Consider the following 144179-nt stretch of genomic DNA (forward strand, 5'->3'; position numbering starts at 1 on the left):
AAACGAACTTCCTTGCAAAGAATCCTGAAGGAGCTGGGTGCATTTTCGTTTGTGATTCAAGTACATCAACAATTACATCCCAGGGATTATCACAGTAGAGTGGAATATTGTGCCAGAATTCTTGAATTACAGTATGAAAATCCTGAATTTTTGAAAAATATATGGTCTTCAGACAAAGCACATTTTCATTTGTCAGGCCAGGTAAATCGTCGCACAAATCGATTTCTGGGCTTTGCCAGACCAAATGAAGTTCAAGAAGTTCCTTTACATAGAGCAAAAGTGAGTGTGCGGCTTGCAGTTTCCAAGAATCATTGGTCCATACTTTATCAAAGAAAATGGTAGGCAAGTAACACTTAATCAACAGAGGTATATACAAATTTTAACACGCTTTATCCCTGATCTACGTAAATTTTTTCGTACACGTAATTTGGTATTTCGAGACCAATTTTTTCAGCAGGATGGGGCAACTTGCCATTCTGCTGTCGCAGTTCGTCAATTTCTTCAGGAACATATTCCAAATAAATTCATTTCACGATTTACTGACTTCCCCTATCCTGCATATTCTCCAGACTTAACATCTCCAGACGCATACATTTGGGGCATGACTAAAACTGCCGTTTTTAAACGGGCACCAAAAATCATCAATGAGTTAAAGGATGATAAACCTTTATTCCATAACATTACGAGAAATGTGGAATATCGGTATTCCAGATAATAATAGTAAATAAGTCTCTCTTGAGAGAGAAGAAGCTCATTTAGAACATGTTATAAAGTGTCAATAATACGTATTTTTTAAAACAATTAAATAATTACAAGTTCAGTACTGTTTATTTTGGGCTATACTGTATTTTATTCTTATTTCCTTACTCATTAAAATCTCGTTTGGTCCGTAATTCGGTGCACTTATTTTGGCTGTTTCAGGTAGCGGTCCTCAATTCGAGAACACCGGTCAAACTATATAAACCAAAATGGTAACTTAACGAACGACTAGGACTGTTTAATTCGTTTACAGCCTACTTTAAATACAAATGATGGAAGATATGGCAAACTTATAATATATACTTATAATATATTGTTGTGATCTACTTTGACTCTATTGATGTTTATAGATATAATCTACTTTAATTAATTAATCAATTAATTATTTCATTAATTAATTAAAACAAAACACAAAAAATATATAAATCTCAGCGCTGAATGATCCTATCACTACTTACTTTTGTGGCTTCAAATATTTCTCAGTGGTTTCCTTATAGGGATAGACAAAAGAGAATTAAAATAATACACATATGGATTTTAATTAGAAATTATTATTATTTTTTTTTTATTAACATTTAAGATTTTTACAATCTGTTTTGAAGTGAAAACACTAAGTAAAATTTTTTGTCTTTACATGACAGAGAGATGTAAGGTCCAGTGACCAAATCATCACGACACAAATTGGCTTTTTACCGGTAGGATGCGCACATACACTGATACGCGAGCACTAAAAGCGGCACTAATCACAATGGCTGGGTGCTGTTGAAGGCGTAACTCCAACTGCTGTAGGCTCTGTCAGGATCGGTGAGGTAGGTCCAAGGGGTCATGTCGCTTCAATCTCTTCGCTTGTTGGTTGTTGAGAAGATTCTGTGCCAGGGTATTAGGATGCACCCGCAACCTTTTTTGATATTGTTCAGAAGTTTTTTTGCACTCTTCAGAGACTGTTAGTACCTGAAGATCTCTATGTATTACATCATTCTGGATATACCAAGGTGCATTAGCGATTGTTCTCAGAGTTTTGGATTGGAATCTTTGTATTATCATAATATTAGATTTGCTAGCTGAACCCCAGATCTGTAAGCCATATGTCCAAATGGGTTTTATTATTGTATTGTATATCAGCAGCTTGTTGTCAATCGATAGGTGAGAGTTTTTTTCCAACATCCAGTAAAGTTTTCTGTATAAAATTCCCACTTGAAGCCTTTTCGTCCATATATGTTTGGTCCAAGTTAGCCGTTTGTCAAGGTGAATACCTAAGTATTTTACGTCATGCTTTTGGGGCAAAGGATGCCCATTGAGGTTAACTTGTGGACATGTACCTCTTCTTAGAGTGAATGTAATTTGTGTGGATTTTAAGGGGTTTACTCTGATTCTCCAGAGTTTAAGCCATTCATTTGTTTTGTTCAGATGTAGTTGCAGTCTTTCTGATGCTATTATTGGGTTGCTATGAGAGGCCAAGAAAGCAGTATCATCTGCGAATGTTGCAAGCGTTAGGTTATTGCTTATTGGCAAGTCAGCCGTATATATCAAGTACAGAATCGGTCCGAACACACTACCCTGAGGTACACCAGATAGGATGGGGTAGAGTTTTGTATAGGCTTCACTATATTTTACCAGATATCTCCTTTCTGTAAGGTATGATTGAAGCAGTTTAAAGTAAGGGTAAGGTAAATTTTTCTTTAATTCGTACAGAAGTTCTGTATGCCACACCTTGTCAAAAGCTTGAGAGGCGTCTAAAAAGGCTGCAGTACAGTATTGCTTGTTCTCGAGACTACGATTAGAAATTATAAAAATCGTTTATTTTATCAAAACGGAAATCGATATTCAATATTACAAATTTTATTTATTTTCCTATCTTTATTATTTCATATAAACATTTACAAAAAAAAAGAATCTTACTTCTTTTTGTCTCCAAATTTTTTTTTAAATCAATAACTGTGGATCACTCTACTTCTGCTTTACAGAATGTTCTCGATGTTCAATTTACTTGATATATAAAAAAAATTTAAAAAAAATCAGTATTATTGCATCTTGAAAAAAAAGTCAACTACTACAATGATTTATAATAAACAAACATTAAAATTTGATGATTTTATAATAGTCAAATATGTAGTTCCATATACCCTCTGGTATTTAACACGAACAAAAATACATTCATATCATAATAGGAAACGACTGACCTTTGCTGATGAATATACACTGTCTTCACCCATAACACGTTTCCTTACTTGCTGGTGTTTTGATCAAAGGAAAACTCGCCCACGTCTTTCCAGAATGTCTTTGCTCCTCTGCTAAATTTTGTTCTCCTCTCCTTTTACTGCTTCGTACCGTACTCGTTCCGGCTTTCTACTGATGCAATCTTTTAACTTTTTAAATCACTTAACACAATACTGGATACTTTAGACTCAAGAATTTATATCATATCTCGACTTGGCCTATTACTCGTTCCACGATTTGTTTAATGATGATAACTTTTCAAACACAAACCGGGCTTTTCCCTTTTTAGTACACTGCACTCCAAACTGGACTTCTCATTTCGATCGAACAAAATACACTGCCTCACTCTCCCCATTCATTATCAGACTTCCAAATCGTTCCCTCACAATTAATTTTCCATCCAATCAAAACCAACTTTCAATCATGTCGCATTATATATCCCAAAACTACCTCTCACCTTAATCTAAACAAATTTTCAAATTTATGTATCTTTTTGTCTTTATGGAGTTTCAAGAAAGAAATAAAATTCCGTATCCTTATTTTATTTTCTACAAATAATCAAATTCTTATCTATTTTTGAGAATCTTAATACAAAGGTAGATTTAAATTATCTACTATGTACCGTACGGGCTAATGAGTTTCCTACCCACATATCTCGAAAAACTTAATGGTCCTTTGTTTAACTAAAACATATTGTCCTTGGTTTTAATAAACATTTCGACGAACACTTTCTTAAACTATCAACCCTAATCGTCTCTAACGCCTTTTATATATTCCTTTAATAATTTTAAAAAGTTACAAAAAGTCGTAAATATACGATGGAAAAATGCTTTTCACCTGATTGAAGAAAAATACAATTTTATATTTTTTTAAATAATAAATCAATAACAACTTATGTAATGGTATATTTCAATAATCGACTGTTCATGTTTTAAATACATCTATTGTTTTTTATTTTGTTACAATAAAACTACCGGAACTCCCAAAATATGGTCGTATGGTTCTAAACATTCCTGATTTATAATATCCATAGTGAGTAATTCTATAAGTTCCTGGTTCTATATTATTGTTTATTTTCCACTTAATTGTAGCACGACTTTCGCCAAAAAATGAAACTCTCTTCCAGATAAACCTTAAAATGAAAATGATATTATTACTTGCTAGATTATTTAAATCTTGTAATAGCATTTGGTTACTTATAAATGATCATGCTTTATTCAAATCCACAATGCCAGTATGCATATTGTTGTGTTATACATAAGTAATAGTAGCTAATGTTCTGTAGCTATTTCCTCGTTGGGAGTTACTTTTAATGGGAGAAAGTCCCAATTTAACTTAAAAATAAGTATATTTTTAAAATTTTAAAATAGATCTTTAAAATGTATAATAAAATTTAAAATTTTATATTTTTAAGTATACTTCGAAAATCGTTCTCAAAATACAAAACATTGATAATTTAAACAAATTTTGTTTTTTTGTTACGTGGTGAAAAATTTTTCTAATAATTTAATTTATTTTACGTATTCCTATTGACAATTTAGACATATATTATACATCTTCTTCTTCTTCTTCACGTGGCATCTCCTCTAAGAAGGTATTTAAAACCTCTTTATCTTTTCCCATTCTTCTCAACACCTCGACATTCGTGACTCTATCCACCCAACTTATTCTTAATATCCTTCTGTAGGCTCATAACTCGAAGGCTTCAAATCTGTCCGAAACATCTTTCTTTAATGTCCAAGCCTCCAACCCATAAAATAATACGGAGAACACGTAGCATCTCAGGAGTCTTATCTTTAAAGAAATTGAAATGTCCCTGCTGCAGAGTACTTTTTTCAGTTTGTTGAAAGAATTTCTTGCCTGTCCTATTTTTGCCTTAATCTCTCCTGTGTGCTCATTATTTTCGTTAATTATTGTACCCAGATATTTATATTTTTCAACTTTTTTAATTTGTTCTCCATGTATTGTTATCTTTTCTTGGCGCTGTTAGGCTTTTGTAATTACCATAAATTGTGTCTTTTTTGTGCTTAGGGACGGTCCGTTTTCTTCACTGACTTCAACCACTTTTTCAACCATTTGTTGTAAATCCTCAAGACGTTCCGCTAATAAAATAGTGTCGTCGGCAAACCGTATATTATTGATTAGTCGGCCATTTACTTTTATTCCCATAGTTAGTTCTTCTAGCGCTTCCTGGATTATTTCCCCTGAATATAAATTAAACAAAGTAGGAGAAAGGACACAGCCCTGTCTGACACCCTTCTCAATCTGTATTTCATTTGAAAAGACGTTGTTCTCTTTTACCACAGCGATCTGAATATAATAGATAGCGCTAATTATCCTGATGTCTCTCATATCTAAGTTTTTCTTTTCAATTAATTCGATAAGACGGTTATGTCTGACCTTATCGAAGGCTTGGTTGTAATCCAAGAAACACATATATACTGATTGATTAACATTCATGCACCTTTGCACAAGTAATAATGCAACCATAGTCTACAATAGATCGCACGTAGGCTCTGTAAAACATCAGTGCAACTTTAGAGTCAGCACCCCATCTACGATTAGTGACACATTTAAGGATATTAATACCTTTTATACACCTACTTTTTATATATTTAACATGTTTTGACCATAAAAGCTGGGAATCAAGAAGAATGCCAAGACATTTGTATTCTTTGATAATAGGTATATCATATCCAGACAGCTTTATTATGTCAGGTGTACGAATCCTATGTCTAGTGAATATCATTATGGCTGATTTGTCAGGGGAAATGCTCAGTCCATGATTTCTTACCGTTATTAACGTTTTGCATGATAAATTCCAGAGCCTCCAGGCAGTCAGTATACGTGTTAAGCTCTGTATAAATGCATATGTCATCAGCGTATTGAATGCAATTGATTATGTTGTCAAAAATGCCATGAATACTTGCTGAAAATATGTTGAACAATAACGGACTTAAAACTGATCCTTGTGGAAGACCTGTATGAGCAATTCTAGGACCATGTAGTTGATTTAAATGATCTTTAATATATATAACACGATTATTATAAAGATTAACAATATTAGTCGCAATATTTTGAGGTCTAGTCGCTATATCATATAGTTTTTTGTGTAACATGTTTAAGTCAACAGAACCATATGCCCCTTTTAGGTCTAAAAACAAACAAGCAAGATAATTGTTTCTGAAAAACGTTATTTGAATGTCGGTAACTAAATGTGATATTGCGTCCAGTGTACTAACACTAGCGCTAAATCCATATTGTGTACTTAGTAGGATACTATAATATTCTATAAGCCATTCTAATTGAGTCTTAATAGGTCTTTCAAATGTCTTGCATATGCAAGACATTAATAATATCGGTCTGTAAGAAGAGGAGAGTATTTTATCTTTATTTGGTTTAAGAATTAAACAGATACCTATTTCTCATATGATCAACATATCTTCCACTGAAAAGCCAATCGTTGAAAATTGTAAGTAAACTTTTTTTAGCTATAAGAGGTAATTCATATATTATGTTATAAGCAATTTTATCGCGCCCTGGAGCCGAGGAATTTGAAGACTTGAGTGCAGTCTCAAATTCTTTCATATCATAACTTTCCTGGAAAATATTGTATTTACAAGTTTTACTCTTATCCTGAATAGGAAGGTTAACATACGGCGGAGCAAATCTGTCGAGCAACTCTTCTATTAGTTCATTTGGCATGTGATAACGTCTTGAACGGTAATTTTTATTCACGAGTTTATTAACAAAATTCCAAATTTTACTGATGGAAGTATTTTTGTTTAAAGTATTCACAAAGTTAATCCACGAACTTTTTTGTTTGTTTGTGAACAGGAGTTTACTTTTGGCTTAAGTTTGTTTGTATTTAATATAGTTTTCAAAATTTGATGCTTCTATGTATCTTTTGTAACCAAGTTTTAGCGGAACGATCATATTTTTGCATTCATAATCCCAACAGACTGGAATTCGAGATTTTGGCTAAAAGGAATTTTTGATATTTATAGAAAATGAGGCAGCATTGTCAATTGTCTTTAATAAAAAGTCAAAACGTTCCGCTGAAGTGATATTATCAAATATATTTTCGACAATAATTTTTCTATATGACATTTAAAGATATTCCAGTTTGCTGAAGACTCTTTCCATTTAGATGAAGGGATTATTGTACAAGGGTGATATTCCAAGTCGATGGTGATTACTATAGGTAAGTGAGTTGAACCTATGGTATCGGGAACAGGATCCCATGTGTGAAAGCAAGCACGACACACAAAGAAGAAGTAGCAACTAATTCATAGCTATTGATTAAAAATAAATAATGCTTTGTTGAGCATTATACGAAAGCTAAAAAAGTATTTGTCCAAAATTTTAATTGCGTTTTTGAAATTAACTCCTTATCAAAAAATAAATTTGAAAATTGTATATTTCTTGTCCAAATAGACTTAAAAACAAACAATAAAATAATAATTAAGAAACAGACATTAAAAAAAAAACTTACTTAGTCTCCCAATTGGCATCCGTTGCTATGGTTCTCCAAGAATTTTTATCTTTCTTCTCGACAGTTAGAAACGTATCTTCTTGCAAGTTACTGTTTCTTGGATTACCAGATATCTAAAATTAGTTTTTATCAGTTTTATTATAGTGTGCTTAGATATCCGGATTTGGACCGTGTCTTTTTGAAAAACCTGTAAGTATATTGGTCTATTTTATCCTTTCAATACACTTGCAGTTAGCTTATTATATTATATAGGTAGAAAAATGAGTTTGCTGCTGATTATGATAACAACTCAGCGTAATCAATCGGATGGGTTGTATTTCTGTATTATATTTTGTTTAGTATTTATTAAAAAGGAAATAAACACGAGATGTTGAAAGTGTCCCTGGTTAGACTCTTGCGATCCTATTAAGGGTTTGGAATGGCTTTCTTTTACTGTTGTTATAATGGCAGGTACGTCATTATATAATAATAGCTGATGCAGAAGCGATGATTTTATTTACATTAAACATTGTATGGGGTGGTATGGCTGTACGATTGGTCATCGCAAAAATAAATGTGTCAATGTTCTGGGAGATGAATTAAGAATTTGGCGAAGAAGGTACTCTATGAAAGCTAAAGAGAGAGAGAAGGTATGCTAACTCTCAAGGTTATTTGCATTGCAGTAGAATAGATGGTTTGCAAAGCTTTTTCCTCCTGAGTTGGTGGATTCATACATTTTCGATATTTTGGGCTCTGCCGTCTTCGACTATAAATATTTAAATGTTAAATTCATTTTCCTTGTCTTTAAAAAATATGAATAAATATAATTAAAAAACGATTTAACCCTTAAGTATCATGGCGGGGTCAAAATTGACCCCCCGCGTTTTTAATGCCAAGTTTCGATACCGAAACATAGATTGAGCATTGCGCGTTTTCTGCTACTCTTCGACCGGTAGGTGATTTATCGATCTACGAAAATTCCGATAGTTTATCTGTTACTACTGCAGAGTTAGGCACGCATAGGGTCAATTTTGACCCGCTTATGGTATAAGTGTTTTTAGTGCAATTAACGAGTAATTTGAAATGGCGGGGTGTAGTCGCAATAAACGTCCTCTGACACAGAAAGAACTTGAAGAGGAGGGACAAAAAATTATGGACAATGGACTAGATAGTGACAGTGAGTTTTTAGACCAGGCTAGTGAACACATTGATCACGAAACAGACAGTGAAGAGGAATGGGACGATAATGACGAAAAAAATTGACAAATTAATAATTCCGAAACTGGTAGTGAATATTCGGTTAAAGAAAGTGATATAGCTGACTCAAGGGATGTGTTTTATGGCAAAAATAGGTACAAGTGGTCTAAAACTTCTCCCACCTTTTCTCGTACACGTAAGCATAATTTAATTAGTCATTTACCTGGTGTTATTGGAAAAGCTCGAGCTAGTATGCCAGAGAAACCAGTTGATGCTTGGAAATGTATTATTAGCCACGATATATTGCAAGAAATTCTTGAGAAAACCAATGAACGAATAACTAATATGGCTTCTAAATATAATTTACACAATTTATCGTGTCAATATACCAATCATCTTGACATAATTGAATTAAAGGCCTTCTTAGGCTTATTATATTTAGCTCGGGTATTTAAATCCAATAATGAAGATTTAAGGTCTTTATTTGCTGCGAATGGTACTGGCCGTAATATATTTCGAGCAACCATGTCACTAAACCGATTTTATTTTTTGCTTGGAAGCCTTTGTTTTGACAACCCAGCTACTAGACAAGAACGTATTGCGCACGGAGATAAACTGGCAGCTATATCCAATATTTTTAATATGTTTATAATTAATTGCCAGTCCAATTATAGCTGGGGTGAATATCTCACAATAGATGAAATGCTTATTGCATTTAGAGGAAGGTGCCAATTCAGGATGTATCTCAAAAATAAGCCAGACAAATACGGTCTGAAAATGCAGTGTTTAGTAGACTCTAAGACACATTATTTGCTAAATGCTTTTATATATACTGGAAAAGATACACGCAGAGCAAATCCAAAAAAGTTATCAATCCCCACTCTAGATGTTTTGACACTTATTCCACCAATTTCTGGTACAAATAGAAACATAACAGCAGATAATTGGTTTTCGTCCATTAAGCTCATAAAATAACTGAGAAGGCATAGAATTTCATATGTTGGAACTCTTAAAAGAAATAAAAGAGAGGTTCCTGCTGAATTTCAACCCCAAAAAAACAGGCCACCTAATTCTGCCCCTTTTGGTTTTACAGGAAGCGACAGCCTTGTATCTTTTGTTCCTAAGAAAAATCGTGCAGTGTTGTTAGTGTCAACTATGCATCATTCCAATACAATGGTTAATGAAAAGCCAGAGATTATAAATTTTTACAACGAGAAAAAATGTGGGGTGGATTCATTGGATAAGAAATGTGCATGATATAAAACTGGCAGAAGAACTCGTAGATGGCCTCAAGTAATATGGTTTCGCATTTTGGACATTGCAGGATTAAGTGCTTACGTAATTTTTAATGGAGTTCAGCAAAATCAAATAATGGAAAGAAGATTGTTTCTAACCACTTTAGGTCAAGAACTTATTAAGGCCCATTTAACTCGTAGAGCTCAGCAAACTTGTTTACCGAGAGAAATTCGTAGTGCCATTCGTAGTGCAAGTTTCCGGACTTCAGGAACCAATGCCTGCCGCAAATCCAGAGCCACAACGACGAAAAAAGAGGGGAAGGTGTAAAATATGTCCATATTCCAAAAACCAAAAGAAAGAAAGCTCATCGTGCGATAAATGTCGAGATTTTATTTGCAAAAATCATTCCCGCATACAGACGTTATGCATAAGCTGTGTTGAAAATTAAGGTAAAATCATGCTTGTCATTTTTGAGATACGAAATCTAAATCGATTTTTTTTTATTTTAGGTAGGAGCTATGATACCTAGATTTCACCATTGAATATAAAAAAACTGCACATTGTTATTATTTTTCTTATAATTCGAGAAAGTGCATAGCTATGTTAATTTGACTGAATACAAAAGTTTTTTTTAAATAAAGTTATATCTAATTAACCAAATTCGTTTATTTTTATATAAATGTAAAAGTAGCTGTAAACAAAATAATTTAAAATAAAACAAGTTAAAAAAAGAATATTTTTTGATACAAAAAACAATGGGGGGTCAAATTTGACCCTGCCATGGTACAAATGTTACTATTTTTGGCCATGGTAGTTAAGGGGTTTAAAAAAATATATTGCTGTAAAATATATAAGTAAAAATTCTAAATATATTATTATAAATATTTGTTAGTAGTTACTTACAAAAACAGTGGACACCGTATCTCCAATATGATATACAAGTTTCGGTTGAATAATACAATCACCAAAGTGACCAGTTCCACGATTGTCCCCCACAACTGGAGGCAGTAACGAGAAAAGAGTTTTTGGAAACTTATAAGGTATTCCTTCGTCGTATACTGTTTCCCCCTGAGATAAAAATTCTTACATTAGTAAAATTTAGCAACAGTCGTACAAAATTAATTAACTATATTAAATTATTAGTAAATTATAATATGTATATAAGTGGGAATCATAATTCTATTTTGACAGATTTATAGTTTGCTTACAAACATGGTCCATACAACATGGTCTTTCATATGGTCTTTATTTATACACATAATATCAAAAGTTATACCTTTTTCATAAAAAATACTTTTTTGACTTTTTATTTCATTAAAATACCCCCTCGATTAATCTAGTTTTACCAGGGTGCAAACATTTGAAAAAAATTAGATATGAATGTGAATTTAATTCAACCGTTAAACCGTGCAAAAAAGATCGCTTTATTGGATGAAAGCCATTCACAGTGGTTCGTGGCAGAAACAGTAGGTGTTTCTCAGAGTGATGTCTCACGGATATAGAATAGGTTTCTGTTTTTTATATTTGATACAGAATAGAGCTCGCTCTAATAAACCCCGAGTTACCAATGAGCAACAGGATAGATATATCAGAATTTCATTTTGGAGAAATTCTCCTATGTCTGTACCAGTCCTCTAAAGAGTCTGCAGGCATGATACAGAAGTTAGAATATCGTTGGCTACAATAAGAAATAAAATTTTAGTTAGGTTTGAAAAGTCGTCGACCAATACGAGTTCTTAGATGTCTTTATATAACTGGTATTTGACCCTTGCATCTACTCTAAATCGCAAATTAAAATTAAAATGAAGGGCTAAATATTTTGCTATCCTAAAGTATTTAGCATGAAAAGATAATTGAAGTTCTCCATAAGATCGGAGTCGGCTACAGAGACATTCGAACAATAGCGAGTCTCTATTGGGGTCAAACAGCTAAAGTGAAAGTAGGATCTACATTGACCAATAAAATTGAGATCAAGAAAGGGGTACGATAGGGCTGAATCTTGTCTCCTATTCTCTTTAATATATACTCAGAAGAAGTATTTAAGACAGCGCTGGAGGAAAGCACAGAAGGCATAAAGATAAATGGAGAAATAATTAATAAAATAAGGTATGCTGATGACACTGTGATTCTAGCAAGTAGCATGGAGGAACTGAGTTGCCTAATGAGTAAGATACAAAAAACAAGTGCACAATACGGACTCAGACTAAATATCACAAAAACCAAATGGATGTAAAGACCGGATAGGTAAAGAGAGAGAGGTAGGAATAAGTATAAAATAAGGAAAGTAGGAATACTTGGGTCACGTTATAAGACATAATAAATATAGAGTACTACAGCTAATCGTTCAAGGAAAAATAGACAGTAGAAGGGGTCCAGGGAGGAGAAGACACTCGTGGCTCCAAAACTTGCGGCAATGGTTCGGATTGTCATCTGCCGAACTATTCAGATCTGCCGTAAACAAAGTCAGAATAGCCACGTTGATTGCCAACGTTCGGAACGGACAAGGCACATGAAGAAGAAAGTATTTAAAGAATATTTAAAAACAGTTGTAGTTTCAGACAAAGGGGCAATGATAAAGCTCCTCCGTTTTTCTAGAATTACAAACCTCATCGATTACAGAAGAGTAGAGAAACGAAATCCTAGTTGTAACCCATTTATACTTTATTATTAGGTTTCCATGTACTGGTTTAATGCTTTATAAAATTATGAGTTGAAAAGAATGCACCAAACTCAACGAAGTGGTGTTAAAAATTACTGTGAACAGAAATTTATCAACCATTTTTCTGTCATGTTTTACCATATGCCCGCTACATAGATACACCATAGATGCAACAGATTTATATTAATGCATAATAATATATTCAATCATACGTCAGCGGTTTAGCAACTGATTAAGTCGTTCAAATCTAAACTCTGGATAAACATAGATAAATCCAATGGAGCACATAATAGATTGAGCTAATATGTCGCATTAGCGGAAAAACCTTGTACTAACAAAGGAAACTCTTTTCCCCAGAAACATATTTAAACTCTAATTAGTGATATGCTCACATAAAACATGTGATAACTAGCAGAACAATGAAATACTCGTTACTTAAGCGGGCCCTAAACGTAGCAACAAATGTGTTTAACTAGTTTTTACATACAAATAACACTACATCAAATTTTAAAACTACATGTTCATACTAGTCAGATAAAATATGTTTAATCAAACATATCGGTACAAACTTTAACCCTAGATAATGCGTTTTGTTTAAATATAATGTTTGTGCAAACATGCTATGAAGAAAGATAAATATTGTACGCTACGACATGTAACAGCATTTCGAGAATTTTGTATGCGCAAACGGGTATGCGCATATCTAAATATCCGTGTAGCTCAACAGTTTGTTTGTGCATACTAAACCTTTAAACACTAGAACTTCAAATCTGCAGGCTTTGATTTTTTGTTGGAATGACAGTTAAAACAGTGTAAAAAATTATTCTAAACAATTTATAACCGAATTCATTGAGTTATACAGAGAGATGCCGTGTCTCTGGAAAATTAAAAGTAAAGAGTACAGCAATTAACATCTAAGAAATAATGCTTATGATAGGATGATTGAAAAATTAAAAGAAATAGAGCCAGTTCGTTACCCTAATATTACAAGGTTCTATGTAACATTTTTTACTAAATTAAGTTTTCAATATTACAAAGTTCTATGTGACTAGCACTACATCACAATTTGTATGGAAATTAGTTTGCTCACATACAACTCTGGTAATATTAAAAAAACCAAGGGTGTATGTACAAAATTATGCTTTATATGAATAGCAAAGTTCTATGGTAAACATAGAACTTTGGAATTTAAAATTTGATTAAAATCTAAATATTACATGGTTCTATGTTGTAACGTACAACCTTGTTATTGTATTTTTTGTAAAAGTGAGGTTATGTTCCTGTATTTATAATACAAATCGCAAGCGTTTTCGAGAGTGTTATTTGTGTCTAGAATTAAAAAAAAAAATGAGTAATTTAAGTGATGACTATGTCCAAGACTCTGATGATGATGAGGATTACGTATTACCAGTTCAAAAATCATCGAAGATAAAAGAATGCAGGTAAGATTTTTCTATATCTTATATTGTGAGGTTAGGTTTTTATTTTTTATTTCTTTTTTTACAAAAAGTTCTTTGTTTCAGACTTAAAATTCGTGGACGTGTTATTAATATTCCCGTGTCAAGAAGTAGCAGCGAAAGTGATGACGAAACTAACTCAGAAACGGATTCAAGCAGGTAGGCATGATTTGCTAAACAAAAAAAATTAAACAACGTAACATTTTATTAATTTCTTTTTATAATTTAGCTTGTTGTTACTATTTAAAAACTAATTTGTTTTAGAAAAGCTCCTAGTTCGTCTTCCACCTCAATCATTCACACTCCAAAGAATAAAAAGGCCCCAATCATAGTTGTTAGCAATATTAAGATTAAAAATGCATCTAACTCTGGTTATGGTGACTTGCAGTCTAACTTAAATAGGTAATATTTTTGACAATTATTTTGTTTAACTAAATCGCAAAAACATTTTTTTTTATTTTTATTTTAGAAATGTACCTAGCAGTTCTACAACTTTAGTTCCAGAATTCACCAAGAAAATCCCGTCTTCAGAAGATAACAAAATTAAGATTCTAGAACCAGACCATTCTGATTTCGATGATACAAATAATATTGGACATATTTCCGAAGAAATTTTACTAGAAGAAGCAACTCATAATATAATAAAAGATAAAAAGATATTTACTAGAAAACGACAGAAAAACACTTCTGAATGGACATGTAACAAAATAAAATCTTTATTTGATCAAGGTCTAGAGTATATTTCTTCTCGAAAAAGGTAGTACCTGCTAGAAAGATTAGGAATAAAAAAGATTGTGTACAAAAGTGCAGAATAAAGTGCTCGCGTCAAATTAGCGACGAACAAAGGAAGTAAATTTTTAAAAACTATTATTTACTCTCAGCCATCGAAAAGAAAAACTATATTTTGCATACCACAGAAGCTGAGACTCCTTGGAGACGAAGAAAAGGCAAAAATCCAGAAAATTCGAGAAAAAGCAAAAGTTTTAGGTTTTATTTTGAGATAAATAATCAAAAGATCCAAGTTTGCAAGGCTTTTTACACTGGGACTTTATGCATAAGCCAGAAACCAATTTATACGGTGCACAACAATAAAACTTCCACCGAAACCTTACCCGAAAGTAAACAAGGCAAACATCAAAAACGGGTAACATCACTCGAAGATAGTAACTTGGTCAAGGAGCACATTAACATGATTCCAAGAGTGGAATCCCATTACTGTCGCAAAAAAACTAATAAAGAGTATTTAGAAAGCGGATTAAGTATCAAAAAATTGTATGAGCTTTATTTGGATTTTGCTGGAGAATGCAAAAAAAATCCAGTTTCTTTTGCTGTCTACAGAAAAATATTTTGCAACTATTTTAATATAGCTTTTCACAAACCAAGAAAAGATAGATGTGATACCTGCGAAGAAATAAAATTAAGAAAAATGGAGAAGAGGGAAGACGAAGAATCACAACGAAGATATACTGATCATTTGAAAGAGAAAGAGTATATGAGAGAAGAAAAACAAAGAGATAAAGAAAGCGGAATACCTTTATTATGTTTTGATCTGGAAAATGTTTTGACATGTCCAAAAGCAGACATAAAAAATTTCTTTTATAAGAGCAAATTAAATGTGTACAATATGACCGGTCACGTTTCGGTTGGGAAAAAGGTGTATTGTGCCGTGTGGACAGAAGCTTTACATGGAAGAAAGGGAAATGACATTGCAAGCGCAGTTTATAAAATAGTAGGAAAAGTGTTGGAGGACCATCCAGAGTTTACAAAAATCATTTTGTGGAGCGATAGCTGCGTTCCACAGAATTGAAACAGTCTTATGAGTTATGCTCTCAGTTACCTAATTCAAAAACATCAGAATGTGCAAAATATTTCCATGAAATTTTCTGTTCCAGGACATGCTTGTATTCAAGAGGTCGATGCAATCCACAGTGCAATTGAAAGAACGTTGAATAAAGTAGAATATTATTCTCCTATATCACTTCTGCGCTACCTTTTAAAAGTAAACCGACAAAATCCATATACAATAATTCAAATAAAACAAGAACATTTTATAGATTTTCAGTCTTTTTCCAGCCAACTGAACTACAACGCTGTACCATTTTCAAAAGTAGTAGCATTAAAATTTTGTAAATATTTTTTTGAACTGAAGTATAAAGATACTTTTGATCCAACCAAAGAGCTAAAAACTGTAAATTTACATCAAAGAAAATTACGAAAAGGTCATGTTAAAACCGAAACAGAACCACTCATTCCGCTTCAATTAAAAAAATGTGATAAGGCTGTTGTACTTCCCCCAAATAAGATAGATGCCCTAAAATCTATGTTCAAGTATATTCCTGAAGTTGATAAGGAATACTACGAGTGTATTTTCCTCCAAAAATAAGATTTAATTTGTTTTTTTTTTGTAGTTAAAAAAGTTCTATGTTAATTTTTTAAATAAGTAAAATTTTCTTGCTATATCAAGGTTCTATGTTTTTTTTTTCAAATACCTTTTCTTCTAATACAAAAACCAATTTTTTGTTAATTTTTTCTTTAAATCACCTTTAATACATATGTACATTTTTAATTTAAATTTGATTTTTATAAAAGCTCATTTTTTTAAATCGATTTTTCTCAAATTAGCAATATTGTTACATACAACCTTGTAATATTAGGGTAACGAGTTGCCGACAAAGATATGGTGGTGAAAAAAATTAATTCTTTACGAACAGCGTTCAGGCGAGAATTGAAAAAGGTAAAAGAATCAAAAGTGTCTGGTACTGGAACTGACGAAGGGTAAGATCCACGTTTGTGGTATTTCAAATTATTAATTCTTCACAGAAAATCAAAAAATGGTTAAAGAGGGCACAGATAATATAGACGTTTTTGAGGAACAAACAGGAGCTTCAAATGATGATGAGGATAAGTTTTATTTGGATCAAAACATTTTTGCCACACAATAAAACCATACAACCACACAACCACTTTTGCTACACAGAGAAGTTAAATTTTCCTCTAAACATAATGAATTTTTGTAACATTTAACCAACAATTATTTTCGCAATTATTTTTTTATCTATTGATAATTTTTACTTAAAATATTATAAAATAAGCATATTCCATAATATGCTACCGATATTAAGTGCTTAAATAGATTAATCAAAAAGTTTTATTTCAACTAAAAATAAAGCTTTAAAATATTTTATAATTTTTCCACGAGTGTGTATTATTATTGAGTTTTTTTTTTCATTCGGCAAATAATATGATTGAATAATATATTTTCTAACGAAATGGTGAATACTGGACAATAATTTTAAATACACTATGTGTCAATTATAATAATATTAATTTTAACTAGATTATTGGATAAAAATTATAATTACCCTTAAAATTGCTGCTGTCAATTCTCTAAAAATATTAGTATAAATTGCTAAAGTAAACGGTCCAAACAATGTGGATGCTCCCTCATATCTTTGAAGCTGAAACCATACAAAAATAATAATACAAAATGTTGACTTTGATGATGTTAACAAGAGATATATAAAACAAAGCATAATCTTTACTTCTTTAAACTTTACTTCAAGAATATCAGCACAATCTTTACTTCAAGCACAATCTTTACTTCAAGGATATATAACTGTCGTTCCATAGCTCTCTGAGTTTTTCTGATCTTCTCCATGTTTATTTTAGTGATGTCCAAGTTTGAGCGCCATATGTAAGTACAGGTAGGATACAGGAATTAAACACTTTAGTTCGCAGTCTTTGAGGTATGTTTTTATTTTTGTTTATTATGAGGTACGTATGAGAGTCTTCCGTTAATAGGGATTTCCTTAATTTACCAGCCTTAAAGATATTTTTTAGTGCAGCTGTAAATTATTTTGGAGATATTGTCTTTCCTTGTCTTACGCCTCGGTTGATTTTTACTGGTCTTGTTTCGATTCCATTACCCAACGTCACTATCATTTCAGCTTGTTCGTTAATATTATGTATTAATATTCTTTGCCTTCCCTCGCTCAACCGTTTCCATCTCTCTCTGTTGTTCCATTCTTTATCGTTTAGTCCTCTCTTAATCATGGCGTCGTCTACTTCATTCCTCCAGGATTTTCGGGGTCGTCCTCTTTTCCTCCTTCCTATGGGGCCCCATTCGGTTATTTTCTTTATCCATATGCTGTCGCTAGTTCTTCTTACATGTCCATACCACTTTAGTCTTTTTTGTTCTATATAGGTTAGTATGTCTGTTTCTATTGATGTTCTTTGCTTTATTTCGTCATTACTTCTCCTATCCATTCTTGTTACTCTGCAGCATCTTCGCAGGCATTCCATCTCTGTTGCTACTATCTTACTGCTGGTTTTCTTGTTTATTATCCAATTTTCAGCCCCATATGTCATAATACTTCGCACTAATGTTTTATAAATCTGCGTTTTTGTCTTCATATTTAGGTGTCTATCCCACCATACTGAGTTAAGTTGTCTGATTGCTGTTCTTGTTTGTCCTAATCTTTGTGTAATTTCTTCCTCTGTTGTTGCCTTTTTCGTGATTATAAACCCCAGGTATTTGAATTTATCCTTTCCTTTGATTGTTACGTTGTCATCAATCTGTAGATCTTCTATGTCTTCTTCACTTGTAGATAGGTACTCTGTTTTCGCGAGGTTAATATCTAGGCCAGACTTGGTATATTCTTCTTGTAGTTTCTTCATCATGTAGCTGAGGTCGTCTTGGTCTTGTGCAATCACTACTTGATCGTCTGCAAAACTTAATGTATATAGGTATTCGTTCCGTACCGGTACTCCCATGCCTTCGCATTTTCTTTTCCATGTAGTCAAGGCTTTCTCTAAGTATATTTTGAATAGGGTTGGAGATGTGGAACAACCCTGCAGGAGCCCTTTTGTTGTTTTGAAGTCTCCTATGATTCTTGTTCCCATTTTAATGGACACTTTATTTTCTTTATACAGAGCTTTTGTAGCTTCTATGAGTTCCGTCTGTATTTCTAATTTGTACATTGCCTCCCATAGTTCTGACCTTGGTACAGAGTCATACGCCTTTCTCAGGTCCACAAATGCCAAGTGTATATCTCTATTTTTTGCTTTTTTCTTTTCCAACAGTTGTTCCAGTGTGTATATGTGGTCTATGCATGATCTTCCTGCCGTGAAGCCTGCCTGATCCTCTCCGATTTTGCCTTTTATCGCTTGCTTTATCTTTTCTCGCAGTATCTTCCCATATAATCTTCCTATTGATGATATTACGCTTATTCCTCTGTAGTTTTCGCATCGTTTTCTATCTCCTTTCTTAAATATAGATGTCATATATGCCGCCGTCCATTCCTTTGGGAGCTGTTCTCCATTTATGGCTTTCTGAAATATCCATTGTATCATCCGGTGTAATTTTTTTGATCCGTATTTTATAAGCCCAGGTGAGATGCCTCAAGGTCCCGGTGCTTTCTTATTTTTGATTGCTTTTATGGCCGTTCTCATTTCCCTATCTGTTATTTCTATTTCTTGTTGTGGGAATCTGCTTCGTCTTCGCCTGTTTTCTTTTCCAATGAATTGTGGTCTTTGTTCTGTAAATAGTTCCTTGTAGTAGTCCTTCCATTCTTTGTTCTGTATATTTCCCAATTTAATTTTTTCTTTTGAGTTTTGTTTCAATCCTCTCAGTACTTTCCATGACTCCGAAGTTCTTGTACCTCCTATATATGTTTCAATATTTAAGCAGATTCTTTCCCATTCTTCATTCTTTTGCTGTGTTATTTGTTTTTTCACTTCTCTATCTTTTTCTCTATATTCTTTATAAACTTCATCGTTGTTTGTAGTCAGCCATTTTCTGTATAGTTGCTTTTTTTCTTGAATTATTCTTTTTGTTGGTTCATTTATTTCATAATAGTGCTGTTTATTTGTTATATGTTCTTTTTCTCCAAGGGCTTCGAATGCTGCTTGCTTTATACTCACCTTTATATGCTCGTATATTTCTTCGATGTTGCCGTATCTGAATTCTATTAATTTTTGGTCTAGACGTTGTTGGTATAGTTCTCTTATTGATTGTTTTTTTGAATACTGTAGAATCCCTAAATATATATATTAATATTCTTTACCTGAAGTCGATCCGATTGTTGACTAATGCTTCTTCTATTGCCCACACTACTACGCTATCAAAAGCTTTTTCATAAACTATAAAAGCCAGACATAATGGGAGATTGTATTCGTTAGTCTTTTCTATTAGGATTTTCAAAGTATATAAATGATCACAGGTGCTGCACCCTTCTCTAAATCCTGCTTGTTCGACTGGTTGATATTCGTCAAATTCAATTGTTAACCTGTTTGTAACAATATTTGTAAAGGTTTTGTAAAGTTGTGAAAGAAGTGAAATTAATCGATAATTTTTCAGGTCTGTAGTGTTCTCTCTTTTTGTATATTAGTATTGTTTTAGCAGTATTGCATTGTTTGGGTATGTTGCCTTCGAATAGACATTTATTAAATACTATTTTTAGATATGTAATGGCTTCTTCTCCGCCTTCCATTTCTGCTAGGATTCCATCGCTTTCAGGAGCTTTATTTATTTTTATTTCTTTTACTGTTCCTTCTATTTCTTCGTGACTTATTTCGGGCATCACTTCTGAGTTGACATTTGTTATCTGCCTTTTCAAGTTCTGCTTAGAACTTTTCAATTGAGTTTGCTGTATCAGATTTACTTTTTTCTAGTTGTCCTTATTTATTTTTAATAGTTATAATGTTTTTCTTTTCTAATTTCTTTCGGTTTGGTAGATTTGAGACTTCCGTTTTTTTCTTTGACTTGTTCTATACAGTCTTCATGTTTTTTAATGTCCTCTTTTATCTGTTTTCTTATTGCTCGATTAAGTATCTTAAATTCTGCAGTGTCTCTTTTGTTTTGTCTCAGAAGATCCTTTCTTTGTTTTAGCATGTTTTGTGTTTCTACACTTATTTTGGATATTCGTTTTCTGTTAGCGGTTGCCACTTCTGAGCTTGCATGTAATAGTTTTGTTATGACTTAATTGATTTCATTTAAGCTAAATTCATCTAGATTTAATTGTTTCGCGGGTTTTAACTTGCTTTTATATTGTTCTGTATTAGATTTTAGTTTGTCTAAACTTATTTCTATTTCTATTATGTTTTATCTCTAATTTGGCTATAACCATTGGGTAATCGCTACTTACTGATACCGTATTTATCACTGTTACGTCCTGTATGATATCTGTTGATATCTGTTTTGTTACACAGTATATAATCTATTTCATTCCGAGTTTTTCCGTCTGAGGATAGCCACGTCCACTTTCTTTAAGGTTTTTTCTTATAGAATCTCTTCATTGGATAGTATTTGTGGGCTTGTAGGAAGTTAACCAATTTTTATTTGGAAAAATCCTTTATAAAAGCTATATTCATATAAAAATCCAATCGGGCTACATCACACATGTTTTGGGAATAACTATTTCATCGTCAGTGCTATCTGGTTTGAAGTGGTAAGCCGTTTTAATTGCTTAGGTTCTGTTATCACAAACAATAGTAAATCAGCAACGGTCAAACTTGCTAAAATTTGGAAAGACACGGACATAACCAGAAACACGAAACTGCGCCTAGTACGGACGCTTATCTTTTCTATCGCTACATATGCGTCAGAAACTTGGATTGTTAAAAAGTCCGACTCACGACGTATAATGGTCTATATCGTAGAATGATGCGCATACCGTGGACAGCACATCTCACAAATGTCTCAATATTGACAGAACTCGGCCAATACTAGGCTTACCACAAACATCAACCAAAATATATTGAGGTGCTTTGGACATACTATTACCAGACGAATGGAAGGCATGGAGAGGTTGGTGGTTGAAGGCAAGGTAGATGGTAAAAGAACTCGAGGAAAATCGCTTCTCCGATGGTCAGACCAAATAAAGTGCGCTATCGGTTACTCTTTGTCAATGGATAGCAATTATTCGTCAAATACCCTAACGTCACCACATTCTTACGAAGGATAAAGGATAGAGAAGGAGGAGGCTATCTGGATTGACAAGTTTAAAGACACAAAATAAATGGGTAAGAACCCTATAAATGTAGTAAAATTTACTTTAAATTACATATTTAATATTATAAATCATCTGGGATGTATAAGTTATTAACGAAATTAGTCACATGGTAACATAGGACTCCACTATGGTTGCTAGACCTTAGACTAAGTGTCTGTGAGGACTATTAACAAGTTCTTTACTTTACCTCAGAAACGGCGTTAGAATCTGATATAGTATTAGAGTGAAATAATTTCTTTTACCTGATATTCTTCATGAGTAGCCACATAATGTGTATAAAAATTGCTTAAACCCGCAATTACAACCTTAGTGTTTTTGTCTCCTCCGTTCTGAATCGCCTCTTGGTAAATTGCTTCTCGTAAACGTCTTCCTGACATTGTCGTAAATTCTCCAGGTACTCCTGCTAAGAAAAGTTGACCGATTTTAAAAATTTGAGTGGAAACAACTGATGGATGCCATTCGTACGGCCAGTTCATCTAAAACAACATACATTAGGCGATTATTATTGCGTGTTTTTATAATTTAATAACATATTTTAATACACCGATAATATTTGATATGAACATTTTTATTGTTATTGTATTGTTATTGTAAGTCTATTGAAACTCATTCATAAATTCATTTATATTCTCGTATGACCTTTGAATATTTTATATTTATTTTTTTGTTTGAATTGGTTTAGTAAATTCTCTTTAGATATATGTCTCGTCTAACTGTTCATTATTTGATATTCTTTAATTTTTTCTAACTAACTATTCACGTTTCATTAAGATCGTTGCACTTTCCATTTTATTTATCCCGATTTAACTACTGCTTGCATCTCCATCTAGGTCCAGATTTCTCCATAATACATTACGTTTTAGATCCATTTTACAATTCGAAGTTATTAACTTTATATAAAACAAATCAAATTTCTAGATTCACTTATTTGACACGAAGCTTTAAATCTTTTTTTTAATAGCTGATATCGAGTTCTCCAGGCTTTTTTCTGATGCAACTCTAATTAAAATAAATAAGGACGATCGCTATAAAAATAAATAGGGGCGAAACGTTTTCCAAAGAAAATTCAAGGGGTGTATATGTGATAAAGTGTCGTGATACCCGCGATGTTCCTATTTTGTCAACTAGGCATGCTGATAGCTGTCAACTTATTGAACGCCATACAGGACCCATAAGAAAACCATAATTGATTGCAATGCTGAAAAATCATCAATATATTTATCAGATCAGATGTCGAGCTATAATTCTGCTTTGCGCCGATCAACAAAATGGCTACTATAAAATGTTACTACCACTATAAGCGGCTATGATGACAGCTGTGGTAGTCAACCTGTTGAAAGACAGTCATATGAAATCAAAATAAACGGGGAACTGCTTAATCTAATTAGATACGCGAACGATACAGTAATTCCGTCAGATAATATTGAGGTTACAAAATTCTACTTGATTGTATTCACGAAGTAGGAGAGGAAATGTGCATTAAAATAAACTTCAACAAAACAAAATTTTAGTCGTAACCCTCATTTAGTTGCAGAGCTTCAATTAAATAGACTCCAAGTCACAAAATTACATATTTGGGAACTTTCATAATGTACCAACTAGATCCAGACATAGAAATAAGACAAAAAATAGCAATTATTAAAACTACTTTTATAAAAATAAAGACATCTTTTTGCAATAATCGTCTCAGTTTAAAACCAAGAAAGACAAATAATGGTTAAGTGGTATATTTGGTCTGTAGTTTGTATGCAACAGAAGTATGGATAATAAAAATATCAAATATGAACAGAATTGAAGCATTGCAAATATTGATTTATAGACGGATGCTGAAGATACCTTGGATAGCAAACAAAAACTAATGAGAAATAACTAAGGAGGGTTAACAAACATAAACAATTGCTAAAGACTGTTAAACACTAGAAAATGTCTTATCTGGAAGTTATAGTGAGAACAAATCGATATCTTATATACTAAAAGGCTAAGCCCTTTTCTTGTGCGCAATACTCCTCCTAAACGGTGATAGATAGGAGAATAATTTTTTCGAATAATTAAACAGATTGTTGAGTAGATTCCCCTTAAGGTTTAAAATTTAAAAAATTCGAACTAGTTTAAAATTGGCGGCCATAAAATGAATTTTTCCCATAGTAAAGTATAGGAATTTTACAGGTTTCTACTAGGTAAATGAATTAATAAATATTTTGTACTTGAAATTCGAAGTTGGTTTTTTTGTTTGCAATTTGGTTAGTTTAGTTTAGGTTAGGTTAGGTTAGGTTAGCTGGGATATCTTACCGGAAGTAAATACTTCCGGTTTCATAATTCTGAATTCAATCAGTAAGTACAAGAAAAAAGTAGACGCGGGTATATTTTAAAAATACATTGAAAATTAGGACTTTACATTTTGAAGAATGAAACCTGTAAAATTCCTATACTTTACTATAGGAAAATGTTTAATTATTCGAAAAAATTATTCTCCTATCTATCACCGTTTAGGAGGAGTATTGCGCACAAGAAAAGAGCTTTCATTTACACCAGGCGACGGAAACGATGGATCGTTAGACTCCGCCCCTCTTAAATATCAGCAAAACTTACATCAAAACTCGATGTCGAGTTGGTCCGCTAGTGGAATACTACAACTAATTCTTAATACAAAATAGAACGCTGTAGAGGTGAAGGAAGAAAACAGGTTTCTTTTGTTCAAAAAACATTTTATTATTCCACGTGGCAGAAACCTTGGCAATAGTGATCCCCAACGTGGATAATTCTGATACGGCACGTAAAGAAGAAAAGGGTTGTACAGTGGTGTTAAAAATATTGTTCTGAAGCTATTTTCTTGTGGCATGTTAAAGTCATGACTATTTAAATGGAAATAAGCCACAATTAAAGGTTAAAGTACGTTTATTGACGTTTCAATTTCCACTTCAGAAATCGTTCTCAAAATACAAACATTAGTTTGTAATTTGTAATCACTAATGTTTGTATTTTGAGAATGATTTCCGAAGTGAAAATTGAAACGTCAATAAACGTACTTTAACCTTTAATTCTGGCTTATTCCCCTTTAAATGGTGTTAAAAAGTCCTGCATCACCTTACCAAATACATGAAAATAAAAGTTTAAGGCATTTACCTTAAACATTTTTTAACCATTTACTATCTACATCAAACAAGCACACAATATTATAAAATGGAAACACAGCAAAAATTTTGAATAATAAAAAAATATAGTTCGGAAATTTTTTTATTCAATATTACAAAAATTAGACTATTTACATCAAGACTATATTGTACATCACATTGAAGTAATTTAAACTAATTTTAATATTTAATTGACCAGCCCTTGATTTTAATAACTAGTTCTCATCTTTTGGGCATGGAATTTATTCATTTTTGCAGTTCCTCCATGGAAATACAGTGATGCCAAGCGTGGATTAGAGATTCGATTAATTTTGTTTTATTTGTGGGTTTGCTTTTAGAAATGATGTTTGATATCCTTTGTCACAAATTATCGATGGAATTGAGGTCCGGGGATTGCGCTGGCCAGTCCATCCTATCAATTTCATTACTCTCCGTCCAAATAAATTTTTCTTTGCCAAATAGGTTTTTCCCACTACGCAGCATCTTATTGTGTAGTACCTCAATGTATTTGGTAGCACTTATCATCCCAGAGAAAACGTGTAGGCGATCAACTTCTCGAGCGGACATGCAACCACATATCATAACGAAGGTTGGATGTTTAATTGTGGGAAGAACACATTTTGGAGAAAATTCTTCACCGGGAAATCTTCTGACGTAGACATTTCCGGCATGATTATTAATATTAAAAGTGGATTCATCACTAAACAGTACACTCTGCCACTGCTTTGCTGCCCAGATTCGATGTTCCTTGGCCCATTTCAAACGGTGCAATCTTTGCTTTTCTGAAAGCAGTGGTTTCTTCCGTGCCTTATATCCTCTAAGTCCAAAACTAAGCAGTCTTGTTCTCACAGTGAAAGTGCACACGCTTACACCTGTAGATTCAGACCACAGCTTTCTCAGTTGGGTGAAATTACGGCTTCTGTCTGCCAGACTTGTTCTTCTTAACGCAGCGTCATCCCGAACAGACGTTTTCTTTGGTCGGCCATTACGCGGTCTGTCGTCCATTTTTCCTTGTTCAGCATACTTCTTAATGACTCTAATTACTGTAGATTGATTACAGTTTACTGCGGATGTTATTTCGCGACTTGATTTGTCGTTGTTATGGTGAAAAATAGTTTCAAAACACTTTTCGTCCAATAATTTAGTTTATTTGGTCTGGGATGACATTTTGAGCTTTTTATCAAAAATCAAATAGAGAATAAATGTGTTAGGGTAACTGCAGTGTTTATATGGTCAAAATATGTAGCAAATTTATCATTCAGATTCAATTTAATAGTATTTTAACGACTTAATAATCACCTCATAAGTTTCTCGGATTATGGGAAATCCCTTCAATCAGAATATTTTAATCTTTTCTGTAGAATTTTGAGCTAGTTATTAAAAAAACACGAGTGAGTATACTGATAACGCTAATTACAAGCACAAACTTAAAATGAATTAGCGACAATATACAAAAAACTAACACAAGGTTTTTGTATATTTTCGCTAATTGATTTTAAGTTTGTGCTTGTGATCTCAAAAACTATAAGGCACTTAGGTGATGCAGGACCTTTTAACACCATCATCATCTTTGGCTCGATAATCCTCTGTGGATCTTGGCCTGCTCTAAGATTCGTCGCCATTCTGTCCGGTTTCTGGCAACATGTTGCCATCTTCTGATTTTTAATATCCGTAAGTCGGTTTCAACTCCATCTAACCACCTAATTCGCGGTCGGCCTTTGCCTCTTCTTCCTACAGGTGTTCCTGTGGTTAGCTTTTTAGCAATCGTATTTTCTGGCATTCGTATTATGTGTCCAGCCCATCTAAGTCGCTGTGTTTTAATGAACGTTATGACATCTGGCTCATCAAAGAGCTGATACAATTCAAAATTATATCTTCTGCGCCACTGCCCTTGGTCGTTTATAGCTCCAAATATTTTGCGGAGTATTTTACGCTCAAATATTCCCAAAAGTCTTTCATCTTTCTGCGTTAGAGTCCATGTTTCTGCTCCATATGTGGGGACCGGCCTCAGCAATGTTTTGTATATAATAATTTTTTAACACCACTGTGTTATTAATACTGTGTAATTAATATTGTGATGTGGTAGGTCAAATTATCGAAAAAAGATTTCATATTTCTAAATTTTAAAACAAATTCTAACAAATACAATTTATTTACAGATATATTTTGGAAACACTATTTAAGTTATTGATTCAACTAAGTAATAATTTTTAACTAAACGGTTTCAGTTATAAAAAATCTTCCTTAAAAAATTACAAAATATTAATTGGCTTAAATATTGTGTTTATATGGAAGCCCTAATTGTGTTAAATATTAAGATAGTATTTATCTTAGACATGCCACAAGAAAACATTTTCAGAAGCTATACTGACTTTTAAAAACATCGTAGATTTTATTTTTCGCTATGCCGCACATCATTTTAACGGATCATTCACTGGTTAAATATGCCATTAATATTTACGTAAATAGGATGTATATTATACAAAAATAAAATTTTAAACCAACACAAACTTCCAAGACTAATGGAAAAATATTGTCATGCTTAAAACGCAAATAAAATTATAGCCCTTAATAAAATAAAAACGCGCCTAAGCTTACCATTTGGCTGTCTTCTTATGTTTATAAATATTCCAAAAAAAACTCATATATTCGCGAAATTTTCTAAATTTTATATTTTCTCCTTATCGATCAAATATATTACATGACAATCAATTTTTAAAGAGTCCTACATTTTTGAGTATATAAAATTCTGAAAATATATAATATTTATATTTATATATATATATATATATATATATATATATATATATATATATATTGTTGTGGTATTCAAAATTGAAGAGTAAAATTATTAAATGTACGATGAAATCAATATTTCAGAGATTATAGAAAGTAAAAATACTCCGAGCTGCCTGGAATTAACCAAAGGTAATCTTAGTCATAAATAATCTTTTGTATAAATATAACAAGTGGATAGTGCGGGTACAATGAATAGAAGTTAACAATGGTTTTTCCCCATAAGCCATAAAGTGTTCCGTAATCCGGGTTTGCGCCATGAACAGGACAATAAAAATAGTTAACAAGTAAATGGTTTTTCGGAATCTGTAAATACCCAGTAGAAATTAAGTGGCCTTGTAGAAATAATATGAATTAGGAAAGTTTGTAGGCATTTCTGATTTTATGTGGGGAGTGGTATGCAAATTTCTGATTGGCCGAGAATTTGGAAAGTGGTGATATGGGTGTGTATAATGAGAGGTTGGATGGATGAATAGATGAGATGAGAGATTTAGTTAGTTTTAGTTTCTTAAAGTGAACGGTTGGTTTTCGAGTTGATCTCCAAGGGTAGTAAGTGATAAAGAATAAGTTGTGAGTTGGTGAAGTAAGTGTGTCCGACGATAGTTGATCTGGTACAAATTTGTAAGTAAACTTTTCCTACTTGTATTCTACGTATCGCTGTTTATTTCGGAACGAGAGATTAAGTTTGGCGAGAGGAAAAGAGGCTGGCATCATTGGAAAGGTACGTGCATTCGAAGGAGAGCATGGAAGACACTAAATTGCAATATCTTGTTTAATATTGCAAATTACATAGGAGGCTGCTGAGAACTGATAGTTAATTTTGTATAGAACGAGGAATTGGACAACTCAAGGCAGAGGAAGCGTTTCAACGGGAGAAACATTTATAATATATTCAATTTGAGAATTTTGGGTCAAATAATATTATATCATATTAGCAACGTGTGAATAAGTTGTCGATAGTCGAAGGAGAACAAATTTGTTCTGAGATGGGACACGGAGCTGTGGAGAGAATTGGATAATTCATACAAATTTTTCTTGGTACAATCGATATATCAAAATTGCATTAGGAAGGACACTGAATATTATTTGATTTGTTTATGTAGAATAATAAGCTGGATTTTAGATTGTAATTGTATTATATTATCCATGCATTATTGAAGGTTCACGTACGTAGAACGAATTTTGTTTGATAAACATTGTATGCTAATAATTTTTGGAGGTATTTTAATCAGTTTATTTTATTACATTATTTTCATATCATATTATGTTGTTTTATTCCGTTAATCTTTGGACCTAACCCATCAGCTGTAAAGTATAGATATTGAAGCACGAGTAAAACCTGAGATAACAAAATTGAAAGGTGTGATATAAATCATAAATCAAAAATTTTAATAATGTTTTATATATATTTTTTGTAAAGTTTTAAAATTAAAATTCTTGATATCACATTAATATATATAAAAACCAGCATTTTAATTAAGTGCTACATACCCTTCCAGTCATTAGCAAAATTGGTTTGGGATAATGACAATCTATGTCTTCTTGAGTGGGTGCAGCAATTTTATTTCTTATAAAAGTCCATAATGGATAATCGTCTACTGTTCCTTGCCTAAAAGGGTATACACCTGGTCCATCAGTAGTTCCAGCCGCAAAACTGTAACCCAATGCGGGTAAACATCCTTTTACCTAAAGAAAATACAAACTTGTTAAGTCTGTTTCATATTATTTTACCGTTACTTTAAATACATCGGAATTATTTAATTTGTCAAGCAAATAGCAAAAAAGTTTAAGCAGTATAACATTACCTCATACCTTTTGTTATTATGAAAGTATAACACGACCGTACGCGGCAATCCATCTTGGAAAAATTTTATACATTCCTGGTACCCTTTAAGTTGTTATACGGAATATGTATTGTTCTGATCTACCGCTATAACTTGAATATTAGTCTTTTTTCAAGTGGTAAGTAACTTGATGGTGTAAGCAAATTCATGAGTCGTGAGTTGCTAGTAACATTTTAGCTAGGTTATTGAAAACAAATAAAAAATTTTTTTAATGGGTTTGAATTCGTTAATCTATTTAGTCATGATAGAACCAAAATTTAATACCTTTGTTTTATAAAATCAAAATAAGACCTATGTAAAATGTTCAGAAAAAAAAACATTAAAAGGTAGTGATTTTAATTAAAACGATAATTTAATTTCATTTGCAGTAGTGAAAATTTGCAGTGGTGAAAAAGTTGTATTACATACATTATTTTTAATAGAAATGTCTGGTAACTTATTAATACCAATTTATTAATAAAATGCTTTTTGGATGTACATTTTATAAAACTTGCAAATTCAAATTCTGTTTTTATCGGGATTCTGAATAAAAATGTGGATGTTGGCTAAAGCATGCGGTTTTATCTGTTCAGATATAATGCATGATATTAACTAGATTAAAACAATTATGTTGAAAAGTTTTTTAAAAGGATATAGCTTCCTATATCACTTTGTGCATCTACGAAGCGCAATGGAAATAGAGGCAACTTGATTAAAATCTATTTCATTAAGTAGATTACTACAGTAACATTTTTATTTGTGTTATTATCATTTTAAACCGCAATACATTTTTTTAAGATTTTAAGAATCATTTTAAGGAAATCATTTCAAGAAACCGCAATAAAAAAAACGGGTGTGGCAGTCCAGTAGGACTACCGGTAGAAGTTACACTTCTATACACGCATTCGCCGTTACAAATTTATTTGGGAGTCAATCTGTACAATCATTACATATGTAATGCTATAGGTAAGACATAGTAGAAAGAGAAACAGAGTTAATAACAACTTACTAACAATTAATAAACAACATTTGACCTGTAATAGGAGTATAGTAAATGAAGGATTGAGTCAATATTTTGAAGAAAATGTATATTTTTATTTTTATATATGTATGAAAGGAGTTGAATGCAATATTCCTTTACACATACTCTGCAGTAAAATTCATTGTTTATTTTGTTATTAATATAAAAATACAATACAATACACTGCAACATAATTCAATATTATAATACAATTCAAATTAAAATGCAATATTCATAAGTATTTAAAAATGACAATAATATACGTAACTTTTCTACTTACGCATATGTTTAATTTACCATGTAATAATGTTAATAAAAAAGTTCTCCCCGACTGGGAATGGAACCCCGGTCTCCCGCGTGACAGGCGGGGATACTCACTACTATACTACCGAGGACATGATACGAACGTATTTCAAAATTGACAGTTCTGGGTCATACAGTGATTTATTGAGATTATTATTTTGAAATACAAAAGACTAATTTAATTATGAACATTTAATAAATAATACAAAACATATCACATAAATAATAATATTAATAAATATTTTATTATATTTATAATATTATATGTATATATATATATATATATATATATATATATATATATATATATATTGTTATGATACGTAAAATCGAGAAAAATATTGGGTTGATTAAAATATTTCAAAGTTCAAAAACATTAAAATAATTCAGATAAGTAGGATAATAAACAACAAACATTTCGAAGAAGGAAAGTTATTAAATTCTTGGATTACCTGTACTAAACAAAATGTAAGCTATACATAAATTATTTCTTTGTTATACTTGAGTGACCCGCATAATTTTAAGTGAAATCCAAAGACAATTGAACCGGGTTTTCCAAATACATTAAATGCAGTGATTAAAGACAATAGAAGGGATTTTAGAAAGAGGTTTTTGTTAGTTTTTAAGAATTATAGAAAAATATTATTTGTAAATAAGTTTTAGGAAATTTATAATTATAGGTAAAAATTTGTTTGTTATCGAAATGAAAAAATGGGGGAATTGTGACGAGTTTTGATTGGCGGAGATTGAAAAAGGTGGGATAGGTATGTAGGAGTGAGAGTTTGGCTAGATTTAGGAGGGAAAAAAGATAATCAGTTGGTTTTCCAAGTCTGTAAGACGAACAGTGATTGTTCTCTGGTGGTTCCCGAGAAGTAGCAAGCAGTAGTGTTGAATGTTAGTGAGTTTTTGTGGAGTTAGTGTATCTGACAGAAGCTGAAGCAGCAAGATATTGTAAGTCATATTTTTCTACTTATATTCCAAGAGTCACTGTTCAGGCCAACGAGAGATTCAGTTTATCGTAAAGAGAAGATATTCCAAGAGTTATTTTTCACTCGGGCCAACGAGAGATTCAGTTTATCGAGAGGAGAAAGGCTATCATAATTTGAATGATTTGTGCTTTTGAAGGAGATCATTAAGGACGATATACTTGCAACAATCTGTTGTAAGATTGCTGATTACATAGGGAGCGGTTGAGAGGAGATAATATAGTCTACAAGGAACAAGGATTTGGACCACTCATCATCAGAGAGAGATATTTTTGTTTTCTGCAGTTTTTTTCTTTTATTGATAACACAATTTTTACACTTAATTTAGAAAGGATATAAATATTTTGATTAGGAGAGTTAGAATAGTTTGGGATTTTGAGATTTCAGTTAATATTGTTTGTACCATTAATTTTGATTGTTCACGTACGTAGAACAAAATTTTGAGAATCATTATATGAGATTTGTTTATTGAAAACTTTTGAGTGTGAATTATTTCATTATTTTTATTTCAATATATAGTGTTAGATCATATGTGTTTTTTATTATTCCGGTATTCTTTGGACCTTACCTTTCACATGTAATAGCATAGATATTGAAGCACGAATTTAACCCTGAGATAAAAGAATTAAAAATTGTGATAGAGTCATAATCATATCATTTAAATAATTTTAATTAATCAAAAAATTAATTAGCTAATTATTGCTTGGCGCACCAAGACTTTAAATATCACAATAATATATATATATATATATATATATATATATATATATATATATATATATATATATATATATATATATATATATATATATATATATATATATATATATATATAACTGTTTTGGATGGGTTGGAGTCAATAAAAGGGCTATTGGTTAACTATTTTTTTATTCTCGAGCTTTCAATTGTGTTTACAATTATTATCAAGAGCTAAAAAAGACAAAATACTTACAAGGTTGAACTAAAAAGAAAAAACAATTTTTGTTAACTTACCAAATAAAAATTAGTTTAGTATATTTTCTTTTTAGTTCAACCTTGTAAGTATTTTGTCTTTTTTAGCTCTTGATAATAATTGTAAACACAATTGAAAGCTCGAGAATAAAAAAATAGTTAACCAATAGCCCTTTTATTGACTCCAACCCATCCAAAACAGTTTGGATATATTTGTTCCAAACGAGTCACAAGTACTTCTTTTTTCTTATTCTTATATATATATATATATATATATATATGTATATATTATTAAATATATATACAAACAAAAGGAACATTTTTATATTCGAGAGAGGAAGAGAAAGAAAATATATCTTCTGTCTCTCTTACTCATTATTTTACATATGTAATGATTTCACAGATTCACTCCCATACAAATTTCCAACGTAGAGCGCGCGTATAGAAGTATAACTTCAAAACTTAAAAACTGGAAAATCTCAAGGAGAAGACGGAATCAGCGCGGAAACACATAAATAAATGGGAGATATAGGAATTGAAGTAATGTTCAAACTGTGTAATGAAATCTAGAACACAGGAGAATGGTTAGATGACTAGTGTAAGCTCACTTTCATACCCATTTATAAAAAAGGCTCACCAACTGACTGTAATAACTACCGCGCTATAGCCCTGATCTCCCACGCAGGTTCTGCTAACTGTAATTAACGAGAGATTAAAATCAATACTTCTACCACAAATCCCACAATAACAATGTGGATTTGTTCCTGGAAGAGGCACACGAGAACAAATTCTCAATCTCAGACAAATTATAGAAAAATCTAGAGAATTTAATCTAGAAACAAGAAACATATTTGCGCTAACGTATGGTCCTAAAGTTTTGGGAAAAATTTCACCTGGTCTGATTGAAAAGCAAAATGCATTTAACAAAGAAGGCCATGGAATTGAAATGTCATCAGTTATTGACATTTAATAAACAAAGCAGAATATTTGTGTTTGTGCTCTGCAAAATGTCTTATAAAATTGATATTCGTCGAGGTGTTTATAATATGGTTGGGCGAATGTCAAAACGAGATATTGTTAATATTTATCGAGATCAAAACATCAGCAAATCGACAATTTATCGCACAATCAGAGAACGTGAAGAAGGGTAATTTCATCAGGTACATTTTCGTAATCGTTCATGTAAAACCCATCGTTACCCTTCATCTCAAAGTTGGACAAAGTAAAATATTTTTCATTGTCCATCACGATCAACTTGTTGACGAAATGTACTCGTATTAACGCGTGGCAGCATCTCGGAATTCTCTCTAATTGATCCTCTGTGTACTTTGGAGTTTTCCTTCTTTTCCGGTAGATAATATTGTTACTCGATAGGGTCCTGTATACTGTAGTCTTTCCAATATGAAATCTTCTTGCCAGTTTTCGCTGCGGGACCCCAATTTTGTTCTTAGCTGCTTCAATCAGTCTTGCCTCTCTTATATGGTTCAAAATTCGCGGTCGGCCACTTTTACGCAAGTTAACACATGGTATCCCTTCTTCACATTCTCTGATTGTGCGATAAATTGTCGATTTGCTTATGTTTTGATCTCGATAAATATTAACAATATCTCGTTTCGACATTCGCCCAACCATATTATAAACACCTCGACGAATATCAGTTTTATAAGAAATTTTGCAGAGCACAAACCAAAATATTCTGCTTTGTTTATTAAATGTCAATAACTGATGACATTTCAATTCCATGGCCTTCTTTGTTAAATGCATTTTGCTTCTCAATCAGACCAGGTGAAATTTTTCCCAAAACTTTAGGACCATACGTTATATAAAATATTGCCAGATTCCTAAAATCCTCTTTTCAAACCACACAGAATATATTGTATCTTTATGGTTTAAACGAGAAACTTTGGGATTCGAAAAAGTAAATGTCACAATTTGTATTCGAAGGAGTTTGCCTAGAAAAATAAAATTCGCAGAAAATACACTAAGTAGGGATGTTAAAGTAACACCATATTTCTTATATCTAAGGTATTATATACTTTTAGAATATTTTAAGAAGATTCTGTAATTCGGTAGGGAATATTTAAATAATCTGTAAAATCGCTTTCGAGAAATAACTTTCTAAAATGGTACAGAGATATATACAGTCAGGGGCACAATTATGAAAAAAATAGACGACTTTGGAGACAAATCCCGTAATAAATCAATTTTTATTTTTAATTATAATCTTTTGGCTACTAGTGACGTGACCCATATGTGCATTATGGCATAATCAATGATTTTTGTTTAAAGATAATGGAGGTCGTGTAGGCTCTTTCAAACGAGCTGTATATACAGTAATTCTATTCTCTATTTTGTAATGTAAACATACCATAATTATTTACACAGGTTGTCCAAAAACAAATACTTTTTAAATTAATTTAATTTATACAACAAGAACTACTTATGTAATTTATTTAATACAAAATACATTTTACTGCTGTCGGAAAACAGACAAAAATTTATATTTGACAAATAAATATATATGTGTATATAAAGATATATATATATATATATATATATATATATATATATATATATATATATATATATGAAAATTACTGAGTTCTCGGGAAGAACCGCGTTGAGAATTTAAAATTCGACGTTTCGGCACCCATTTTGGAGCCATTATCAAGAGTGATACGGGTCTCAATCTGCCTACTCCCCTCACTCGAGACGTACCAGTATCGTGTTCTATATTGCAAGAACTGTCTCGGCACTGAGGTCTCAATCTGTTTACTCCTCAGTGTCGAGTGACAACCGGTCTTACCCTGTGTGGCTGCTTTTATACTCGCTGTATGCGCGGGAACGGTATGCGCTGACGTGGTCTGAACTGACGTGGCCTGAGCGGTATGGGCGGGAGGTCGCTGAAGCAGGGGTCGCCATGTTGCCGGCAATCGTTTCGCATCATCGCGCGTGTTCAAGCTGTTAGGCCGTTTTTCGATTTCGATAGCTTCACGAATGAATAATAATACAATATATATATATATATATATATATATATATATATATATATATATATATATATATATATATATATATATATATATGACAGAAATTGAAAAAAATCAAATAGAGTAAGGTCTATAAAGATCTTGAGGGCCACTCTTTTCTTCTTCGTCTACCCGTCCATCTCCTTCGTGGCTTAATCCCACATATACAATATAAAGTTGACATTATCATTTATTGGTGGACGACTAGCATTTGGAGCATGTCCTCAATTTCTCAATTTTACTACCAGTGGATTGTGCGATAGGCGTATTAGGATATTTTATATAAATTACATAACTTTTGTTGTCTTCTGTTGTAGATCATTATCTTTTTTCATATCATGCAATAAACTAGCCTTTATAAGAAAATGTAAAGAACTGATTTTAAGATGATCCAAGCAAACTTGATTTTTAAAAGCCATACTTTTTGTTATAATTCTTTTTAGTTCTCAGTATTGATGTGCCTACTGTGTTAAATGTGAAAAATATTTACCTTGACCAAAGGTCCATCTTTAAGCTGCAAAGTTGTTGTTTGGTTAGGCATGTAAACAAATTTATGAATATATTTTATATTTCCGTTTAACTCAATGCCATGTGGATCTTCTAACAATTCCTAGAAAATAGATTAGCGTATTTTAAAAATGGCAATTAACAATGGCCTGTGCCAGAAATTATTTTTATTAAGTTTAATTTTTTAAACAAGTTGTAAAGTATTCAATATTTATATTTCTCCTCACGATTAGTATCATAATATATTAACAGCATAATATATGAAGTATTTATCTAATTTATTTTAATTTGATGAATAATATTAATGGTAGAAATATGATTAAAAATGCCTTAAGTTTTAATGTAATATGTCAGTGTACCAGTCCTAATATCTTAACAATTTGTCTTGCTGTTCAATATTAACTTAAAATAAAATACCATTTACAAAATGTTTGTATATACATAGTTGTTTCATTTAATTTATTATCTTATTTAACATTTCAAAATTAAAACCCAAAATCTATTGTACTTACCTTTCCTTTATGAAATAATTTGTTTGCAATTATTTCTGTGCTTTCTGTCATGTCCTTTCCCGGACCAGACGCGATACAATATTTAGTATTTCCACCACAAGTGCTGTGTATATAATCACATGGCTTCCCTGTGAGAATACATATCGGTCCTTTGGTATTCGGGGATACATCACCCAAATTTGTTGACGCAAATGCTCCCACAAAAGGTCCCTAGAGTGAAAAAGAAAAATCTTCGTAATTATGCTAGGAGAAGGTATATTTAAATCTAGAACTTTTAAATAAACGTATATATATATATATATATATATATATATATATATATATATATATATATATATATATATATATATATATATATATATATATATTGTCATACTTTTTCTTTCCCAACCAAAGAAAAATAAATAAAAATATCCATCGGAATAAAATTTTAAGATATCATTATAAACAAAAATGTATATAGTAATTTAAGATAAGATTTAGTGTAGATAAGAATAGAAATTTGTTTGGCAAACGACCTTTTTCCGTTTCAAACAAAATTATCAAAAAAAAACCTTTGTTTAGAATTAGAAGACATTTTACCTGTCTTAGTTAATCTTTTCATTGTTTGCATAGTCGAGTATTAAATGACCATATCTTTTGAAATATGTATAAATTGTGTATTGACAAAACCAATTTTAAAGTAAGCTATTTAGTTTTTCTCTGAAACCGAAATTAGGCTTTTCCCAAAATCATGGTAAACACAATTTGAGCTTTTGATTGGACGGTAGTTTTTAAATGGGAATTTGTGAGCCGATCAGGAGACCGGAGGAGTTAGTTATATTTTGGTCATCGAAAGGAAACAGTCGTTTGTCTCAAGATAGGGTGTGGTTCGTGAGTTTGGATACCGGCGTAACGAAAAGAAGTGAATAGTTTGCAGAAGAAGATAACAAGTAGATTAAAAGAGGTCCTTGTATCTACCGTGGGCATTTTATAAAGTATATGTGAAAGTATTCTTACGGCATCAAGTTGACAAAAGGAGGTCCTGGTGTCATAAATAAGTAGCTGAGTTTGGAGAAGTGAATCAGGTGTTTTTTGTGTAGTCTGCAGGAGGTTTGCAGAGACGTTAAGAAGGAGCCGAGGTGCCAAAGAGGAGAGATCACATCGTTGAGGAGACTGGACTTTTCTGGGTATGTTCCAACATACAACTAAAGAAGAAATTAAGCTGTAAGTGTTTGTACAATTGAATTTTATATCTGTGAAGGATCGGTTTGACATCATGGTCATTAGCATTCAAATTTAAGAACTGAGGTTTTGTTAGGCTAATCAAAAGTTTAAAGTTTTGTTGTTTCTTTTTTCAAGTAAAGAAAATTTTAAGTAAAATTGGTTTTCACGTAATATAAATGTATGTAGCTTTATAATCTTATTATTATAAAAATTTGATTTATTTTCTTGTATGCTGATAAGATAACGACAGAATTTAATAATTGTTTTATTCGTTCATATAAAATAAAGAAACGTAAATCTTTGTAATATAATATATTTGTATTCTTATCCTTTCTTCTCTATCCCGATAAAAGACAACTAGAAAATCTTTTGAATCCATCGAACACAGGTAATATAAGGATTATTTTACTTTTGATAACAAATAAGTTATAATTCTTTTTTATTGGCTCAATAAACTAAGATTAAAGTCAAAATAAACAATCATAATATATATATATATATATATATATATATATATATATATATATATATATATATATTGAATAAACGTTTATATATATGTATATAATAATAAGTTTATTTATAACAAAAAATGTGTTACAATATAAATTTACATATTCTTGTATGTACGTAGTATATACTATGTATATACAAAGTTGTATGTCACATGGACTAAAACTTGTAAGTGGTACTTGAGTTTTGTTTTTTTTTGTCAATTGTAATTTGTCAACAAACTGTTGACACAATACAATTAGGAAAATATAAAATTTGAAAATATAACATATATTTGAAATTTAAGTTCATTAATACCTGTTGATTAATTCATGCAATTTATATCTATTACCATGAATCTATTGTTTTAATTTTTTATAGTTGTGTATTGTTTTGATGGTAGATAGTAGAAGATTAAACAGTTTTGATCCCAAAAAATCAATGCACTCTTACTGGAGGCTGTTGAACAACACTAGGAATAACCTTTTACTCCGACATGCATCTATAGTTCACCCTTTAAGACACTTTTTTTTTCTTACTTTATGTAAAGAAAAGACGTTAAAATTAAAGTATAATATTGCATTTCATTTCACTTTGAAATCCAACATTTTTCTTTACGTGATTTGAGTCATTCAACTCCTTGTCAGGAAAAATTGTTCCTTTTTAAATTTTGATGAATATAGTGCACGAATAAGTAATGAACATTTATTTGAGTAAACCTTCTGCTACGACAATACTATTTCTTTGGTTATTGCCAAGCCAAGAGTTCTTGCTTTCTTTATTTAGTATAAGGTAACAGTTGTTTTAATCTCGAATGGTAACTGGCATTGTCCATGACAATTAGAGAATTGTTTGGTAATAAATCTATTATTTGAATGAAATATTCCTCAAAAACAGCGACAGTCATTTCTTAATGGTAGTAATTCGTAAAATAAAATCTAACAAGCCTCCATTAACAATTTCTTTTTCTTTTACAATCATCATCTATCCTCAAAAGTCCACTGATGAACATGTATCTTCATCGTGTTTCTACCCCGTTTATCCTGCGCTACTCTCATCCAGTTTTAATTTTTCTTCTCAAAACATCAGCTCATCGTGTAGGTGGTCGACCAACCTTTCTCTTGTCTTTCCTTGGTCTTCATTCCAATAACCTCTTTGTCCATTGCCTCTCTGGAGTTCTAGCTATGTGCGCTGTCCATATCCATTTTAGTTTGGTTATCCTTTCGATGACGTCAGTCACCTTGGGTTTTTCCTTACCTCTTTACTCCAAACATGGATAGCTCCATTCTTCTCTCCGTGACTTTAAGCTTGGTAGCCAAAGCTTTTCTTGGATCAAGTGTTTTTGCTTCGAAGGTCATTATTGGAAGGACGCATTATTCAAATATTTTTCTCTTCAGGCATGTGGGCAGCTCACTTTTAAGGGTTTCACTTAGTTTTCCATATGCTGTCTACCCAAGGCCGATTCTTATCTTCAGTTGATGAACCTGATTGTCCTTGCCAATTATAATTTCGTGTCCTAGTTATTTATGTTTATCTACGAGTTTCACTTCCTTCCACCAATAGTGATGTTCTGGTTGGGTACCAAATTTGTCATTATTTTTTGTTTGTTTTTGAGATGTTTATATTTAAACCTACATTTTCTGTATCTACAACGAGTTCCTGTACCATCTCTGTTGCCATTTTTAAGTCCTTAGCTATTATGACAATATCATCGGCGAAACGTTGCTTAAATATTCTTCATCTATTTTTATTCCCTTTGTCATTTGAATTAGCTGACAAAGGGAACAAATCTGCAACTTGAGTGATAATTACCAGTTGGAAGTTTTAAGCCCGTAGACAAACCTTTTATCAATGCCTGACAAGAATTTGTAACCAGTTTATCTTGCTAAACTATTTTCACAAAATGCCATTTATTTATCCAAGTTTCATCTAAATAAAAAATATTTTCTTCTCAACCAATTTTCTAATTTCTCTTAAATATTGCCTCCTCCAACAAAACATTTTTCTTTACAAGCTTCCAAAGATTTTCTGTGGGATTAAGATCTGGCGAATTGCCAGGCCAGTCAAGTAACGTTATCTGGTTGTCAGCAAGAAATTTTGTAGATTTTACCCAGTGACGAGGCGCCGAGTTATACATACACGTGAAACTCTTATCCGGGAATCACTTCCGGATCTGGGAAGCATTTTTTTGCAGTATCCTCAAATACTGTCTACCAGTCATTGATTGCTTATGATAGACCACACCGTGATGCTCAGGGGGTGCTTTACCGTCCTTATAATACAATCCGCTTTGTATTTTTCCTCAGGTCTTCTTCTCACAAATTTAGCTCTATTCATGAGGATCTGCACAAATTCGTCCAAAAAACAAACCTGGAATAATAATTTTATTTTAGAATCGTGAACAAATTGATCAACTGTAAACTACATAAAAGAAAAACAATGTTAAGTAATGCTATTTACCTGATTCCAATCATTAATATGCCTTTTTTTTCTTCATGGTTGGTGTGAGCTTTTTGTAGGGCGACAGATCCTTTATTCGCCGACGAGCTGTCATTGGCAAAATATTGATGCCAGACTTCTGCTTTATTTTCGTTAAAATCCCACCACTGGTGTAACGAACATGCAATATTTGCTAAATTCACAAAAAATAGTATACAACTGTAATAACATAGATAATCGAGCTGTAAAAGTAGTCCAAAGATGGAAGCGCCAAGGAAACAGAACAGGAGGACGGCCCGGTAAAAGATGGATAGACGACGCGACGTAGAGAGTCATCTTAAAACCATGAACATTAGGCAGTGGCGAAGGAAAGTATACGACAGGGCAGAATGGAAGACTCACAAAGGGTTGTAGCGCCATTAGTAGAAGAAGAAGAAGACTGTCATAATATTACTAAAGAGCAGCAGTGGAAACGATTTATTAGAACTCTTAACACCAAGAATACAAAATAATATGCACACAAATTGCAAGCTAGGTTGGACAGCACTGACAAAAAATGGCAACTGAGACATGTATTGACACGCCTGCTGTGGTGATACTGTGTCACACTAATTATTGTACTTTTATAAAGTCTTACAAGATAATAAAATGAAAAAAACCAATTAATACATTGATAAACATACAATTAATAAACGAAAAATTGAATTTTACTAGGTGGCTCTAATAATTTAATCACCCACTGTATGATATTATATTGGGTTTATCTCATGTGTAATAAAACTTGTGCTATCAATCATTTTCAAATGTACTATAATAGGTTTTATACTGGCTTCTAATATTTCTAATAGTTTCTATGATACATAATTTCAAAGATAGTGGTTTTAATTTATATCCCATTTTAAACACTTTCAAAATAAAAGCTCTTCTAAGTTAAAAATGCTTACCTTTCCTGCAGTAAAACCTTTATTTAAGTCTAGTTCTAACAATAGAGATGCATATCCAACGTTGTCCGATGATACAAGACAGTTCGTATTGTTCATTGAGGTTGCATGTACGGCAAACCAATTAAGTGCTCCAAATACAATATTATCGGACTTACGTACAAATTTTAATTGAACCATATCCTTGTCCACGTTGTATGTATACCTAAATGTTAAAAATAATTACAAATATACCAAAGTACTACACGTAAATCAAACTTATATCAACAGTAGAGAATTTGAGAAATCTCAAATATGTAAACACCCATTGCAAACTGAATGCAGGGTTCAATGGAAAGATTTAAGGATAGTCTTCAAAAAAAAAACAGATGTTAAAAAGAAAAAAATTAATAAAGCGGTTTTAATTATATTAAATGGAACAAATGGCATCGCCAATTGGTTCCATATTAAAAGAGGAAATCAATAAAAAGAAACAACCACAAACTAAACACACCTTGATCTACAGCAAGTCCCTCGGTTTTATAAAATTTCTGAGCTTTTATATATTTTCTAACAATAACGTTACTTTAGTCTTGCCCAGTTTGAATTTTTTGGAAAACTTCCCAGAACTAAGGAAGTAGTACTACTACTACTAGGAGTACTACTTCCTAGTACTCCTACTTCACTAATTTCACTTTCGGTAATTGTATTCATTTTTTCTTTGATATAGAGGTTTGCTTTTTCCCGCTATACTTGTTAGTTCTAAAGCAACTCAACACACACACACACACACACACACGCAGTGATTAACCCTGCCCCTAGGAACATGTGTATACCATTGTAAGAGTGGGATCCACATGTCCGAAGATCAAACCGGTCGAAGATCAAACACTTCGCTAATCGAAGTGGTACCTATCTGACCCCCAGGCTTTTCCTCCACCCTTCCCCACCGTGTGACTTACGTGAGGGGGCTTATGATCTGAGCGTTACTTAAGGTGCCCTGGGTAATGGGACACCCTCTGTTTTTATTGACTGTGGTTATGCCCCCTAACTGTATGGGTAGCCATATGTAGGCTTTTCTCCCTATTTACTTTACTGACTATAGAAGTTACTCTAACTTTACGTCGGGACTTGAGTCCCTAAACAAAAAGAAAAAAGGGGTGTGCTCCGACCGTAGAGCCGCCAGCCTGAGCTGACGACTCTATGTCCGGAAAAGAGTGTATACCTGGCTACTCAGCCGCCGATTTGGCAAAATAAATTTTGTTCTCCTCGCCGGCTGAGCATCCGGGTGGGGTCCGGCCACCAAGCCCATGTATGCCGCACATGACCTCAGTGCTCGGATTTTGCGAGTAGATTAGTTCACTTGATCTGCCTTAAGGGCCTAGTCCGCAGTTGCGGTATATAGGAGGCCTGACGGGCCTTCTATATTTGAGGCTATAAGTTGAAGTTACGTTTAACGTTATAGTGGAAAATTCAAAAGTTTATATAAACTACGTAAATTAGATCAGAAAACACATTTTTTTTTGGTCTTCCTTGGTGCTTCGAGACTAAAGCAACTCCAATAACACATTTAAAAATAACCGACTACCACCTGTCAACAGAAAAAATTAATAAGCAGTAGGCAGGGATAGTTTACACACACAATTTTAAAATTAAACTGAATTTAAAACCAGATCTTAAAAGGTTGAGATATATTTTTTATGGATCCCTCTAAAATTAAGGAATTTGTATCCTATTTATATTTCTTAAAATGGTTTAATTGTATTGCTGTTTATTAAGGCTGTTGTTATCATTGACGGGTACTGGGCAATGTCGATAATGGGTGCCCGCGTCTGTTCAAGCTGTCTGTTCGAGAATGGCTGGTATAAGGAAGTGTTAAAGAACAGGGATTGTATTTCTGATGTTTTAAAATTTATAATTGATCGTTATACAAAGGTGTTCACATTATGGCAAAAGTCGTATACAGAGGTTTTTCTGTAAAATCGGTCGTTTAGATGTGTTCTCCACTTTAGATAAATAAATATTATGTATCCATCAAGCCCATGGATTGTCTTGCGCCAGTGGCCAAAGGAACGAGATATATTAGTTTTCGGAAGAAGGCAAGGCTCTACTCATTTTGTGACTTTACAACTAAGACAGGTTCACGTCTATCGAGTAGCTAGTGTTTATGAAGTTAACTGTCTTAATCGTAAATTATATTTAAATTACCATTAATTTTTTTGTATTTTCTACCATCACTAACTATGCTTACCGATCTCGTTCTTCTTTAGGATTCAATAAATAAGATGCTGGACTTCTGTTGATACTGGTATCTAATAACTCCTTTGAATTAATTAATATTCTTGATTCTACCATACTAATATGAGCCCTTTGAACTGCCTAAAATAATTTAGCAATTTTAATATCATTAAAACAATTAAATAAATAATAAAACAAACACTCGACTCATTTTAACCAATTTCTTACAACGTGAGAATCACAATGTGATGTCTGTAATGACGTCATAGATAATTTGTTTAAAAAAAGTTGCTGTTTCAATACATCGTTTGAAAGGTCGTCTTTAATATCTAGTTACCGGTAATTAAAACCCATTGTTGATTCATTGTTTATATATATATATATATATATATATTTATATATATATATATATATATATATATATATATATATATTTTAGTGGATTTTCTTGGGCTTAGGTTCATAAAAAAATTTGATTTGATACTAAGGCATTTTTATATATTTTTTCGACGTTTCGGCAGGAAATCCATGCCTTTTTCAAGAAGTAATATCGACTAAAAAACATTTTATGATAGACATAATACGATTTAAAAGTTAAACTTTTGACTTACCAAGCATGTAAAAATTTGTTACTAACAAGTAGACGTCACAATTAAAATAATATTAAAAACATAGGACATATCCACTAAGTCACTACATGTAAAATATATTTTAGATCTAATGTGTTGTTTATTGAAGTAAGTTTATCGTTTAAACAACCAGTTATTTTAACATCATAGGCGTTCTGAGATTGTCTTTTTATGTGTTTTTAAATTAAGTTAAAATATATTTTGTTCAAATTTTTGACACCTTTTTTATCATTTATTGCATTATTTTTTTTTTATTTGTATAGTCTCTAGAAGCTCTCTTTTCTTCTTGTTCGGTTTACTTCCCAGGATCTTGGTTTTCTCAAAATCAAATTTATGTTTTTTTTCGTTTTCATGTTTTGTGAGGGCGGTTGAGTTTTTTTTGTCATATTTGTGGGAACGTATTCTTGAGTTAAGTAGCTGACTGGTTTGTCCAATATAAACTCCATCACAATTCGAGCAGGGAATTTCATATACAACATGCGATCTTTTTAATAGAGGGGTTTTTGTTTTTAATCTTGTAAAATTCTTTTTCAAAAGATTGTGCCCTGTATGAGCAACCATAATATTATGTTTGGACAGAAGATTTGCAATTTGTTCTGATAATCCTTTTATATAGGGAAGAGACATATAGATTTTCTTTGTTGGTTTCATTGTTATTATTGTTATTGTAAAATTTATGCAGTCGCGATTTGAAAGTGTTGTCGATAAGGTGGTGTGGGTATGAATTAAGTGTTAGTGCTGTTTTTGCTTTTTTAATAGCCTGAGGTCTATTAATAGGATCGGATAATCTAATAGCTCTATCGGCGAGTCCGATGACTACTGATTTCTTTTGAGACAGGGGATGATGATAGTTGAAATTCAGATATCTCGATGACCAGGTTTTTTTGGTGTGCCATGAAGTAGTTATAGTGCTGTTTTCTCTATGTAAGGTCAGGTCCAGAAAATTAATTTGATGATTTTTTTCAATTTCTAATGTAAATTTTAGTTTTTGGTAAAAGTTATTGAATTCATTTAGTAAAATATCCATTTTATCCTCTGGTCTGAAACCTGACAAAACTAACAAGACTGTTATTATGGAGTCCGAAGACTATGACAGTAAAATGGATTCTCTATTGAATGACAACACAACATACCGTGAAATGAAAACTGATCCTACAAATATTTTCCAAAAAAGAAATAACGAATTAGTCGACAGATGGGAAAAAATGTGCTACATCTCACCTAACACTGCTAATTCGCTCAAGATACATAATGCTGTAATTCCAAAAATATACGGTCTACCCAAAACACATAAAGAGGGTGTGCCGCTGCGACCTATTGTTTCATGCATTCAGTCTCCTTTTTAAAACCTTTCAAAATATTTGAAGAACATTATTTCCAACGTAATAAATAAAAATCCACACTATTTAAAAGACGCTGATCACCTGAAATTAAAACTCAAAAATATACATTTACCTCTAAATTATAAATTAGTTTCTCTCGATGTGGTATCTTTATACACCAATATTCCAATAGCTTTAGCGAAAGACATTATTAAAAAAAAGTGAAACGAAATCAAAGCGTTCACAGACATCCCTCTAGAAGAATTTCTGCTAGCAGTCGAAACAACATTAAAGTCAACCTATTTCCTATATAAAAACAAAATCTTCCAACAAACAGATGGATGTGCTATGTGTGCTAGCATATCCAGTGCCATCGCTCAATTAGTTTTAGAGCATCTAGAGGAAATTGTTTTAAATAAAATAGATTTTGATATACCTTTTTTCTATCGCTATATAGATGACTGCTTGAGCGCAGCACCAGAGGATAAAATGGATATTTTACTAAATGAATTCAATAACTTTCACCAAAAACTAAAATTCACATTAGAAATTGAAAAAAATTATCAAATTAATTTTCTGGACCTGACCTTAAATAGAAAAAACAGTACTATAACTACTTCATGGTACACCAAAAAAACCTGGTCGTCGAGATATCGGAATTTCAACTCTCATCATCCCCTGTCTCAAAAGAAATCAGTAGTTATCGGACTCGCCGATAGAGCTATTAGATTATCCGATCCTATCAATAGACCTCAGGCCATTAAAAAAGCAAAAACAGCACTAACACTTAATTCATACCCACACCACCTTATCGACAACACTTTCAAATCGCGACTGCATAAATTTTACAATAACAATAATAACAATGAAACCAACAAAGAAAATCTATATGTCTCTTCCCTATATAAAAGGATTATCAGAACAAATTGCAAATCTTCTGTCCAAACATAATATTATGGTTGCTCATAAAGGGCATCTTTTGAAAAAGAATTTTACAAGATTAAAAACAAAAACCCCTCTATTAAAAAGATCGCATGTTGTATATGAAATTCCCTGCTCGAATTGTGATGGAGTTTATATTGGACAAACCAGTCAGCTACTTAACTCAAGAATACGTTCCCACAAATATGACAAAAAAAACTCAACCGCCCTCACAAAACATGAAAACGAAAAAAAACATAAATTTGATTTTGAGAAAACCAAGATCCTAAAAAGTGAACCCAACAGGAAAAAGAGAGAGCTTCTAGAGTCTATACAAATAAAAAAAAATAATAATGCAATAAATGATAAAAATGATGTCAAAAATTTGAACAAAATATATTTTAACTTAATTTAAAAACACATAAAAAGACAATCTCAGAACGCCTATGATGTTAAAATAACTGGTTGTTTGAACGATAAACTAACTTCAATAAACAACACATTAGATCTAAAATATATTTTACATGTAGTGACTTAGTGGGTATGTCCTATGTTTTTAATATTATTTTAATTGTGACGTCTACTTGTTAGTAACAAATTTTTACATGCTTGGTAAGTCAAAAGTTTAACTTTTAAATCGTATTATGTCTATCATAAAATGTTTTTTAGTCGATATTACTTCTTGAAAAAGGCATGGATTTCCTGCCGAAACGTCGAAAAAATATATAAAAATGCCTTAGTATCAAATCAAATTTTTTTATGAACCTAAGCCCAAGAAAATCCACTAAAAAAATATATATTAAGGTTCAAGAACTAAACTCAAACTATATATATATATATATATATATATATATACATATATCTCACTTACTCGAATTATTCCAGCAACTATCGCATTAAAAGATTCCTTTACAAATCCAAACGCTGATATGTCCAATAAGACATCTTTGAACTGACCACCTGGAGTACTATGTGTATGAGTGCCACTAATTAGAGTGTTGTTTAAAGTGTATATACCCCCTGGATATATAACAGCTAGTTTTTCAATGACCTAGAATTTAAAAATCATATTAGTAGATATTAAGGGTACATAAACCGACTTAAATTATAACACGCATAGAAAGGCATATAACTTAAAAGAAAATTTCATTTCTACTCTGTTTTTCATTTTCTCCACCCACAGAGGGTGAGGGTCAAATTTGGTGTTATTTGATAGATTTTTTAAAAATATTGAACGATTATGTTTTTTGGACCGATGTAAATTTCGCGAAATTTTTGATCGTTCCGCTTCTTTTGGCACATCCGGTATAATATCGTTATTAAAGGCACAGTATGTAAACATATATATTTTTTTGCAAGTGAAGTTCGTATAAAAATGCGTAGTGTAATACATTATCCTCTTATAATCTTAGAAGAGAAAAATCAAAGATAGGCGATTACATGATGAACGCAGGAATGAATAAATTGTTCTGCCTCAATATATATTTTTCCCTGGAACGCAATAGTGTCCACTGTGATAATATGTAGTAACATTTATTTTTTATTGGCGTCAATGTGAATGCGAATGAGTACATACAAAAAGCACTGTTAAATTATATACACTGCCTCACAAACGAGGGTTAAGTACATGCATTTTTCTATAAGACAAAGTCTTATTAATAATACTATATATAGTAGGTATATAATATAATAACCTAAATTATTTTAATATATTAATGTTTAATGTGTAATGTGTAATCACTTCTTACATTAAAATAAAGTCCGTGCAATTATTTTTGTATGTCAGTAATACGTAACCATTTTTATTATAGGTCAGCAGTTAACTTATAAAATTTAAACAGGTCTTTAATTGTGTACTATGGACTTACTTACCGCTTGTCTTACTGGGTGGTTAATCATAGCAGCATCTACAGTAACGAATAGTACCCTCGATACAGAATCATCAAAAATAAAAGCTCTTGCAAATTGTCTTAAGTGAAGACCACAGCCTAGTTGAAATGGGTCTCCATATCCCATCTGTAATAAAGGAGTAAGTGAAATAATTGTTGTTATTATAGAAAGCCAACTAAAACTAAGGATTAAAATATCAGCTTAGCCGAAAGCACTTAAAAAAACAATAAACAGTTTGGGGCTAAATTTCATATTAATTCTCGCAATAGTTATCCTTAAAATAATTTTTGCGATAAATTAAGACTCGTTAATAGTTCTGAAAATGGAGTATTATCTTAACTTATGTCTACTTTAGAACGTATACAATTCGGTATATGTTTATTTGGATAAAACACACATAACTATTGTTTAGTTAACAAAATAGTTCAGATATACTTATCATATATGATGGGTATGAGAGGTATACATTTAGATTTGGGCGTAGATATACTGTAACGTTATAAACATCACATCTCGATTAATTTATATTTAAATAATTATTTAATTTTAATTTCTTTATTGATTTATTAATTTCTTTATCTTCAGTTTAATTTTTACTATTTTTTATTTTAAAAGTAGTTGGCGCCCTCTGTTTTTTCTTTTCTTCCTCTGTCTTTATTTTCTCTCTCTTTCTGTCCCGTAGAATAAATATTCGCCCTCTCTCTTTTTGTTCGGCTGACTATTCTGTTCCGTGTTGACAGACAAGCTAGTTTCATGATATCTATAGCAACATCCTATGACATCTGTGCTAACTTCATTTAGTCTCCCACTTTCTGTCAAAACAACTTTTTTGTGGTGGGATTATTTTTTGCCTCTTTTTGAAATTTATAAAAGAAGGCAAAAATTATTATAAGACTCATTTTTATGGTCTACAAATTCTCTTGGGGTAAGTACTTTCATTGTAGAATTTATTCTATAATTCTAACCGCATTTCCAATATTTGTAACCTTACTTTCTTTCGAAAGCACATTTTTTTCTGATATATGCATTAGGACTCTTTAACAGAATATAACTAAGTAGTAGCAATCATATTTTATTTTATCCTTACCATACGCTATTTGTTTAAGTGTAATTTTGTAAGATGGCAAGGAAGTTAAACCTTTCTTTTTGATGTGTTTCTAATGCAAGTTGTTCCTTATATCATGGCATCCTTATGGCATATCAAAACTGTATTGGCATATCAAAACTTTATTTGGATTTATTGACCAGTACAAATTGATTGGCCATATTGGATTTCAACAATTAGTCAGAACGTACAGCCACATGTGACTGCAGCTCTCCAGAAGCCACAACTTAATTGGAGGAGCTAACAGCTAGAACACACAAGCAGCCCATCGAAGCAATAAGTAGCACTTATTAACTGTTAAGCTTTGGCAGGGTTAATTATTGTTTTTTTATTCTTTTAAATAAATGTATTTGGTTAAAATTTGTCTTATTTCTTATCAACTGACAACTCAGGTTTAATCCCTAGTTTAAGACAAGACGAACTCACCCTTGAGATACTGAGCTAGGCAAGGTATAGACGATAAGCTCCCATGGTTGATTGAGGTATTATTTTCACAATAGTACTTCAATTCTCTTTGGTAGTCGTATCGTTACAATACATCGGCACGCTAACTCACTACAAACACACACACACACACACACACACACACACACACACACACACACACACAAGCATACATACACACACGCGTACAACCCAGCCCCGAAAGACATGTGTTTTTTTTACAGCGGGACCCAGATGTCCGAAGACCAAACCGGTCACTCTTCGTCATAGAGTGGTACCTATTTGGCCCCCGAGCTAAGCTGCCACCCCTCCTCAACGAATGGAGAGGCCTATATACTAAACTTTGCTTAGGATGCCCTGTATAATGGGACATCCTCGGTTTTACTTTATGTGGTTATTCCACCTAATTTAAGGAGTAGCTAGAAGAGCATTTCTCCCTATGATAGATTGAATTTACATTTATTACATGACTTTTGGACTTGTGTTCTCAAAAAGTGTGTATTCCGGACAAAAAGCCCCCGACCTTAATTAATATCTCTTTATCTGAAATGTGTGTAATCGGTTACTCAACCGCCGAATTGGCAAAATAAATTTTGTTTTCCTCGCCGGCTGGGCACCCGAAAGGGCTGGCCGTCGAGGCCACGCTTGTAGCACGTGACCTCAGTGCTCAGGTTTCACGACTTATGGTCCACTTGACCTACCTGATGGGTATTATGCCTGAAAGGCCGTTCGCCTGAGGGGCGCTTTGCTTGAAAAGCCTTTTGCCTGATAGCCATCCTATGTACTGTACGCGACTAGAAACCAGCACTCACTTAAAGTCTCGGTGTTTGTTTTCATGGTTCTTATAACAGAAAGTTGTTAGTAAGAGGTTGAAATCAAAAAAGAAGAGAATGAAAGTAGTAATAGGTTGGGTGTGTGTTTCCACGTTTATATAGTCATCACACACCCGGGGATATATTTTTGTGGTTTTTTATAGTGTTTTTGTTTAACTGGTTGGTAAAAATAAAAATAACTAAATAAAAAATGTTTAATGTAGTAATTTTTTTGATTTTTTAATTTTTTCTGGGCTTTCTGTTATTGCATACGTTGGACTAAGGCGTGGCTATCTAATTCATTTATTTATCATTTGGATTATCTCTATATTTAACTAGCTGTTGTCTAGGCTATATATGTACCTACCTACTATGCAAATCTCGTAATATTATACTCGTATGGTTTCTGAGATTGTTAAAGATTTCATAAGCTCTTTTGTTCATCATTCTCGGTATTCTCTTTTGTTGAGAGTCCCTAAACAGGTACCTTATTGAGACGTATCTAAGTATGTTGGGCTAGGGCTAAAGTAGTATCGAAAGTTTTTACATATATCAAATGTGCGTAAATACGGTTGTGGATTCATCAGTTTTTCTGTCCTATGTATGTTCGTGGGCAACTGGAACAAGGTATCTCATAGACACCATTGGGTATTTGGTCTTTTATGGATCTGACGAGATTGGACAACTTGGATCGAGTAATGAAGATTGTTCTGATGTTCAGAGGGTTAAGAGTTTAACTGATCTTGTCAGTGACACCTTTTAAAAAAGGTAGACAGGTTTTTGATTCATCAGGCCGAACGGTTTCTTTTTTGGATGGAATGGTATTTAGGTGTTTTTAAATGCTCCTAGTGATGGTGTTTTATGGTAGTCGATTTACAAGAGTGTTTATATTATTGAATTGATCTCGTATGTTTTGTTATTGTTGTCGCTAAGTCTTGTGAAACGGGAAACAAGAGTGTTGATAACTGAATTGAAATGTGCGGCGTGATGATGTGACTGGATATGGAGATAACGATTTGTATGGGTGGGTTTCCGGTACCTGAAATACTAAAAACTGTGAGGTGGGTGTTTCGGAATAAAAACGTCAAGGAATGGCAGACGCGTCAGACTCAACTTACATTGTGAATAAAATAATGGAATTTATTCCATTTATGTGGGAGAAGAAGAGGGTTAATCTGTCTTTACCATGGAGTTAAATGACAAAGGTGTCATCAACGTGCCGTAACCAGCAGGTGGGTTTGAGATTTGATGAGGACAGGGCTGTTGTCTCGAAATGTTCCATGTAGATATCAGCTATTATGAGAGAAAGGAGGGAACCCCTTAGGACACCTATAATTTGACGATAGAAATGATTTTGGAATAAAAAATATGTAGTAAACATGCAGTGTTTTATAAAAGATAATGTGTCTTGGCGGATTTGATGTTTAGGTTCCAAGATGGAAATGGTTTCATCAATAGGAATGTTGGTGACTAAAGAAATAATGTCAAAACTAACTAGTATATCTAAGGATGAAATAGAAATGTTTTTTATAAGATGAATGAAATGGAAAGAATTTTTAACAAAGGACGAAGCGTTTTCGACTACTTGTTGTAAGGATAAGGAGAGATGTTTTGCCAATTCCTGAGTGGGGCAGTTCTTTTGCGATGGATCATAAGGTTACATTGATGTTATGGTTTTTGGCAGGCCGTATATTCTTGGAATTTGGGATGATTTTTCTCTTAATATAAAAGATTTTTTAATGTCTGAAGGTAGAGTGGACTTATTTATGACGTATTTGGTCGTTTTTTTCTAGATAAGTGGTGAGATCGTTTGCAGGCGTCTGTCTCTATTATGTGAAATTAAGAAGTTAGAACATTTTGTTGAAATAATTAGAAGAGTTAAGAATGAGAGTGGTATAACCTTTGTCGGCCGGAAGTACGACAATAACAGGGTTGGTATAAAGTTTTTTCAAGGCACTTTTTTCTTCTGAAAGACTAATATTTGACGGTGGGGGTTTAGGAATACGGAAAATTCTAGTTACGTGTTGTTTGGAAACTTTGGTTTGGTCGAAAGGAAGATCAGAAATAGCTTCTTCAATTTGACAAATAATTTTCTTAGTTGGGATGGAAAGAGGAGTGACAGAAAAACCGAAGCCTTTTAACAGAGCTTTGGTAGCCAAATCGGATATATGAATATTTGAGAAATTGCGTACAACAGTGGTAGGTTGTTGATTTGAAAGGGGCTGTGTATTTTGCTGGCCCATAAGTTGGTCCAGTTTTCGTTTCTGAGTTTGGGTTTTGTGGTCAGAAATGTGTTGGGCTTTTACATATGTATATAAATATATAATATAATATGATCATATAGGTCTCTTACCAATGTTACATCTGCTGTAGGTCCAGTACAGTCCGCTCTACCAACTCCAACATGATATACAGCTTTTACATCTCTATAGGTAATAATTAATAGTGTCCACAATGAAAAAATATATATACCATTCATTTTAAATTATACTGAGACCTAAAATTAACAAAAATTAAAAACTAATTATCCAATTATAAGCAATGTGTTTATTGCTAGCAAATGAATAAAACATATGAAAATCTAAAAAATGTTAGTTACCTAGCCGATCTAGATATGTAAATATTTAAAAATGTAATAGTTTAAGAATGATTTTTTTAGCTAAATCGGTTAAATTGTACGTAAAAATAAAATGTATAGCTATATCAATTATAAAAATGTAATTTATCAAACAAATTGTGAAAGTTTACCATGAGAATATTAAAACAAACGGTTAAATTAAGTAGATGAGTTATGAAAAACTATTTATATCACACCACTTAAAACAATCTGTACATTAAGAAACGCCCCATATTATGCACAATTTTTGCAGTTTACAGCGAGTATCAAATTTATAATAACAGCAAAATCAGGATGGTTGTGGCATCTACTTTGGACAATCATTACTTCTTCTGCCTAGTTTTGTTTTCTTATTTCTATGATATTTACGAGAATAATTGTAGATCGTTTATATGAACTACTCCAAAATTATTATATTTCTTTAGGTATCTAAACGCTTTTGTTTTTCCCTTGTAAGTTTTATTTTATTTTACATTCAGTTTAAAAAAAAACTTATATACCAAGTGAAATTCTTTAGTAACTGTTTCGGTGTGTATTGGGGTAATAATTCTAAACTGAAACAAACTAAATTAATATGGTGTTAGATTATTAACAATCTTTGTTATTATAGTGTGTTTGTGTTGTCAGTTATAGTCTATTTTTAAATTAAAATATCTACTATGTAATTTGGTTTAAGCTACACCTAAGGAAACTGTTCACGTGGAAATTTTTACTGGATTCTGTAGGAAGAATTGTAAAAAATCGGATTGATTACATGCTAGTAAATAAGAGGTATAGGAACAGCTGTACATCTGTCAAAACATACCCGGGGGCAGAGATAAATTCTGATCATGTACCAGTTGTAGGTAATTTCAAAGTCAGAATGAAGAAGGTTGCAAGTAAATCCATAAAGAAGTATGAAGTTAGGAAACTGAAAGATCCCAATGTTCGACTGAAGGTGAGTGAAAACCTCAATACAAAGGTGCTAAATGCAAAAATGCAGGAACTATAAAGAAAAGTCTGACCATCAAACAAGACACAGTGAGAGAAATAAAAGAACAACACCTGAAGAAAGATACAGAGCAACGGAAATCGTAGATGACCGTTGAAATACTTGAACTTATGGATCAGAAAAAAAAACAAAGAAAATCTTTAAGAATATAAGAGAATACATACCATCGTCAGACGAAAAATAAGAGAAGTCAAAGAAAAACAAAAAACAAAACAATGTCAAGAAATAGAGAAGTATCAGAGTCGATATGATAACTGCAATGTTTATCGAAAGGTGAATGAAATAGCTGAATAGGTGAATATAGCGAACCAACTCTGGCACAATACACTAAACTGCAGAGATTACGGTGGGCAGGGCACGTGGTCCGCATGCATGAGAATAGAATCCCCAGAAAATTACTAAATGCAAGAATGCAGGGAAAAAGATCTGTTGGAAGACCTAAAAAGAGATGGGAAGACGAAGTCGATGAGGATGCCAGAAAGTGCCTGGGAACGCGTTCATGGAAAAGAACAGCGGTAAATCGAGATGATTGAAGAAGCCTGTTGAAGGAGGCCAAGGCCCGATTTGGGCTGTAGTGCCATTGGATGGATGGATGAAATGAAATAGCTGGGAAGTTCCGAAAACGCAACAGCGGAAAAATAACAGATGATGAAGGCAATCTTGCCATAAAAAAAGAAAGTATGGGAAGAATACTGGAGAAACTTTTCCATGACCTTAGAACAATACAAGAGATCACCATTGAAGAACATTTAGGCAGGCAGCCGTCAGATAAATGAATAATGGAAGGGCACCGGGACTTGATGGAATTCCTGCAGAACTGTTGAAAAGCTATTAAATGCAGAACAAATAAAAATAATAACTGAAATATTTATTGAAATACACAAGGCAGGAACAATATCAGTAGAGTGGCTCAAATCGGAGTTCGTACCATTGCCCAAAAAACCAGGAGCAAAAGTTTGTGAAGATTATAGGACCATAAGCCTAATGAGCCATCTGCTGAAGCTGTTTTTAAAAGTCATCCACCAAAGAATTTACCGGAAACGCGAGGAACAAATTGCGTCCAATCAGTTTGCATTTGTGAACGCCGTTGGTACGAGGAAAGCTTTATTTAGCGTGCAGGTATTATTTCAGAAATGTAGAGATGTCAGCTGTAATGTTTTTGCATGCCTGATTAACTACAAGAAGGCTTTCGATAGAGTCAGGCATGAACAAATGATGGAAGTGCTGAAGAGGACAGGGATTGACGAAAAAGTCGTATAAATAATAGCTAACCTGTATTGTAATCAATCAGCGGTGCTCCGAATAGATGGAGAATATACAGATCAGGTCAAAATCTCAAGGGGAGTGAGACAGGGGTGCATACTTTCACCACTGATATTCAATCTGTACTCAGAGCATATTTTTGAAGAGGCTCTAAAAGATATTGATGAAGGCATCTCAATAAATGGAGTCAAGCTCAATAACCTGCGATATGCAGATGATACAGTAGTGTTTTCCAATACCATAGAAGGGCTGTGAAACTTAATGAACAAAATAACGGAAACAAGTAGAAGATATGGACAGGATATAAACACCAGCAAAACCAAGCTAATGATCATCAGCAAGGAAAACCTAACTGTAGCAAATCTGTATGTAAACCAAATGCGAATTGAACGTGTCTCACAATACAACTACTTGGGAACTATAATCAGTGAGTCGTGAGACAATACCCAAGAGATTAGATGTTGCATTGGAAAGGTAAAAAGTGCATTCTTGACTATAAGCTCTGTGTTCAAGAGCCATGACCTCACCCTAGAAACAAAAATAAGGTTCCTTAAATGTTATGTGTACGCAGTGCTTCTGTATGGAATAGAAACGTGGACATTGAAGACGGAAACTCTATCAAAACTTGAGGCTTTTGAGCTATGGTTATACAGAAAGATCCTGAAGATACCATAGACAGACAAAGTCACCAATGAAGAAGTACTGTGGAGGATTAACACAACTGCGGATTTGGTGAACATCGTGAAGGGCCGTAAGCTGCAGTATTTAGGACATATAATGAGAAGTTAAGGCAGATACGAGCTACTTCAATGCATTTTGCAAGATAAAATTGAAGGAAAAAGGGCCCCAGGAGGAAGAAGAATATCCTGGCTTAATAACCTAAGAGCATGGTATAGAAAGACCTCAACACAGCTATTTCGTATAGCAACCAACAAAGTCATCATAGCCAGAATGGCACCCTAAAAAGAAGAATGTAACTTATGTCAGTTATTATATTTTTCGTCTACCTTTCTTCTTAAATTATATTTTTATTTATCATTATAAATAGTTGTTGGTGCTGTCTAATACTGTTAATAATAATTGTTTAACAAACTGAAACTGAAACAAAGTTTAGAGTGGGGATAGGATGGGTGAACAGTGCTAACAAATATACCAAGAAAAAGACATTTGGTGTGGTGACAACTATGGAGAGCCTACAGGAGGAAGCAGAATTCGTCGATTCAAATAACATGCTTAAACACAAAGAGGCTAATGAAGCAACTGTCAAGACCCCCTATGAAAGATGCCTTGATGGCTCCAATTAGAATCCTGCACGAAAAACTGTAGCGTAGTAAGTTTGATGTAACGTTAATACAAGAGCCTTGGGTGTTGAATAGGGGCAACTAAGAGGTTTATCGAGCATTGGTAGAGTGCTTATATATATTCGATCTGCCAAAATTTCGAGGACCCGTATAATTGTTAAATGACGTATTTAAATTCTGCTGTTGATAAATATCTGTTTCAAAGATTACTTAGAGTAAAGTTAAAAATCACAGAGAGAATAAGCATGGAAAAAATTATTTGTGGGATCTCTCTAGTTGTAGGATCTTTGTACAAGTTATCGACAAATTATCGAACTTAGATAAAAGTGATGTTGTATACAAACTTAGTTGTTTAGTCTGTGAAACTGCCAAATATCTAGACACATTAGCAGATAAGTTACCAAGCAAAGAAGCTACTCAGCCGTTAAGCAGTTAAACAGTTAAGCAGTTCAGCTAAAGATAGCTAAAATATTATATAATAAAAACAAGCCAAGTATGTATATTACAAAAGTTTTATAATAAAACATGAGCTTTATTTAGTTCAAACTTGTGTTAAGGCATTACGCAGTAAAGCAATTGAGCTGCCAGGTAGTTTGGCACATTAGCAAATAAATTTCCAAGCAATTAAGATATTCAGCCCTTAATTAAGCATTTCAGCTAAAGGTAGTTAAAATATTATGTATTAAAAAAGTATTTATATATTAAAAAGGTAAATTAAATAATAAAAAAATAGTCTATAAAAATGTGTAATATTGTATTGAAATAAAAGGTTATTATTATTTTCTTAGGTTAAATCTATTGTAGAATCGTACTTACATTAATTTATATATAATTATCCTGAACGTCTATTTAAAAACTCTGCAAAACTTATTTCAATTGTAGTGGTTACTAATTAGTTTTATGTGTTTAGATAAAATGATTTAAACTTGCTGTTCACAAAGCTTATATATTCCTTTTTGTCCGTGCGGTTGGCCTAAAACTACATAAGTTATACAAAAATTACGTCTTTTTTTTTAAATTAGTTTAGGGCTTTGATCGAAGACAATTAGTGTTTACTAACATTTCGCTAAATACATATTGGAATTTTTATACGTTTACATATATTTGAATTTTAAAAGTATCGCAAATCAAAGCAAAATACTAATAGTAACTTAAAAGTGGGAAAGGAAGTATTTATATTTGTGGCTGATTGTGAGTTGGGAAAACAAAAATTAGCTAAAGAAAGATAAAATAAAATGTACTTTTTGGAATTTTTTATCTAATTTTAACTGAATCAATTTAGATATTTTTGTTATGCCTCATATTCCATACTCCGCCTGTAGGCGGACTTGTGCATTCTGGCGTAGTAAAAATTTATTTGATGACTAAAGCGTTGTGAGATGTGGTACAGTACATTTTTCTTTTCAGAAATGGCACAACGGGGTTTCAGATTATCTGAAATGACTAATTCAGAAATTTGGGAGATGTTGGATCATATACCTGCTGCTGACGCTGAAACAACAGATGTTGAGAGTGACTATGATTCTAATCGTAACAATAGTTTAGCTGATCCTGTCGCTAAGGATGCTGCTGATTTAAGTGCTGATAAAATGGAATCGGATAGTGCAGCTTTAACAGTTGACCAAATAATTTAAGAGCAATCCACTAAAGATCAACTAGCAGTATCAGAGGTGTCGAAAGCACCAAGTGTATCTAAGGAAATTCCAATGCCTCAAAAGGTTTTCAGCGATAGAAACGTCCTCTTCTTCTTCTTCTTATTCTTTTTCTTCTTCTTCTTCTTTTTATATAGACATAACACTGTCTGTTTTTCAATGTGCCTCCAGTAAGTTGTCATTCCATCGTTTGCGAGAAGCATCCTCGAACGCCAGAATTAACGGAAGAAGCTGGTGGTCCAGTAGTAGCAGTTCGTGGTGTAACAGGTGATGTTGTTGCCATGAAAAATGATTCTAGCAAATTTAAATCCATTTTTTGATAAAGTAAACCTCTTGAACTTCATGAAAATGAGGTGGTAATTCGAGGCCAAATGCAGTTTCCCGAAAAAATTAAGAAATTAGCTACTCCATACGAATGTTTTTTTTTATTTGCTTGATGACACAATGTTTGATCATCTAGTGGAGCAAACAAACTAGGTACGCTCGGCAAAATGATATACAAACAAAATTCAGGATCCAGTACGACGATATTCAAAAATTTGTTGGCATTCTTCTATATATGTCTGTTTATCGCTATCCGAATTTCTGATCATATTGGGAAAAAAACTATTTTGAGCTAATTTGTCAGACTATGCCTTTGCTTTGGTTTGAATCCATACGACGGTACCTACACTATAATGACAACTCAGTAGCTGTGTAAAGGGGTACCCTGGATCCTCGAAAGTTTGTACGCTAGTGAAACATTTCAATGACAGGTTTCTATCAGTCCCTATGCCTTCTAGATTGTGCGTAGATGAACAAATGTGCTCTACAAAGATCACTGGAATTGACCTCCGACAATATATGCCCAACAAGCCACATAAGTGGGGCTTTAAATTTTGTGACACGTCTGGATTTTTGTAATTATTCGAAATTTACACTGGTGCAGGAGATAACATAATCTTGGACGATACTCCAGATCTTGGGGCTGCCTCAAATATTGTGGTTTGCTTATCAAAGCACATTCCAAATTTCGTAAATCACATTTTATACTTTGACAATTTCTATACGTCTTTACGCGTGCTTACCTATTTCCGAAGTAGAGGAATATACAGCTTGGGAACAGTGAGAATAAACAGGATACCCAATCGCAATTTATCGACCGACGCAAATTTGCAACAGAAGTTGTCCGTGGCTATTTGGAAGAATTTGTTGGTAATGCATATGGTATAGATATTACCTCTGTATTGTGGAACGATACAAAATATGTGCGACAACAATACAAATTTTACAGTACGATACAAATTTTGTCGACTTATGTTGGCGTAAAATCATTTACATCCAAAAATGATAGCGTACAGTCCCAAAAAATTAGACGGTGGGAAAGAAAAAAAAAATCACGATTGTGTGCAATCATTGAAATCAATTGCTCACAGATCATCAAAGAATATAATCGGCATATGGGAAGTGTTGATTTAATGGATGCACTATTAGGTCGGTATCGCATTCATAGAATACCAGAAAATGGAATAATCGTATTTTTTACCATCTCATAGATGTGGCGGTGATCAACGCTCACCTACTGTATCACAAGATCCATCCACAAAAAGAAAAAATTGAGTTGCCAGGGTTCAAAATACAAGTAGGTGAATCGCTCTGCTTGTGTGGCATGGTTCCACTCAAACGACCTGTTGGCTGACCTTCCAGTTGTTCACCTAAACTCACTGCAAGAGCACCAAAGAGAGCATAATATTCCGACATCCGTTACGATCAAATAGGCCACTGGTGTGTATTTCGGGATTGTACTGGTAAAAAATAGTGCAAATTTCCAAAATGCACATCCGAAACCCAAGCATATTATATAAAATGCAATTTATCTTTTTGTAATTCAACCACAAAAACATGTTTTTACGATTTTCATAATAAACAATAATTTCAATATATTTTTATTTTCTTAGTTTGATAGTAAAAAAAATTAAATGCTGTTATCTTAATGCATGGTTACTGCACAAGTCCGCCTCAAGGCGGATGTCGGTTTTTTCCTTTTAGAGGTACACCTGGCAGTAATACCAATTTTTGCCTCAGTACATTTGTGTTCGTAAGTGCAAAATCTAACTTTCCTGAATTTTTCAACTCGAACAAAAATTGATTCGTTAGAGGTACTATTTTTAGGAATTGTAAGAAATGCGGTTTAGAAACTATATTTATAGCTTTAAAGGCCAATAGGAAATTAAAACCAAATGCAAATCAATATTAACGGATTAGGCAAAGTCGATGCATATAATTACCGGCGTGTAGCTCTATAAATAATTAATATGATTTGTAGTATTTTATACTTCCAACCATTTAACAATTAATCATCGAATTCGATTAAATTTTATTTTGGAGTGTATTGAATAATAATTAATAAGAGAATTATTAAAATTTATATTGTTTCATACTAAAAATGGTAGGAGATGAAAAAATTAATATGGGGTCATATTAATGGATTGTATCACAATAAAGCCTTAAATATTTTCAAATTCAAATTCAAATTCAAATTCAAATTTAAATTAAAATTCTTTATTTTCTTTCCGACAAACATAGTTTGTAAAGAATTAGTCATAATCATAAATATACATTGCTAAAAACTAAGCACTAAACTAGACTAAACAAGACATGAAAATGAATTTAAAAACTAATGAACCTACAGCTAATATCTAAGATCTAAAAAATTCTTCGACTGTATAAAACACTTTTTCACATTAAAATTGACTTCTTCTTAAATTCCTCTTAAATAAATTTATTAAATTGGTGGACTTTACAACTGTGGGCAAATGATTAAACACCTGTGGTCCGTATACTCTGGGCGATTTAAATTTATTTTGAAAATGGTGTATAAAGTTTATTACAATATCTAGTATTTAAATTATGCATATCACCACTCGTTTTAAACTAATGTAAGTTATTAAAAATAAAAACACATAATTCAAAAATGTATAGACGCGCCAATGTTAAAATTTTATATTTTTTAAAATATTCTCTACAACTAGTTACTGGGGAGACACCAGCGACACAACGCAATATTTTCGTTTGTATGACGAAAATACCATTTGCATAACCAGACATATCCCAAAAACATATCCCGTATCTTAGCCTGAACTCCACGAGTGCCTTATCATAATTAGCTGATTTTTCGTCAAAACATATTTTAAATTACTAATTAGATAGTTAATGGAATTCAACTTCAAAACAACCGCTCCACAATGCAACTTCCAATGCAAAACTTTCGTCAATCGTTATTCCCAAAAGCTTGCCTGACGACACCGTAGCTATTTGCATGTTGTAAAAATAAATTGAAGATTTTCCAGGTATATTTGTTTATTGTGAAAATGTATAACTTGCGTTTTTTTTTGTATTAAGATAGAACGAGTTATCGCAAAACCAAAAATATAAAGATGAAAGAAAATCATTACATTGATGTTGTAGGATTACGTTGGATTTGTTAGATAGAATAATTGACGTATTATCCGCTTAAAAAGTGACATTTATCGCTTTGTCCACCTGTATACGATGTCATTAATGTAGACTACAAAGAGAATTGGTCCTATTATAGGTGCTTGGGGAACACCCATGTTTCTAGTAACAAGACTAGATCTACAACTGGTCACACAATTCTCGATCCTCATCTGCAGGCTCATATATTGTTGTCTATTGTTTAGAAATGACATATTATACCGTAAAGAATTTCCTGTAATACTTATCTGTTTTAGTTTTTTAAATAATATTTCAAGGTTGACACAGTCAAATGCCGTTCCATGATCACAAAATATTCCAATAGAACATTCTCCTGCATCAATCAAACTAGTTAAATGAGCATAAAATGCATGGACTGGTATTAGTAGATTTATTTCCTTGAAATTTATGATGATTTATAGTTATGATATTATTTTTTTTTAGATAACCATTTAATCTCTTTAAATATCCATACTCAAATACCTTTGAAAATATAATGACAATTGTTATAGGCCTATTGCTGACCAGTTTTGGATCTCCTTTTTTTAAAAATGGGAACTACTTTGCCCGTCTTTAAGTAATTAGAAAAATCCCCATTGCAAAAAGACAAATTGGTGAGGTAATTTAAAGGATTGACTATAAAAGGTAAAACTTTTTTCACCAAAAATGCAGGTATCTCGTCAAAGCCACTAGAGGATTTGTTTTTAAGTTTACTTTTCAGGAGTTCGATCAGTTCCTGCCCAGGAAATGGGTACAACTGAAATAAATTTTCATGATCTGTAATAATTGACTGACTGTCTTTGTCTACTAAGTATATTACATAGAATTTTCGACACGAGATCAATGCATTTTTAAAAAATGTGTTCAAAGTGCATGCTACCTCTTGGGGATCTGTAATTATATTATTGTCATCATACATTAAACAAGTATTAGCACTGTTATTAGCAGTTTTTAAAAAATCATTGTCAATTTTCCACGTAATTTTATTGGGATTATCAGACGAAGTAATGATTTTTTGGTAATAATCTTTTCTTGTTTTGGTCAAAAGTTTTCTATGTTTTTTCCTTTGTTGTTGATAAAAAGCTCTAAGAATTGGTAGTGCCCTTGATAATGCGTGTAAATTTCTTGATTCAAAACTCGACTTTCATACTTCACTATTAATCAATTTATTTTTAGTTATTTTGATTTTTTTCCTTGTTGATGAAAAGCTATTATTAAAATGATACAAAAAGATATTTATAAAAGCTTGAAATGCTAGATTAGTGTCTAAGATTCCATAAACACTATTCTAGTTTTCGTTAATGAGGTTAACGATAAAGTGATTTATCGAGTCCTCGCCAAATTGTATTTTTTGTATAAAGTATGACAATTTCGTTTCAAAGTCAAGTTCCACCAAAACTGTTCCGTGATCTGATACAGTGTTGTTAAGTACACATGACAAACCGGAGTTCGAGAAATTCACAAATACATTATTTAATGTTGTAACGCTGGTATCCGTGGCCCTAGTTGGCCAATTAATAATTAACGCCAATTAATTAATAATAACAATTAATAATTAATTAATTAAATAAAAATTTTGCTTTTCAAAGATACATTATAAATAGAAGCCTTTAATACGACCAATCCTAGGTAGTCGGCCTAGTTAGTAAAAGTTTTTTTATATTTTTCCTAATACTTCGCCTTCCGGCGATACTAGTGAGACAATTCAAAAAAATGCGTTTAGGGAAAATTGAGTTGCAAGTTTTTGGCAATTTGCACAGCTATTGTATGCTTTAGGTTATATTCGTTTTTGACTAAAACTATATCCTTTATTTCAGTAGATATTAAAGATTACTTTTCAGTTCATTTTGGCAATTATTTGGTACCACTTGAGTTAATAATTAGCAACTAATTGAAAAGATTTTTAATTGTCCCAGTATTGTAGCAAGAATTATTTCGTTATTATGAAATATCCACTCATTCCGATCTTCCATTTAGAAAGTAATAGCATAAAAAGAAATGATTAATAAAAAGTAGATAGTAGTTTATTTCACAGTTTCCTTAGGCTTCACATAAAGTTCTTTAACTTTCGAGTGGTAACATACGGTCCCTGACACCGACGTACTAGATTTTTCGCGCTAAAACTCAAATCCGCATATTGTTTTGTCCGCGCGGCCAGGTAGCTTTTGAATTATTCTCATCACGCTATTCAGTCTTGAAAAATTTGTGGCGGAGTGCGGATAGTTCATATTTTATGCGACCTGACGGTGTAAGCGACCGAGGTTACCAATTGTGTTATACTCAACGGTAAGTTTTTGTCGTTATTGGTCCATAGTCAGTTTAAATAATAGATATTCATTTTAGAAGTTGTATGTGAATATGGCTTACGAAAGAAAACAAATCAGGTTGCAACAACTTTTTGACGAAATTGTTGCTAATTTCGAACCGGAACCCCAAAATTGCAAAATGATTTTTCAGAAGTTCTAGAATATGATACCAATTCAGAGGAGGATTTCTGTGATAAAGAATATGTCGAAAATCATGTACCAGTAAAAGTAATACCGCGTATACCACGTTTGTTTGGGAAAGATGGAACAAAGTGGAGGAAATATCATGAATTTATTCTTAACGTTCGAACTCGTACTGAAAATCTTATACCCAATCTGGTTGAACCAAAAGGTGATATTAGGCAAAAATTGGTGATAAAAGAGATTTGGAAATGTTTTTTCACTACAGATATTCTAGAAAAAATAGTAGAATACACCAATAAGTTCATAGCATTGAAACGCTAGGACACAGTCAATAACAGAACGGCTAGGTCAATTAATCTTAGAATTAAAAGCTCTGTTTGGGCTGTTGTACATATCTGGCGCTAAAAAAAGCAATCATCAGAATGCTGATGATTAATTTAGAGCATATGGAAGGCCAATGGAGATTTATCGCCTTACGATGTCGCTAAAGAGGTTCCAGTTCATTTTAAAACACATTCAGTTCGACGACATAAATACTAGAATACAAAGGCAAGAATTCGACAAGTTGGCCGCGATAAGTAAGATTTTTGAAGCTTTTAATTCTAATCCACTGAAACATTACAATCTTTCAGCATATACTACGATAGATAAAAAGTTAGAAGCCATTCGAGGCAAATGTTCATGCAGTGTTAACATACTGTGAATAAACCAAATCGTTACGGTATAAAAATATATGCTTTACCAGATGCTGAGATTTATTATACGTCCAAGATGAAAGTATATGTTGGTAGACAGTCAGCAGGAAAATATTTTGTTGATATGTCAAATATGTCACTTGTACTTCGTCTGTATGAACCGATTTGGGAAACGGGAAGGAACATTACCATGGATAATTTTTTAGTTTTATCTACTATGCATTACGACGATACCATTGATAATGCAACAGGTAAACCAGAAATAATCACAGATTATAATAAGGCTAAAGAGGCATGGATGTAGTAGACAAACTCTGCTTGGCATACAATTGCGCTAGAGCAACCCGTCGGTGGCTAATGATCATTTTTTACAGTTTGAATGTTGCTAGAATAAATTCCTTATACAAATCGAATACAAACACACGCATTCCTAGACGAAAGACTTAGATTTTCAACTTATTGACGAACATATTCGCAGACGAGCCCTAGAACAAAATATTCCAAGGACAATTCGTATGAGGTTAGTGGAAATTTGTGGCATGCAGACAAAAAATCAACCTATCCAGAATAATGTGTATGGAAGGTGTACGTTCTGCAGTAGTAAGAAAAACCGCCAAACTCATAGTATTAGAAATGCAAAATTTAAAACATAAAAAATAATTCTGTCGAAATTTATTAAAAATTTCCTATATATTTTTTTATTCCATCACATTTTCCATTTTTGTAAATTATTTGTCTGTTAAAATAAATTTTCATTACATTTTTTGGTCTCCGGTCTTGTATACACCAGTGTATTCTATTGGTTTGTGCAAAACATTTAATTAAATTTACATCAAAGATAGACAGGTTTTAGTTGCCCTAGGTCAAACATGCTAAACTGTTTTTTATTGTAAATTGTTTACTTGCTGATGCTGAAATCGAAATTGAATAGTGGGCGAATAATAAGTATTGTGTCTTAAAAATGCGGTTCGTTAACTGGTAATGATATTGACTGTCCTTGACTCGTACAGACATCAGTGTGTTATTTATAATTTGTGTGCTAAGGTCAAAATTGAAAATGTGAATTTCAATATACTCGCAATTATAAACTAATGCAAGAGATCTGTAAAACATGAAAGTATTGTAAAAATGAGAAATGTAAAAGATATTATAATACTATAAAAGTATGGAAATTTATACAGATAATGACATTGTTTTGTTGACCATAGAAATTAAGATTTATTGCAATCCCATCTCTAGATTATATTTATTATAATGCTCTAAAACTAATTTTTTTGTTATTTTTAGCCTTAATAGTAATACAAATAAATAAGTAAGTAAATAAGTAATATGCTATATTGCCACTAAAAATTGTACAAATTTTATGGACAAAGCTTATAACAATAAGACAAGAAAGAAGAAAAAAATTCAGAATAAGAATCGTCTGTACTTTTAAATAGAAAAATAAAAACAATAAAATTCTTCCTTATTTAAACTAAAAAATCCTACCTAATTAAGAACCTACAAACTTCGTAAAATATACCTAACAAACTATAAAAATTAGGAAAGCAGATTAATGAATTAAGGCTCAAATATTCCAGTATTAACAGTAACCAAATCTGTCATTCAGATTTCTCCTTATATTTTGGAGTAGGGCTAGTGTAATGCTTGCAGAGAAATGAAGTATTTTTGCCCTTAATTCGACTAGGTTTATGGCTCTTTCAAACTGATGCATAAATGTTTTCTTTGAGAAAACTCCAAAAAAAGAAATCGTTAGGCGCTAAGTCATATGATCTAGCGGGCCATTTAATTGTACCACGTGTACTTATCAATCGATCAGAAAATGTTTGATTGAGGAAGTCAATAGTTGCTGTAGAGTTGTGAGCCGAACACCGATCCTGTTGGAATTGCCGGAATGATCTCGTTCTGTAAAAGTTGTAAATATTTAGGCCCGTTTAGGTTTCCATCGTTAAAAAATGGACCGAAAATATGGTTGCCTAACATCCAAACATTTACCTTTTGCGGATGCTGCGTTCGCACTGCAACACTGAGGTGCTTATTTTTCCTAGAATAATACATTGCAACGGATGGATTGTGTTTTTTATGTAATGAAAATAAAGATTCGTCAAAAAATAAAATATTTTTAAAAAGTGTACATTTTCATTCTATTTATCTAACATAAATTCACAAAAACTCCATCCGCCTAAAGTTATCTTCCGGAAACAGTTCTTGTGTTGGTTGTATCTTAAAACAGTGATGCCCATTCCTTTTGAGAACTCGCTGGACAGTTCGAGCATTCACGTTAACTTCCCTAGCAATTTGTACACTATTGCAGGGTTCAGTAGCTTCCACAAAAGCACAAATATCAATATCCCTGTTTTGACGCTCCTCATCGACACGTCTAACACGTGGTTCAATACCTTCATGACACTTTTTACAACTGTTTACATATCCCGAAGTTTGACAATGTTTAATGGTGTTTTAACTGTTGTAACACTTGGTGAGGGTTTATTTTCGAAGGCAACAATAAATAAATCAATTACTTCGCGTATCGAATGACCCTGAAAGTACCATGTTACAAGTTACACTTTTTCTTGGACGGTATACAACGTAATAGACATTTTAATAATTATTTATTTATTCTTTCAGACTTTGTTTGAAATTTTTATTGTCAATGTGACAATTACGACAATTGGTACCTACTGTGAAATGAATATAGAGGTGGAAACGTGTAACATGTGACAGCGATTGCCATTGTGTTGTATGGTCAATAAAACAATGTCGTGATCTGCATAGTCTGCCTAACAAACTAGTGCAAAAACACATTCATGATTTCATTAAAAGTGTGTTATTAAAAATTAATATTAAAAAAGGCAATTTTAAAAATATTATTTGTTTTAAAATGATTTCATTAATGACAATAGAGCTGGTGGTACTTCCTTTTAATCAAAAATTAAAATTAGTATAATAAAGCATTATAATTAACTCACTTTTAATTTTATTTAATATGCTCTCTCGAGTTTTATGTTTTAGAGCTGCCTTTTTAATTTGAAATTGTTGGAACTCATTAGCACCTTCTACTGTCATTGCTGTCACCAATCTAGTTGTTTCTTCATTTAGTAGTTATCCTTTTTTTCTTTTAAGAATTAAATTGTTAGAAGAATTTTTCACCAAGTGGCAAAAAAACAAAATTTGTTTAATGGCTTAATGGTTTAGGGCCTGCGTAGCGCAAGCGGTAGGATGCTTGCCTCGCACTCCGGTGGTCCGGAGATCGAATCCTACCGCCGGCAAGAACAACTAGACATTTTTAAAAATGTCTATAGGCCCCAGGTCGACTCAGCCTGAATAAAATGAGTACCTTGGGTAAAACCAGGGGTAATAATAGGCGGTTGAAGCGTAGCACTGGCCATGTTACCTTCCTTGTATACCGTAGGCCCTAGATATAGCAGACTACCCTGCTATACTCCCAAAGCCGCGAAGCGGTATAAAACGGGAGACTATTATTATTATTATTATGTTTATATTATTATTATTATTATGTTTAATTTACTAATGTTTGTATTTTGATAACGATTTTTCCGAAGTTGAAATTGAAACGTCAATAAACTTAGTTTAACTTTAATTGTGGCTTATTCCTATTTAAATAGTAATTACTTTAAAATGCCACTAGAAATTAGCTTTAGCCTCAGAGATCTGTTATAAGTCCTACGCTATTCATAATTGCCATAAATGATGTTCTACGAAATTTAAAACTTCCGCTTAAAGGCCGCTTATATGCTGACGATCTCGTAATATTTGGTCAAAGCAAAAACTTAAAACGACTTCTCACAACTTGCACAGAGTTTCTTGTTAGATATTAAAAATAGGTCACAGAAAACTGGATTTATCTTTTCAACAACTAAAACTAAATATATAGCATTTCCTAAAAACAAAGTCAGTACACCAATCTCATTATATCTTTACAACCAATCACTACAACAAAAAGATTCGCTAAAATTGCTAGGAGTTACTTTTGACAGAAAGTTGAATTGGAAAGAACATACTTATCAATAATCTAATATGTAAATGTTACTGAAGATTAAATTTACTAAAAATTCTAGCACACAAGGATTGGGATTCAGACAGGAGTACATTGTTAATTATATACAGAACTATTATACGATCACAGCTAGACTACGCTGCTATAGCTTACGACTCAGCATCAAAATCAGTACTTAAAAAGCAAGACCCTATTCACAACACAACACTCAGAATATATCTAGGAGCCTTTTGTACAACACCAATTGAAAGTTTGCGAAGCAAATGAATTGTCGTTAAATGATAGAAGAGCTTACCTTAGTCTAACGTATGCAACAAAAATTAAGGATAATGCAAAAATTCCTGTCTATAGAAATACTTTTACTGATAATTTCCCAAACCTCAATGCAAATTACCGTTCTATTAAACCTTTCTATAAAAGAATGCAGGGATTAATGATTGAACTGATCATGCAGGGAAAGATCCAAGGAAAGAGAAGCATATTGAGACGTAGAATGTCATGGCTGCGCAACCTGAGAGAGTGGTACGGATGTACATCAAATGAACTTTTCAGAGCAGCCGTCTCAAAAGTTCGAATAGCTATGATGATTGCCGACCTCCGCCGCGGAGATGGCACTTGAAGAAGATAAAAGAATAAAAGACCATTTGCATCTGTTTGATATTGTCATACCTGAATGTCTTCCATATACATATGACCATAATCAACCTTGGATTCAAAACATACCATCATATAATTTTGAACTTGCGTCATTTGACAAAAACGCCACTAATCATAATTTAATTATTTCCCATTTTAAAAAAATCCTTAGTCGTCATAAAAATCATACCCAGATATACACTGATGATTCAAAATCATCTAAAGGTGTGGGAGCGTCTGTAGTAACTCCAGAGAAATTCCTTAATTTCAAACTATCTAATGTTAGTGCTATCTATACAGCCGAACTGTATGCTCTCTATAGCGCCATAGAACTAATCAATCTGACAACAAACTGCAAATATATTATCTTAACAGACTCACTTAGTGCCATACAAAAGCATCCGACAACTGTATCCAAAAAACTCGCTTTTATAATAAATTAAAACGGTCCTTCTTCAGGCTTATATCAATCATAATGAGATAAATTTCATGTGAATCCCATCCTATATAGGACTAAAAGACAAAGAAACTGCTGACCATAGTGCTAAAGACGCGATAGTGAGTGACGTTTTTGAAATCGTAAACAATCGTAAAACAATCAATCCTAAGTGCGTGGAAAAATAAATGGAATGTGTCGAATTTAAAATGAAAACAAGTGAAACCCAGCATAGAGACATGGAATGTGTTAAATACGTCAAGAAGCCAAGAAATAATAGTAACGCGCCTCAGACTCGGACATACTAGGTTAACGCATGATAACTTAATTAAAAAGTGCGAACCGCCGCGATGTGAAACGTGTAATACGACACTAACAATAATGCACATACTATGTGAATGTCCCCTCTACAATCAACAACGAAGTAATAACAAGATACCAGGAACACCTCTAGAAGCTCTAGGTGCAGACTGTATCTTTAACAATACTCTGAATTTCTTGAAAGACATTAATAAGTACCAGAATATTTAAGAAACCAAATTGTAATACAGTAATTGTACCTAAAGTAATCCATTAATTTTTCGCTAATGTCCATTTGGTCAATGCGATTTTCTAAATAAAAAAATAAAAAAATAGCTTTAGAACAATATTAAGAAGTATAAACCCTAATTACCATTACAAAAATTAACTGCAAAAGCTCCTTCTTTCTACTACACAATATTATGTTTTAAACCTATATATCTTTTTTGTATATTTACTTGTGCTAAACTATAAGAGGCATTCAGACATAAATAAAATAGTAAATACAAACTATTTCTACGTTTATTAAATTAATAATATTCATTTTAAAAAGGAACAAGACAGTTAAGGTTTGATTTTACGAGTGCGTCTATATATCCGCTTATATGTATTTCACCCTACAAGGGATCATCAGAGACAGTTATTAACAGACGCTCTGAACGTGAAAATCTTTCATGTCTTGGGAAGCAACTTTAACATGGCTTCGTATGGACGCAAATAGCGACATCTGACAATAAATCCGTAAACTAATTTTCGAAACCAAATTCATTATATTTACTAGTGTGGTTTTATAGCTGCATATATACAGCCTAAACTTACCTGTATTTTTTTCCTTCTTCAGTGCGTACATTCCTGATAACGTAAGTTTAAGATAAATATAAACATATTATTGCATTCACTGTCACTAACTAATAAAATATAGTATCTAGTTTATTTAAATTTAAATATTTATGTCACATACTCTTGACTTCCTACTATTTTAAATATATTACAAATTTAAATTAAACGATTCTCTTCTAAATCGCATTGTAACCTTGTACCTTCTGAAATAATAAGTTGTCTCACACTACCTTCTCGGGTTTATGTTTGTATTTTTGATCTATTAAACTAAACAACTAAATGGCTATTTGTTGCTGGTTTACCTTCTTCAAGTCAACAATTATTAACGTAAGATAAATGTACAGTAGTCGCCTGAAGATTGCGTAGTATGATAATATAAAATGCTTTAAATTATCATTGATACCGGTGAAGCGCACACAGTTTTTATTTTTATGATTTTGTTAATTGCAAAGGTCGTTTCTATAACTGAATGTATGATTGTCATTAGTTATTACCTTTTACACACTTAAATAGTATTTACTATTTAATACACACAATTTAGTATTTTTCTTAGTTACTACTTACTAACTCGGTTATTGAATTTTTGTTCCTATTAAGCTAAGATATTCATCAATGTCATTTTATGTTATATTTTATTTATTTATTTATTTAGACACATTACAAACACTATAGACTAATAGTAATTACATGTATAGTGTTTAAGACAAAAAGTACAATAAAAGAATGAAAGAAACGAACATTAAAAATACAATAAGAAAAAAATACAATAAACCCCTTAAACCTAGTGCTGATTAGCAAGCAATGTCTTAAGTTCACAGCTTTTTACATTAAATATATCCACATGAAACAGTCTATTTAATACTCCATTACAAATTTTTAACATATTGTTTATTGGTGATATGTTTCTATAGTAATTTGTAAAGAATATATCTAGGTTAGTTATCCTTAATCTACTCTTGGGTACTCTAAAGTAAATAAACTCAATTAAACCACAGTTTGTGTACTTAATACTGTTAACAATCAAGTATATGAACATAATGACCTGACTGTTTCTTCTAGTGGCAAGTGACTGCAACTGAAATGAGTCTAACATTACCCTGTATGAGACCACATATGGATATTTCTTATTTTTCCTTACGTATAGAAATCTTAAAAATCGTTTTTGCACTTTTTCAATCACTTCTGAGTCTGAAAATGCAGTAGGAGACCAGATGATTGAAGCATATTCCATATGTGGTCTCACCAGGGCATTATAGAGTTTTATAATTCTGCTTATCCTAAAATTTTTGCTATTTCTACTGACAAAACCCAAATACGATAAGCTCTGTTAGTTATTTCATAAAAGTGTGTATTGAGCTTCATGTTAATTTAGAATTTAACTCCAAGATCCTTCATAACACTCACTCTCTCAACTCGATCATCATTAATGTAATAATGTTCAATACCACTATTGAATTTTTGGCGTATATGAAACTACTGCACACTTTTTAACATTAAGAGTCATTTTTGAATAGTTAAACCATTGAATAATTGATCTTAGATCTTAGATCTTTAAAATCATCGGCATACATTAAGCTGTTGCAAGATTTAATACAGTCTGGCAAGTCGTTAATAAATAAAATAAAGAGCAATGGTCCTAGTTTGCTCCCCTGTGGGACTCCTGAGGATGACACATATTGGTAAGAAAAGCAATTACTTACTTTTACTGTTTTTTTTTCTATCTGACAAATATGATTTTAATAAATTAAAATCTTTTCTCGAGAAACCAAACTGTACAAGTTTATTTAAAAGAATACAGTGATTTATCTTATTAAATGCTTTTATTTAATCGCAATCAGTATACAGAACGTCCAACTGTTTCTCTGCCTCAGTAATCTTAACAATATGTTCAGAGAGAACACAGAGATTAGTTACTGTTGAAATTTGTCTCTTACAAAATCATGCTGGAATTTTCTGATTGTACTCTTAACATGCTCATTATATATATCATCATAAAGAATACTTTCACACACACACACACACAATCACGCTAAGCGATCAACCCAACCTCTAGGAACATGTGTATACCAAACTAACTATGGGATCCACATGTCCGAAGATCAAACCGGTCACACTTTGCTAGTCGAAGTGGTACCTATCTGACCCCCAGGTTTTTCCACCACCCCTCCTCATCGTGTGACATACGTGAGGAGGCTTATAATCTGAAAGTTACTAGAGCTGCCTTGGATAATGAGACATCTCCCGTTTTTAATTATTGTGGTTATGCCACCTGACTGTAGGGGTAGCCACATCTAGGCTTTTCTCCCTATTTACTTTACTGACTCTATAGCTTTTACTCTAACTGCACTTCGGGACTTGAGTCCCTAAAACAAAAAGAAAAAATAGCGTGTGTTCCGTCCATGAAGTCGACAGCCTGAGCTGTCGACTTCATGTTCGAAAAGAGTGTGTGCTCGATCACTCAGCTGCCGATTTGGCAAAAATAAATTTTGTTCTCCTCGCCGGCTGGGTGTTCGGCCATTGAGCCCATGCTTGCCGCACATGACCTCAGTGCTCGGGTGTCGCGAGAGGATCAGTATCACTTGATCCGCCTTAAGGGCCTAATCCGCGTCAGCGGTATATAGAAGGCCTGAGGGGTCTTCTATATGGAAAAATTAATGTGACTTTTACGTTAAGACGTTTAATGATAAAAATTGACTTTAAAATTACTGAATTTAAGAAAAAAACAACCGATTTTTTTTTTTTATGGGGGTCTTTCTTGGCGATGGGACTATGATATGCCGGCACAATTCTTACCCTTTTTATTCTTACACTAAATTTTTACACTAATGTGTGGGTGGGTTGGGGTGTGCATTGCAGGGTGTATACGGCCTCCACACACCCCGGTGTATAGTGTCCTTATCTAAGTGCCTTGGCACCTGTATTCTCTCGCCAGAGTCCTAAAAGAGAAGGATTTTTTTGGGTGGTTGTTTTTCTGATGACTGCATTCTTTTTATTAGACGTCCCTGCGACCATCTCATTCTTCATTTATTCGTTTGGGACCCTATATCCGGCTATTTGCTGTTTAGGTCTTCTGTGTACCGTCCTGGTGTTTGCGTTGTAGTTAGTCAGCTCTCTTAACGTGCTACTTGGGTGGTTGTTTAGTCCGTTGAAAAGTTCGTATGCCTTTTTGTCCATTGTGTGAAGAATCCTTGTTTGTCCTGAGTCTCTGTATAAATTTCTCAGAGGTACATATCTTGGTAGATTCAGGGCGTCTCTTATTAATTGATTTTGCGTTGTTTGTATTTTCTTCCTGTTAGTTTTACAGGTGTGTCCCCACGCAGCAGAGGCATACGAGAGGACTGGCAGGATAATGCTATTCGCCATCCTGATTTTGGTTTTAAACCTTAACTTGCTTCTTCTACCAATAAGCGTTGAGAGCTGACTTTTCAGCGCTTTGGCTCTATACGTTTGCTGATTAATATGCTGCGTAAAAGTGAGTTTTTTGTCTAATAACACTCCTAGGTATTTGGCCTCGTTTGTCCATTGTACTGGGGTGTTTCCAATCGTTAATTCTTGGTTCGGTACACTTTTTCTGTGACTAAACATTACAGCCTGTGTTTTATCTGGGTTTATGGCTATTTTCCATTTGATGCACTATCGTTCGAATCTGTTAAGTGCTCTCTGCAGATGATTAGCTGCATGATTTGGATTTCTCCAGCTAACAGCTATTGCTGTATCGTCAGCGTAAAGACTCAACAGGGATCCTGGTTCTTTTGGCGTGTTGGCCGTATAGATGGTGTACAGGTAAGGTGACAACACAGCTCCCTGAGGCACACCTGCCTCCAGGGTCCCGACTTCGGACAGGGTGGCCCCTGTCCGAACTCTGAACCTTCTGTTGGCTAAGTATGATCCAAGGAGGCATGTCATCGCCTCGCTGTATCCCATAGAGTTCATTTTATATATGAGTCCATCATGCCAGACCCTGTCAAATGCTTTACTGACGTCCAGAAATGCTGTTGCCGTGTACATTTTTTCGTTATATCCTTTAGTTGTGAATTCGGTGAAACGTAGAACTTGTAGTTCGCATGAATGTTCGCTTCTGAATCCAAATTGTGCTTCTGGTATGATGCCTAATGCTTCCGATTCTTCGTTTAGTCTTTTTAATATAACTCTTCCCGCTATCTTGCTTATTGATGATAATAAGCTGATAGGTCTGTAATTTTGCGGAAAAGTGCCATCTTTCCCTGGTTTTTTGATCATAATGATTTGTGCCTCCTTCCATCTGTCTGGAAAATATCTTAATTTGAGCATGTTGTTTACAATGTTCGTTATGTAGACAATAGCTTTGTTGGGTAGGTTTTTTAGTGCCCTGTTTGTGATGTTGGAGAATACTTTCAAAAATCTCAGCAATTCTATTTAACAGGCTGATAGGCTTGTAGTTTTGAATGTCATTTTTTTTATCTTTTTTATGTACATATTGCAGAAATTGTTGCCACTTTTAAAATATCTGGAAAATATTTCCGTTCAATCGACATATTAAGCAAAAACGCCAAAGGTTTAGCCAAGGGTTTGGCCATTCCCTTATAGATATAGGGTGGTATTTCATCAGGGTCTGTAGATTTTTTGGGTTTAAGTTTTTTTTAGTACTATTTACAACATTTAATTCTGTGATATATTTAAAGGTAAAAAAACCCCATTTAGTACTTTAATAATGACAATGTATGCAGTCAGATCTATCATACACTGATGCAAAATATTTAGCCAAGGCAATCGCAATATCAAAAGGTGTATTAAACTTGGAGTTGTTTAATGTCACTTCTATGGGAATTCCACTATTCTTATATTTTGACTTAAAGAAAGTCCAGAATTTGTTTGGGTCAGCAAGTAGATGGTTTTCAAGCGAACGTTTGCATAAGTTATGCTCATATTTGGTTTGGTTTTTAATATCAGTTCTTAAAAGCTAAAATTCATTTTTGGGCTACCTGAGGCTTTATTTAAACGTCAACGATGCAGACTAATAGGCAGGGAAGCATCAAGAGATGTATGTACCAGTTTTTTAAATTTAGTCTTTAATGTAGACTACATTAAACATGTATTATACACATTTATTATTAACCCTTAAATGAACACACCGGTCGGTGAGAACCTTATTGTCACATTATGCTGAACTTAGACAATGCTGTTTGAGCTGGGTGTGTCCCTTCCCAAATATGCTACCATCAACTACCAAGGTACGTAACGCGCTCAACCACGATTATTATAATTCTGCAGCTAAGGTACAAGTCGGTATTGGAGATTGCTTCGGTTTCACATGCCGGAACTTCGCGTTACTCCAGTAATCATACAGCTACGTAAGACCGGATATTTCACATTATGTATTTTGTACATAATTAGGCTTGGTGGTAATAATTTCAAAAACGCCTTTTATTATTTTTAATGCCCATTATCATGGATACTATTTCTACAAGCAGTGGAAATGCATCAAAACATCTAACCAGACAAAGAGCTAAGTTCGGAGACAAAGATTTTAAGCAACGAGTTATGAGTTCGAGGAGGTTGACCACCCTCCCTGTATAGATCCGGACTATGTACAAAGTGCTAAAGAGCAGCATGTATTATGTAAAGAAGTCGAAATATCTAAAGAAAGTGACAGTATTGTTGGAAAATATGACCTTTTTGAAGTTTCTATTAATAAATGAAACAGTAAAATGTTACCAAAAACTAGCTTTAAGCAGTTTATCTCAATCTCCTTATAACATTTTTACTTTAAAATTTGTTTAGAATTAATGTTAAAATTAATACCAATTAAGATCAACATTTTAACCAAAATATGTAGATAGTGTAGATAGTGAAGTTAATTTAGGAAATACAAAATAAAAAAACCTATTTATAAAACTTGTAAAACTCCTTGATATACCATTATAATATTTTAAATTATTATGTATTAAAATTGTCTGTATGCTTGTGAAAAAACTGAATTTTTATATATAGAAATTGCTCAAATTTATTTCAAAACTTTAAAGCCCAAATAATTATCGTTGGATCGCAATTTTGTAGGTCGTTAAATTTTTTTCCAAGCTCGAAACCATTTCGAAAGAAACATCCGCAAAAGTAACAGTAAGAAATATAAGTAATTCAATTTTCAGGAAATGGAAGAGTTGATGCGACGTCTTATCCTCACTGGAAAAGAAACAGGAAAAAGGACGCTGAACTGTGAAAATAGTAAGGAAAGTACTAAATCAAGGACATTTCGATATACACGACTCGATAAGCATATATTCAGACATAACACGCCCGGAATGCAATCGAAGATCATGTCTTTGGGCAATTTTTGTTTTTATCGCAACCTTTGGATATCCTGATGGTGTTACTTTCGAGATAGTCGTATTTTATCCAACGAATGGAGTAATCCCTTTATGATAGTTTTATTACGGTAAAAGGACGGACGTCTAAAAGAGTTAGAAAGTTTAGAGCGAAAAAGGATAAAACTTTCAAACTTAATGGTTTGAATTTAATTTTCTTTGGTGAATTTTTCCTGAATTTTAAAATGTTCATTAAAATTCTCTTTTCTTATTATTAAAACACATTTACGAATAAAGATTATAACCTGCTAGTTTTATATATTTTATAATTTTGCTATGTGTGTAATTGGACATGGAGTTAATAATCCACCTGAACATATAAAGATAATTACATCGGTTTTTCAATGATCGTGGTCTTGTCATTTAATATATTAATAATAAAATACATAAACAACAATTCCCATTCCGTTCTATTTAAAATTTATACATTCGTTTTAAAAAAAATATGAATTTTTACTTTACTTTCATTTTTTTAATATCAGTGCTTTTATATTTACAAATTTTTGCGTTATGAACGAATCAGTGTAAAAATGTCAAAATACAAAATTATAATATATAGTTACGAATAGACTTCGTATTTAAAAGCCTAAAAGAATAAAAAAAACTTGTAAGTACCTGTTATAAACTTAAAAATAAAGTAAAATAAACAAAAAAAAGCTGATTTGCCAAAGCTGAAACAAGAGATATGCAAGAGAAATACCTCTTCTTCTTCAAGTGCCATCTTCGCGGTGGAGGTCGGCAATCATCATAGCTATTCAGACTTTTAAGACAACTGCTCTGAAAATTTCATTTGATGTACATCCGTACCATTCTGTCAGGTTGCGCAGCCATGACATTCTACGCCTCCCTATGCTTCTCTTTCCTTGGATCTTTCCCTGTATAATCAGTTGGAGCAAGGTGTATTTTTCTTTACGAATATGTCCGAGATATTCCAATTTTCTTGTTTTAATTATATTTAAAATTTCTATTTCTTTATTCATTTTTCTCAGAACCTCTTTGTTTGTGAAAAAGCATAGCACTTCGCCAACCTAACTCTTAGTTCCAATTTTAAATCCCTTGTACATAGCACTCTTCTCATTTTGTTGAAATTTGCTCTAGCCTTTTCTATTCTGATTTTGGTCTCCTGAATGTAATCATTTGTGGAGTTAATCATTGTTCCCAGATATGTATATTTGTCCACATGTTCGGCGTTGGTTCCGTTTATTAGAAGATTCTCGTTATTTCTTTGAGTTTTCAATATTCTCATAAATTTCGTCTTCTTGACATTTATTGTTAGACCATACTCTTTTCCATACTCCGGTATTCTGGTCACCAGTCTCTGAAGATCGTCAATATTTTCGGTTAAGATCACAGTGTCGTCCGCATATCTAATGTTGTTAATGGGAACTCCATTTACTTTTATTCCAGCTGTTTCACCCTCAAGATATTTATTTATTTCAATATATTTAAAATTAATTTAACACTCTACCAATTAATTTAGTCTAGCCTGTAAATTGTTTACACATAAAATTAAAATAAACTAAATAATTCTCTAATGCCCTTTATGGAAAAATTTTATTGTTTTGAACCTTGCTGCTGAAAATTGTTTGTATACCAATTTTAAATGAATCGTCGAAATTATCGGAATTTTAATTCTATAGCGCTCGTATTCACAAAGTCATAAATGTTTTAGTAAACTAGTTGCGTTTGATTAGGAAGAGACGTAAAAAGCAAGTTAATTTGTTTTATGCAAAAATGTGCACCAAACGTTTATTAAAAATTAAAATTGATTTTTTGCACATTTCCGAATTCAGGCTATCTACCAAAATACAGTAACGGAATTGTTTTATGAAGGTTAAAAAAAAAACAAGAAATTAACTTCTGTTAATTACTTTTTTTGTTATTAGATATATTGCATTCATAGACCAGGATTGATCTGTAAAAAAACGATTACAGTTGGGTGTGAGAGGTGGCATTCTCATTTTTGCAAAAAAGTTGTGTGATAGCTTCTGTAATAATAATTGACTTACCCTTCCTCTTAAAGAGGTCAGAAGTAATTATAAAATAAAAAATATTTAATAATTACTTTTTTTTTTATTTTTTTTTTATTAACATTTAAGATTTTTACAATCTATTTTGCAGTGAAAACAATAAGTAAAATTTTTTGTCTTTACATGACAGAGAGATGTAAGGTCCAGTGACCAAATCATCACGACACAAATTGGCTTTTTACCGGTAGGATGCGCACATACACTGATATGCGAGCACTAAGAGCGGTACTGATCACAATGGCTGGGTGATGTTGAAGGCGTAACTCCCACTGCTGTAGGCTCTGTCAGGATCGGTGAGGTAGGTCCAAGGGGTCATGTCGCTTCAATCTCTTCGCGTGTTGGTTGTTGAGAAGATTGTGTGCCAGGGTATTAGGATGCACCCGCAACCTGTTTTGATATTGTTCAGAAGTTTTTTTGCACTCTTCAGAGACTGTTAGTACCTGAAGATCTCTATGTATTGCATCATTCTGGATATACCAAGGTGCATTAGCGATTGTTCTCAGAGTTTTGGATTGGAATCTTTGTATTATCATAATATTAGATTTGCTAGCTGAACCCCAGAGCTGTGAGCCATATTTCCAAATTCGTTTTATTATTGTATTGTATATCAGCAGCTTGTTGTCAATCGATAGGTGAGAGTTTTTTCCCAACATCCAGTAAAGTTTTCTGTATAAAATTCCCAATTGAAGCCTTTTCGTCCATATATGTTTGGTCCAAGTTAGACGTTTGTCAAGGTGAATACCTAAGTATTTTACGTCATGCTTTTGGGGCAAAGGATGTCCATTGAGGTTAACTTGTGGACATGTACCTCTTCTTAGAGTGAATGTAACTTGTGTGGATTTTGAGGGGTTTACTCTAATTCTCCAGAGTTTAAGCCATTCATTTGTTTTGTTCAGATGTAGTTGCAGTCTCTCTGATGCTATTATTGGGTTGCTATGAGAGGCCAAGAAAGCAGTATCATCTGCGAATGTTGCAAGCGTTAGGTTATTGCTTATTGGCAAGTCAGCCGTATATATCAGGTATAGAATCGGTCCGAGCACACTACCACTCTGAGGTACATCAGATAGGATGGGGTAGAGTTTTGTATAATAATTACTAATAATAATTATTAAAATCATAGTTTTTTTTCGATTTTTTTTTGCTTATAACTTTAAAACGATCCACTTTATAACAAAGTCGTTATAAAGTAAAATAGCGATAATTAAATTCTGTATAACATACAATTAATTAAGTTGTTTTTGTTCATGGCTTCCCAAACTGTGCGTAGCGACGCCCTGGTGCGTCGCTGCGTTGTCCCAGGGACTTCACGTGTCAGCGCGGACTTTTAATACAGAAAATATATTTATTTGATTTTAAATGAGTATAAAATATATGTCTTAATAAATAAATCAAATAAAAAATATAACATCAAGTTGATAGACCCTTGAATTATCCGAAATTGTTCAAAAAATTGTTCAATTCTAAATGTATCTGATGATCCATGAAATTATCCAAAAATCGGATAATTGTTCCTTACTGTCGTGCGTGTTATGTCATTTAGTCAAACTTTTGTTAGGTTTTATTACGAACGCTGAGTTTTTTGGTACCAACAATGGATACTTACATTCAAAACAATAGAAAACGAAGTAAAGAATCAGGAGAGAACATTAATGTTAATTTAAGTAAAAAGAAGAAATATAGGAAATATTTAGAGCTACTGCCTCAAAAATTAATAGCTATGATGATTGCCAACCTTCGTAGCAGAGATGGAACCTGAAGAAGAAGAAAGGGAATGTAGAACTTCCACAATGTGTTGTTTGTCACAAAGTGTTGGCGGCTGAAAGAATGCTTCCTAATAAACTAAAACGGCATTTAAAATCAACTCACAGTCATTTACAAGGTAAGCCAAGAGACTTTTTTGCAAGAAAATTGCGAGAGCTGAAACATCAGACCAATGCTTTGGTTTCAAGAGCATCAATTCCTACCAAAGCATTGCTCGCCTTTTACATGTCTTGCATCTTTCAGATGTTATCTTTCAAATAACCTAATGTTTATTTCAATTTTGCGCGTTTAACAATTTGGCGTTTGACAGTTACCACAATACAAAAGTCATATTAATATCAAGAGGCTACATCGCGGTCGAATTTATTGAGTAATGATGTTTTAAGGGAGATATTATCTGGAAGCACATTAAGTAAAGGGATTTCTGTATTAAAATTAGAGATTTAAAATAAGCAAAATAAAATAATTTTGTTATGAGTAATTATTTTAGCACTTCACTGATACAATCGTGCCATCTATCAGGAAAGCTCCTAAGGTTTAAACGGATAATTACTCATGCGGCAGAGTTTTTTAATTTTATTGGTTTTATTATATAGTTACAAAATTAAATTTTAGTAGGTACTAGATAAATCAGCATAACACATGAGGTACAGTATGACATTTGGTGACATATTATATTTAAGTCTATAAATAATTTTATAAACATTACTTCAAGTTTTTTGTTACCACTCTCTTTAATTTTTAAGTCCTTTTTTTACTTATGGAGCCAATAGGATGCGAATTAATATCTTTTTTTTCCATCAAAACTTACAAAAAGAAACTAAAAACATGTATTTTTTGTTTTAAATATTTTTAAAAATAAATAAACTACTTTAAATCAAATTGTTTTATTATTTAAATGTTTGTCTTTCGTTTAATTTGACAGGAGTTAGTGATATTTCCATTAAAAATTGTATAAATTTTTGACATTATAGGGATTTTTTATGTACCATGCAGATCGTTTATCCGGTTTTAAGTTTATTAAGTGAGTGTTTTAAACAGGGTTCTTTCAAAACCAAATTAGGAACAAAAGTTAAGAGGATCACAGTTTCTTCGTCAAAATTGAGTCTTATGTTCAAAGTTTAATTTAGTATTGATTTTTGGTAAGTTTTGATAGATTAACAAGTGGTACGTGTGGTTATATAGAAACAAAAAAGAAGTCAATTAATTATTTTTAGTTAAATTTAGATTTTTTAAATGCCAAAAATTATAACTGGACAACTTCATAGAACTTGCAATACTGCAAGTCAAAAAAAAATATACGAGCAAGTCGAACTGACGCGCAACGCGAAGTGTGAAATGTAGTTGAATGGAGGTGAATGAACTGAAATCAGTAACATGAAAGTGTTGCGTTTAATCCCAATCGATCAGCATTTATTTATAAGGTGACAATCGATTACAGTTAACAGCAAATCATTGCTAATTGACTAACAAACGTTGTGACCACAGCGCTTAGACTATTTGTGTTGTATGTCCATGGTGAAATTTATTCACCAGACTGCAAATAGTATCCTCAGTAAGATAATGAGGGCAACCGTCAGACGGGCGAAGCGCGGGGTAGGTTGACCGAAGAGAACTCAAATTTTAATAAAACAATTTTATAATTTGCACATGAAAGTGTACGTTAGGTATATTCATGGTGATTTGGTAAACAGACTAACGAAATGAGCCAATTTGAAAGAAGAAGCCTCAACAATATGACTGTAATCAACTGTCGAAGTTTCCAGTCCTTATTGGAAGGGAGTTGTTGTTCAAAATCCAAAATAATAAATATAGTGAGTTAAAAATGACTAAGTTAAAGACATTTTAAAAGAATCTAATAAAACCAATGTTCGTTATTTTATTTTTTATTGCGAATGTTGGAGAACCGATTCAGTATTGACTTTTATTATTGGTTCAAATATGAAACCAAGTAAAACCATTTTTTCCTCAAACGTCAAATAATGATGACATTACTTATCTAACTTGATCCTGTCAAAGTTAGATGTTTCCGCCAGCAGCAGTTTTTTTCCCATTTCTTTACGGCGGAGGGAAAAATGTTGTCATGGCAACAATATATAACATGTCACAAAGCAACAATACAAATGTCATTAACAACAATTAAACATCATTTTTATTTATAGTAATATTAAACGTACAATTAGTTAATGAGGCATTTTCAAAATTGAAACCGTGCAAAAATGTTCCCGACTCTTGATACGCATTGGTAATTGTTGATGATACTGATGGTCGAGAACAACTTTCAGCAATCATTCCCGATGTTGGCGAATCATCAGGGTTTAAAATTTTTTGAGCATTATCGTTCTTATTTCTTATTTCGTTTAGGTTTTCCATTTTCGCACTAAATTTGCGCTTGCAGTTGCAACAACAATAAGCTGTCTTTAATAATTGCAAACAAATGTCAAACAACTGTAACCAGGGAGACGCAAATCCCACCGACGACTTAATTATTTTAATTTCTAACATCTAGACGACTTTGATAGTTGTCACAGTTAATTTCGAGTACAAATAGCGTATGAATTGTACTATTTATGGTTGAAAATTGCTACGTTTGAAGAAAAAATAGTATACTTTATTCGGCAAAGAAGCGACTTTTCTTGACTTGCCCTCTATTACGCGCCTCACTTCGTTCGGCGCGTAATATCGGGAGCGTCAAGAAAAGTCATACTTCTCCGCTTCATAAAGTAATATACTATTTATTAAAAATTTAAAGTTAAATTGTGTGAATATTGTATTGTATGTAATTTTACTCATAGTACTACATACTTTTAAGCAATAATAAAAAACGGACTGTTTAATGAACAAGTATTCCAATTACAATATTTTTAAATCAAAATTGACGCACAATAAATGATCGAAACGTTATATAGGAGAATTTTATTAATTTGTATCATAAATAAAGTTAACTAGCGTTCTCAATAAATGCATTCTTGTGTCTATGTAAAAAAAATTATTAAATTAGTTCTATTTCATAATTTTTTTGGGTTTAATATTAATAACATGGCTAATTTACAAATATTGGAATATTCTATAAAAGAGAATAAAAACCAGTTATGTTTTTTCTAACTTAAATCTAAACGTTTAACATTTTCATCTGTATGGTTGATAAATTAAGCTATTTCCCTCCAACTTAATATACTGCATATATTTTAGGGTAAGGTCAGGTAAACCATGTCAAAAATTTTTGTTTCTATGGATGTTTGCTTATTTAATTAATTTGTAGAAAGAATAATAATGTGTATAAATTAATACAGAAAACGTCTTTAGTAAAAGGATTTTTATCCCTCGCTATTTTGACGACACGGGTCTCCCCCATTCTGCTTATGTGGTTTTCCATTCTTTTTTTCTATGTAGTATTCATCCGTTCATATACTTTACGTTACATTTTCTTCTATTGTCGTTACTTTTCTTTCGATCTCTTAGCATATTTCCTGTAATTCTTCTCAGTACTTACATATCTGCCGTTGCCAGAAGCCTTTGTGTTGTGGCTATGTTAAGTCTTGTTTCTAAAGCATATGTTATCATTGATCTTACACTGGCTTTATAAATTCTTAACTTAAACTCAGTCTTAATGTGTCTGTTTCACCATAGAGTGTTATAAAGGTATAGTGCCAGTCTATTTGCTTTTTTACTTAAGATTTCACTAATTTTTACAGATCTCCATAGCTGGATAGTGTAATTCCAAGATATTTTATTTCTATTACTTGTTCAATACTGATGCCATCAATTTCTATTTTACATCTGATTGCGTTTTTGCTAAAAACTATTGTTTTAGTTTTTTGACATGAGATTGCCATATTAAATTCTTTTGCTTTTATGTTGAATCTATAGACCAGTCTTTGCAGACTATCTTCATCTTGAGCTATCAATACTGCGTCGTCTGCGTAAAAAGTATTTTTAATTCTTTGTTGTCCATTTTGTATTCTCTTCCTTTGGCTTTTAATGATTCCACCTACAATTTAAAGCGCATAGAGCTTAATAAGCCCCTCTGTAAGTTTTTCATCTATTCTGATTTTCATTTTGTTGTTGTGGTGAATGTTTTCAAAAGTTAGGAGAAGTTTTCCATTATACAGAAGGTGAATTACATCTTTATGTCTTGCTCTGTCAAATGTTTTCTTTAAGTCAATTAGACATAGAAATGCTGGTGTATTATATACTATAGCGATTTATTAGTAATTTGCTTTAGGTATTGCAATGATGAATATTGCATCTGTACACGATATTCCAGTACGAAAACCCTGTTGTTCATCTGCTAAACTTATCCTCTGATTTAATAGTTCTTGTAAATTTTAGTTGTAAAAACTTTTAGGGTAGTATTTGACAAGTTTAAACATCTGTACTTTTTTGTCAGTTTTTTTTGTCTCCTTTTTTTAATAGTATAATTAGTTTAGGCGAGAAACAACTTAGAAACGATAAATATAAGTTGTTGCAGCTGATTTTGAAGGGTAAAATCGAAGGAAAAAGGGGTCTTGGTAGACGACAAATATCCTGGCTAAAAAACATTCGCGACTGGACCAAGTTGAACACACAGACGCTCTTAAGAAAAGCAGAAGATAGAGAAGAATTTGTAATGGTTACAGCCAACCTCCATTAGTGGAGATGGCACTAGAAGAAGAAGAATAATTAGTTTGCTCGTTTTTAATTCTTCCGGTATTTTATTGTGTTTTATAATTGTATTAATCAACGTTGTTATTTGTTCTGCCATTTCTGCTCCACAATTCAGCTTTTCAAGTATTTTACGAACTTCCTGTATATTTATGTTAAGTTCTCCATTTGTAGTAATTTCTCGTTTTTCCGGTTATGGCATTGATTGTTCTTCCCCTGGATAAAATTTGTTTTAGATAGTCAATCCATGTACCATTTTTTATATGTTTTGGTTCTATTAGTTCCTTTAACTTTTACAGATCATGAAAATCATTTGCTTTTTTTAAAAAATCGTTCCCATTGATTATTTTTTATTTTTCTTACAAGTATGTGTTTTGTTTCATACTGTCTTGGAATTATGGTATACCTCTTGTGTTATGGTTGACATGTATTTCAGGTAAGCTGTTTTCTTTGCTTTACATTTTTCCTTTACTTCTGTACAAAACCATGGAGTTCTTCACCTTGGGAAACATCTATTTTTATTTATATTTCTTTCACCAAGAACTTCCTTGGCCAAGACTAAGATATTAGGCTTAATTTTTGCCCAGATTTTTTCGACTCCATCACTGTCTGTTTTTCTGCTTTATTTTTCTACTTACTACATAATTAAAATAATTAGTTTGACAATTTGATATAACTTATGTTAGATTATTCTTTTTTATACGGAACCTTGAGTTAAATATTTAGCAACAGAAAATCGCGCAAGCAATCGGGCAACACTGTCTATTTCTCAGTTATAAGGCAACTTCATTTTCTGCGTAAATAGGGTATATTACTATTAAGCTTACACAAAAACATTATATGTTAACATAACCTAAGACCGACAATAGGACAACACAGCCTCCACGATATTTCAAACGACAATGGACAAAGGCTCGTAGAGCTAGCATCAGCTAACATAAAAACATTTATAAACAGACTTGGGTCTCTAAAGACCACTCCACGTAGAACCAAATTGACCACGTAATTATCGATGCTAGACATGGAAGTAATGTGCTGGATGTAAAAAGCCTGAGGGGAGCAGATGAAGATATAGACCATCACCTAGTAAGAGCAAAAATCAGGTTGAGAATATCTTTAGAGAAACCTAAGGCCAACGAAGCATTGGGACAGTGGAACATCGAGAAAATGCAAAATCAGGAAATAAGAGAAAATTACAAATAAGAAATTAAACAGCATCTAAATACAGTAGACCAGAGCCATGATATCGAAAGGCTGTGGCAACAAATGGAAAAATCAATTACGGAGTCAGCAGAACTAATAATAGGAAAAAGCAGGAAGAGAACAAGGAAATGGTTTGATAGAAAATGTCAACAAAAACTATACGACAGACAGATAAAGCGAAACATTATGCTTCAACAAGAAACAGCAGAAAGTAAAGAAAACTATGCAACTTTACGCCGAGAAACAAGAAAATTAATTAGGGAGAAAAAAGGAAGTAAGAACAGTAATATGAAGAAATGAAAAGGAATAGGTAACAGTCAAATAGTCAAGCATTTTACCAATCAGTGTCAAACGAAAGGAAAAAATTATGAATTAATAATAAATGAAAAAGAACTGCTCCAAACATGACAAGATTATTTCAAGACATACATCAAGAGGAAGAACATGGAGAAAATATATATTTTGGGGTAGACCTACCGGTAGAGGACCCCAAAATAGATGAAACATTTAACAAATTGAAAAACAGAAAAGCTCCTGGCTCTGACAATATACTAGCTGAATTTTTTAAGTACCGAGAAGAAACTCTACACAGACAAATACACAAACTAATAACACTTATATGGAACGAAGGGAAAATACCAACAAAATGGCACGAAAGTGTAATATTCTTCATCAATAAAAAGGGAGACAACGCTAAGTACTCTAATTATAGAGGGATCTGCCTACTTAATATGGCATATGAAATCTTATCGAACATCCTATTAAGTAGGCTAACACTGTTTGTAGAAAATTTCATGGGGGAATACTAAGCCGGCTTCAGAAAACATAAATCGACCATAGATCAGATCTTTATGCTAAGACAGCTACTTGAAAAAGGATGGAAATTCAATAGAACTATCCATAATCTCTTCATAGATTTTCAGCAAGCGTAAGACATCATTAAAAGGGATCAGATGTGGAATGCAAGGGCCGAACTTTCAGTTCCAAAAAAACTTATCCGCCTTGTTAAGTTATGTGTGAATAGCTGTAGATCCAGAGTACGGATAGGTAACAAACTCTCAGAATTTTTTGAAATAAGCAGTGGCCTGAAACAAGGAGAAGCGCTGTAACATCTCCTTTTTAATATCATCCTGGAGAAAGTAGTAAGAGCAGCACAATTTAAAACATAATTACTGACAGTAAATGGGCAAAATTACTACTAACATACGAAGATGACATTGACATTGTGGGAAACGCAGTCACCAATGTCAAGGAGACTTTTAATAATGGAGGTAAAGGCAAAGAAAACTGGTTTAAGGGCAAACAAAGAGAAAACCAAATACATGTGCATCAACAGACAAAAGACAAGATAGAATAGGGCAAAAGGTTACAATAGACCCATATAACTTTGAAAGAGTGGAGAGTTTTAAATATCTCGGAGCAACAATCTTTGCAGATAACGATATCGTGGAAGAGATTAAAGGAAGAATTCAGGCAGCAAACAGATTTATGTACAGCCTCCACAATACTATTAAATCTAAAAGCCTAACACGAACATCATAGATTAGAATATATATAACGGTGATTAGACTGGTGCTCATGTATGGGTGTGTATGGGTGTGAGACGTGGACCCTGACCAAAGAAACTGAAAGAAAACTTAGACGTTTTGAGAGAAAAATCCTCAGAAGAATCTTTGGGCCTTATCACGATATTAATAGCAACCAATACCGAATAAGAACAACTGCTGAGGTCAAGCAGATGTATATAGCGAGCAATATAATCTAAGCAAATAAATCCCAACGTCTAAAATGGGCTGGCCATGTCCATAGACTCCCTAACAACTGCCTTGCCAAGTTAATATGGGAGGAAGCCCCCACAGAAAGAAGGCCCTTAGGACGTGTACGAATGCGATGGAGAGACAACATATGGTCAGATCTAAGAAAAGTGGGTCCACCCACTGACCCAACTAATATGGACGACCGTTCAAGATGGAAGCAAGTTGTGCACTGTGCAGTCAGCCAAAACCCACCCCAGGTTGTAGTGCTACGAGAAGAAAAACATATAACAAAATAGCCACAAAATAGTTAACAGTAGAACTTAATCTTTTAGTTTTTTTTATTCATAATTTTTTTATAGCAGTTAAAACAACGATTAATTTAACACTAGAGAGGAACTTAGAGAGGAACCTAACGATCTTCAATCAGAAAATAATTAAAAAATGATACACAAGTCGTTTCATGTCTTCTTATGAGTGAGATTTAAATTATTTGAAGACCTATTTAATCATTTTATTAAAGGATGAAGCGATACACTTTTACACAATACACTGTCGTATTTTTCTATTAACTTAAATGTTTGATTATTATTTCAAGCAAGTTTTCCAGCCCTCGATTCTACCAATAAAGTATATTCAACTTCACTTTCTAATGGCTTTTCACTGTGGGTGACATGCTTCATTTACTTTACTGCGAAATTTATGAAGTATATTTAATTACAAAACTTGAACTAACTCAAGTAAAATTATTATAACATCCAAGAGTATTGATTTCGCAAAGGCCTACCGTAGTTCCGATACCAGCGATTTAAAATGATTTATGGAAAATTTAAATCCTGTTGTTCTAAGGGGTTAGGTAAATTCGGATTTAATTAAGTCAATTTTACAAAAGTTACTAATCTCAGGTTATAGTTTAGAAATTTAGTATTGATAGTATAATTAGGCGGGTATATAATATAAAATATACAATATATTCAAGTTTTACTTCGATTGTCTTTGTACATGTTATCTCATTATCCTTTTCGTGATCAGCCGTCACGTCTTTTACCCAACGGTGATTTGTCTCTTGCTATTTAAATTACTCTGTCGACTGTTGCATTCTCTCATTCTATTCAGTATCCACCCGGCTATCTTTTCCACCTTGCATGTTATTCTGATTTCGTCAATTTATTTCAATTCGTGAGTGCGATTTTCATGATTCTTGTTAGTGTTTGCATTTGTGTTGTCTCTACGATTCTTTGTATTTAAGAAGTATCAAATCTCGTTTCTGCCATGTATGTTATGATTAGTCTTATTGCTGCTTTAAATTTTTGTCGTAGGTCCCTAATACGTTTGTTCCTCCAGATTGTATTGTTTAGATATCATGCTGCTTTATTGACATACTGTATTTTTGTACAGCTGCCTTTAAATCGCCGTAATTAAGTAGTGTTTTGCCTAAATAGTTGATTTCCAAGATCTGCTCGATGTAGGTTTCATCAATTTCAATTTTATATCTGATTTCTTTTTTTCTGATGAATAGTTTTCTTTTGTTTTCTGGACTGAAATGACCACGTTTACATTATTTGCTATTATGTTAAACTTATAGGCCTATCTTGGTAAGTCCCCCTTATTTTTTAATTTTGTATGGCATCGTCTGTCTAGCAGAGTATCATAATATCTTTGTAATACATTTACCTCTCTTCACTGTTTTTGATTTTCTCTGCCTTATACCTGTGCCTTTTTATTTTGTCAGTTGTCCGTCTATTCTGGCATGCATTTGATTGTCCTATATAAACTGTTCACCTTTGCCCTTTTATAATTATCCACATTTTGTCACCCGTAGGCTAGCAGCGAGACAAAATATGGGTTCCAGAGCGGACTGGATACAGGTTATGCAGCTTTCTGCTTGAATAAACTTGTAAAAAACTGCATGGACCAGCGAAAGAATATATACACCACATTCCTCGACTACTAAAAAGCTTTTAACACCGAAAAAGAGGATGCAATGATAAAATATAAAACGCTAACATGGATGACAAATGTACAGGGGTTATCCAGAATCTCTACTGGAATCAAAAAGCAGGTGTAAGGCTGAACAAATCAATGAGTACGGAGGGGTTTGAAATTTTAAGGGGGGTGCGCCAAGGGTGTACTTTGTCTTTTGTGCTGTTCAGCCTCTATGTAGAGAATGTTTTTGCAAAGGCACTTGTAAGGTACATTACAAGTTAACGGTAAATAAAATTCGTTACGTTGACAACATCAGCGTCGCACACAGACAAATTAATATGCTGTTAATACTAAACAGAATAAATACCGTAGAAAAAACATATAACTATGAAAACTAAATGCATGGCAATAAGAAAAAACGCACGTTTAAAAACACAACAGCAAGTAGATAATGTTTTAATCCAGCAAGTGAAAATATTAAAATACTTCACAATGATGGTAAATGACTAATGGGATTCTCAACAAGAAATAAAATGCCGTATCAAACAAGCAAAACAAGCATTTATTAAATGTATAGGCTCTACACTAACTAGCGCCACAGTATAAAGAGGTTTTCCTTTATACTGTGCTAGTGCATCATGGATCTACGTCCTCTTGTATTCTCAAAGGTGTAATTCAATCGCTATTTATATGAGAAAATATGGTATTTGTGAGTATTTCGTTTGTACTACATAGTTCTATTGAAAGATCCCTATTTTCATTTCTAACATCCTTATTAAATTTTAATTTTATTCTTAAGATAATATCATTATTAATTTGAGCATTAAAGTTGTCCAAAATAAATTTATACAGGTTTTTAAAAAAAATTTCTTTGATGCACTTCTCTTTATTATTTTGTGGTACTTATATACTTAGAATATTTACTTGTTTTCCTCCTAGTTTGTTTTGGTTTTAATAATCCTTTCTGATGGGTACTTGCACTCCTGTACCTGATGGCAGAGGAGTGCATTTTTATTGAATAATGTAATGCCTCTTTAATTAGCTCTTCTTTCCTTTGGTACGCCGCTGTATACCATCAGGTAGTTGTCCAACATGATTTGACCTTTTCCCCATCCCTTTGTTTTTTCTCGGATAGCACATATACCCATTTATGTATTAGTTAATTCTTAGTGAGTTTCTGTTGTCTAATGTCTAGCGATTTGATGTTTTAAGTGGCTTTTATTGTTGAATTGTCCGATTACTTGCATTGGCCGTCTTCAATAGATCATTCCTATTTCTCTGAAACACATCCTTAGTTCTTCTCGCATTTATATGTAAACTGGAAATACAAACGAAATCAAAATATTAGTTTGGTTTGCAATTTATGTTAGTCTATTGACTATTATTGGGTCATATTATAGTTAAAAAAGGAATAATATAAATTGTACAGAATTTGGTATATAAAACTTGAATAAATTCGCATTAAAACGATAACTCTGAATATTGCTCTGAAACTATTTTCTTATGGCATCTTAATGCAAGTATTATTTTTAATGGGAATAAGCCACAATTTAATTTTAAAATAAGTTTATTTTTGACGCTTCAATTTCCACTTTGGAAATCGTTCTCAAAATACAAAACATTAATAAAAAATGTTTACTAATGTTTTGTATTTTGAGAACATTGAGAACGACTTCTAGAGTGTAAGTTGAAACGTCAAAAATTAACCGGTTTTAAATTTAAATTGTGGCTTATTCCCAATGAAAATAGTATATATTAATTTTTAACAAAGATATTGTTGATTGAATTTTGAAAAGTGCAATTAAAAATAAAATAAAAAATTGCTATCTTTTAACACAACACAAATTTTTACCCTTATAAGTAATATTACAAAATTTATACATTATGAATATATAAATTTTTATGACGAAAAATATTGGTTGATCTCAAAAACCATATGCGGTTGTTTTTAAACATATTTTTCTAAATAAATAATTTCTAATTTATTGTGCTAGTTTATTCTTATTAAAATTGAGTCTTTTTTGTACATTTTATGTTTTTTTCGGAAATTTTTATGTTTGGTATCATCTAATAGGTAACCCAAATATGCAGTTACAAATAAGGCTATATCTCACAAAATACTAAAGCTTAAAAAAAATTGTAAACATTTTTAAGGTAAAGATATGCGGATAATAGATTTCAAAAAAATATTTTTTTTTTCAATATTTTTCGAAATACTAGAATATAAGAAAATAAGGTCCAATATATGAAAATTAAATTCTTTTTAAAAAAATTCTTAAAAATTTTCAAAAAAGTAGGTTCTTTAGGAATGTATTTTTTTTTATTTAATAATAGGCCCGTTCATCTATCTGCTCCCAAATTTTTATTTTTATTTTATATTTTTTGGAGCCTTTGGAGTCTATAGTGTTATTTGATCGGGCTAGTATATTAATTCTTTAAGGTATATAATATTTTAAAAATATTTATATGTGCTTATGTAAGAAAACTTTACAATATTCAATAATTTATTTATTTTAAAATAAAGACACAGGTAAAAATTAACCTAGATATATGACAATATAAAAATTCTACTATATAACATGATGGGTATTTGTTACTAGTACCTATATCAGATATTTGGCGTCATTTTTGCACTCTAAGTTATAAATTGCTAACAAACAAACATCATTGTCTTAGATAATATATTTTCTCTTATATATAAGATAGGGATAATATTAAAAATCTATAAAAAGTAGTTATATTAATTACCGAGGTATAACAACATTGTGACCATGGGATGCATGACATAAGGAAAAAACCATGCATGATCGATATCTCATAGAGCTGGCAAGCTTTGGGGGTTTATATTCCATATAAACAATGGGCCATATAACAGGTGACATAATGCGTGATAAATATTAGCTATTTTAAAATTTTAATAACTGCGTGATGCAGGCGAATGTCGACAACTCGTACTTGTCTACTGTGTGCTTGTGATTCTGCAAGAGTATAAAACTATTTGTTTATTGCTTGTTAACTCAATAAAAAAGAAAGTTTCTTTCTTTTGTTAATAGTAAATTATCAAAATATGTTCAAGATTTCTATTTATGTGTAGTTTTTAAAGAAATGTGCACTATTAAAAGTTAGGCTTCAAATTTTTAATTACTTTTAAACTTAAACTTTTAACATATAATATATATAGAATTTATAATGTATTTTAAGCCGTACTATACAATGAGATTGATTCTAAATTAATATATTCAAATTTGAAAATTTATTTATGAAAAAATTGTATACAAAAATTGGTACCACTGTTTAAGATAGAGGACCTACATATTCGTATTCAGCGAAAAATTTTACATAAGATAATTTTACAATCAACTTCAGTTTAGTCAACAATTTTTTTATAGCTCTATTTTACTTCAAGATAATTAGGATACAATACATTTTCAATGATGTGTCTTTAATAATTATCATTAGGTTTATTATTTTTACTTTATTACTAATTTTAAGGCGTTTCTTAACTGCCAAAATTATTGCAACTTACATATTTAAATTAGAAAATATGGTTTTTTATGACTATAAGGATGTATAATGCATAATTTTTATGAATTACCTGACAATGATTGAGTAACATAAGTTTATAAAAGACGACAATGGTGTTTGGGTCTGTTAAAACGATAAAACTCACATACAATTTTTCTTCCAGAATAGAAATAAAAATGGAGGACCGAGTAAACTTCAACAAAGTTTTAAGTTTAATTATATTTAGTTACAGTTTTGATAATTAGCAGATGACATTGTTTAAAATCTAATGTGATATAATTTAAAAGTGAAGTGCTTCAAAAATTTTACCACCTATGGAGTTTTTGGACGGTCTACGGCACAACAAGACCCTTTCTAGGTTCCTTTCACAATCTCTGTAAGTATTTAGTGGTAATTAATAATTTTGTATAATTTAGATATAAGTACGTGTTTTAATTTAGGTAGACTTTCTTCGAAAGGGTTTCGTGATTTCAACATTTAATCTTTCATTTCATCTACTAAGCTGTTTTTAATTTGTGTACTTTCTCATATAAATCCTGTTTGAGTTTTCCAATTTTATAATAGCTTATAAATTCAACTAGTTAGCTCAAAGTATTGTTACAAGGAAAGAAGAATTAATAAATAAAAAAATACGAATAATAATTATGTATAAAATATTTTGGTTGGATTTGCATGTGTCCTCAGATGTTTAACTATCATGGATGATATAATAACACAAGTAAAAACTAAAAATGGGCACCGATTCAGAGAAAAACAACTTAAAACAATCTGCTATGTAGACGACGCAATACTAATCTCTTAAAGTGGAGATAATTAACAACGTATGCTGCACCAATTTAATATAACTATGGTAATTTCCTCACAAGAGATAAAATGCATGACCATAACAGCAAATCTACTAAGATGTAAATTAGAGCTAGAGGTTCAGATAAGAACACGTGATGGAGTTCAACCCACATATTACTGAAACAAGTTTTTTAATTTTACATTTACTTAAAGGAAATATAAGAAAATGTGTCTTATTTAACGACAAAAAATACTAAAATGTTAATTTTCGCATAACCTGTCAAAATACATCATCCTCTTTTAAAAGGACAGCAGTAAAACGCATTAAATATTAGAAAGTAAAACTTTATTAATACAAAATTACGAAGTATGAAAATCCTTAAAATTTCGCACAAAAATTAAACCTTTTTTTGGAAAGCCCGCAAAGAAATTGTTTTTCTTAATTAACAATTTATCAATTTATTGGATCATACCATCATTATCTTAAGTGTAAGACAGTGTTGAGATTTCGTCTTTTTAGGCCGCGTTTGGTATATTTTTTGTAGGTTTCCAGAAGGTTTCAAGCTATTTACATTCAAAATTTAAGCTGATCAAGGTTTGCTCCGTATTTTCGGTCCAATTCCAAGTGTTTCAATAGCCATGTCAATTCCATGTACTATGAGTGGAAACTACCATTTTTTCCCTCTTATAAAGATCTAATAAAGACTAATGTTTTGGTCACAGCGGTCTATGCCACCCATAAACGAAATGTATTTATCATCATCATTATCATCATCATCATCATTATCATTATCCAAACTCCTCCATTCTTTACGATGTTGTGCTCATTGTTGCCAATTTTTCGTGATACCCCTAATGCCGTCAGCCCAACGTGTAGGTGGTCTTCGTCTACTACGTTTGTCTGCGTCATTTGTCTCGATAGAGCTCCAGCGTACTTTTCATTATGACAGTCATTAGTCACTAAAAATAAGCACACCCATAAAACACCTTATTTCATTATTTGAAACATCCCTAGTCAAGTTTTTTTGAGCAGCATATGTATATACAAATATGTTGTTATTATATTGAATAAGTCGCCGTCAAAAAATAATCTGAGGAGCTGCAATGGCGTGCGATTTTGTTTAGGTTCAATTTCTGGTCTCCAGTATGCATCTTTAGGATGCTGGTATAGATCATGTACAACCCTTGTGCAGATCCTAGTTTTTTGAGAATAATTAAAGCTTTTGTTTCTTGTTTACGTAGTGTGGCAAGAGGTACATCGTTGTCATCGGAATCCGATTCTCCTGCACGCTGATCTTGATTGTCAAAAATGACCTCCACGTCATTTCTCAGCTGGCTTCCTAATAAATAATCTATCATTGTGACATCCTCGTATCCTGAATCGCAATTTGTTATATTATCATTTGCATTGTTTGGAGGAAAAATAATTATACGAAGGCATTGGAACGTCATCTGTTCTGCAAGTTCTGCAATTAATTCATGCAATTTTAACGGTCTTCTAAAAAAATATTAATTTTGCAGTTTTTATTACTATTGTTTTATAAGAACAAAACCAAAAGGGTCCTACACAAGAAAATAACAAAAAACTGAAACCAACACTTCCACAATAATTACACGTAAGTAACGCAATGACTAGCAAATCGTGTAAAACGCCCAAATTTGACCTAAAAAAATACCTCTATTTAGCAATATCCATATTTAATTAAAAAACAAAACAAAACAATGCTATTCCAGAACGAAAACAAACTTTTAAAGAGAGCGACTGAATATGAGCGAAAATATCTTAATCCATATGTTTGACGATAAATCTCACAGACGAAATTTATACTTTTAAATAGGCAGTAGTATTATGTGGATTAAATATCTACGCATCATGCTATCTGGCTAAGGAATGCTCAAAACAGAAGTGAAAGATCAAGTTAATAGAGCAAAACAGAGACGCAGGTTGCCATATTGAAACAATATATCTAGACACATAAAAATATCTGAAAAGAATTGAAAGCCAGAATTTACAAAACAATAAAAAGACCAATAAAGACCAAGTTGGAGAGCCCCACGTTGGGCTCCTAGGTTTTTTTGGTAGAGTTTGTCGTACAATTTTTAATTTTTATTTAATTCTGAATTATTTTAGTTATTTCTCCTTTTCATCTTCTTGTTCAATTTCCTTTTCATGACAACACAATGTATACTTTAAATTTACATTTTAAATTATATAATAATTTAAATAAGCAACTACTTAAAATTTTTTCGGTTTTATAAATAAATTAATTGAAGTAAATAAATCAAAGATATAAAGAAGTGTTTCAGACAAAAGATCTATTTAATTACCAATATTTATTTTGCACCTATTTTTTTCAGAAAGGATGAGATATTTTCTGTTGGAGCTACTACGTAAGTTATACTTTTCACACAAAGATCATACTTTACACCATTGAAACTAAAGCTCTTCATAAGATTTGCATCGATCAATATTCATCACTTTGCTTAAAATTCATTTCTACTTACTATAATATTGTGTAGAAACATAAATAGTGTGTATCAGGTATAGAGTATTCTCTTCCTTTTTGTAAACATTAGTTTTCCATTTAGCTGTATTTTTTTTTCACCGAAGGTTATTATTTTGACTTGCGTTAATAAATATTGCATGATAGTATGACTCTAATTTACTAAAACATTCATCTGTACATGCCTCAAATAACATTTGTAGTCTTACGCTACTATACAACTAACATTAGTTTTTCTTAAAACAGAACTTAACCCTACAGCAGGCGCGCCGACTACCGTTTCATAACCGGGCGCGCTGTGTATTTTGTACACAAAACACATTTTAGTTGATTTTACCAAATTTAGTGCGTTTAAACAAAATAACAACAACGATTTACAAAAATAGTTTATTGTTACATAAAATAATAAACATAAAACATGTACCTACGGGTTACTTCACTCGATTTCTTCTGATTGCTGCCGTTCATTGTTCTTACATTTTAAGCAGGTAATTGTGGTTTCTGAATGCATTTTATATACAAATATTCTACATAGCCCACATCTAACTGTTGTGCTGGAATTTTTTGACAATACATATTGCACATATTGCACAACGTCCACGTTTTCTAGAGCTTTACACTTCTGTTCTAGTAGGTTCTTCACATGATTTATATTTCATTAGAAAACCTTGAATATCCTGAGGAAGATATCGCATTGTCGCTCTTTCTGAAAGATGTACTTTCATTAAACTCAAGCTTAAATTCTTTAGAAAAATTCGGCGACATATTTTGGGATTTGTTTTATTGGCACCAAACAACACCTGCGCGTTGATACCCGCCATATCCATTAGAGAAAAAAATATAATTAGTGGCCATCTTCTGGTTATTCTTTTTACAGAATATGATGCACACATTTGGTCAATAGTATCCACACCGCCTTTTGTGGCATTATAATCTCGAATAATTTCTGGCTTTTTAGTTTCGACGACTACGGTGGCAGTGTCATGCATCGTGGATAAAAGTATGACCGACTTACTTTTTTTTGGAACAAATGAAACCAAAGTGACATTTTTCTGGAATCCAAAGAGTGACGTCCCACTTCTTTTTATTTTTGGGGTAAAAATTCAATAGGTATTTCCCTTTTGTTTTTTCTCAAAGTGCCAATTGTAGTTATTTTATTTTCCAAAAGGGAAATAGCTAAAGGATAACTGGTATACCAATTATCGGTTGTCAAATTGCGATTTTTGCGCTTTTCTATAATCAATAAGCCTATCTACAATATCACTGGGAGAGTTTGATACAGCATAAGGCCCCTCAGGTTGCCGTCCACAATAAACCTCTAAATTTCCAACAAAATAAGTTTGTGCATCGCCCAAAATGAACAGCTTGATACCTTATTTTGCTGGTTTATTTAGTAAATACTGGATGAAACTACAACGTCCTCTGAATCCCTCTAGTTTTTCGTCTATTTTAACAAATTCACCAAGATTATAGGAATTTTTACAGTTACTGACAAATGCGCCCAATATTTTTCTAATTGGTGCAAGTTTGTCATGTATTTTCCGTTCATGTCTTGTGGTTTTGTCATCAAAGCGCATTGAACGTAACAAAAAATCTTTTGTAAGTCATTACAGCTCTAAGAATTTCTATACCTGTTCCATCAGATGTCCAAAGTTCAAGTGCGTTAGTATGGTTAGCCTTTTTAGTGCCTAGGAGGCAAAGCACTCCCAGAAACGCCATTATTTCACTGTTTGAAGTATGTTTGATATCTCGTTCTCTTTTATATTGAACAGATTCTTTTTTACTATCAATGTACAAATTAGTAAATTGTACGATGTTCTCTAATATATCAGAATCTATAATTTTTTCAAAAGCTGAAAGTTCTGAGGTCACTTTTAAAGCCACTGCCTTTGGTCCTGGAAGTATTTTGATAATATTTTTCTTTTTAATTTTTGCTTGCGACGACAGCGGAGTCTTACGCTATGCAGTTTTTTATCTTTACCTTGAAAATATTCGAAAGCAGTCGTACTTACTGCAGTATTATCCTCGAAGTTACTGGCTCTGTTGTGGTCATTCTGTTCTTGTTCAGATTTAGAATTGTGGTCATCATGGTGTATTATTTCTTTATCTGTCTCATATTCATCGGAATATTCTATTTTACTAGTTTCTGTTTCTGGGTCTTCATTAAGAATTTTATTTAACTCAGCCTCAGTTAAAAACTTCTTTCTAGCCCTGCAAAAATAAAAAAAGTAACACACAAATAATATAACAATGCAACTAAATTCTTACATGATATTCTCTCAGCGTAGCCGTTATATTCCTTCTCAATTATGTTACAATATCCTGTTCAACCTAAAATAAAGTAAAACTAAAGTTAAATTGACTTTAATTTCGAATTACAACTTTTTATAAAGTAAAATAATTAATGGATAAAATACTTACACTAGAAGGCGCGCCGTGTATTATGTACACAAAACCGTCACACTGTCGTATTTCTAAGTATTCTCACAAAACTCAGCTGCAACAAAAAATATTACTCAACTATTCGAACGACAGATCTCTACTGGACGAATAGACGCGACGATATCGCCAGATTGACGACACTTCTATTTTTAGACGACTTTTTCTATTGGACGTGTACAAAATACACGGGCGCGCCCGCTCGAGGGTTAAAAACAATCTGTTGAAAATTTTAACAACAAAAAGTGTCAAAGTCAAAGTGTCAAAAAATTGAAAAAAAAAGTAAATAAATTACAAGCACAGAAATATTGATTTGATAAAAAATGTTTATTGTAGGATAGTAAACAAAACTCAAACTGTTAGCATTTAATTATAGAAGTAAAAATAACTTAAAAAAACGGTTTATTAGGTACAAAAATGCTTTTATGGATATATTGACAAGTCTTGTTCTAATGTCTGTCTTGCGCACCAGCCGGAACCGAAAGAAATGCCACTCTGTGGTACTTGCTCCGTTGGCGCTGTCAGACCGGCACACACGCCACGCAAACAGCACGCACGCACCACGTCGAGTATGAATTATGGCGTAAACATCCTCCCCCCGTTGAAAGTGGTGCCTTTCAAACACTGATAGGAAGAGGACAAATGCTCTGGAAACTCCTCTTTGCAATTGCAATGGCAGTTTTTATGGTTGCCACGCTGGATATTCCATCTGCACCCTTGTGTAGTTTCAGAATTTTACCTAGTGGCCATCGTGTCGGTGAAGTACGCTCGCCTTTGATTAATACTAGCGAATTTTCCAATAGTTCTCCATTGTTGGATCTCTACTTGAAGCGACGTTGTAACTCGGTAATATAGTCCATCTTCCAGCGGTTCCAAAAATGTTGGGTCACTTGGGTAGAAGCTGGTATCTATTCAGTCTAGGTTCTCCTAGATTCCTCTATTTATACTATAGGTCTTTCAATAAGAAAGTGAGCTGGGCTTAAAGGAGTAGGGTCATTAGGATTGACACTTAAAGGGGAGAGAGGACGAGAATTCAAAATTGCCTCTATCTGCGAAAGAATGATAGTGAATTCCTCGAAAAGTAAATAACCGTTTGTTAAAACTCGTTTTAAGTGATGCTTTACGATCTTTACCCCTGTGTCCCAGAGGCCACCAAAATGCGGTGAAAAGGGAGGTATAAAACTCCACTCTATATATTGTGAATGAGTCTCATTTATAATTGCCTTTCTATTGTGGTTAAAAAATTGTTTCAATTCGCGTTGCGCGCCTATAAAATTTGTCCATTGTCTGAAAATATTTTTGAAGGTCTCCCTCGCCTAGAAACGAAACGTCGCAGAGTTTGAATAAAGGCCTCCCAAGAAAGGTTAGAGATTAATTTTAAATGCACCGCCTTCGTGGGTAAACACATAAACAAACCGATATAACATTTTGATATATGGCATTCTCTTCCCTTTTATCTTTAATTTAAAAAGGGCCGGCATAATCCACCCCCACTGTGGTGAATGTGTTAGAAGGATTTACGTGTTTCCGGGGGAAATCAGACATAAGGGGCTCAATAGTTCTTACGTTAAACTTGAAACATTTGATGCAAGTTTTTACAGTAATTCGCGCAAGAATTCTGCCTGCTATGCGCGAGTACTCCTCCCTTATAATACTCAAAAAAAGTTGAGGGCCTGCGTGAAAAAGACGTTCATGCTCTAAAGAAAAAAGTAGTTTAGTAAAATGATGCCTTGAATGTAGCAATATGGGATGTTTTTTGTTAAAGACAAATTCAGAGTGTATTAATCTACCTCCAACTTGAAGAATATTGCTTGTATCTAAGAAAGAGAGCAAGACCTAATAGTGAATTATTTATGTTTTCAACTTTATTGATTGTTATAGCCTCTATTTCATTTTAAAAAAAAATCATGTTGGCAAAATCTAACCAAAGTTTCTAAAGCAATCGTAAGTTCTTGTACCTCTAGAAGTCCATGTCTTTTATTTTCTCTATTTAAGCAATTGTATTTAAAACGAAAAATGTAAGCAACTGATCTTTGCATTCTAAAAAATTAAGAAAAGCGCTGAAAGGGAAATAAAAATGAAGCATTTAATGTAGTAGATAAAACAATAGATTTCATCTCCGGCAAATCAGCAACATTTTCGCAAGAATATTTTGGCCAAAAAATTGTTTACGTGCCAGCCAAGATGGTCCATGTCACCAAAGTTCTAAACCTAAAATATCTCTAAAATCTAGACCACTAGAAACAATATCGGCTAGGTCATCGTGCGTTGAAATATATCGCCATTTTAAATTTTCTGTTAAAGATTCGATTTCCGAAACTCTGTTACTTGTAAAGGTTTTTAGCAGATTGGGACTGGTTCGTATCCACGCTAAAGCTATAGTTGAATCCGACCATAAAGTTGATGAAATTGTTTTTGTAATCCACGTAAATATCCCATCCATGATATCCCACTTTTTTATTGACAAAAAACATTAAGAAATGTCATTCTGATATCATATTGGTACTGGCTAGACCACACTCGTATGCCGTATATTGAATGTGTGCGACGGTATGTTTCCAAATTCATGATTTTGAAAAATGGACTAAATACCGACAATTTAAAGCTCTATAAATCAGTCTTAGGACACTTAGAACTTTTGGTTAGCATCACCAAAGCAACATTTCTGCAAAGCCAATTTAACTGAAACCACTTTTATATAAGTAAAGAAAAAAATACCAGAAATATTTGCACGAATACGACAACCAATGAGGCTAGGAGTTGCAACTTGTGTTACGTTTCAGGGAGATAATTTCGTGGCTGACGGCTATTTAAAATTATATTAGTGGTACTTTCCGTTATTGTTCTTATTTAATTTTATTGTATTAGATAGTTCTTAAGAATATAATAAAGTCATGAAAATACGCTTTAAGGATTTAATAAAAACGGAGCCTCATATGAAAAAAGCCATTACCCGTATGCACACCAATAATGAACATAAAATTTCTAATTGTATGTCAGAAAATGTGCAAAAACTGCCTCTTAAAACTTATTGAATTTCATTTACATAGCTTAACCGATTTTAGGGCAATAAAGTAATGGAAGCATTTGCGGATATACATTTATATAGCAAACTGTCATTATATTTTATGCAGAGTCATTTCTTAACCCTTAACTGGTCCGGTATTGTAGCAGTAGCGTAACTGGTCCGGCGTAATCTGCGAAACTACTGTTTTCAAGAAAGCAAAACAATACTCAAAAATAATTTTTTTATTAAGAAAAAATGTTACAAACATACCCTGATATATTTATATAAAAGTGAATGTATTATTTGGGTTAGGAAAAAATATTTAAATAAATCTGACATCCATACAAATATTTGTGAAAAAGTACATAGTTTTGTAAAGTAATTAAAAAAATATATAAAAAACACTTAAAAAAAAATGTATTCCGAGGATAATAAATGTTCAAACTGCACACTAAACAAAATACTAGGTAAAATAAAAATCGATCAAAAATGTTTGTTTTCAGCATCAGTCAAACTTTACCAATTTTATTTGCAATTTTTACATAGTGGTTTTGTACATCTCAAACAAACAGGCTTTTTGCAACTAAAGCACAGGTATTTTGTCATTCTGCGATTTCTACTCGGACACAAACTGCAAATCTTGCGTTTTTCTAAAATAAGAATATCAGTCTGATTGTCCTCTTGTTCTTCTTGAACTCCAAGTATCTGGCTAATTGTAATACGTTATTGACGTGGAATATGCGTCATTGTCATTCGTCTTTTCATGTGATCTTGCACCAACTGCATAGCTAACTCCAAAGCAAAAACACTTTTTTTTACTACTGGATTGTTTTTGTAACACTGATGTAGAATATATGAATCTGCTATAAAAATGTCCAATATGCGGAAACAAATTGTTAAGCGCCATCTTCGGGTTCGACGGCTTGAGGTGCTTTTGGAGCATTTCTCATATGGGAAGTCTACACCTCCCTTATTCTCATTATAATTAGAAATAATTTCTGGTTTTTCAGTAAAGGGATCACTATAACGTCTACTATGCATTGAAGATATAAGTAGTGCATATTTTCGTGACTGGAGTTGAAAATGGCGGTGTAAGTCCCAAAAATGCTCTTAACTCAATAACATCCATTTCTCTAAGAGGATGGATAGAACTAGCAGAATATTTCTCACGCATTGATTGTAATTTTGTGTTTGTATTCTGCTCAATATGTTGTAGAATGTTATCACTAAACAACATATTTCAAACAGACAAGGGTATCGCAGCCTCGCCGAGCATTTTTGCCTTTGTTTTTAGAATTGGCACTTTTATGACAATGTTGTGTTTACGTGTTCTAGATGAGGGGATAACTTCTGACGTACACGACCTGTGTCGATTTTCACCATAAACATAGGTTTTGTCACTATCACTTACTGCTAATTCATTACAATCTGCAGGCTCGTCAGAATCAGAAAATTCCGAACATGTATCGTGTTCAGATTCAATGTTATGGTCTTCCGAAATATCGTCTACATCACTGTCACTATCACATTCCTTATTGTACCACTTTAAAAGAGTTGTCTCATAATCGTCATCGTCGAAAGGCACTCGTTTTGATGGCCCGGCCATAATTTCTAAAAATGCACGAATCACAAAAAAGTCACACCAACAGTCCGGTGTCGTCTGAGGAACTACTCTCGACCTAATTGTTGCGATAACTTTTTAGGAACTGAGAGAAACTTGTCGCAAATACACCCACTTGTCAAGCTTCAATACTTTAAGGATTATATAGAAGGACTTGCCTGTAGGCAGTGCCAATTTCCAATAAAATATAATTAAAAATATGGAATCGTCTGTCAGACGACGCCGGACCAGTTAAGGGTTAAAGTTAATTTCACATAATTACTAAAACTCTGTATATTTTACTATACATTATTCAAACGGACTAAAAACAAATATTTTGAACCTGTGTCTCTTAGAAACAATTGATTTCTGAGCATTGACACACGAATAACTTTTGATCAGCATAACGATAGCTACATCTCTGCAAAGTTTCAGCCAGTTTTATATAATAAAAGTGCCGGAGTCCTTTCTAAACTAATAGCCATAGATACTGAAGCACGATTAAAGAGTAGCAAACCGTTAATGCAAAATATTAAATATGATTATCTTTGAATGATCAGATAAATGATCATTTAATTATTTTTATATTGCAATCCTAAATAATTCATGACATCGCTAATATAATACATTATACAATTTATTGCTTCAAATATTTGGATAATTCTGTTACTGTTAATAAGTTATGTATTAATTTAAATCACGTTCTTTTTATACCAAAAATCATTTTACTCCAGTTTTTAAATTACTGATTACAATGTGGTTTAAAGGGAATTTCATTATAGAAGTACTATTGACACATAAATATGATGGACATTATGATTGAATTGTACGATTTTGCAGGACATTTTGAAATTGTAATTATAATGGTATATCTATATATTTAAAATAACTAATCCAGTCCAAGCTCTTCACTTATCTAGGAGACGATCATGCAGAATTCGCGTTTTACGTTAAATATTTTCACAGCCGATGTGACCGGTAGTATTTTTGGTTATATCCTAAATACACATACATGGCATAACTTTTACAACAGATTCTAACGAGAGGGTCCCTTCACATTCCAGTGATTAAACTAGAGTAAATACCAAGCAAAGTTGAGGTAAATTCCGATCGTAGTTTGACTACTACGCATTTCAGTAAAAACGTAGGTACACGTTAATATTTTTTTATTAAACGCTATGATGGCACTACAAAGGACGTGCCAAAATTGTAAATTAAAAAATATTGGATGTCAGAGAGCACCGTGACATTATATAGCAAATGAATATTTTAATGTAACTCAAAAGGTTAGTTACATTGACGCTAACATTACAAAAACATTGCCATAGTTAGATAAAACAGAACCAGTTTTTAGCATTTTCAAAGGTAGCTTGGATGGTCCGAAGTATTATGTTATTAATGATGATATTGGTATAACGATATTAACCCTCAACTGGTATGGTGATTTAGTTAATCATTCAATGTGCATATGGGGAACCTAGAAGTAAAGGGATATCTTCTTCTTCTTAAAGTGCCCTCTCCTCAATGGAGGTTGGCTACTATAATTTTAAACTCTTCTCTATCTTTAGCTGTTCTTATTAGCTGTTCAAAATTTAGCCCTTTCCATTGTCGGATGTTTCTGAGCCACGATAGTTTTTTTCTTCCTAGGCCTCTCTTTCCCTCGATTTTTCCTTTCACTATAAGTTGGGCATATTGGTACTTATTATTTCTCAGTATGTGGCCTAGGTATGATGTTTTTCTAACTTTTACTGTGTTAAAAAGTTCTCTTTCCTTGCCTATTCTATGCAGCACTTCTTCGTTTGAGGTATGCGATGTCCATGAAATTTTGAGTATTCTCCGGTAGATCCACATTTCAAAGGCCTCCAATTTATTTACGGTTGATGTTTTAAGGGTCCACGTTTCAACTGCATATAGAAGAGTCGACCAGACGTAGCATTTTGATAAACGTAGTCGAATTTCGAATTTTATTCGAGAATCACAAAGCAGTTTTTTTATTTTTTCGAAAGATTTTCTGGCCTGTTCTATTCTCGATCTTATTTCTAGATCAGGATTTAGGCTGCTATCGATCCAACATCCCAGGTACTTAATCTATTGACCTGTTCTAAAATGAGCCCATTTATTGTGCAAGGTTGGGGTACGTTTTGGTTTTTTTGGATTGACATCACTTTGGTTTTTTTAATGTTTATTTTCATACCAAATTGCTCACAGGTCGAGTTGGTCTTATCGATGAGTCACTGTAGACCTTAGTCGGAATCCGCAATTAACACTGTATCATCGGCGTATCTGATACTGTTGATATTTACGCCATTCACATTGACTCCATCCTTGGAATCCTCCAATGCTTCTTTAAATAGAAACTCGGAGTAAAGATTAAACAGCAGAGGCGACAGAACACATCCTTGTCTAACTCCCCTGCTAATTTCTACTTCTGCGGACTTGGAACCTTCGATCCTAACTCTGGCGTTTTGGTTCCAGTACAAGTTTTTTAAAAAATTGATGTCTTTTCCATCTAAACCGACTTCTTGCAAACGTTCTAATAGTAGGTCATGTCTTACTCTATCAAATGCTTTTTCGAAGTCTATAAAGCATATAAATATATCTTTCTGTTGGTCGTAGCATTTTTGGGAGAGAACTAGTAAACTGAACAGGGCTTCTCTCGTTCCCATGCCGGCTCTGAATCCAAACTGATCGTCTCCGATGATTGTTTCGCACTTTCTATAGATACGATTATGTACGATTTTTAGTAGGACGTTTACTGCATAACTCATAAGGCTTATCAGACGGAACTCATTGCAGTGTTGTGGGTTTGGCTTTCTTGGTAGTGGGATGAATATTGATGAATATGAATAAAGGGATATAAGTGACATTTTTGTAAATATTGAAAAAAATGCATCCGTGGACAGGAAATCTTTCATTCTACTTGAAGGTAAAGATATCTAGGCGATAAGTCGATAAGTAACAGGTGCTGCTTTCTAGCAGCAAGTTACATAGCCTCCAAACCAACTATGAGTAGGGCTTAGAAGAGAAAAAATATAAGTGCACTTGTACCCCTGTTCCACTGTGTCAGACTGTTAGTTGAGTTTACCATTTTGGATGGGTAGTGGTATAGCTCCAATTAATACTTTAATATAAACTGCTGTGTTTTGCGTTATTATAAACTACAGTGTTTTTAAGACGAGTTCGTTTTGTTTTTTTTGCAGAATACGAAGCCAGTGATAGATGATTTACCTGCTACTGCATTTCCACTACCAAAGCAGACTGGCAAGAAAAGGATTCAGAAGCCAAATAAGTGGAAAAAAACAGTGCTAAAATTTCAAGAAATTCAGGTGAAGCTTACATAAACAAAGAACACAATTATCACTAAGCTAAAAAGTTACCAGAACTTAAAAATCATCATTGTTGGAATAAAGACTTTTAATTTTTTTAAGAATATTGAGCATTGGACACTAGAATCTCCCAAACAGCTTTTCTAAATCGATCCATACAGGCTAAGCCTATAAAAAGAAAAAAACTAAATGCAGTTAGCAACAGTAAGTTAGGTGTTATGTGTTTATATAATCTGGAAAGTTTTAGAGTATGTGAACAGTTTATAATGAAAACTCTTAATGTCCCCAACAAACCTTTACAAAATGTAGTTGAAAGCAAAAAAAGTCTTCTCAGGCATGTCATGAATACAGTTCAAAAAAAAGAACCAAAAAAAAGAACCAAAAAGAACCTTTATGTACCTCAATATTGGATGGAGACGATAACTTCTACAAGTAGAAAATTCTTTATAGTACAATGGAAAATTACGATTTTTTATACTTATAAACACTGACGCCATACTTCAAGAAGAGCGTAAGTGAAATACCATGCAGTATTTACCTTTAAGCCTGTTTTACAATAAAACAGCTAGAGGTATCACAGAAGAGCTTAGATAGCTATCTATGAAATCCATTCGAGCTGGCAAAAACTCAAATATTCAAATCTTCAACAGTTACTCAACTATGCACCTCCTATTTGCCATAAGTTTTTGATAAATTGCGACATGATGGTCAACAATGACTCTGATGTCGATGAATTATAAGTTAGTTATGTATATTATGTATTAGTGTTATGGTAAATAATAAATTTGTACAAAAACTTTATGCCCTTTTTACATTTTTTACCTTTGTGTTGCATTTCTTAGAAGTAAAAGGTAAGTGCTACTTAGCAACATAAAAATAGCTCCAAAATGAGTAAAGTCAATAAACTTATGATAAGAAAAACTAGCATTAAAAAATCATCGCAATTACAGTGAATGCTTAACTTTGAACGGCATTTACTCAAAATTTGCTTTTTGTCACTTATACCCCTTAAGTTCTAGAGTCCTCATATATTGGATCAGTGGTGACTATGTAAAATATTTTATGTTGTAATTAGGTTATTTTAATAATTAAATATTTAGAAAGAATTTAAAACAAGAAAATTAATGTGTACAGTCTATATACTTTATTATTATGAATTAAACATAAACATTTATTTTTTTTTTGCACGTTGATACAAAAACTAACAAAATAATAATAGAAATAAACTGCGGGTAGCTAGATCAAGCAATAAAACACTGAAAACTTTTGATTTCAACATTTCCACAATTTTTTATTATAAATAATTATCACTACAGCTGTTTCAGCAGACTGCGTTTATTAAGTAATTACTAAAAAAAATTTTAAAATCCTTTATAAAAGGTATATAATTAAAATACCCTATCGGGCTACATCACACAACGTTTGCTAAATTAATATTCCATCATCAGTGTATTCTAAAAGTATGTAACCACTTCAATTAAACAAAACATGAAATTTAAAATTTTGACCAAGATTAATACAAAATGTGGTTAATACTTACTAGATGTACATGTTTTGAGCCACTAAATACTTGGTTGAAAATCCGTTAAATGCTATTAATTTGAATTTAAGTTACATTAGTTGATCTTATATGTTATGACGTTTAAGTCACAATTGGAATTGATCACATGGCAACATAAGACTATACTGGAGGTTGATCGTCCTGAGACAAAGTGTATACGAGGACTTGTTGATAGCAACTGATTGAAATAACAATAATGACATGTAAGGACGGAAGTCGGAACAAAGCAGTTAATGTAACTTGAAGTATTTGTTGAAATATGACAGTAGCCAGCAATGTTTAAAATTAAATAAGTTAAAATTATAATAAAATAACAGTAGCAACCATCAATGTTATAGTTTGAATTATGAACTTATCCTAAATTTACGTTAAGAAATTTGAAATTTTTTTTATTAATGTAGGTGGACTGAAGTTTGGTAAAATTTTTTGGGTAGTGATAGGCAACCAACTATACAAATATCTAGTGATGTTCAATATTGTGATGTAAATATTCAGTGTTTAGGAAGTTGGATTCTTTAAATTTTATTGTTGAAGGGTGAAATGTAAATGATGTATTTGAAAGTGCTATTGAGATGAAGTGTAAACAGAATACATTTTGTAATATACTGTTAATGTAGTACTTAACTTATAACTTAAGCATGGTTTAATATTGGTGAAAGAAGAGCAAAGACTTGACAAGAGGTTGAGATCTCCAAAGATCCGAAACCATATCCTGAGGGAAGTATATGTGGATAAGTAAAATAAAGTGTGTTATACAGATGAACAGGTGATGATCTAGTTAAGCAGATATGTGGGGATTACTGTATATTGTGAATTATATGTATTTTTATCGAGTGAAATATTGAATGGTGTGTGTAATTATATATGGATTGATGTAGGAGGTAGGCAGATAGATTGGTTGATTTAAATGCTATGTTACTAAAGAGTTATGATTGATAAGCTGAGACTCAGATGTGTGGCTAGACTTTAGAGGGATCATGAAATTATCTGGATATGTGGATATGAAGGTGAAGATGTATGATTGTGAATGGTTTAAGAGGGGGAAGTATATTAATCTAATCTGAATTTAGTTGTGTCAAAGAGAAGTCTGGAGAACATTAGGCATGGGGGTCAGACTTGAAGTTTATAATCCTAGAAAGAAGTGGGGAAATATGAAAAGTTAGGTACATTAAAAGAGAGGTTTGGAGTGGACTAAGGAAGATAAATAAATGACAAGGAAAGGCGGTATTTTCCAAATGGCATGAGCAGCGTCCCCAAATATTCTACTGCAATTATGTCGGTTAAAGCTACGCAAAAGTACATAACACGCTAATTGCTTCCATAATCATGAGTTACCTCAGAATGAAACTTTGAGGAATCAGAAGCGATTCCATAAATGTATTTATACGGGCTCTTGGAGGTACCATCAATAAACAATAACTGGTTTTTCTGTTATTTTTTATCAAATATTCTTTCATTTCTGGCGAAAAACAAAAAACAGTTCCTAATAAAATCTCCTTGATAATCATACTTTAAAATATTCTTTCAAACCTTCCCAAACTGTGACAAAATTACACCGAAAAATAGAAAGTTTAAATATTTTAAATAAATATCAAATAAAGTGAAAGATATAACAAAACTAGTAGATGTATTTCTAAAATGTGTCTAAAAATATACTAAAAAAAGAAATAAACTTTTAGTAGATCTCTGTGATAATACCCAGTGAACTTGTTTTTATTTTTAACGCTTAAAACGAAATCAAGTTACTCTGCCAAAACCAAAAGGCCACTGAAATAAAAATGGGATCCCATTTGTTTTACTTTCGTTTCCTTAAAAGATGTCCGTTAAATGAAGCGTGACAATAAATTGATGGTAGCAGTGCAACTTGGTCAATATGGCTCGAAATTAACTCGTCTGACCCGTCGAACCCTGAAAATATTTTAAGCGTAAAAATTATATTTATTATACTAATTTAAAATATATCTTTAACAGAAAAGCATCAGAAATTTTGTATATTGTAATTAATCATTTTGATGCTTACTCAACGAATATTTATAACAACGAACGTTGCCAAAAGTAAGCCATATACCATAAACTTTTAATTGCCATTATCAAAAAGCTTAAATAGAAGTAATATGCTATCTCTTTTGTTGTATTATACAACATAAATAAATAAATAAAAATTATAATGAGTTATAATTAGACTTAGGCAGCAAATTACATATCGTCGGCTTAAGATGCAAATGGCCTAACTCCAAAAATTTTAATTATTCAGGAGATGCAAAAACTTGTCAGAATTAGAAAATATAATAAAACAAGGTAAGTTTCCAAAATATTTTATTTTGTTTAATGCTACAACATAGAAAATACTTGCTCTTGTCAAAAATAGGCTTTATTCTTGAAAAATTGGGAGTTAGGTAATATGCGTTCCCTGAGCATGGGTTGGCATCAGGAGATAGGCAATAATCTAATTAATTGTGCAACTTAAGTATAAAAAAAATTTAAAGACGGCAACACAAGACAAAAGACAAAAAGAAAGAGGCATTTTACAAATGTGGTAAGTTATCATAAAAAAAATTAAAGTCCTTAGGAATTGACGATTTAAGGTCCATTAAGTGTTGAAATTTTTCCGATTTAATTGGTATTGGAGTCGGATACATTAACGGCAACTCTTCTAAATTCCAGATTTTTTTATCTTTTTTCGTGATTCTGTAAGGCAAAGGCATCCATTCTTCTGTATGCCTGATTTTAAAGAGAATTCCGTGTTCATTATACTGAAGTGCTCTAATATTTGTTACAGTAGGATCACCTGACGATCTACCAGGAAGGATGGAACTAATGTATTGAACTTCTTGAAAGTTTTTGAAATATGTATGATCCAAGTACTCCACCACGTAGGGTTTCGGATTTATACGAGCAGTTTGACAAATATTGACATAGTCTGCTGGGACATTTATGACTCGGTTTTTTAGTTTTCGCTCGATTGTGGAGCGCATTGAATTGTACTCCATTTGCGTATGCCCTTTTTCTAAAAATTTTTGCTCAATTGTAATCCCATGCTTTTGTGCAAAGTTGAAAAGTGCATTGGCAAGAATTGCATTTCTGTTTTGTCCAGTGCAACCATCACTGTAGAAAATGACTTTACTAGTAGAGTTTTTTTGGGGTATAATATTAGTCTCTAAAAACTTGTAAATGATGGTAGCAAATGTGTTGGCAGTTAGTCCAGCATGACCCTCATGCCAGAGGAAACAATATCCATCCAAGGATTTAATGTCCATAATTGTAAAATTATGGACTATTAATTTTATTTTATAATATAGAGCGCTGACATTAGATTTTGGACTCAGTAGAACTGATTGCAAATCCATTGAAAAAACTTTTACATCTTCTTTTGTTTTGTCAACCTCTTTTTCCTTTCGTGCCTCCTTCTTTTTCTTCTGATGTTCTTGATAGGTAGCTTCGTCAGTATTACCAGTCTTCTAACCCACACACGTATCACATTCGTCCTTTTTAGGTAAAAAAAGTGCTAAATTAAAATCGTCGAAACTGTTATTCAATGCTGCAATAGATAGCGGTTGTGAATCGTTTTTTGTACACCAGTCATTCTTATAAAAACGGTATAATTCCATTTTTGTTTGCCAAGATCTTTCAAGGTATAATTTCTTTGTGCTCTTTCGACAATAATGTGACTCTAGTTTTGGAAGAACTGTAAAGAAATTGCACAAATTTTCTTTTTGTTTGTCGATTTTCGCTTTTCTAGGAATAACTATTTGGGAGGAATTATTATCACGCGTATCATTAAGGTCATCATCCACCAAATCATTTGCAGTGTTTTGTGATTTATTTTTTTCAATCAACCAATGTGCAACAGTTCTTGGTGCAACTGAAAGAGTATTGCAAAACATTGTTTTGCACACTCTTATCTTGGATGTTGTTTGAAGAAAATATATATAGGAAAATTCCCTTCTTGACTCGTTCTCTTTTTTTCGATCCCTAGCTCTTGAAGTACTTTTCTTTTCAACCAGCGTCCTTAGAAACAATTGTTTTTCGTTCCACAAAAAATTCCAAAATCTTGTAAAAATTTCTGTTCTTTGATCTTCTGTTATCTCATTGCACTTCATTACTGATTTCCCATTATTCATAACTGATTTACCACTGCATTTGCATCTCGGTCCTATAGCTTTTGCTTTTTTTTAATATCATAATACCATTTTTCTTTTCCTGCTTTTGTTTTCCAAAATATTCCTTTCCTTCTTGTCTCAAAATCTTATTTTTATTTTTCTTCCATTCCTTTTGATCTACATGACGTCTCTTTCTGCGTGTCCGTGAAGGGGTTTGCATTGGAGTGTTATTTTGTAGCTCTTCTAGTACTTCATTTTCATTTTCACTTGAACTTGTTTCATTTTCACTGGGTTCATAAGATTTATCTGAACGACTAGAAGAAGCTTCAATAACTTCTTCTTCCAAAATGGAGGTTGGCACTTCTTCACCATAAATTGATTCTGGAACGAAATTCTGACGATCTTCTGGTTCAATGTTGATTTCATCTGCAGGAAAATTTGAGGAGATAAAATTCAGGTTAGCAACTTTTTCTTCAGCTAGGGTGAGTAAATCATCATCAGTAATTAAATTGTCGTCAGCTAATAAGTGGTAATTAGATGCTGAGGAGCTTGCTAGATTAGTATTATCAGTTAAGAGTGTAGATAAATCCTTATCTTGATCAAAAGTATCACAAAATGTTAACAAATCTCTTGTTACATCACTTTCGGCATCGCTTTGTCTGTTGGGCTTTTCCTGGATGTTTTGCTTAGCCAATAAACGGATTTTCATCGCACGGGATTGCGGATTCATTCTGAAATATACAGCGTTAATTAGAAAGTATACTTTTATGTACCTAGCTAAGCAAAAATTCAGAATGTTATTATAGGGAAAAAAATATTAAAGGTAGGTACCTATGTGGTTTATCATCGAAACTATAATGGCCTATCTCCTATCCAAACTAAGTAAAGATAAAATGAAAATTGCCTTACTCCAACACGATATTTTAACATCAGATTTACCCAAGAACGCACAAAAATTAAATACTAAATTTATATTCTCTAGATAATTTGAACGTCAAAGGTAATTAAAGCATTAAAAAATTATTGATACTTACCTCAGATATTGTTTTATGCACATAAAATTAAGAACAACAACGTTTCACCTGTTATTACCATTACACACTGGGAGTTAGGCCAACTGCGTATTGTTGAAAATCAAGCCGGAGATAGGCGAGTTTCGACTGGTATTTTGTCGCGGCATTTTTGACATTTCGGTTGTTAGGCGTATTTAAGTCGACGCGGTTAATTTTTATGAACCCAACCAACCTAAAATGTTAATTTGAGCTAAAAGTGGAGTTAGGCCATTTGCATCTTAAGCCGACGATATATTGCATATTATGCATAAAAAATGAAAAATGTCAAATTTTGCATATTTTCATAAAAGTGTACAAAAAGAGCAATATAACTCATAATTTTGGTGCCAAATATACTATATCCGGTTAGAAACTGCGTCAGAAACTAGTTTAGTTTCCTGAACTCACATTCCCAACCCAGCCTTACATCAAGAATAAGCTTTTTGCCTTTCCGCTAACATTCTCCCATTCCCTCTGCCACTTCTCTATCATTCTTTTCCTCTCTTTCTGTTCTATATTTCCATATCACCGCTCTAATGACATACAAAGCCTTATTTGAGGTCATTCTGATGGCGCTAGATACTCTGAGGGAGCGTTCGTTTTTGCAAAGTCTCTGTCAGCTTGGGGTATTTCGTAGTATTTAGCACCGTAGGTCATCACTGACTGGACAACTCGGTTAACTTCTTACCATCTTTTGGAAGTTTACTCAAAATTTCAATCCTCTGACAGCCACACTCCGAGATACTTAACTGATTTAACCGGTGCAATCTTCACCCCTTGAACTATAAAGCAAAGAGATGATTTATCTTGGCTACCTATAAGAACTAGTACCTCAGTTCTCTAATATGCTAGCTGTAGATCGTTCTCTGTAATTTGCCTACTAATATGAAGCAGGTATGTGTTAGCCGTATTAGTTATGTATGTTTTCTGACTCGCATTCGCAACCAGTGCGAGATTATCGACATAAGCTACAAGAGTGCATCCCCTTGGCATTCATAGCCTCAGCACTGCGTCGTACAGGACCTTTCTGTGAAAAACTTTGCTACAACCTCATGCTGGTATCTTTTTCCCTTATAGACCTGTCAGTAAAGTATCTGTTAAACATGACAAAATACTCACTAAGGCCTAATTATTTCAGTTTAAATATAATTTTTTCCAATGATGCCGTAATAAAGGCATTCTTGACGTCAAGCAGGATAAGAGTCACCCATCTCTTTGTATCCTGCGTGACTAAAGAGTTCACTTATGTGACCACATCTATGATGTACTTTTTGGTATGCTTTTCTGCTTTTCCATGCTTTTCTTACAGTTCTTGGTCAAGGCGGCCTTTCACAAACTGAGCGTACAATTTAGCTACCGAACTAAAATGGCAAATTGGCTGAAAGCGAACTTATTCCTCATCCCCTTTATTTTTCGCGATAAAGACAACCTTAGCGTTTTTCTACTGAGGTGGAAACTGCTGTTGTTGAAGCAGTTTATTTAGCAATTTTAGGAAAACCTACGGGTATCTTAGTAAGGCGAGATTTACTGTCTCCGGCATGACTCTATCTATGCAGGTACCTTTGAGATCTTCATCCATCCAAGTTTTTGCCAAGTTCCAACTTAGTGAGAGATTTAACCTATATAAAACCTTTAACCCTTTTACGCTTATCCTTTACATGAGGAAATGGTTCCCGTATTATTCTCCTCCTCAGGCAGTTTGCTGGGTGTCTATTTTTTCCCTTCAATTAGGTATACACAATCTTAAAGCTCTGTCCCCAGACATGCCTTTCGCGATTCTGAAGCAAGATACTTCATCTTTTTCTCTAGATCTTAGATCTTAGATCTTCTTACCTTATTCCTGTATTTATTTTGCATTTGCTTTAATTCATTCATTCTTCCATCCAAATCTCCTGCTTGCATTTTTTTTGACCTCTTGCAGTCCCTTCAAAGACTACGAGTACAAGGTAAATAATTTGAAAAACCAAAAAAATTTAAATAAATCAATCGACACGACAAATCAGCTAATGTCACTGTCAAGTAAAATTATAAACGTCATAATTTACAGTAAACAAGGTATCAACGATATGATCCTTGTTTAACTTCTTGTGATTTCTATGGACAAGCGGCTTAATTTTGCAATACTAGTTTCTCTGAGTAAAAAAAAAGACCTAGTATAAAAAGTAATTCGTGAATATTTTAATGCATGAGAAAAGATAGAGTAAACGTACTGGGGGAAGTGTGCCTATATTGGACCCCTGCCTATGATGGACTCCTGCTGTAATAATTTCAAATATGAGACGGTTACATGCAGTTGCCGGCGATTGTGTGAAATTTGTAGTTTAGTATTTGCAAAAAGTTTCAGAGTCGTGGCGGTTATAACAGTAAATTTGTGAAATAAAATTAAAATTTGGCGTTGCTGATCTAATAAAATTTTTTGGTAAGTAATATTTTACTGATAACATACGTTAAGCTAAGTGTTTCTTTTATTTTGTATAAAATAACTACACTTTCTTTGTCAAATACTATTTTTTGATAACAGAATTAAATTTACTGTCTTGTCTATTTGCCTATGATAGACCCCTTTGTCTTTACCTATGACGGACTAGAGGTCCATCATAGGAAAAAGGAAATAAGGGATAGATCCACATAAAGGGCAACAGTGGAATGAGAGTAATATGCAGCAAGCTTTAAAAAGCATACAAGAAAAAACTTTGGGGTTTAAGCTGGCAGCAAAAACATTTAACGTTCCAAAAACGACTTTAAAAAGGCGCTTTAATAAGCAACAAGGAAGTAGCAAAGGTAATTTTGGAGGAAGAAGACCAATATTTTTTACTGCTCTTAAAAAGGAAATTGCTGACCATATTATCACCATGGAAGGTCTTTTTCTGGCCTGACCAGTTAAGATTTACAAAAACTTGTATGCGAAGTAGCTAAAAGAAACAATATTAGCCACAGTTTTAATAAGAAAACTAAGATGGCAGGCTGAAAATGGGCCAGAGGCTTTTTAAAGCGAAATCTTAGAATATCAATACAAACTCTAGAAAATACTTAGTTTGCAAGAGCTTAAGCTTTTATTAAACCAAATATATGTGCCTATTTTACAGCATTAGCACCACCGTGCAAAAGAAATCACAAAAGATTTATGCTGGTAAAGGTAGCAAACAAGTTGGTGCTTTAAGTAGTGCAGAGCGCGGTCTACATGTTATGGTCGTACGTGTAATGAATGCAATTGAAACATATGTTCCTCTTGTTTTGATTTTTTCTCGATAGAGGAAGAAAGACGAACTTATGATCAATGCACCTACTGGAAGTGTAGCCTTCGCTCAAGAAAAAAGATGGATGACTTCCGACATTTTCTGTCTCTGGCTGCAACATTTTTTAAGGTATTTAAAGGCTTTTAAAACCAACCAAGTTTTGTTGTTACTCGATGGTCATGGTACTCATAAAAGTTTTAAAGCTCTCCAATTTGCAAAAGAAAACGGTACTATTATGTTTTGTTTTCCTGCTCACTGCTCTCATCACGTTCAACCCTTAGACTTAAGATTTTTTAGACCACTTCAAACTTACTACGGCCAAGAAATTCAATTATGGCTGCGACAGAATCCACGTAAAACAGTTACCCAATTTAAAGTAGCCAGTATATTTAATAGAGCACATTTAAAAAGTGCTCTTCCATCAAATGCAATAAATGCATTTAAAAAGACAGGAATAGAACCGTTCAATCCAGATGTCTTTGAGAATTGGCAATTTTTGCTGTCTGTAACAACAGATAGAGAAAATTATGAACAAAACCCACTACCAGGATGTTCTGACGAAAACTCACTATCGGAACCAAAATGTTTCTTCGATTGACGGTTTATCAAAAATAACTGATTAGAAATCATCGTCAGTCCTAAACATCTCGGTCAAAGATATTTGTCCTCCTCCTTTAGCTGAAGTATCTGAAGTAACTCAGAAAAGGGGTAGAAAACGGAGTAAAACAGGATATTTAAATTCAATGTCAGAAATTAATGATATAAAACAAAAAATTGCAGAAAAAGAAGCAAAAAAAAAGAAAACAAGACGCAAGAAAAGTGAGAAGGCAAGTTCGTGTTTAAACTAAAAACAGTTCTGAAGACGATTGTGAATCTTCTTCTAAAGAAGACGATTCGAACGATGCAGCTTGAATTTACTGTAACGAACTTATTTCGCATTCACGATCCAAAAAAAATGGATTCGTTGTCAAGTGTGTAAGAATTGGTGTTACAATAAATGTGCAGATGTAAATCCTGGACGTAAACAATTTGTGTGTGAATTGTGCATGTAACTTTTTTCCTAAAAATACCTATTTGTAATATTATTTATCGTTTAGAATATCTTTTGGTTTAATAAAATAATTTGGTATTTACTTCATGGTCCATCATGTGCGTATCAAAGGATCTATCATGACCATATATATGCCCATTATGAACCCTTAACAGGATTTTAGTAAACTATGAATAACTTTTGTCATCTTAATTTTTATGAAAATTTGAAACATTTACATATTATACAAATAAAAAGACGTTATGTGGTCATATTTAAAGCCTGCTAAGTAAATAATTAAAATTATTATAGAGATTTTTCCTTAAGCGGTCCATCATAGGTACATTTCCCCTATATTATAGAATTTAAGCCTGAATTCCTTTTATAATGTTAGTAACCAGATCCTATTACATTTCATCGAGAAACTTGCGATGCAGTTGGTTTAATTTAACATACATAATAATTACTATTTTACGTAGGTATCTGCTTCGATTTTTAGCAATACTTAAATCGTATGTTAATGTGATGATTGACTTTATACTTTTTTAGATAAACTGCCAGAAGACCAAAAAAATACTAGCTTAATACGTTTAGAAGGATTACAACGGTTATTCAAATAAAGTTTTGACTTAAAAACTTCTTCATTCCAATTCTTTCTTGCTCGTTTAATACATTTTTTCTATCAACGAACTGACACCCGCCTATGAAGAGAGAAATTGCCAGGCAAAAAGTGCATATCACTTACCCTACTTTTTATACACTTTAGTTGATTGCCTCGTCTTTTCCATTATTTTTAAAAACTCTTAGCAAAAACCATTTACCCGAGAAAATATATGCCTCCAGACTGAAATCTATTGAAATGAACGAATTCAATGAATCAGGATTTCAATAGAACATGGTATTCAAAGGTTAGAAAATAAAAAGTGTAGGTGACAATAATAGCAAATAAAGCCGTAAACGGTATCAAAATATATACTAATTAATTAAGATAGTTGTGTACTAAATATAATTATTTTTGCTTTAATGTTTCGTAATAGAATGTTTACTTAATACATAGGCTTTATTCAAATTATTGGTACTCTTGTGCGATGTTAATCTTCCTGACAAATTTCTGGACGTTTGTCCAATATTCATTGCATTTATTACAGGGTGAAGAGTACAACACATTGGAGCTTTCTTTAAAATTAAAGGATGTTTTTAGTCTGGTGTGTAATTTCGATATTGATTGTACGTTTCTGTGGTGTAATTTATAAATTAAAATTTTTATATTTCTTCTCCAATGTGGTGTACTCTATACCCTGTAATAATTGCAATAAAGTATATATTGGAGAAACGTTCAGAAATTTGTAGCGAAAGATTACCATCGCACAAGTGGTAGAATTAAACGGGCATTTGTTCAACAAATTAGGATGGCGATCTTGCTACCATTTAGAGCGTAGTAAGTAATGTAATTACTTCCAACTTAAAGGACCACCCACTGGCGTGGGAAATAAGAACACAAGCAGTTTAAACAATACTTAGTTTAATAATTGAATCTTACTACAACACTAAGTTAATATCTAGCCAAAAATTTTAGCGCAAGTTTTTTTATTGAAACCGCCGATCACTGTCCACCTTACACTAGCGATATAGTACACTATCACTTCTACATTATCACTTCAACTAAGGACGTTTTCTTCAATATTAATATACTTGATTAATAATGAGCGAACTATAAGCTATATAACAATAACTAATATGCGAGAGTTCAAACTCTAAACAAGAAGCGACCAGACCGGATACAGTTTTATACTAACTACTTAAAATTCTGAATTTCAATGTCTATCTATTGCAAGAGATTTGCGGGGGACGAGGGACAACTTTGATATTTAAATACAGAGGTAGGTCAAACCTACCTTTTGAATTCTTTTAAACAGGAAAATTTTGGCAATTGTTTGGCAAAGTTAATCTATGGGTAAAAATTTCTTTTGAACAGTACAAACCCAAAATATCTATATGTATATATACTTTCGTCTAACCAGTAAATAGATGCATTACAACTTGGCCGAATTTTGTTCTGTTTTATGTTATAATGACTCTAGTGTCATCTAAAATGGTCTTTTGACATCTGGAGTTGTGCAGTGGTCAATTTACACCTGTATTTACTTATCAAGAATGGACTTTTTTTAAAAGCAATAAATGTAAATGCCATTATTTTAAAATTACAAACATACCAATTATTTATCTATGCTAATTAAAATGATGTAGGAGAGAGGCTGGAACAGTGGCCAGTCAGGTACAGTGGCCACTTGTAAATGTTTTGTTGTTGTTTGATAGATACAGACCCGCCATCTAGTACAAACGCTAACAATTTTAGTCACAGTAGTCGCTTACTACGCTTTACCTCTGCACCAGCGTTTCTAGAACCATTTTGTATACGAACCTGTTGAGAGATGTGTTGTGTATAAGTAGCAGGTAAGTTTAAACATCTTTTCAACCAATAATAATATAAATATGAAATGTTCTGTATGCTTTGTGATATACAGTATAGTATTTAAAACTTGCAGGTGATACAAATTATGATCTATCTTCAAAGTAGTAGATTTTAGGTTATGCCTCCTAAACAATGAGCTTTTGGTACAGTGGTCACACACTTATGCAGGAACAGTGGCCACTGCTTTTGACAAAAATGTGGTGGCCACTATTCCTAAATCGTTTGTAAAAAACAGTTGGCATTATTATTTCTGCAAAAAATATTAAAAGTAATTTTGTTTCAGATAGTAATATGCCACGGAAAACACCAAAAAATCCCGGTATTCGAAAAACTACAGATGAAAATATGAGAAAAGCGATTTATGATATTTGGGAAGGTGGATTATATATGGAGGTGGAGATATTTTAAAAAGTGCAACGAAAATAAAAATAATATAGATTGCACTTCAGAGGTTCTTAAGGGAGCTCCAAGATTAACCCAAAATTATGGTCAAAATCGAATTTTTCTTCAACCGAAGAAAAAGAACTGAGTAATTATTTACAGACGATGACCAAGCTTGGTCTTAATCCGAAAGGTGCCAGCAAATAGCTTATGATTTGGCAATTGCTAACAGGAAAAAAATACCAACTTCATGGGAAGACAACAAGTTGGCAATCAAGTTTTGGTTTACAAGTTTTATGAAACGAAATTCAGAATTATCATTACGATCAGCAGAAGCAACTTCCCTAGATAAGGCAATGGGGTTTAATCGACCAGTCGTTGCAAATTTTTTTAGTAATCTAAAGAAGATTTATGAAAAATATGTATTAACACCTAGTCAGGTATACAATGTTGACGAAACAGCACTAACAACTGTGCAAGATACGAAAAAAGTAATAGCCAAAAAGGGACAAAACAAGTAGGCCATATAGTTTCAAATGAAAGAGATATTTTGGTAACCATGTGCAATGCAATAAACGCTATAGGTAATTCGATTCCGCCGTTTTTAGTGTTCCCTAGGAATTTTTTTAAGGATTATATGGTTAAAAACGCACCTCCAGGCTCCCAGGGGTGTGATGCACCATCTGGATGGATGACAGCAGAATTAATGGAACAGTGGATGATACATTTTGTCAAACATACTAATGCTACAAAGGAATCTCCCATTTTACTAATCATGGACAATCATAAGAGCCATGTTTCTTTAGCATCTATTAAATTTGCAGAAGAAAATAATATAATCTTGTTGACTTTGCCGCCACATACTAGTCATCGCCTTCAGCCACTAGATAAAGCTGTCTTTGGTTCTCTGAAGAAATATTACTCATATGGTTGTTAAAATTGGTTATTGAAAAGTCCTGGAAAGAGGATAACAATTTACGACATAGCAGAGATTTTAAGCGACGCTTATCCACTTGCTTTCTGTCCCAAAAATGTGGTATAAGCTTTTAAAGCTACTGGGGTATTTCCATTCAATGATAACATTTTTAATGACGATGACTTTATGGCTTCAACCGTAACAACATGCCAAACATACATTAAGAAGAACAACAACCAAATAATTCAAATGTTAGCTATATACCACAAATGGGCATTCAGTTTCCTTCAACACGAACTTGTCCAGATAAAATACCAGAAACAAATCAGAAACATCCATCGGAAATAACACCTGAAAAGAAAACTGTTTCTTATGAAGCGATGGCAACTTCCAAGGACACACCCGAAAATCGATTTATTTCCCCTGTATTACTGCAACCTTGCCCTAAAGCTACCCTATTGGCATTAAAAAACAAAGGATAAAGAAGACTACGGTAATTTTAACTGATACATCAATTTATAAAAGAATAGAAGCGGAAATAGCAGAAAGAATATCAAGGGAAAGTAGAGTGAAGAGAGCTAGGAAAACAGTAAAAAGAAAAATTGATAGTTCAAACAAAGCGAATAGTAATAAAAAAATAAAAACATAGCCAGTGATGACAGTAACAGTGACATTGAATTGTCTGATGTTGTGGATTCCGACGATGTTGGTCTTTTTTTCAGAAGTAAATGAAATTCCTGACGAAGACATATCCTCACGAATGGTGGAAGTGAATTTATTTGATCTCGTGAGGTTTCAAACAAAGAAAACTTTTTGTTTGAAAAATTTTATGTGGCACAAGTGACAGAAATTTTTTCTTCTGGTCAAGAATACAATGTAAATTTTCTAAGGCGTCACAGAATACAGTTTTTATTTCCTACAGTTACAAATTCTGACACAATTACAAAAGAAGATGTTGAACTCATTTTAAACCAACCAAAAAGTGCTGGAGCAACAGCAAATTTGTTTACTTTTAAAGCGGATTTATCATTTTGTTATAGATTAATATTACTTTTCTTTTTTTATGAATATTATAAATAAAAATATAAGAATTGCAAGTAATGACCACTGTACCTTACCTTTGTGGCCACTGTACCATCTAGTTTGGCACAGTGGGCACATTTTTTGAAAAAACAAAATTAGTTGCTTCTGCATAACCTGTATTTTTTTGGGAGTACAGAGTACATTTTTAATTTACCAAGTGCTTTAACGTTGTTTTGATAGTCATTAATATATTATATGCCTGGACGTCAATCAAGATATATACGCATGTTTTATTGACTATAATAAAGCATTCGATAAAGTACGACATAAACATTTAAGGAATGTCCTGAAATCAAAAAAGATTGACTACAACAACCTCAGGATCATATCAAATTTATACTATAAACAGCCAGCAAAAGTACGTGTTAACGAACAGCTGTCAGAAGAAATTGAAATTAGATGTGGAGTAAGACAGGGATGCGTATTGTCGCCAATTCTTTTCAACGCCTACTCCGAAGAGGTCCTGAAAAAAGCTCTTGAGGGTAAAACAGCTGGAATAAAGGTAAATGGAGTTCCCATTAACAACATTAGATATGCGGACGACACTGTGATTTTAGCCGAAAACATTGAAGATCTTCAGAGACTGGTGACCAGAATAGCAGAGTATGGAAAAGAGTATGGTCTAACAATGAATGTCAAGAAGACGAAATTTATAAGAATATCGAAAACTCAAAGAAATAACGAGAATCTTCTAATAAACGAAACCAACGTCGAACGTGGACAAATATGCATACCTGGGAACAATGATTAACTCCACAAATGATTACAATCAGGAGATAAAAATAAGAATAGAAAAGGCTAGAGCAAATTTCAACAAAATGAGAAGAGTTCTATATACCAGGGACTTAAAACTGGAACTAATAGTTAGGTTGGCGAGGTGCTATGTTTTTTCGACCTTATTTTATGGAATGGAATCTTGGACCTTGAATGCTACATCAATGAAAAAACTGGAATCATTTGAGCTGTGGGTGTACAGAAGAATTCTGAAAATATCATGGACAGAACACGTCACAAACAAAGAGGTTCTGAGAAGAATGAACAAAGAAATGGAAATTTTAAATTCAATAAAAACAAAAAAATTGGAATATCTCGGACATATTACACGTGGAGAGAAATACACCTTGCTCCAACTGATCATGCAGGGAAAGATCCAAGGAAAGAGAAGCATAGGGAGGCGTAGAATGTCATGGCTGCGCAACCTGAGAGAGTAGTACGGATGTACATCAAATGAACTTTTCAGAGCAGCCGTCTCAAAAGTTCGAATAGCTATGATGATTGCCGACCTCCGCCGCGGAGATGGCACTTGAAGAAGAATATACTATAGTTTATATTAAAGTTATCTTGAATCTACTCTCGCCACTGTACCAACCTCTCCCATACTTATAATTTTCTTTTCCTAATCTTTTTAGTATATTATACAATTACGCAATTATGACGTGCTAATTTTTTTTCTAAAAATCATTAGTTTTAAGATTTTATGTTTGATTTATACACTAATTTTTCATAATCCCTTTAAAACCCTCTAAGTAACTGCCGGTTCTTAAAATTGTTCAATTTTTCAATATCGATTCAATATTTTGATGGAATTTTTTATCGCATCTCCGAGCCCTGATTTATTATGAATAACCCTCTTCTGTATTTCATTCCTACATCTAAGTTACAATTGTGTTTAGAACGAGAAATGCCGATCTCTGAAAATTGATGGTGGTATATAAGGTAATTCAATTGTAGTTAATTTGTTCAGGCTTTTCTCCGAATTCTGAATCCCTTCTTACTTCCTTTAATATAAATGCTTCCTTTGACCCTAATAAGAAAATGCTTTTTGCGTGATTTTAATTGTTACGAGTTTTTGAAGTTAATAAAGGAAGAACGAATTTGGTGGGAGATTAGAACTTCGGGTTATTCAACACTTGAAAGTTAAGATCTTAAGTGATGAAATTTTGGTATGTTTTAATATTTAATTTCTTGACAAGTACCCCAGTGATTTTTATTTAAATCAGACTTTTGTACAAATTAACATAACAACAACATAATTATTGTATCCACTTTCAAAATCAATGGTCTTATATAATATTCTGATAACATTTATTTTATTTATACAGGGTGGTCCTTAAGTAATTGTACAAATAGAAACTGTAGATTCTGCACTTTAAAATATTACGATTTAAGCCAACTTGCTTTAATAAAATGTTGATGTTAAGAAAGATACAGGGTGTTAAAGTGGAAATTTAAAATTTTATTTTTCGCTATAACTTTTACGTTTGTAAATATTTTTAAACAAAAATTTTCAGTTGGATGCTTTTGAGTAGGATAAATTATAATTTTATACATAATTTAATGTAACTGATAGAGGGCGCCACATATGTCACATGTGTGACATAAATTTGCGCTTAACTTTTTTGCTCTTTAAATTAGCTCTATTTGTGTTAAAAAATATTAAAGATACATTATTTTTACAAAGAAAAGGTATACTTGTTAGTAATCACAAAATTCAACCGTTTTTGAGATAATCGCATTTTATAAGTCAGCTGCATAATAATATTTGTGCGGTAAAGCACTGAATATCTGTAGATAAGCATAATTCATAGTTTATTCTTATTAAAACAATTTAAAGATTATAATGTTGCATCACAAAATGCTTTATTATGACCGCTAAATGTCTTATTGGAGAAAAGATTCTTCATCTTCTTCTTTGGGTGCCATGTCCGTATTCATACGTTGGCCGTCATTATGTTTACAAGTTTCCTTTTCTATCGCTCCTTAAGTTTCTATACTGGTGTTGTATTACTTTTTTTTTATTGTAAAATGCTGAAAACCCAAAATATGTGGTTTATGCAAGATGGTATACCTCCACATTCTAGAGAGAAGGCAGTGAGAACATTAGATTAGATTAGATTAAGAGAGGTGGCCTTTCGGCCTATTCCACTGCGACCTTTTCAGATCTATTGTGGTCCTCTAGTCCTAGATAACATTCTCTAGCCTGACCCTTTTTATAAAGTCTAGTAGCTTCGAGACTGTACCTTCCATGTAGCTATTTGCCGGTGGATTTTCTTCTCCTAATGCAAAGAACCGCACATTTGCCAGACTGTCACACTGACATAAAATGTGCTTTGCTGTTTCTTCTTCGAGGTGACAGAATCTGCACAGGTCATCATCTGATAATCCCATCAGCTTCAAGTGCCTATTTAGCTTACAGTGCCCTGTTAGAAGACCTACTATGACCTTGACTGTTTTCCTGTCTTTGCTTATTAGGTCTGCCGTAAATTTTGGCGAATGTTCTGTAATGAACTGTTTCACCTGTCTTTGTCCTGGTAAATTCCTCCACCATTCCAGAGATTTGCGAGCTACCCACTTCCTTGTAGCCGTTCTTGTTACTGATTTAGCAACTCCGCAGAAGGGTTCCGGTCCAATGAATGGCAATGATGAGCCTTGTTTGGCCATTTCATCTGCTTTTTCATTGCCCTTATGACCCTCGTGCCCCGGTACCCAGGCTACCGTAACCTTGCTACGGTCTCCTAGTTTATTTAGGGCACACACGCAATCCCATACTAGCTTAGAATTGACCTCTACGGAATTGAGTGCCTTAAGCGCTGCCTGACTATTTGTGAAGATAGCAACTGAACAGAACGTTCTTTCCTGCCTTTCTATTTCTTCCACGCAGTGATGGATTGCAGTTATTTCCGCCTGGAAAACTGTCACATCCTTAGATAGACTTACCGGGAAATCTATCCCTTGATTTGTCCCTACTATGCCGGCTCCCACACCCTCCGATGTTTTTGAGCCATCCGTGTACCAGGTAGCAGCAGCTTGTATGGGTACACCTTTATTCCAGTCTTCCCTGCCTGGTATCTTAATTGTGAACTTATTGTTAAAGCTATATCTCGTAACTGTTGCATCGATAGGTTTCCCCATCACAATATCGGCTTTTAGCTCCTCGATTAGCTTTCTGTTGTCAGTACCATACATCTGGCTTATATGTCGCTGACTATGGATTAATCTGTGCATCACGGATCTGGCTTCGCCCTGTATAAAGATATGAAGTGGTGGTAGATTCAACAGGACTTCCAGCGATGCAGTAGGAGTTGTTTTTAAGGCCCCGTAATACACAGGCATGCTAGCCTTTGTGTATTACCTAGCAGCCTTATTGCTCCCACTTGCTGCGTCTTTGTCCACCACGTCACCGAGCCATAGGTTATCATGGGTCCAATAACCCTTGTATATAACCATAGAGTCATTTTGGTGTTAAGTCCCCAATTCTTACTGCACATTCTTCTACATCTGCCCAAGGACATAGTAGCTTTCTGTGTGGTTTTTAGAATGTGAGTATTCCATGTAAGCCTATGATCAAAATATACCCCAAGGTATTTTGTTTCTTTGGCAAATGAAATCTCTGTTCTTCCCAGCACCGGTGGTTTTAGGCCTTGTAGTGCTGTTTTTTTGGTGAAGTTGACAATTTGTGTTTTCTGAGCATTGACTATCAGTCTCTCTTGTTTACACCAGTTGTCAACTATATTTAGGGCTGCTTGCATTCTCTCAGAAACTACCTGAGCAAACCTGCCCCTGACAACGATTGCTATATCGTCAGCATATCCTAGACAATAAAAGCCTTCTGTGGACAGATTTCTGAGGAGATCATCTACCAAGTTGCCCAAAGTAGAGGGGACAGAACTCCTCCTTGTGGACAGCCTTCACCTACTTTTGCTTTGATGGTTGCTTTACCCAGAGTGGACATTACTGTCCTATTCTCCAGGGATGCCCTTATCCATCTGCATATTACCGCAGGTGCACCTCGTCTACTCATAGCCCCTATCAAAGAGCTGGTGGTAACATTATTAAATGCCCCTTATATATCTAAAAAAGCGGCCATTGCTATCTCTTTGTCTTCCATTGACTTTAAGATAAGCCTATTTAGATCATCCAACGCGGATTTAGATCCGTAGATTTACCAGGTTGGTATGCATATTGACGATTGGTTAGAGGATTATCTTTTAGCACTTCGTCTCTGATGTACCTATCAAGAAGCCTTTCCAGCGTTTTTAATAGAAAAGAAGATAGGCTTATCGGTCTATATGACTTTCGTGTTAGGTCTGATACTTTACCTACCTTAGGTAAGTATATGACTTTGACCTTTTGCCATATTTTCGGTACGATACTCCATGCTAAAGTGGCTTTGAGGAGCTTGCATAGGTGTGGTATCAATACCTCTAATCCCACATGCAACAGTATTGGATATATGCCATCTGTCCCTGGAGACTTATATGGCCGAAACTTATTTATAGCCCATCTAATTCTGTTTGGTCTTGTGATTGCTGTGGCTATTTTCCAATCTGTAGACCTTGGTCTAGTGAGCCTTTGGTCTATGGTTGGTTTGCCTATCTGCATTATCCAGAATTGTTGAGCCCGGAAAGTGCGTGTTCATTAGTTCTCTAAGACTTTCCTCTTTGGTGTCCGTAAATTTATTCCGTAAAGCCATTAGCTTTCTTTAGGAAACCTACTTCTTTGGTTGTAGCACCATCCTTTGCCAGGACTTGAATTCGAGAACATGCCGGGATATCTGTAATCTCCTCGCAAAACTCTCTCCATGAATTCCTTTTGGCTTTCCGAATTTCTTTATTGTATAGCGTTAGCTTATACCTGTAGGCATCCCAATCTTGGTTACTTTTGGCTTTATTAAATAGGCTTCGGACTTCCGACCTCATCTTCCTTAAGCCGTTGTTCCACCAGACTGTATTACTGCCCGTACTTTTCCTTGTTTTTTCTGGACAATTTTCCTGGTAAGCCGCCATAATAGCTTCGCTTATCGTTTCTGCCGCCGAATCTATAACCTCTGGGCTATTAAACGAAATCGTACATTCCTCGAGATTTTTACTGAGGGACTCCCTATATCCTACCCAGTTTGTATCTCTAGGATTCCTGTATTTAATTTCCGATAGAAAAATCTTAAATACAACTGTGAGAACATACTTAAATACAACTTTTCTGAATGTTGATTTGGTCGTGGTAGTCATATTCCTTGACAATGTCGTGAGATATTGATATAATTATTAATTCATAAAAAATTTTAAAAAAATACTTATTATTCATTACACAGTAAACACACAGGCAATTTAGTTCAGTATAATATTAGATCATTAGTAAATCATAATAGTTCATTTGTTCGAGATGTAATTATAGTTCCTCGTAAGCTGTATTGTAATCATATAAATAAGTAATGTCATCGATAGGTTATTCCGTGTGTATAAGTAACCAATGAACGAAATACATCACAGTTTAATACATTATTTAACCTCTGCGACAAATAAGATGTAGTTCCACAATATACCACAAGATTTGGATATGTAGCCAAAAGAATATATTCATCAATTATACATTATAGCCACCACGTAGCCCAGAAGTTAATCCGCTTGATTTTGTTGTATGGGGAGCATTAAATCAACGTGTTAATAAGAATCCCATAAATATTCGCAACCAACTATGGGAAGAAATAAATACTGCAGCAGTTTCTTTAGAACCAATGATGCTATTTAATATGAGACGATCTTTTATGGAATATATTGACAAATGATTAAAAGAAAATGGTGAATATATCGAACACTTACTTTGACAAAAAGTTATGTTATTTAGTTTGACTATTTCTTAATGGGGTTTGTAAACAAAATGTTTTGATTATGACTTTAATTTAACATAAAACGTAAAAGGTTTGATGTAAAATCCTATTATTCTGTTATTTTGTCAAATCCTGTTAATAATTATCCTACTGACATATGTATTTTATTTACTATTTCGTTAACTATTAAGTTTAGTTAAAGGTATTTTATACCAAAATTCAGAAGTATTAATGTTTTTGTCTATTTTTCCTTCGTTGCCTGGAGTTGCCTTAAATCAGAATTATGCAGTTGATTTGTAAAATACGATTATCTCGAAAACTTTTGAGTTTTAAGGTTATTAACAGGTATACCTTTTTTTGTTAAAATAATTTATCTTTAATATTTTTTGTCACAAATACAGCTAACTTAAAGAGCAAAAAAGTTAAGTGCAAATTTATGCCATATATGTGGCGTATGTGGCGCCTTCTATATGCTACATTAAAGTATGCATCAAATTATAATTTCTCATATTTAGAAGTACCCAGTTGTAAATTTTTATACATAAATGTTTACAAACATAAAAGTTATAGCGAAAAATAAAATTTTAAATTTGCACTTTAACACCCTGTATCTTTCTTAATATCAATATTTTATTAAAGCAATTTGGCTTAAATCGTAATATTTTAAAGTGTAAAATCTACTGTTTCTTTTTGTACAATTACTTAAGGACCACCCTGTATAATATATAGTAGTCATTTCTTGAATTGTTCGTTCCAACATTTAATGGCCATTATGTTCGTTTATTTTGCCGCCAACGCTGCTTTTCAAAGCTTATAGAGATCGAACTATTTCAATATTTTGTTATTAGTGATATAGTGTAATCTCGTTCTTTGGTTTAATAAGCAAAGTTGTGAAGATGAAAGTTTTCAATAAATTTTCGTTTGTCGAACATTTAGTTGTTAGGGCTCGTATATCACTATTTTTATTTTATTGTCAACTTAAAAAAATAAATATAAAACAGTTTTTAATAAAAATTTTTGGTTTTTTATGGCTTTTATTAAAAATCTTTACATTAAATGCAATAATCGGACATCTAACAGAGTTAATTATTTACCAGCTAACATTTCCTTTAATTTATTTTGATTTGTCTCTAGAGTTTTCGTAGAGTTTAAAGGTCATTCAATTAAAATTACCTCACTAGGGACGAAATTCATTTTGTCCGGCTTCACCTAAATATTGTCGGACTTGTTAGAAGCAAATACCACAAAACACACTCGAGAGATAGAGGAAAAGCCGTAATGGCAAGCAATATTCCCACACACAGAAATTACAAATGTGTTACAAAAAGGAAAAATTAATAAAAAAGGACAGGTATTATTTTTTTAATATATATATATATATATATATATATATATATATATATATATATATATATATATATATATATATATATATATATATATATATATATATATATATATATATATATATATTGTTATGGATCAGTTTATCGATCAGAAATAGAATAAAGAGTTTTTTTATTATTTTAATATACCGCGGGCATATAAGTTCAAATACAACCCTGTACTTATTTGTAATAGACCATAAGAGAAAACATTGTTCCGTGAAAGACTGAGTGAATAGTGAAAGGACAATGGAACCCGTATAAGTATAGATTTAAGGAATAAACTTTGTAATTGTATTTTGCGGTGGGCATTTTTCGAAAGTAAATAAGAATTAGATTTAGATATGAGATAACAAGAATTTGGAAACTTATTTCTGTTGAAAAAGGTAAAATTGTTAATGGTTTCTGAAAAGTAATTTGAGTGAAAGTAGTTTATTTGTTTTAAATATCATGTTGGACATTTTCTAAATCGAAAATAAGTGGGAAAGATGAATGCTTATGATTGGTTAAAAAGGAATGGTGGGAATGAAAGAGTTGAGAAGGTTGTCTGGGGAGATTGAAAGGATTATTATGTTACCGGCAGACCAGAAGAGAAGACGTGTTTTTTTTTGTGTAGTCAATCGGAGTAGGAGTGTTTTTCGTTTGTTAGTGAAAAAGGTGGAAGCTGAGAGCAGATCAAAAACGAGAAGATTAATACCTCCTTTGAGTCTGCATAGTCCACGAGATCTAATTGAGAAAGAAATGAGAATTTGTGAATAAAGAGTACCGGTCAAAAGAGGCTTGGGCTTGTGTTTTCGGAGGAGTAGTTTGCTGGTATGCGGTTTGGATCGATGCTGAGAACGGGAAAGATTTGATGGTAGCCGGACATAATCAATCAAGGAAGGAACTGTGGTTTGATCGAGAGGAGACATCATTGGTGTAAAAAATAAAGGTCAGTCAAATAATTTGAATGAAAGAAAACTTTAAGATATTCTAAAGATAAAATCAAATATAAGCATACGAACTAAGATTCCAAGTTTCAAAGAGTTATTTTTTTGTGAATAAATTATATTTTATATGGTCAATTTTTAGTAGATATTATTATAAAACAGATCAATAGATAGTTTGTAATTAAAATTAAATTTAGAGTATAGGAGTTTGTTGGGAAAGATAATTGCCCACAAAAGTTATTTATTAATATTCATCGTATTGCTCATTGAAAATAAATAATAATTTGTCTGCATATTTATGTTGTTTTAATGTTAGTTCCGTTTCCTGTTCTATCCCGATTATGAGCAACTAGGAGATACTGAACCCACTAGAAGAGATATATAAAGTAAACTGATTAAAGTGAAATTAAGAAGGCACCCTGAGAATTTTTAATAGTAATTGTATGACTCTGCATAAATTAGTGAATTGGTTTCTTATGTCATTATCCCATCTTAAAGGCTATAGCGGGATAAGATGGTCAAAAGTACCCCCGCACCGATCATCACCGCTTTATTTAAGACAAAAAAAGACAAGTGGTATAACAAAATTGAAGGGTGCGATCAAAAATACGCGGCAATTCGATCATTTAGCCACTAGATTTTAAGGTTATGAGCCAATAAAGTGAGAAAATATTAGAAAATCACCATTTTTTCGCAATTTGAGAATCTGTAAGTTAAAAATAATTATTTTTACAATGATGATTCATAGCTAAAAAATAGATGGAAAAGCATACATCTAACTATCTAATTTTGAGGTAAGGTAAAAAAAAGTGCGAAAAGGATAAAAAAAAAGCGTGGTATTTTCGAATTTTATCTTCATGAAAGAGTTAAATGGGGACTTTTACAATGAATTTTGATAATATAGAAGAAAAAATGTTGAAAAATGTTAAATTACCAATTAAGTTTTGAGGTTATGTGCAAATAAATCAGTAAAAAAACGGTTTTTTTTTATTTTTCTATGCTTTCCCCTCAGAAATTAAAAATTATACCTTGGCCATTTAAAAGAACAAAAAAAAAAACATAAAAAATGACTATTTAAAAGTTAGCCAAAAATTATTAACATAACCTAAAAAATTATTGAAAATTTCAATCATTTTTCCTGAGCTCAATTTTTATTGTAAAAATTTTAAAAAATCAGGCTATTTTGTATTTGAAAGATACATCTTCATGAATTTGGTAGAAAGTGACCAAGCTCCACTTGGATTTAATTTACGTCGATATGGTTTATAATTATTTTCACTCTGTTTATGATTCCTCTACACTTTTAAACTTGTCTCAAATTGGCACAAATATTTATTTCTTAAAAAAGTTTTTGAAGATTTTTTTTTAAAATTACATATAAAAAAAAATGTATTCGTAATAATTCATTTTTATTCTTTGCAATAACTGTCATTTGTTTTTAATTTATGTCTACTCACAAAACAGCATATCTAAGGTTAAACAACAGTTTGTCTAGCTAAAATACAGTTATTTTGCTGGTGTACGTGCTATATGACATTCAACGGAAAACCGCCGCTACACAGAAAATAAGGACCATAAAACCGTAAATTTGTTTCTCTGTGTAGCAGTTCCAAGTGATGTTCCTGACTCCAATTTTCACGTTCATGTAAATAGAACACTGCTGAATGGCACGGCAGTTGCACAGTAAATTGTAAAATTGGTTAGTTTATGTAGCAGAGCTTGATATAATATATTATACAAAATCTAACTCAAAGGTTAAATTGAATGGTTTTTATGTCTCAAGTCTATTTAATTTATTTTTTAACCCATTTATTTTTGTATGTCGAACGTTTTGTTTAATGGTTTAAAGTGTTATAAGTTTCATTTTTATAGCTATACACCTTTTATTATATATATATATATATATATATATATATATATATATATATATATATATATATATATAAGGAGTTTATTACAGCTGCCGCCGTTTCTCGCAACCTAGCTTCTAACGATTGCGATCGTTCCAGTCATCTACTTGTAGACCCCTATCTTACATTGCACCTTTTACTTCTTGTCTCCACGATCTTCTTGGTCTTTCCTTTTTTCTGCGGTTGGTGGGGATCTACTGTAACATTCTCTCTGGCCATCGTTGATCATTCATCCTTTCTACATGGCCATACCATTTCAGCCTTTTGCATTCTATAGTTTCCAGGACGTCAATGTCTATGCCCATACGCTCTCTGATTTCAGTATTCCTTACTCTATCTCTTCTAGTGAGTTGGCAACATCTTCTTCAATAATTTATTTCCATTGCTGTTATTTTGGATGCGTCATTTTTATTTATTAGCCAAAGCTCTGAACCATATGTAGCAATGCTTTCTATGATACTTTTGTATATCCTAATTTTTGTGTTTCGGGTGATGTGGTTATTCCAAAGTATACTATTCAGTTGACGTATTGCTGAATTTCCTTGACCAATTCTAGTAGCTATTTCTTTTGTATTCCGACCATTGTTTGTAATGTTTACACCGAGATATTTATAGCTATCAGTATTTTGAATTTCTTTGCTTCCTAGTTCTAAGTGCTTTCCTTCACCTCCCACTACTACGTACTCTGTTTTTGATGGATTAATTGATAAGCCGCACTTGGTATATTCTTCATCTATTTTTCGTAACATGTAGTGGATATCATCTTGATCTTATGCAAGTATTACTTGGTCATCAGCAAAATGAAAGCTGTACAGTGTATGGTCTCCAATTTTAACACTCATAGGTTCACATTTTCTTTTCCAAATATCCAAAACCCCCTCCAAATACATCTTAAAGAGTGTAGGTGCAATGCAGCAGCCTTGGCGAAGTCCTTTGGTCACTTTTATATTTTTTTTTGTCACTTTTTGTCCAATCTTTATTACACTCGTCATATCATCGTACAGCATTAATGTAAATCGGTAGAATATTCTTGTCTTCTAGCACCTGCCATAGCTTGGCTAATGGGACACTGTCATACGCTTTTTGAAGATCAATAAATACCATTTGTGTCTCCATGTTATGTTCCAAACGCTTTTCTATTGTTTGTTTTAGGCAGAACACATTGTCTATACAAGAACGACCAGTAGGAAAGCCACTCTGATCTTCAGCGTCTTCCCAGCAATCTTCAATTCGGCTTTTAATTATCTTCCCGTAGACTCTACAGATTGAGTTAGTTACACTAAGCCCTCGGTAGTTCTTACAATCTTTTCTGTCGCCTTTATTTTTATATAGATTGCTGTTTTCCATTCTGGGGGTAGCTCTTCTCCTCTCAAGAATAAATTAAAAGTATAAGCCAATAACTGAAATAGTTTGTCAGGGCCATATTTAATCAGTTCAATGGGTACTCCCCCCGGTCCTGGAGCCTTTTCATTTTTCATAACGTTGGCATGTTTTTTTAGTTTCTTCTGGTGCTATTTCAGTTTCTTCGCGGTAGAAAATATCATATTTTTGGTAGCCAATATCTTGGAATTCTGTTCGATCTTCTGTCAGCATTTGTTCATAATATTCGACCCATAATTCTGGGGCTATTAGAGTTAACCTACTGCATTCTTTTCTATATGTTCTACTACCTCTAATTGTTTTCCAGGCTTCTTTACTTCTTGCTGTACCCATAAAATTTTCTACGTTATCGCAGGCTTTATTCCACATCTCATTTTTTTTACCTCTTTTTTTACTTCTTTGTTTAAGCTGTTGTACTGTTGTCGATAGTAAGGGTTCTTTGTTGCTAGCCATTTGTTATACATATTCTTCTTCTTCCACACAAGATCTTTTATTTCTTTATTCCACCATTCATTTCTATTTTTTATGCTATCCACTTCTCCAATAGCTTCCATTGCAGCTTCGTCAAGAGCTTTCATAATTTCGTTGTACGTATTAATTGGTGAGGAGTAACAAACATCGTGTAATTTCAGATTCAACCTCATTCGATACAGAAACTGGGTAGACTCATTTTCAAAACCTTATAGATTATATCTCTTTGTTGAAATGTCTTGCAGTATCATTGAACCTTCGTTTTCATTTTGTCGTTGGCTTCCTTTAAATGTAAATAGTAGTGACGCTTTAAGCAAGTGATGATCAGATCCACATTTTAGACACAGAACCTTTATTGTGGAGTTTTCTTTGCATATACAGTAATCGATTATTGATTTCAAATTCCTCGTTGGCTGAATCCACGTGAATTTATGAATATCCTTGTCCTGTTAATATCCATTCATTATGTACACCTTTTAATATATTTATAGAATTGAAAAATGTCTCTCATAATCCACTTTTTTAAACACGGTTTGCTACCAATGCCGGGCTTTTATAATTGAACCACCAGTTAGAAGAAGGGAATGAATGCAAAAAGTAGATTTTCGGGAAATCAATAAAAACTGTTTATTCGCACTTTTTAATTTTTTTTTTATTTAATAATGACATCTACTATAAAAAAAAGTTTAAATAAGTTAATTTGGATTGGAGAAAAACCATCCAATGATTTTCGTTATCTAGAAAAACCATAAAGAAAATCTTGGATTTATTCCTTTCTTACACCTTTTTTTTGATATGAATAAGGACATAAAATTATATAAAAAAAGTTTATTTTATTTAAAGTAATTTATAAAAAACAAACAACAAAAAAAAATCATTTCCGTAAACTACCCTACTTCATCAATGATATTGTCGAATGCAGTACTTGGCCATGTAAGGATGTTTTCGTAAAATTCTTTTTTATCTTCTGGAATATATAGAATTGTATGCCATTGTAGTAGGCAATAAAGGGATCACCCCATTTTTTTGAAGTAGAAACCTCTGCTTCAGAAAACCATCTATTTGTTCTGAAACTGTTAGATGGGAACTTTATGGGAAGAAGAATACTCTAAATATCTATATTTGGATATCATTAATGTAGACGTTTTCTTCACCGACTTACAAGTTTTTTTTTTATAATTTTTCCAGGTTTTTGTTAACCCGACGACTGTGTGGTGAAATTTTCTGACAGGAGCTGTGTGTTGGGGTACTTATCCCATTTTTTTTATTTTTATAATTGAGAAAATATTTTATTTTTACATGCAACCTTAAGATTTTAAATCATGGTTAAATTGTTATATTATAATCTTTTTCAAACGTAAATCATTTTAAAAATTTCCGGTAAAAATTGAACGAGTACAAAAAATATACTTGAATTTAGTTTATATTTAAACCACTACCATAATTTTTATTACCAAAATTTTTATTAGAGATATAGAATACAGAAAAATACAAATTTTATAAAAAGTAACTGTGAACTTTTGTTTAAATAGCATAATTAACAACTATTTGCACATTAAGAACAAACATATACACAATGTTTAAGATAAAGAAAAATGTCACATCTTACTTTCTATTATTTCCACGGGGACACACTCCACATCTGAATGTTGTTCGTTGTTTCTTATTTAGAGGTCCTTGAGAGTCCTCTATGCTGTCATTTCTTTTTTCAAACCAAGTTCTTTGAAAAAAATCTGCATTTTAGTTTTTCAGTTGGCTTGTTATGTTGATAAATAATATAAGTATTTATTCCTGCATTATTAACCAGTGAAAAAAAAATTATTAGAGGCCATCGCTTGCTATTACGAGACACATTATATAACGCAGACATTTCGTCAACCACATTCACGCTACCGTTTGTGTGATTATAAAATTCTATATTCTCAGGTTTATTTGATTTGTGGTCAAATTCTGTATCATGATGAAGTGAAGAAGCTATGTACTAACACTATTTTATTTTTCTTCGGGGCAAAGGACACCAAAGAAATATCTATTTCAAATCCAAAAATTGCATGGTTTTCAGCTCTGTTTTTGGAATTCAAAAAGATTGTCGGTATTTTCCTCTTTTTGTTTTTAACGTATTGTGTATACGTGTGTTAACGTATTCGTTACCTCCTAACCGTTCCAACCAGCCCTCGGCATACTCCGAGGCAACCTTTTGGCATACTACGATGCGCATGGCACATACTGCGTTTAACCCCATTTATCATCTCCTTTCCAACAACCCCTCACATGTGATCCTACGTTTAGCCATTTGGCAGTTAACCAAGTGGGGACTGCTAGGTCAGTAATGTAGATCCAATGCTTACCGACAGTGACGTTACACTGTCTGGCCGAAGTGCCGCATACTCTGATTTTTTTAGAATGTTTTGGCATCCACTAAGGCAAATATTTTAATGCCATATTTGGACGGCTTATTGGAGATATATTTCCGAAAGAAAAAACGTCCCCCAACAGATTTTAATTTTTCGTCGATCATCTAGTATCGACTAGGAATAAAATATTGTTGACAATTGGATACAAATCGATTAAAAACAGCTCGTATAGCTGCCAGTTTATCTACTCTTCTTCGTTCTTCTCTGTTGTCGATATTATCGAATCGTGTGCACTTTAAAAGTAATATAAATCTTTGCAGAGACATCGTTAGCCTAAAAATATTAATTTCTATTCCATTTGTATGCCCAAAGATCCTTCAGATTTAACCTATTGGCTTTATAAATGCCTGGTAGATATAATAATCCGAAATATGCACGAATTTCTTCTGCGTCCGTAGGCTTGGTGATATATTTATGTCGGTAATTATAATTTTGAGTGACTAAACAGATTTCTTTATTAGTGCATTGGATAATATCTTTTACATTAATATTATTCATGAAGAATTCCCAGCAAAAAATGGACGACTTGCAATGTTTTGCATTATTTCAAACACCGGGAAGTAAAGTAATTTGCCCATTTCGTTTTCCCATCCCGTCCGATAAAAAACTTTAATTGTCTTACCTTATTATTTTCAAACTTATTGTTGCCTTTAGAAGATTCTTTCGACGATGATTGACTTTCCTGATTAGAAGTTCCAGGCTGACAATTTTTCACTGGTTGAAGTTGGTTTTCTAAAAAATCCTCACTGGGACGAAGCCTAACCTGCTGACTTTCATTTTCAGATTCGCTTTCTGATCCTAACTCTGATCTAGTTAATTCATCCTGCCAAATCTTCAAGAGAGCTTCTTGTTTTTGCTCCCAACTACACGTATTTCTATATGTCCGAAATTAAGAATATCTCATCAATTTGCAATATTCCTAATAATTAAATTATGTTTCGGTTAAAACAATCAAGATAAATTGTGCTAGTATAAGAACTTACATGTTAATAATAAACCGGTGTTGTGGGGTTAAAATCACCCACAAGTCCAAAGAACGCGACACCACTCATTCAAATCTTATTTATATAATGATATTTATGATGCAATACAAGGTCTGTTATATTATGGGAAGGTACTCGTGGCGCCAGATGAATCTGGCAATGTTGCTACTATTTTAACCAGATTTAATAAACAACGTGGGTGATTTTTCCCCACAACACAGTTGTCGAATATCTTAGGTGATTGTTGCCGAAAATCCTCTTGTTTTGGCATTAGAGATCATTAGATTGTATTCCTCTGGTACGCAAATCCCATCTTTTCTCCTGATAAGTCTTTTTGCTGTTCCGAAATTTTGATCGCACTGTAAAAACGAATGTCCACGCACAGGAAAGTACTGGGCAGTGGTTACACTGCCATTACACTGATTGAAGTTGGTTTTCTAAACCATCCTCACTGCGACGAAGGTTAACCTGCCGACTTTCATTTTCAGATTCGCTTTCTGATCCTAACTCCGATCCTGCTGTTAATTGATCCTGCCAAAGCTTCAAGAGAGCTTCTTGTTCTTTCTATCTATCTATCAATTTTCAATATTCCTACCAATTAAATTATGTTTCTGTTAACAAAATATAAGAACTTACCTGTTAATAATTAACCGGTGTTGTGGTCTTAAAATTACCCAAACACTAAATAATACTGCACTTCAACTGTGTGGTGGAGTTAAAATCACCCACAGGTCCTAAGAACGCGACACCTCTTATTCAAACCTTATTTATATACTGAAATTTATGATTCAATACAAGATCTGTTATATTATGGGAAATGGGAAGGTACTCGTAGCGGCAGATGTGGCAGAAGCGCTAATGGACGACGTGGGTGATTTTCACCCCACAACACAGTTGTCGGGTTACATATTTGATTGGTTTTTTACTTATTTTAACTCGGTTAGCCTTTAAGCTACGAAGTGCTTAAAAACCATTTCGGTTTTTTAAGGGTAATAAGAATATTTAAAATATTTATTTTTTAACGGGTTGTAGTTAAAGAAAAATAGTGACATTTTGGACATTTACTGCAACCTAAAGTAATTTAGTGAGAACTTTTTCTTGATATCTGATTTCTTACAGCTTTCATTTAACATTACACAAACAAACTATCTTATCTACACATGTTTAGTTGATATCTAGCAAGTTAAATGTGAACCACTTCTAGAAATCCGATTAATCCCGGCATCTCACCTTTACAACTTTGCAATATTGTATTTCTAATCACCTAACATTTTACATAAACTAACTTTTTCTAATTTTATATTTACATCAGTCATTCTAAGTTTTAACGGGATAATAAACAAAAAAGTGAATATCATTTTAAGACCCTTCAGCATAAACTACGATGAAGTTAAATCAAATTTGCGATATTCTGGGCAAAAGGAAATGTAGGACATAACTGATTGCTAACTTGTCTAAGTGCGTTAGTCTGTTGACTTTTAATTTCAATGCATCAGAAGCATTACTTTAATCACGAGAAGTATACGTAAAGTTTTCTTATAAAAGATTCTTGATTGCTTGAATTATTTTATTAAGTGAGTTATAGCAGCCAGCCCCTCCTTTGTTTTGTTATTAAATTAAAGCTCCTTTAATTACTTTGATAGTTCGGATTGTGTACAGTGTAATAAAATTTACGGTCATTTACGTTTGTTTAAATACATTAGTTTAGGTAATCTTGTATATACAGAAAAAGAGTATCAAATTTAAAAAAGGAAATATGACAGTTTCAATATTTCAATGAGTACCTACATAAGAATTGATGCTTGATTTGTCATTTGTCATTTATCACGAATGTTAACTCTTCCCCGCCAATTGAAGTGAAACTTAAGAAAATTTAGGAATTTCGTGTCTCTCAAAACCCTTGAAACATACCTCTCCTTCTTCGAAGTTGTCCTTATCGCTATAATTATTATTTTTATAATATTTACGGAACTGGCTTAAAGCTAATGAAAAATTATATTAACAGCAATATTACAGTGAAAAGTTTACACAAAGTTTACAACGGGAAGCTGCTTATTATAAATAAAACAATCAATTGGTTTCAAATAAAAATGAAATATTTCATTTGTTGAAAAATTGTTATAAATAAACAGCTTCTCGTGGTAAACTTTAGGATAACTTTTTACTGTAATTTTGTAGCATCATTAAAAATAAAATTTAGCTTGTAGGCAATCATAAACCGACTTTGCCATATAAAATCAAAATAGACTTGCCCATTTTGAAACTAACGGACTTTAGCTTTTACCTCATATTTTTTTGGTTTTTAAATTCAATGTCCAACCTATTGAAAAATGGTCTCTAAAACGATAAAATCGACTTTTTTCGGCATTTTTAATTGTTTGTTTGTTTGAATTAATCCTGAAAGTTGAAATTCAAAGCAAAGTCACTGTCTTGTTATAATAAGTCAAAAAAGGGAGTTCATGTGGTCAACAGATTTGCGTAATATATAATTGTAGCAAAAAATGACGAAGTTAACCCATGAGCCATCCTCCATTTTATGCTTGTCTGAATATAGGTGGTGTAAACTTCTAAATTGTTCACCACGCATTTACGCTACCAACAATAAAACCCTCTGCATAAATTCGTTAAATTTCTGTAAGTCATCATTAGGAAATCACTTTTCTGAATGGGCAACTTTTGTCAATCAAGCAACAAACTTATGATTGAGAATTTTGAAAGTTTGTGATAGTTACCAAGCTAAGCCAGAAGTTAGCAGATCTACTATAGCTTTGACTGTTTTCCTGTCTTCATGTACGTACTTTTCCGGTCTTTACTTACTTACTTGGTCTTCTGCACACCCACATTTGTGGGTTCACAAACCATTGATAAAATTATTCTTTAAAGTGATACGATGGCACTGTTAAAAGAAATAAAGAGAAAACTGAACAAAAAATATTGGATCTATGTGAAAAATAAATATTCTAAAGATATGGTCTGAAAAATAACAAACAAAGAAAAGGTGAAAGAACAAAAAAAGTTTTATTGTATCAATAACGATAAATTTTTATGTAAAACACATAATGGCAGTATTAATGGGTTTCAAAGCAAATAAAAAAACTTTACTTTTTACTTTTACTGTAAAATTTACTTTTACTTTCTTACACTTTAAAAAATTTATACACTCAACATTGGAAACTTTCATACTTTGGTAAAAAACGATCAAAAAATTAAATGGGCCGAAATTCTCTTTACTTGTTCTTATCACAAACCGCATGTTAAAAA

At 32.7% G+C, this 144179-nt stretch overlaps 2 protein-coding genes across 5 annotated transcripts; one reads left to right on the forward strand and one right to left on the reverse strand.

Annotated features, from left to right (window-relative positions):
* Nucleotides 1-3843: 3843 nt before the first annotated feature.
* LOC140446057 (neutral ceramidase-like) lies at nucleotides 3844-72385 on the reverse strand. 4 transcript variants are annotated; one of them, XM_072538575.1, is made up of 15 exons: nucleotides 72141-72385; nucleotides 58477-58639; nucleotides 53842-53985; nucleotides 49110-49253; nucleotides 48109-48288; nucleotides 44379-44506; nucleotides 42152-42353; nucleotides 37071-37280; nucleotides 36542-36661; nucleotides 29430-29624; nucleotides 22254-22487; nucleotides 17362-17457; nucleotides 10787-10951; nucleotides 7472-7584; nucleotides 3844-4108 (listed from the first exon to the last, which is right to left on the reverse strand). In XM_072538575.1, exons 3-15 carry the CDS (start codon nucleotides 53965-53967, stop codon nucleotides 3928-3930), a joined length of 2094 nt encoding a protein of 697 aa, XP_072394676.1. In that variant the 5' UTR covers nucleotides 53968-53985; nucleotides 58477-58639; nucleotides 72141-72385; the 3' UTR covers nucleotides 3844-3927. The 4 variants fall into 4 exon arrangements, with proteins under 4 accessions (XP_072394676.1, XP_072394675.1, XP_072394674.1 ...); XM_072538574.1 differs by lacking the exon at nucleotides 58477-58639; XM_072538573.1 differs by lacking the exons at nucleotides 58477-58639; nucleotides 72141-72385 and adding an exon at nucleotides 54237-54343.
* Nucleotides 72386-118990: 46605 nt separating this feature from the next.
* On the forward strand, nucleotides 118991-119554 carry LOC140446696 (uncharacterized). The gene has a single exon (XM_072539293.1). The coding sequence runs from the start codon at nucleotides 118991-118993 to the stop codon at nucleotides 119552-119554; it is 564 nt and encodes a 187-aa protein (XP_072395394.1).
* Nucleotides 119555-144179: the final 24625 nt, after the last annotated feature.

Source organism: Diabrotica undecimpunctata, chromosome 7, assembly GCF_040954645.1.
Source record: "Diabrotica undecimpunctata isolate CICGRU chromosome 7, icDiaUnde3, whole genome shotgun sequence".
Lineage (NCBI taxonomy): Eukaryota > Metazoa > Arthropoda > Insecta > Coleoptera > Chrysomelidae > Diabrotica > Diabrotica undecimpunctata.

Bases quoted from the DNA above. Each gene is read 5' to 3' on its own strand.
- LOC140446057 (XM_072538574.1), bottom strand. From the start codon at position 53,967: ATGAATGGTATATATATTTTTTCATTGTGGACACTATTAATTATTACC. The intron at 48,289-49,109 runs GTAAGTAAGTCC...TTTAAATTCTAG, and splicing joins ACCACCCAGTAAGACAAGCG to GTCATTGAAAAACTAGCTGT. The intron at 42,354-44,378 runs GTAAGCATAGTT...TTTAACATTTAG, and splicing joins CCTAAAGAAGAACGAGATCG to GTATACATACAACGTGGACA.
- LOC140446696 (XM_072539293.1), top strand. From the start codon at position 118,991: ATGATCAATGCACCTACTGGAAGTGTAGCCTTCGCTCAAGAAAAAAGA.